The sequence below is a fragment of the Mobula birostris genome, chromosome 32, assembly GCF_030028105.1.
Source record: "Mobula birostris isolate sMobBir1 chromosome 32, sMobBir1.hap1, whole genome shotgun sequence".
NCBI lineage: Eukaryota > Metazoa > Chordata > Chondrichthyes > Myliobatiformes > Myliobatidae > Mobula > Mobula birostris.
This window is the reverse complement of record NC_092401.1, coordinates 24,586,623-24,724,099: the sequence shown is the minus strand read 5'-3', so window position 1 is coordinate 24,724,099 and position 137,477 is coordinate 24,586,623. Positions and strand designations below refer to the sequence as shown.

The window sequence follows — 137,477 nt, the reverse complement described above, 5'->3', positions numbered from 1 at the left end:
TGAAGAGAGAGTGGGGTCAAAACCAAGGTGGGTCATCCAGCATCCTGATAAATGGCTTCTCCCTTGACGACCCTGCTGTCACACACCAGCGACACCCACACAAATGATGCTTCAGGAAGGGATAAATAGAGGAGAGGGGTGACAGAATATGCAGAATTCAGGTCAATCACTTGTTCAACAGTCTTGAGTGGGGAGGTGTTAGGTAGTGTGCTTCATAATAGGTTCACACCATATTGCAATACAATCTCTTTATTAATGTTTATTTTGTAAATAATCTTACAGCAGTGTGCCTTCGAACTTTACCAACAAAGAGGGCCACAGAGGTGAGGAAGCGGACTGCAGATCTTACGAGGCATTTAGAAAGACATACGAATGGTCTGGGAACGGAGGGATACAGACCCCGTACAGTTTGGCACCATGGCCAGCAGAGTCCTGGTGGGCCAAAGGGCTGCCTCTGCGCTGTTCTATTCGAAGATGCAAGTAGGTGTGTTGTTTCACGCTGCGGCAGCCCTCGGCTCCTTCCCCACACACGCAGCGCCCGTCAGCCGCTTCCTCTCTCCTGTATGTCCTCCTCCTGAAGAACAACAGGCTGGAACTTTAACTCAAACAGTCTCTCGTTCTCAGCTGAGTGAAGATTCTGAGAGGTGACCTTTTGGAGCTCAGGGGGCAAGTGGGCAAACTCGTCATCGTTGATGTCCCAGTCTTTCATCTTTGAGCCAAGTAGCCACCACCTGCCAAGAAACCCAACATCTAAAACCCTGTTCGGGAAGTCTGACCAGCGTGGCACAAGGTACTTGCACTGTGCATCGTAGATGCTGGTGTCTGCATCATAAGGAGCTGCGTACATCAGGGAGAAGAGGACCAGGCTCTGGTGACGGAGACGGCCCTGGTTCTGCATCGTAATCAGCTTCTGGACGTGCTGATCTGCTCGACCACTCCGAACCCAGGGGGAGAGGAGCAGCAGTTGGTTCGACGACTCCATCAGCGCAGCTTGGAAGGATCTGTCTGTAGGGCTATTGTAGGCGCAGGTGCCCGCTCCGGCCAGGAGCAGGCAGTAGAAGGCTGCTTTGCCCGGGTTATCCCTGGCTCCCACAACGAGCTCCTTACATGCCTCTCGGTAATCAATCAGTAGACTCTGCATCCACAAGCCTGCAGGGGAACGAAGTAAGATTTGAAAACAATCAGCTTTGGGTGTTGTTCCAATTCATCACAGAATTGTTACAGCACAAGAGGAAGTCATTCAACCCAAGAATGCCTCAGCTGCTAGCACAGCAGTCCACTGAGTCACTCTCCACACATCCATCCAGAATAATTTTCTCTCAGGCACCCATCCAATTCCCTTTTGAAAGTCCTGACAAATTCTTTTTCCAGCACCCTAGACAGATTGTTTCAAACTCAAAACCCCCTTCTGGGGCTGGTTGTAGATCGACTGTCTCCATAGCACCAAGAACGTGGGTTCGATCCTGACCTCAGGCACTATCAGTGTAGAGTTTGCATGTTCTACCTGTGACTTCTACTTCAACAAGACTATTGGGCCAAGGTGAATTTCCCCTAGTGGGAAGTAAGGGGTAGATTTGATGGGAATGTGGGGATAGAACATTGTGGTTATGTCTGCTTTTTGCACTAAGATCCCATTTTTGCACATTATTTTTCCTCTCTTCTCTATCTTGCATTAGTTATACTCAGTGTGTTGTTTGAATGTCCGTGTTTGTGAAATTGCTACAATGTACCTGCATTGAACTTGTGCACGTCAATAAACTCGACTAAAATTGGGAATAAAATGGGATCTGTGTCCCAGAGAAATTCTAAGGGTAGAAAGACCCTAATGGGAGTTATCTACAGGCCCCCAAACAGTAGTCTGGATGTAGGGTGTAAGTTGAATCAAGAGTTAAAATTGGCATGTAGCAAAGGTAATGCTACAGTTGTTATGGGAGATTTCAACATGCAGGTAGACTGGAGGAATCAGGTTGGTGCTGGACCCCAAGAAAGGGAGTTTGTGGAGTCCCTCCGAGATGGATTCTTACAGCAGCTTGTACTGGAGCCTACCAGAGAGAATGCAATTCTAGATTCAGTGTTGTGCAATGAACCGGATTTGATCAGGGACCTCGAGATAAAGGAGCTATTAGGAGGTAGTGACCATAATATGATAAGTTTTAATCTACAAATTGAGAGGGAAAAGGGAAAATCGGAAGTGTCAGTATTACAGTTGGTGCTATGAGGGAGGAGCTGGCCAAAGTTCAATGGAATAATACCCTAGCAGGGATGACAGTGGAACAACAATGGCAAGTGTTTCTGGGAATAATGTGGAAGGTGCAGGATCAGTTCGTTCCAAAGAGGAAGAAAGATCCTAAGGGGAGTAAGGGGAGGCTGTGGCTGACAAGGGAAGTAATGGACAGTATAAAAATAAAATAGTATAACATAGCAAAGATGAGTGGGAAGCCGGAGGACTGGGAAACTTTCAAAGAGCAACAGAAGGTAACTAAAAAGGCAATACGCAGAGAAAAAATGAGGTACGAAGGTAAACTAGCCAAGAATACAAAGGAGGATAGTAAAAGCTTCTTTAGGTATGTGAAAAGGAAAAAAATAGTTAAGACTAAAATTGGGCCCTTGAAGACAGAAACGGGTGAATTTATTATGGGGAACAAGGAAATGGCAGACGAGTTGAACAGGTACTCTGGATCTGTCCTCACTAGGGAAGAGACAAACAATCTCCCAGATATAATAGTGGCCAAAGGACCTAGGGTAATGGATGAACTGAAGGAAATTCAGGAAATGGTGTCGGATAGACTGTTGGGTCTGAAGGCTGATAAGTCCCCAGAAACTGATGGTCTGCACCCCAGGGTACTTAAGGAGGTGGCTTTAGAAATCGTGGACGCATTGGTAATCATTTTCCAATGCTCTATAGATTCAGGATCAGTTCCTGTGGATTGGAGGGTGGCCAATGTTGTCCCTCTCTTCAAGAAGGGAGGAAGAGAGAAAACAGGGAATTATAGACCGGTTAGCCTGACGTCGGTGGTGGGAAAGATGCTGGAGTCAGTTATAAAAAGCGAAATTACGGCACATCTGGATAGCAGTAACAGGATCGGTCCCAGTCAGCATGGATTTATGAAGGGGAAATCATGCTTGACTAATATTCTGGAAATTTTTGAGGATGTAACTATGAAAATGGACAAGGGAGAGCCAGTGGATGTAGTGTACCTGGACTTTCAGAAAGCCTTTTATAAAGTCCCACATAGGAGATCAGTGGGCAAAATTAGGGCACATGATATTGGGGGCAGAGTACCGACATGGATTGAAAATTGGCTGGTTGACAGGAAACAAAGAGTAGCGATTAACGGGTCCCTTTCGGAATGGCAGGCGGTGACCAGTGGGGGTACTGCAGGGTTCAGTGCTGGGACCACAGCTGTTTACAATATATATTAATGATTTAGATGAGGGAATTAAAAGTAACATTAGCAAATTTGCCGATGACACAAAGCTGGGTGGCAGTGTGAAATGTGAGGAGGATGTTATGAGAATGCAGGGTGACTTGGACAGGCTGGGTGAGTGGGCAGATGCAGTTTAATGTGGATAAATGTGAGGTTATCCACTTTGGTGGTAAGAACAGGAAGGCAGATTATTATCTAAATGGAGTCAAGTTAGGAAAAGGGGAAGTACAACGAGATCTAGGTGTTCTTGTACATCAGTCACTGAAAGCAAGTATGCAAGTACAGCAGGCAGTGAAGAAAGCTAATGGCATGTTGGCCTTCATAACATGGGGAATTGAGTATAAGTGCAAAGAGGTCCTTCTGTAGCTGTACAGGGGCCCTGGTGAGACCACATCTGGAGTACTGTGTGCAATTTTGGTCTCCAAATTTGAGGAAGGACATTCTTGCTATTGAGAGAGTGCAGCGTAGGTTCACAAGGGTAATTCCCGGGATGGTGGGACTGTCGTATGTCGAAAGATTGGAGCAACTGGGCTTGTATACTCCGGAATTTAGAAGGCTGAGAGGGGATCTTATTGAAACATTAAGATTATTAAGGGATTGGACACGCTGCAGGCAGGAAGCATGTTCCCGCTGATGGGTGAGTCCAGAACCAGAGGCCACAGTTTAAGAATAAGGGGTAGGCCATTTAGAAAAGAGTTGAGGAAAAACTTTTTCACCCAGAGAGTAGTGGATATATGGAATGCTCTACCCCAGAAGGCTGTGGAGGCCAAGTCTCCGGATGCTTTCAAGAAAGAGATGGATAGAGCTCTTAAAGATAGTGGAATCAAAGGTGATGGGGATAAGGCAGGAACTGGATACTGATTGTGGATGATCAGCCATGATCACAGTGAATGGCAGTGCTGGCTCGAAGGGCTGAATGGCCTACTCCTGCACCTGTCTATTGTCTATTGTGTAGGATGGTGTCGATGGATTGTTGATAGTTACCATGGACTTGTGGAGCCAAATAGCCTGTTAAGCTTTTAAAAATCCTTTTTCTCAACCCTCCCTCCCACACCCCAGATACTCTGCTCTGCAATCAGTTCGTTTCCCCATGCCTTTTAACGTTTAAATTCATTGTCATGGGCATACATATGAAGAGGACAATTGCCATGAAAGCTTGCAGCAGCAGCACAGTCCATTACAGACATGACAAACAGGTCAACATAAACTTAAGTTATTAATTATACATAACTTACACAAGAAACTAATCAACCACACTTGTGCAAGTTGAGAGAGGTGGTGGTGGGTGGGCTATGTCGCTTTCAGCTCCCTCTGGAGACCACTCAATCCTCTCTACCCTCCTCCTAACCTCTCTCTCGGACTGACCTGCCTGGCCCTCATCTCTTTCCCATCGTCCCACTGGACCTCCTGCCCCCTAATGTCCCCATCTACCTGTTTTCCTTCCTTCCCCCATCAGATTCCATTTTCCGCAACCCTTCACTGCCTCCACCTATCACCTCCCAGCTTCTATTTCCAGTCTTCCCTCCCCTCTGCTGTTAACCCGTCCTCTTTTACTGCCTATCCCCTCCATCCTTCAGCCAGATGAAGGGATCAACCCGAAACCTCAAATGGCCATTTCTGTCCACAGGTGCTTAGGTGCGAGAAGACTTGGGAGTCCTAGTTCAGGACTGCCTCAAGGTTAGTTTACAGGTAAATAACATGTTACATTTCATTTCAAGAGTACTAAAATACAAAAGCAAAGATGTACTGCTGAGGCTTTACAGGCTTTGGTCAGACTTCACTTCTAATAGTGATGCGGCAGATTTTAACACCACAAATCTGAGTCTCCCCTCTTGCAGAGTGACACCTCCCTGTCCCTTTATTACGGAGAGAGAGAAAGGGGTGAGGGAGGGAGGGAGGATTGAGGAGGAGAATAGAAAAGGGGAGGGGGAGAGAGCCTGTGGTACGTCGAATTGTCGGGTGAACGAACAGTTTTGTTGTACTGCAGATCACAGTCTTTCTTGGGGGCTTTGCTAGTGCTTGCTTGGTGAGTGGAGGGTGCTGATGCTTTTTGCTGAAGTAAGTTGCGGGGGAGTAAGGTAAGCTTTGGGTTTCTAACTTTTTTTGAACTGTCACTTATTCTCTGCGACATTTCTCTTTTTGTGGATGGCTGCGAGAAACAAGAATTTCAGGTTGCATATTATATACATTCTCTGATATTAAATGAAACAATTGGACTATTGATATTGTGGGTAATTTTGGGCACCATATCCAAGGAAAGCCATCCTGGCCCTGGAAAGAGTCCAGAGGAGATTCACAAGAATGATCCTAGGAATGAAAGTCTTAATCTCTGAGAAGCACTTAATTACTTTGAGCCAGTATTTGGTGGAGTTCGAAGGATTTGGGGGGGGGGGGGTAATCTCATTAAAACCTGTTGCATACTGAAAAGCCTGGATACAGTTGGCATGGACAGGACATAACCATTAGTAGAAGAGCTTAAGATCCGAGGGCACAGGCTAAGAATAAAGGGACATCCATTTGGAATTGAGATGAGCAGGAATTTCTTCAGCCAGAGAAGTTGAATCTGTGGAATTTGTTGCCATAGAAGGCCATGGTATCCGTCGTTCAGTGTATTTAAGGCAGAGATTGATAAGTTCTTGACTGATAAGAGTTTTAAGGGTTATGGGGATAAAGTAGGAGAATGGGATGGAGAAAACAAAGATCAAGACATGATTGGATGACAGAGCAGACTGTGGGCTGGATGGTCTATTTCTGATAAACCTTACGGAATGAGACACAAGATTCTGCAGATGCTGGGAGCAAAGAACACAGGCATAACAGTTCAGCAATGCTGTTATGTTGCTGCAGTTTGTGGCAAGAGGTTCTCTCTTACTGGGCACTATACCACCAATTTAAACAAATCCCTTTTTCATCTGCATAATCCACATCCTTTACACAATTGAAGCCTTCACAGCTTCACACACAAGAAAATGGAAGAACACAGTGAGTCAGACAGCAGCTGTAGAGGCAGAGGGATGGTCAAAGGAGCTTGAACAGTGGCCAGAGGTGAAAAGTAAAGGTGTCTTTATTCCAGGTTGAGGAGAGAACTTTAAAAATCAGCACTTTGTAGACGTTTTATCAGAGCTATGACAGCAGCCAATCGGAGTTTGGGATTCGTTGGCAAGATCAAATAAAAATAGGGCAGGGGCAAGTGGAGTGACCATTGTGTGAGTGGGGCAGTGTTAGAGTGGGGATTCTTTTGGTTTTGACAATAATAGGCATGGGCATCAGGAAGTACCTGGTGAACTGTCTTGTGCTCATTCTTCATCAGTTAGGGCAATAAGAATGGCTCCAGGGGCTGTGTTGTATTCTTTATGTAAGATGTGGGGATTTTGGGAGACCTCTAACCGCCCGGATAACCACATCTGCATAAGGTGTACTGAGCTACATCTCCTCATAGAATGTGTTAAAGAACTGAAGATGCAACAAGTGACCTTTGGCTCATAAGGGAAACTGAGGAGATGATAGACAGGACCCCCTGGGTTGCAGGAGACAGGTGAATTGGTGACTGTCAGGAGAGGGAAGGGGAACAGGCAGTCAGGACAGAGTACTGTATCCCAGTGGTCATTCCGCCCCCCCCCCCCCCCCCGATAGCAAGAATACAGTTTTTGATACTGTTGGGTGGGGAAACTACTGGTTGGGTGGGTGGAAGCCACAACGACTGGGTCTCTGACACCGTGGCTCAGAAGGGCAGAGCCAGAGGAGGAATGCAGTGGTGATAAGTGATTCCATAGTTAGAGGAGTAGGTAGGAGAGTCTGTGGATGCGATAGAGAAACCCACAAGGTATGTTGCCTCCCAGGTGCCAGGGTCAGGAATGTCTCGGATTGTGTCCACAACTTTCTAAAGGGGGAGGATGAGCAGCCAGTGACATAGGAAGGAAAAGAGAGGAAATTCTAAAGAGAAAATTTTAGAAAGCTGGAAAACAGGACCTCCAGGATAACAATCCCTGGATTGCTACCTGTGCCACGCACCAGTGAGGGCAAGAATAGGATAACTTGGCAGATTAATGCGTGGCTGAGGAACTGGTTCAGATGTTAGGGTTTCAGATTTATGGATCATTGGGATCTCTCCCGGGGAAGGCATGACCTGAACAAAAGGGGCAGGCTACACACGAGCCTAAGGTGGACTAATATCCTTTCAGGCAGGTTTACTAGAGCTGCTGGGGAGGGTTTAAACTAATTTGGCAAGAGGATGGGAACGGGAGGTTTACGGCTGAGGACAAACAGGGTAGTGTATAGTAAGGCTTTCAGGAAGAACAGGCAGATGATAGGGCAAAATTGCAGTCAGTGGGATGGGTTGCAATGTAAAAGGGGGACAAAACTGAAAAAGGTGACAGACACAGGTCTGAAGATGGTATATTTGAATGCACACAGTATACAAAATAAGGTAGATGATCTGGTAGCAGAGTTGAGAGACTGGCAGGTCTGACATTGTGGGTATCACAGAGTCATTGCTGGGAGACAATTATAATTGGGAGCTTAATATCCAAGGATACACAAACTACCAAAAGGACAAGCAGGTAGGCAGAGGATTGGCTTGGCTGGTTAAAACAAAAATGAAGTCAAATCTTTCGAAAGAGGTGATGTAGGATTGGAAGATGTAGAATCTTTGTGGGTAGATAAAAACTGCAAAGGCAACAAGACTCTGATGAGAGTTATTTACAAGCCTCCGAACAGTATCCAGAATGTGGTCCACAAATTACAGTGGGAGATAGAAACAGCATGTCAAAAAGGCAATGTTACATTAGTCACGGGGGATTTCAATATTCAGATAAATTGGGAAAATCTAGTTGATGCTTGATCCCAAGAGGAAATTTGAGGAAAGACTCTGAGATGGCTTTTTGGAGCTGGCTGTGATTGAGCCCACTGGGGGGCCAGCAATTGTGGATTGGGTGTTGTGTAATGAACCAGATACAATTAAGGAGCTTAAGGTAAAGGAACCCTTAGGAGACAGTGATCATAATGTGAAAGAACTACCCTGCAATTTGAGAAGCTAAAAGTCAGATGTATCAGTATTATAGTGGAGTAAAGGGACACATGACAGAGGAGCTGGTCAAAGTTGATTGTAAGGGGACACCAGCAGGGATGACAACAGAGCAGCAATGGCTAGAGTTTCAGGGAGCAATTCGGAAGGCACAGGATAGAAAGGAAGGATGGCGCATCCATGCAAACAAGGGAAGTCAAAGCCAATGTAAAAGCAAAAGAGAGGGCATATAATAGAGCAAATATTATTGGGAAATTAAGTTGATTGGGAAAATTTTAAAAACCAACAGAAGGCAATTTAAGAAACTATAGGGTTTAAAAAAAAACATAAGATGAAATATGAAGGTAAGCTAGCAATATCAAAAATGATACCAAAAGTTTGTTTTCAGATATATAAAGAGTAAAAGAGATGAGAGCATATATTGGTTTGCTGAAAAATGAGCTAGTAATGGGGGCAAGGAAATGGCAGGTGAATTTCAATCTTCACTTTGGAAGACACCAGCAGTGTGCTGGAAGTTCAAAAGTGTTCAGGGGCAGAAGTGAGTGCAGTTGCTTGGGAAACTGAAAGATCTGAGGGTAGATAAGACACCTCAACCTGATGGACTGCATCACAGGGTTCTAAAATAGATTTTGGAGGCAATAGTAACGACCTTTCAAGAATCCATAGATTCTGGCATGGTTCTGGAGGACTGAAAAATTACAAATATCACTTCACTCTTCAAGAAGGGAGGCAGAGAAAGGAAATTATAGGGTAGTTAGCCTGACCCCAGTGGTTGGGAAGATGTTGGAGTCAATTGTTAAGGACGTGGGTTTGGGGTGCTTGGGGACACTTGACAAAATAAACCAAAGTCAGCAGGGTTTCCTCAAAGGAAAATCTTGCTTGACAAATCTGTTGAAATTATTTGAGAAAATAACAAGCAGGATGGACAAAGGAGAATTGATGAATGTTGTGTACTTAGATTTTCAGAAGGCCTTTAACAAGGTGGCACATATGAGGCTGCTTAACAATTTCAAAGATCCCATGGTACTACAGTAAAGATACTGGCATGGATAGAGCATTGGCTGATTAGCAGGAGCCAAAGAGTGGGAATAAGGGATCCTTTTTGGATTGGCTGTCGGTGACTAGTGGTATTCCACAGGGGTCAGTGTTGGGACCGCTTCTTCTTATGTTGTATGTCAACAATTTGGATAATGAAATTGATGGCTTTGTGGCCAAGTTTGCCGATGATATGAAAATAGGTGGAGGGGCACAGTGTTGAGGAAGCAGAGAGCTGCTGAAGAACTTAGATTAGGAGAATGGGCAAAGAGGTGGCAGATGGAATATAGCTTTGGGAAATGTATCATCATGAACTTTGGTACAAGGGATAAAAGCATTAACTATTTTCTAAATAAATGGGGAGAAGATTAAAAAATCCCAGGTACAAAGGGATTTGGGAGTCCTCATGCAGGCTTCCCTAAAGATAAATTTTCAGGTTGAGTCGGTGGTGAGGAAGGTAAATATAATATTGGATTCATTTCAAGGAGACTAAAACACAAAAACAAGGATGTAATGCAGAGGCTGCACAAGACACTGGAGAGACCTCACTTGGTGTATTCTGAGCAGTTTTGGGCTTTTATTTAAGAAAGTATGTGCTGACATTGGAGAGGGTTCAGAGGAGGTTCATGAGAATGATTTCAGAAATGAAATATGAAGGCTCTGGGCTGGTACTCACTGGAATTTAAAAGAATGGAGTGGGGGATGGAATCTCATTGAAACCTATCGAATGTTTAAGGGGTGTTTTATAGAGTGAATGTGAAGAGGATGTTTCCTTTATTGGGGGAGTCTAAGACTTGAGGGCACAGCCTCAACATAGAGAGATGTCAATTTAAAACAGAGATGAGAAGGAATTTCTTTACCCAGAAGGTGGTGAATCACTGAAATTTGTTGCCAAAGGCAGCTGTGGAGGCCTGGTCACTGGGTGCATTTAAGGTGAAAGTTGATAGGTTCTTGAATAGTGAGGTTGTGAAAGACTATGTGGAAAAGGCAGGAGAATGGGGTTGGAAGAGAAATGGATCAGTCATGATTTGAATGGTGGAGAAGGCATCAATGGGCTGAATGGCCTAATTCTGCTCTTGTGTCTTATGAACATTTCAAATTGAGATTCTACATCAGGACATTGAACAGGTTTGGACCAAAAGCACTGAGCATCCCTTTGCTTCCAGAGATGCTGTTCAACCCACTGAGTTCCTCCAGCAGATTACTTGTTGCTGCAGATTTCAGCACCTGCAGCCTCATGTCTCCTCCCAACCTCATTGGCTCCAGGGACAACAACAATAAACCCACAGCAATGCATGATCTAGTACAGCAATTCGAAAGTGCAGAAACATAAGAAACTGCAGAAAGTAGTGCACTCAGCGCAATACGTCACAGACATATTCTTCTCTACCATGGGCAGTATCTACAGGAGGCATGCCTCAAGAAGGGAACATTTGTGCATGCCATCTTATTGCACCTACCACTGGTAAGAAGGTACAGTCAGAAACCTGAAGTCTCACACCACCAGGTTCACAAACAGCTACTTCCTTTCAACCTTTCAGTTCTTGAACCATTAAATCCCTCATCACCAAAACAGTTTAGCAGCACTATGACTACTCCACCACCTTGCACTAAAGTGAACTTTTGATCTAGTTATTTTCTTGCAAAATTAGAATTTATTTAAATCTTACATCCATCCCACAACGTGAGGGAGTAAAAATCTTCGCGTTATGATTCCGTTGTGTAAAATTGTGTATAATTTATGTTTTTATTTTGAATGCTGTACTGTATATGTGCCTGTAACGTTGTTGCAAGTGTTTTTTACGGGGCTGTGCATATGACAATAAACTCATAACTACCCAACAATAATGAATGGGAGGGATATGGTCCAGGTGCAGGTAGATGGAACTGGTCCGAAAGACCTGTTTCTGTGCTGTAGTGCTTTGTGACAACCCCCGTTCCTCAACCACACGACAGGCAGACTGACCGGACGAACACAGCCGGAGAACGGGGTTCGGGGACGATTCCCGGTCACTTCACTGCAGACGACACCGCGGACCAAGCACCAGCTTCTCACCCGCTCTGGAGTCCCGGAGCCGCACCCAAAGCCCGATTCGGCCACCAGCCGCCGCCGAGGAGAAGACACGCCGCCACACGGCCGCCATCTCCGGTTTGGCACCGCCCCGCGCTCCGGCCGGACGCTGATTCTCAGAGGAATGTTCCGTCCCCTCACTGGACACGGCAGTCAAGCGGCGAGGGCATAAATACAAAAAAACTAAAGGCTGATTTCCCCTCATAGGCAGAGCTGCGCCTAAACCCTGCAGCCCCTTCCGCCGGCTTCAAAACGATTACCTGCACAAATTTCGTTGTCTTCCTCCTGGTCGGACTGACTTACCCGCTACACCAACGAGTGCGCATGCGCATTAGAAAGGGACGGTGGGGGTCTGTTTTTCAGAGAGATATATATGTATATGTTTCTGGTCAGATTCTGCTGATCACACACTTTCGGGACAAGGGGCAGATTCACCTGCACCTCCGCCGATCAGGTGCTGCTTTACAAGCAGGAGAAGATCTGCAGATGTAAGTCCAAAGCAACACATACAAAATATTGGAGGAACTAAGGCTGGGCAGCATCCACGTCTTGGGCTGAGACCCTTCATCAGGTGCTCCTTCCTTGGCCTCCTTTATACGAGCAAGACCAATCCCAAACTGGGCAACTACTTAACATCCTTTCGCCGTGTTGCAAACCATTTCCACTTCACCGTGTCGGTCCTTGGCCTCCCTCCATTGCTTAGATGAAGGCACGCTCGAACTGGGGAAACAGCACCTAAAATGCCACCTTCCCCGTTCCGAAGAACTCTACACCTTCAGAACTAAATTACTACCGCCCAATGGCACTGACGCCAATCACCATGAAGCGCTTTGAACGGTTGATAATATCAAGAACTCAGCCACCTCCATCATGGACACTAGCAGCCCCAGCATCCTTGACACCTTCAAAAGACGCTATCCATTATTAAGGACACCATCACCCAGGGCATGCCCTCTTCCCGTTACTATTGTAAAAGAAGAGGTTAATAACCTGAAGACACGAACACATTGTTTCAGGAACAGCTTCTTCACCTCTGCCATCAGATTTCTGAATGGACAATGAACCGCAATGTTTTTGCTCTTTATAGCAATGTACAGTTGCAAGAAAGTTTGTGAACCCTTTGCAATTACCTAGTTTTCTGCATTAATTGCACTCACGCTTGAGTGGTGGTAGCGGGTGTGCTTTATTTTTGCCGATGGCGGGAGGGGGAATGGTTGCTCGCTGCCGCTTACGCGCGGGAGGGAGGGAAGCTTGGGGGGGGGGTACTTTGGGGTTCTAACATTTAACTGTCGTTCATTCTTGGGGCACTCTACTGTTTTCTTGGATGGTTGCGAAGAAAAAGCATTTCAGGATGTATATTGTATACATTTCTCTGACATTAAATTGTACCTTTGAACCTTAATCACTCATAAAATAGGGGCTGATATTTATCAAAGTCAAAATAAAAGACCACTGCAATCTGCCTAAACTAATAACACACAAACAAGTGTACTTTTCATTTCTTTATTGAACACATTGTTTAAACATTCAGTCCAGGCTAGAAAATGTGAACCCTTGTATTTAATAACTATTAGTACCTTCTTATAGCAGAAAAAAAACCTCCACCAAACGTTTCCTGTAGACGCTGATCAGACTTGCACAAACGTGAGGACTTTAGACCATTCCTCCACACAAAACTGTTTCAGTTCAATATGTCTGGGATATCTTGCATGAACAACTCTCTTCAGATCATACTACAGCATCTCATTGGTTTATGGACTGGACTCTGACTTGGTCATTCCAAAAAAAAAAGCAGATTATTTTCTTCTTTTTAAGCCATACGTTGTTGATTTACTCGTGTTTCAGATCATTGTCTTGTTGCATCATCCAACATCTATTAAGTTTGAGGTGACGGATTGCCACCCTAACGTTTTCCTGTAAAATGCCTTAATACAATTTTGAATTCATTTTTCCCTCAACAATTGCCAGTTAGGATGAGGTTTTGGTGTCGGCGTGCAGTGACCTTTTCCCTCCAAGCAGTGTGCATTTCTGCCAAAAAAGTTCAATTTTTATCTCATCCCAGAAGTGTTGTGGGGTATCCAGGTGCAATTTTTTTTTTTTTTGGGAGAGCAGTCCTTCCAAGAATATCATTCTTGTTCAGTGTCGACACATGAACAGACTTTAACAAGTTCTAGAGATTTCTGCAGGTCTTTCACCTCTTTCAACAATACATGGCATGCTCTTGGTGTGATCTTCACGGGATGCTTACGCCTGGGGACAGTAGCAACAGTACCGAATTTCCTCCATTTGTAGACAATTTCTCTTACCGCAAACTGATTTTGTAGCCTTTCCCAGCTTCATGCATCTCTACAATCCTTCTAAGATCCCTGAAAATTGTTTTGATTGAGACACCGTAAACATAAACTGATCTTCCTTGAGAAGAGCAAGATCTGTCAGCAACCTGACTGTGTGTCTTTTTAAAAAAATAGGGTAGGGCACCTCTACAATCCACGCCTCCAATATTTTCTCAGTGATTGGAACACTAGCTGCTGTAGAAGACATTACCACAGAGGTTCAGATACTTTTTTAAAAAACCTAGACTGATTGTTTAAATGGTATACCCAGTATTGACAAGTACAATTGTCCATGTTATTAGTTTAGGCAGATTGTATTAGATAGATACTTTATTTATCCCAAAGGAAATTGCAATGTTACAAGTGCACAGATATACAATATTAGAAGATAAGAATAAATAAAAAATGAGTTACTTTAAACAGCTTAACAGGAGGGGGTCATCCCTTCCCCAGCTATAGGTTGACTCATTATAGAGCCAGCCTAATGGCCGAGGGCAAGAATGACCTCGTATAGCACTCCCTGGAGCAGCGCAGTTGTCTTAGTCTCCTCTGTTGAGACAAGGTGGCATGCAGAGGGTGAGAAATGTCCAGAATTGACAGGATTTTCCATAGGGTCCTTTGTTCTACCACAGCCTCCAGCGTGTCCAGTTTGACTCCTATAACTGAGTTAGCCTTTCTAATCAGTTTATTGAGTCTGTTGGCATCGCCTGTGTTAATGCCACTGCCCCAGCCCAGCACCGCATAGCATATCATACTGGCGACAACAGACTGGTGGAACTTGTGAAGGAGAGGCCTGCATACTCCTCAGGAAGTATCGGCGACTGTGGCCCTTCTTGTACACAACCTGTGTTGGTGCTCCAGTCGTCTGTTATCCAGATGCACCTCCAGGTACTCGTAGGTCCCCACCATCAATAGTAACAGGGAGCAGTGCAGGCTTAGTCTTTCTAAAGTGTGATCACATTTTTTGAGTAATTAATGTAGAAAACTAAGTTATTGCAAAGGGTTCACAAACTTTTTCTTGCAACTGTACATTTCCACAAAATAATGAATTTCACATTAGTGATATTAAACCCAATTCTGATCAACTCCATTCCTGTCACATTGGATACCAATTTGCTTATTGACAGAACTGGTGCATTTCAGGTGCCCTGCACCTGGCCCTGACACACCTAGAAAACAAGGACACTTGTCAAAATGCTGTTTCTCAATTTCAGTTTAGCATTCAACACTGCTGTCTCACAGAGCTTGGCCCTACTCCTCAGTCTAAATACATCAATGTTGGACTTCCTAACCAACAAAATCTCAGATAGTGAGGAGGCACAACTGCTCCTCCCTCCCCATCATCCTCAACATGGGTGCCCCCCAGGACACTATGCTAAGCCCATTGCTGTACACACGGTCAAACACCTGAACAATCACACCAAGTTCACCGATGACATGACAGTGGTGGGGCTCATCACCAACAATGACAGTGCCTACAGGGGGGTGGTGGAGAGCTCCAGCCCTGGTACCAGGTAAATAACCTCTTCCTCAATGTCAACAAGACACAGGAGATAGAAAACTATAGAAAAACTACAGCACAGAAACAGGCCTTTTGGCCCTTCTTGGCTGTGCCAAACTATTTCCTGCCTAGTCCCACCGACCTGCACACGGACCATATCCCTCCATACACGTCCCATCCATGTATCTGTCCAATTTACTCTTAAATGTTAAAAAAGAATCCGCATTTACCACCTCGTCTGGCAGCTCATTCCATACTCCCACCACTCTGTGTGAAGAAGCACCCCCTAATGTTCCCTTTAAACTCCCCCCCCCCACCCTTAACCCATGTCCTCTGTTTTTTTTCTCCCCTAGCCTCAGTGGAAAAAGCCTGCTTGCATTCACTCTATCTATACCCATCATAATTTTATATACCTCTATCAAATCTCCCCTCATTCTTCTACGCTCCAGGGAATAAAGTCCTAACCTATTCAACCTTCCTCTGTAACTGAGTTTCTCAAGTCCCGGCAACATCCTTGTAAACCTTCTCTGCACTCTTTCAACCTTATTAATATCCTTCCTGTAATTTGGTGACCAAAACTGAACACAATACTCCACATTCAGCCTCACCAATGCCTTATACAACCTCATCATAACATTCCAGCTCTTATACTCAATACTTTGATTAATAAAGGCCAATGTACCAAAAGCTCTCTTTACAACTGTATCTACCTGTGACGCCACTTTTAGGGAATTTTGTATCTGTATTCCCAGATCCCTCTGTTCCACTGCACTTCTCAGTGCCTTACCATTAACTCCTATAGTTATCAACTTCAGAACACACATCCCCTTTACTTCGGGAAGCAGTTTCAAACACTCAGGGGTGCTCATCACACAAATCCTCTCGCAGTCCCAGAACACATTCTACACATTCAAGTTTACCAACACCTCTACTTCCTGAGGAAGCTAGACTTTGCAAATCCATACTCACGTCATTCTAGTACAGAGTATCTGAACAATCTGCATCACTGCATGATATGGAAACTGCACTGCAGTGGGCAGGAAGATTCTACAACGGGTAGTCAAGACTGCCCAACTCATCACTAGCACCTGCCCCCCCCCCACCTCATCAAGGAAATGATAGAAAAGGACCAGTAACATCATGAAGAATCCCACCCACTCTGCTCATGGACTGTTGTCCAACTTTCATTGGCAGCTACAGAGCATCCACACCAGGATCACCAGACTCAATTATTTTCTCCAAGCAGCAAGGGCGATCATCACCACCACCCAGCAGAAACCTTATGAACAACCTAGCATCACTTTATTGACATGCAATGTACAAGCTATTTTATGTATTTATATTTATTATTGAGCTCCATCTTTTTTGTGCTGCATCAGATCCAGAGTAACAATTATTTTGTTCTTACACTCGTATACAGGAAATGACATTAAACAATCTTGACACTTAGTTGACTACAATCCATACTGAAGTCCTCTCGATCCTCTTTCCAGACACCTCCGCAGCCCTGTCACCACGTTTCTTTCTCCTCCACATCTGGTTCCTAGCTACCCATCTCCAACATAGGACTGGCAACCCTATCCCATCCTGCATCTCCCCATCAATGACTCCTCACCTTGATCCACATAACTCTAGCCTCAACCCTTTTCACCTCCCCCCTCCACTCTGTCCTGATTCAGCATCTCAACATGAAAAGCCAACTGACCCTTCATATGACCTGCTCAGTACCTTTTGTTGCTCCAGATTCCAGCATCTGCAGTCTCGCTCCACAAATTTTGCCCAAAATGACATATTTGTATAATCAGAAAATTATGAAGGTATTACAATGGACCAGGTAATAATATTTCTCCCACATGGGACATATCCCAAAGGTGGCAACACTCATTTGATTCTATAGAGCTACTGGATGTTTGAGAAGGGTTGGGGACAGGAGGCTTCACAACCACTCATGGTCCACGCCTCCCAGCTGCTTGTTTTACCATCCAAGTCAATGAATTAAAATCCCAAGTATAGGGAACTTGCCAAGTGCCCACTGGAGTCATCTGCCTCTGCTGAACTGTGACTGATAAACTGAACATGCAACGAAGTTCAGTATCATCCATTTCTCAAAGATCTAACCAAAAGAACCAGAGCACATTTTAAATGCCATTTCCATAGTTGTCTCGAAATCACCATGATGAAGGTTGTCATGTTTTGCACCGTAGAGGATAGCAGCATATAGTAAAGACGCGATTCTACAGATGCTGGAAATCCTGAGCAACACACACTGAAGGAACTCAGCAGGTCAGGCAGCATCTACGGAAATGAATAAACAGTCCACATTTTTAGCCAAGGGTCTTGACATTTTGTGTGGATAGCAGTGTAATGCTTTACAGCATCACCAATTAGCTTCAATTCCCAATGCTGTCTTTGAACATTCTCCCCATGACTGCATGAGTTTCCACTGGGTGCTCCAGTATTTAATGACGAATGGGTTATGGTGCAAGTTGTGGGCATGCTATGTTGGTGTTGGTAACACTTATGGGCTGCCCCCAGCACGTTCTCTGACCGTGTTGGCCGATGCATTTCACTGCATGTTTCAATGTGTTGATGTACCTGTGACAAATAAAGCTAATCTTTCATAAATAGCAAATCATGAACAAATTGGTAATTCGATAACAACTGAAGACACCTCATCCAAGAATACTCTCCTAACCGGAGTTGGCAGGAGAGGCAAACCAAATAAAGGTCACTAACAACGTATGTAATATTAGTGTTTTATTTGATAATTCATGTATTACAGGATTATGATTTTCTGACAGTCTATCAATCTCATGTCGCTGTAATAAAATCTACACACAACACAGATGAACAAAGATCTATCCATTCTACATAAACATTTCTAGATTACGCTAAGACACTAAACTACAAAATGGTAAAATCCTCTAGCAAGGGTTGGATCAGGATAGCTGTAAATGGGTTAACTAGAATATAGTTCAGGGTCAACATTGACCCTCATTTGTAAAGTAAGAGATTTTAAGAACAGATGGAGAAACATTCATCCTGATGTTTTGTACCAGTCATGCAGGGAAAACATTTACAAGGTCATTCTCACTTCTCTGTTCATCAGATGAGTGACGACCCACAAGATATTTGTTCACACTTCATGTACCTGCAACCCCAGTACAAAGACTACTAAAAATAAAAAAGACCACTTACACGAGAATAATCCCAAACTTTCAAATGGGATCCTCATTAGTAACTCTGAACTGTTCCATTCCAGTTTCACCAGTTACACTCTGCTGCCTGCCCATCTAATCGTGGATCAATTATCCTTGCTGTCAGCCACTCGTGATAATTTATCACATTAAACCTTACCCATTCTATTATTTTTAATCCTTTTTACTGTAGAAATATTCTACAAAAGCTGCCTAATTGAGGAGAATGAGGCTAAAGTTGAAGTCATTGCCTGCTCTATAATACTCAATTAGGGATCACACTGACATAGGAATACTGGTGCAAGAGTGCGCACACTTTGTAAAATGCCGGCTGCACACGTTGCACCAATATTCAGCAAATATCGGTCACTCCAATAAACCTGGTAACACCCGGCAAGTGTTCTTTCAGCTGCGCACAGTCAACTCATTTGTGCCCACAGAGCCCAGGGGTTTCACAACAAATGAAGGGCTCCAATCACAAGCATTGGACAGCTTTCTGAATCCATGTTATGTGCCAATATACCTTCCAGGTACGTCTGAACAGAAACTTACTTTCTCCCTCTTGGTGGCAGCATTAAAAGCTGAAAACACAGCCAAGTAAATACACTTAGCCCATCACAAGCAACACTGCAATACTGTTTGATGTTTAAGCCAAGCAAACATGATGGACAAATAAAGGTTTGTGGTGGAGTAGAAATATTCAGCATTGTGTATTCTAAAGCCATCTACCTGTACACAATCATCCTAGGCCACAAGGTCAAATGGGGGATTTAACCAAAAGCAAAATCCCAGGATAAAGCTGCAAATAATTTCATGGCGAAATGTGGTGGCAACTTAAACATCACACACCATAAAAACTAGAGCCACTGGTTCCCCGTCAGATTCATAGGCACATACAGTCCTATACTCGTGTTCAAAACTACAATTCTGGCCACTTTGGGCTGGAGATGTGCCAACGTGCACAAGCAGCAAGACAATGATACTCAATGATTTCACTGGATGGTACTTGAAGATTCATTCGCCAAATGCCATTTTTTCCCTCACATGATTCAGTAACTGTGTGGAGTGACATCAGGAATGCGAACATTCTGTATTAAAAACTAAAATCCTCATCAGTAGGTGATGTCTTAGGGCATGACAGAAAAGTCACATGGCTCAGATTCTGTCTGGACTGAAAAGCATGGGAGAAGTGGGTAAGAAGTCTTACATGCAAGTGTACACAATAAATGGTATTTTCAGATAATACCAAATTATAAACTACTTCTCCACCATTCCTCCCCTCGCCCCCACAACCAAAGGGAAAACTAGACTGGTGTAAGTAAGAGTTAGCGATGGCAGAGAAGGCAGGTTAGATGGGGCTGAAACTAAAGTGAGCAGTGTTGGGCAAACAGCTAATATTACAGCAGCAAATTAACACGTCTGATTGTAATTTAAATTGAGACAGTAGGTAGTGGTGCTGCTGGCTCAGCTCTGGGGAACCAGGTTTGATCTTTAACTCAGATTGCTCTTTCTGTGACCAAATGGGTTCCCCCTCAGGTGTTTTAGTTTCCTGTCAAAGACTCTCTGGTGGTAAACTGGTGATTGAAAGTTGTCCCTATCATAGGTACGTGCAGAAAAATCAGAGAGAGTTGACGTCCACGCAAGAGGGAATAGGAAAATGGACCAACACCATTTTTATGCTGCTTTGATTTAACATAACAGGGACTCAGCAAAAACTACTTTTATCTACTTATGTTTGGCGACCATTTCCAGAAGTAATTGTGCCAAGCTTGTTGTGATTAAAAGGACAGGAGGGAGATGGTTACAGAGAGGGGTTCATCACCAGTTCAAATGACCTTCCGTGACAACCTTCAAAATAAATTACTCCATGCCAGTCTCAGAATCAAATGGGAATTTGTGGGAATGCACAGCTAGATGAAAACAAGAGACCCAGGTCTCTCCAGATTCCAAATAGTTAACACTCTATTCCAAAAACTGAAGTAGTTGAAGAACGTACAATAATCTGGGGTTATTGTACAATACAGGGAACTTGGTTCTACTACTAAGTTCTCCCCAAATGCCCAAATTCCCCAAAGATTATTGTAACAGTGCAAGAAGCCCAGAATTTTCAAGCATTAGATGCACATTTGGTGGTTACCTGGGGCCCCATTAACAAGATTTCTGTGCATGTCCAATTACGTGTTGAATATAAACTGATCTACCAACACAGTTTACAAGTTACTTTACCCAAGTAACATTTAATCATTCACCCTTGTAAACAATCAGGTCACCTGAAGAGTGAAGCTGGAATCTCAAAAAGCTTCTTTCACGAGCTGCAGATGCCTGCTATAAACAGGCCTGAAATTGCCATGAGATACAAATGAATTCACTTTGTGATGCATTTGTGAAGGGCTCTTGGTTAAACATCTATCAGATTCATACCAGAAATGCAGGTGAAGGAGCACCTACCAGTTCACTTCAATTCTTGCATCATGCAAAATAGGTGACGAGATTTTATTGCAGAGGTTAAGTTTCTCTAACATACACACACACATCACTAAGGTGTAACTGACCCGTTCATACCAATTCTACCCTGATCCTCAACATTTCACGTCACTATATATCAAATAGAAAACCAATGTATACAGCAACGTTGCTGACTTGCACAGGGATACAAGTACTTCTTCCTATCCATCCCAATCGTTCCAAGGTTTGTGCTGCTGATGTACTTTGCATAACTGCATTAAATGGAGACATGAAAAACGAAGGCAGCCAAACTGAGCCAGGGCACAAGATTTTGGAAAGGAGCCAGGTCGGTTTAAATAGTCTCCTCTATGCATACAAAATGCCTTGTATGACAAGACATCTAGAGAATTTACACAGTCTACAGAATTTAAATAAATTCTTTCTATCAGAGATTGCTGCCAGCAATTGTACAACTATTTCAATAGAAATATGGATATTGCTGCAAGTAATCAGAAAATGCATTAAAGCAGCGTCATTTCATCTACGTCTGATAGAAAAGTGAAGTTTCATTCCCGTCAATCTAAAGATTTGGAAGTTACTTATCAGAGTTTGTGCAAGTAAAATTAATTTATCTGGAGTGTGGAGTACAAAATCCTGTACCCTAACTGTGGTATCCCACTGCTAGAGAATACTTAAAACCCAAATTAGCAGCATCTCTTCACAGGTGTAGGGAAACAAATTCTAATGTATATACCCACACAAATTTCTGCAAGAGCTGCCAGACCCGTTTCAAGGCCTATATGGCACCAATAGCACTAGCACTGGTACAGGTCACCCAACCTACCATTTATGTAGTTCCAACCTAAGAATAAATCAAGATACAAATAGCACTGAGAAATAGCTGGAAAGAGCCAGGCAAGGACACAGCACAGGACCTCATTCACTCTTCAATATAAAAGTCTGCATGCAAAGAATAGGAATCACACTCATGTTGGATTCAGTGAAGAGATGGCTTCTTCATAGTCTGTCCTGGCACTGTTGAGCACCAGATTTGCTGCTACGCAGGTATCTGCGGCTCCACATGGCACAGTGGTGTGACAAGACTTGCATTGCTGCTTTTCTTTTGAGGTGATCCTGCAGAATTGTCAAAATGAAAAGAAACAGGGCAGGCAGACAAAAGCAAACAAGACAGGTATCAAGGACTGGAGAATTTTTATATATTTAAAAAAATATTTTTATATATATATAAAAATTCCTCATCCTTTACTACAGCTAACACCAGATCTGCAAAACAGTCCTTCACAGAGCAAGCTTAAAGCTTCTCACTCGTAACACACTTCAAAAGGACCTAGGAAAACATTGCTACCAGTCTGTTGGTACTTAAACATAAAACAAACCAAAAAAATTAAATGAAACCATTTGTAAATACCAAATACATTTATAATATGCAATCTGTTTATACCCAAAGTCTTTATTTGTAATCGCTAAAATTTCCAACTGATAATCGATGTCAATTTGAAATTGCCAAGTGATTTATTTTGGGGGTGATGGAGGGAGAACAAGGTTGAGGCATATCAGGGAAGGGAAACCTCCCATCAGCAGCTGGCTCCATCACACTGTCATATCTGCAGCGGAAGGTATGCTAATATTTGTCTGCAAGGATTTCTAGAAGACAAACTAGTGAGGAAATCTACTGACTACAGACCAATCGCAAGATCAGACAGCAATCATTTCACCCTCCCTTTTTTGCGTGTATAAAACTTTACAAGTCTGGTATCAAAGAATCTGCATTTTATCTCCATGGTAAAAACCAAAAAAAACCCCAACCCACCCCTCTCACACACCCACTCCCTCAGCTCAGGCTTAGCTAAATCTATTGACAATGAATTTGGAAAATTCATAGACTTGTTTTGTGGAGGGAACTTAATCTGGATTTGGTTTTTATTCCTCTTGAAAGTATCAGTTCTAAAAGGTCAGATGTGGTGTCATGAACTCTTAGCTGCCATAGTGCATTGTGTTGGTGCTCATGGACATCGGAGACGCCATGGAGATGGCAGGACCGCCCATGGTGAATTGACTGTTGATTGAATAGTGGCTGCTGCTGGCAATAACTCCACCCTGTCCACCGCTTGAAGACCCTAAGAAAACAGAACAGAATAACAAATAGCCATAAACGACAAGTTTTTTCCCCAGATAAAAATCGCAAACTATTTTTTAAACAGGTAACTGAATTTATTAATACTAACAACCTTCCCTACTTTCAAAACCCATTTCTACAGTAGCTCCAGGTAGCTAACTGGTTCCTTCTGTTGTAAAGCTGCAGGATTCCTGAGCTAATGAACCCAGTGTGGATTGTCTGTCACTCATTCTGTGAGTGGGTCAAGCAAATTCCCAACTAAATAGAGCATCCCCGCTTGACTCCTGATTGAGCCGGGCTGGAAGACTGTCACAGACAGAAGACCAAGAGTTCTTGTAGTTCAGGGAAGAAAGGAGAAGGGATGGTAATGAGAGTGAAAAAGCAAACTTAAATCTTGTCCACATTCAGCTACCATTCATTCTAATATAACTTTGCTCCCATACAAGTGATGCTAAGCACGCCTCATCAGTAAAACTACATTTAATGTAGCCTGGAGGATGGGGGGTGGGGGGGGGGGAGAGAAGGAATGGGCAACAGTCTCGTTTCTCTATCTGTCCTGACAAGCTGTCACTGGCCAAGGATCAATTCCTTCAGCAGACTGAGGAGTGCCCACAGGTTGGTTAATTATGGGAAACTGTGAAGACAGCATTTATTAGCACTTACTTCATTCTTAATTATGCCATGTATGCAATCCCATAGTTCATAGTAGTTACAATTTCCACCCCCATCCTCCTCACAGCCACCATAATAGCCAAGCCTCTTTAATTTTAAACAAAAATCATAACTTATGACTGAAATATACTACGTGCAATAAAAAAAGTGTCTTAGCAAGTTAGTTACAGGAAGCAGCAGCATGTAGAAAACCTTATAAAGGTTATAACTGGTCAAATAAAAAAGTTGAAGCTACCCAATCAGACACAGTGGGAATGTCCATATAAGTTAATAAAATAACTTTCAAACTTTGAGGTGTTGATTTTGTCTGAGGAGAGCTCACTGTAATTTTAGTACAGGGTTTGGAAACTTACTAATCAGATAATAAACTTTAGATACGAAAGCAACACTTCCTAGGACTCAACTCAATTCTTGTGCATTCACTCTATGGGAAGAGTGCATAAGCCAAAGAAACGGAAAATCAGTCATATCTTGCTACTCCTTTCTCCCAAGAATCCCTCTAAGAAATAAAACGAAATGTATTCTGGGACACATGTTAATGAATACACAATTCATTTCACAATTTAATTTAGCTGGGAAATCAAGTCCTGTTGGCAGTGGTACTCAAAGGATTAACACAATATGTGATTTCAATGACCAAGCTGATAGAATGATCCTCTTCCAGCTGTGTTAAATTAATCCATTTTAACCCAAACAGATATGCCAAATACAGTTTGGGCCAAGCTTTGCCATTCCAAAATATTTTGAAGATAAAAGAATAAACCAAGAACATGGGGCTTAAAAGAGTGCCAATTTCATTATGTTTCAATGACCTATGACAAAGCTCATCTTTAAAGACCTGATCTAACCTTCACTTCCCTGGAAGAATCACCATAGGTTACGTTGAGGTGAGGGGAAAGTTGGCATATCTGTTAACAGCATATTAAAATCTAAACTTTAATCTATATTCTGATGATGGTGGAGGATTGCTACACCAGCCACTCAAGCACTAACAGGTGATGAGGCCCCACATTTTGCTTCTACATCTACTTTCCGTTAAGATGCATGAACACACGGTAATGTGCTTCAAATAAGTGAATAATTTTGCCAGACAATTCAGGGCAATGCAATTTTTGAGTTCAGAATCAATGCTGTTTCAGAAACTCTAGGTACATGTGTGTAGTGATTCACCCAAATGCAGGCCCTTGTAGCCAGTTAAAGTCACAGTCTTGTGCTTTACAATCATCCTACAGACTACAGAGCGGTTACAGGCTCTGTCAATCCACTCCTGGTGTATCTGGTGCAGTTTGGGGTGGGAAGAGAACACTAACTCATCCTTAATATTGGGAAGGGGAAGAGGAAGAGGAAAGCAGGATATCACATTACTTGAAAGTTTTAAGTCAATCTTATTGCTCAGCTAGTTCCTCTGATGGAAAACTTCTGATGTTCCAAGTTGTTTTGCATGTAATAGACTCTTCTCCTACTCCTCTGCCCAAATACAAAAATGGCAAGCAATGCTACACAATTGTCTTTTGTCTAAAACCCTTTCTCCTCCCCCTCCCAACCCCACATTAAGATGAATTCTCTAAACCAAAAACAAAGATTTGTGCATTAAAGACCCTTGTCATCTTGTTTATAAATATTAAAATTAGTAGCCATAATAGACTACTGCTTGGATGATTATAAATTTTGGACACACCCATTCTGTCGCTATTGGAAGCACAAGCTTTTACAATAGCGACACATACCCCAGTCATGATCTATGGGAAGACACAGGGCCTTTAATCAACACTTCATAATTACCAGCATGCTATGAACCTTACTGACAGAAATCCGGCTCCAGGCACTTGTAGCAGCCTGCTGCCAATGGAAATCCTAAAGGGAAGGGAGCCTGGAAAATGATGAGCCAAGTGGAGAACAAAACAATCCCATCAAAGTCATAAACAGCCAACCTTACAGCCAAGGTTCCAACTCAAGGTCACTCTTTTCCTCATTGGGAAATCCAATATTGTACCAATAGAGTTTTAAAAAATTATTAAAGCAACTGTACAGACTTTTCAGGCATTTCCAGGTCACTGACATACATTTAAAAGGAAAAGTTAACCGACATTTATCAGAACAATTAAGTGGGTTCATTATTAAAAAGGATCAACCAATTCAGATAATATGGCATATAGTACAACATTTACACATTTGAGGATTCCCCATGAGGACTGGAACCATAGCTGTACGCTGGAGAGCTGGTCTGCATATAGGGGGGGGTAGGTGGTGGGGAAGGGAGGGACGGACTTGGGGGATGGGGTGGGGAAGGGAGGGACGGACTTGGGGGATGGGGTGGGGAAGAGAGGGGTGGATGGGTTGAGGGGACAGACGGGGAAGGGAGGGAAGGAGGACAAATGTGGGGGGGGGGACGGAGAGGGAGGGAGGGACGAGGTGGCGGAGGGAGGGAGGGACGAGGTGGCGGAGGGAGGGAGGGACGAGGTGGCGGAGGGAGGGAGGGACGAGGTGGCGGAGGGAGGGAGGGACGAGGTGGCGGAGGGAGGGAGGGACGAGGTGGCGGAGGGAGGGAGGGACGAGGTGGCGGAGGGAGGGAGGGACGAGGTGGCGGAGGGAGGGAGGGACGAGGTGGCGAAGGGAGGGAGGGACGAGGTAGAGAAGGGAGGGAGGGACGAGGTAGAGAAGGAAGGGAGGGACGAGGTAGAGAAGGAAGGGAGGGACGAGGTAGAGAAGGAAGGGAGGGACGATTGAGGGGAGGGTGAGGAAATAAATAAGGAAAAAATGATACAAAAAAAAAACCGGATTGATTCGACTTGCACAGGGAGATCAACTCAAATTTCAGAGAGAAAGACAAAGTGAAATGCTGGAATTACACAATGGAACTATCAGCCGCTCCAAAGAGAAAGCTGAACTACCATCTGGCTTGAAGAATAAACACCAGAAAAAACAACTCATCTCACCCCTTTCCAGTGGCTGATAGGACTCCTGTGAATTTGTAATACTTGTGGATTATGATAAACTTACATGTTAAAGGTCACTAAAGTATTAAAAAGGAATAACATGACCATCAAGCAATCAGAATAAATACCCAGGTTTCAATCAGTATTATTGACAAAGACCTGGGGAATGTGGTCTGACCAGGAGAAATGTACAGGGCTCCATCAGAAGGCAGATAATTATTTTCTTTTAAAAAAAAAAGGAGGAATGTATAGGGATGAACAGGGCCCCAAAGTGGCAGATTCACAATTTTTAAACTTGTGCCTTATTGAGTAGCGGAACGGACTAAAAGACAGAGTGAGCTGCCACAACAAGCCTCAGGATCAAACTATGTAGCGAGGCAGAATGCATGACCACAGCCTTGGTGCACTTAGCCTCTGTTCAAAAGGTTACGTCAACATGAACACTAGCCTGGAGCCCTCCCTCCCAAGCAGTGTACAGCTGCACACGCATTTTTGACTGTAACCTTCATCTTTAAAATGATTAATTCAAAGGATGAACTATAAGAGGTCTAGCACCTCAATTTGTAGCAATGGGAAGGTGAGGGTGTCGGCATGCAAAAGTAATTCTTTTTTAAAAACAGTTGCTGTGTGGCAGGGATTAACGTGGACACTAAAAATTGAAGTACATTAAATGTGACAGGTTTGTACTGTGCATTTAACCTTTTAACAACTGAAAGTTCAGTTCTTTCCCCGTGCACAGTGGACCTTTCCAAGCAGACCAGCCAACACTTTATTGCATATCAGGCTCATAGGTACAGACTGCCAATTCCAGAAGGAACTGGATTGGCTACAGGTTGCTATGGGTGCCTGGAGCCAAGCAGTTGTGTTTCCATTGGCAAGTTTCATTCGACCGGTCAAGCCTCAGAGGGGTTCAGGGCCATGTCTTTACCCTGTATAAATCCTGTGCTCATAATGGATCCCAGTCTTGAGTGAGTGTGATTCACTATCCCAGTGTTGGCTGTGAAGAGAGGAGGAGAGAAACCTTCCAGTAAAATAAGACAAAGGGAGGGAAAAGCACTATATAAAAGCATAAAGCTCATTCCTCAATAATGCATCACTAAGTTCAATAATGTATGGTGCTAGTGCTGTGTTCACCCAAAATGCCCACAGCAGCCGGACGAAAACAGATTGCTGACATCATGCGTAGCTCATCAATAAAAGGAATGCTTCAACCAGGTTTTTTCAAAGAGGAATAAAATGCCCTGGAGTTGACAGACAGAATGAGAAGGCACATCAATTAATCTGCATCTGGATCGTTATTTCATTTTATTGCAACTTTCTAGAATTGCACTTGTGGATGCATTTTGAACTCTTGCACATCAGATGAAGTGCAAAGAATCACAACTTCACTGTCATGTCTAAATTAGTATGGGGAGGTTTCACCTCTCATCTCACTAATGCCAGTTCATTCTGGGGCAGAATTTAACACAGGCTAAGGACTTGTCAGAAACGTATCCAAGTGATGTTTCTTCATGCAGGCCGAGGGATTAAATATCAGCCGATTTGATAAAGGAGAAGATCATGAGCAAGTTTTATCCCAGTGCCACCAAACTGACACACTCTTCAGTGGATCACTGGGCAACACCTAGGAAAGAACAACTTTGATGTTGCCTTCCCAATCTCAAAGATGCTAAAGGACAACTGTATTGTCCCTACTGGAATCACAACTAACATAACACTTAGAATTTGTACTACTTACCCATATGCAATCAAATAGTTATGTCATTTTTTCTTACATAAACATTTTATCTGATATAGCTTGACCCAAATAGAGCTCGTCTACTGACTTATTTGAAGATGATTGGAAATAAACAGCCAGTTTTTGACAGAAATCACCCAAGACTAGAACTGTAACCCAGTTTCGTTGATGATCCAGAAAACAGGCAGGGTCAGGGGTTTTGGGGAATGAGGAGATTGCGTTAAAGGAAAGAGAAAAGTTTACATAAACTTATATGACAAAAAAAGTAATCTTTAGTTTAGCAGATTGTCATCCCAATGGAATCAAAAGAAAAATGTTGCACCTCTCTAAAGAGGCTTCAGCAATCCCCTTGCAAGAATGTTTGTTTACTAAAGGCTAGAGACACTAATATTACTGTGTGCACAGACATCACAGGTAATAATGCTGTCACTAGAAACCTGAGCTACTCTGGAGGGGGAAAACAAAAACAAAAACAAAAAAAAAATCCAATTGAATATCTAAAAAAAAAAATTACACCAATGCTAAATTCAAGCTGAGCTGATAGCATTGTCACTTTCTGAAGGAGAGGTATTGATCCAACTTCAAGGCTTAAAAGAAATAATTCATGGTAATTTCCATGCATGCACAAATTCAAACAATCAGATGTGGGAAGATAAATCATCACCTTCATTGAGGTTTTGAATTTTGAAAAGGACATACCATTTAACATGTGCAAGAGGATAAAAAGGTGAATTGAAGAATAATTGTGCTGTAGTGTTTCTTAAATTATTCATTGTTCACTGGTTATAGAAGTTGCCAGTAACAATGCCACTTATAATCTATCCTTAATTCTTCCTAAAGGAGATTAGAATTGTCCATAGTCGAGAATTGATTCTATGCTAATTATATTGGAAATAACATATTAAAAGTAAAAATAAAGTACGCTGCTCATTGCAGAAATCATGCAGTTCAATATTTCACCAAAGTCAGGAGATGTAGGAAGGGTCAAGATGCCAGATTCGGATTTCGTTGTTTTTTTTTTGAAAGATCAGGCATGTTAGGATAGCCCATAACCATCAAAAACACCCAAACCCAAGAAATAGATAAAATAAAAATCATAACGAGCATCGTAACTGGCCATTTACTTCATGTAGTAAATTATGATCTTCCCCACTAATATAAACAAACTGCACTTACATGGAATAGGTCTGTGAAAACAGACCTAGTTACGATTCATTAAACCAGTCCAACTCTCACATCCCTATAAACCCTGTGTATGAATCACAGCATCTAACTGTCTGTTCAGCTTTCAATGCCCTAAATTAAACATTCTATTCCAACAAGAAACCTTTCCACTTTCAATTGGAATATTGTGTAGAAGCTTTAAAGTCTTTTGCTTTAGATATTGAGATACATTATCTGCTTTGGAGTATTTAAATGGTTGCAGGCAGTTCTTCCTGGAACAAGATAGGATTCAATAAATCTACTGCAACTAAGAAAATCACGATATTATACTATATGATTTGTACCACATGAAACTAATGGTCTGATTTAAAAAATTCTATTATTTATTTGTCTCAGAGATGTGGACAACATTGGCAATGTCAATATTCATCTGTGTGCATCTCAACTGTACCCAAACTGAGGTGGCAGTTAAGAGTCAAGCATACTGGAATTAAAAGTGGCAGCTCTCCTTCTCTGAGGAACCTGATATGAGCTTAGAACCATCTTGTTTGTACTAATCATTATTGACACTAAGCTTTTGAAAAATGTCGACTTTATTTCCTTCCATAGATGCTGCCTGACCTACTGAGATTCCCCTCCACATTTTGTGTGTGTTGTTCTGGATTTCCAGCAACTCTTTATGTTTTATTTACTTTATTTACTTTAATTCCCAGCTGCCAGAGTTGGATTTGAATTATTGTTCCTGTCCAGGATTCAGGCTGCTAGTCCAGTCACTGAACCACTATGCAAGCTACCCCTCTTTACTACTTTTACATTGAGGCAACAATGTTAATTCAAATTCCAAACTCTCTCACACACACTTACCACCCATCAGACTCATTCACCCATGGAAGATTAGTACCTAGAAAGCTAAACATTACACAATCTTTTTTGATTATACAAAGCTTAGGGAGAATTGTGATTAGTTGGACACTAAAAGGGAGTTAGTTGTTTAGAGAATTTATTTACAGTCTTCCTTGCCTCTTTCTGTTTCTGTGAAACCATGTTTGAGCAAATTTATCTTGATGTCTGGAAACATTATAAAAAATTTAGAAAACCGATAAAGTTGGCACACTTCCACAAAGATGCTAATCATCTTTCAAACTCTGGCGGCTGTAGTGGGCATCTGTTCAAAATGGAGTCACTAGATTGAGTTCTGGCACATGGACATCTCAGTAGTGTTGGGCTATAGTGGCCATCTTCCAAATTAGGAGCAGATTCCACTGAAAAGCACTTAGAAAGTGCAGTAGAGATCATGGCACAGAATCCAAACCCCAAGACTACAGTAAATAGGGAGGAACCATAGCAGATTACACCATAAATCACAATAAAACAACTTAAGTGCAAATAAGCCATTGCTGAATTTTGGATTAAAAAGTGCCCAAGTAAATGGTGACCAGCTAAACAACACAGTAGGATATAGATAGTTGAGAATCACAAGATCCAAAATCAGTTATGGATTTGCAAGATAACACCAGAAATGACAGAGCCCAAATGTATCTAGAAAGAGCAGAAGTTCTTTTTCCAAGTGACCTGGAGGCGTTCAATATTAAGAAGAGTTCAAAAGGATAAAGTGAAGCAAAATATAATTCCCCTAGTTGATAGGGACAAGGGATTATGTACCAAGTGTAGTAATTCAGTAGAAACCTTTACAATCACCAAGTGAGATGTGGAACATACAATGCCTTGAAAAAGTATTCAGCCCTCACAACCATTTTCATGTTTTACTGTCCTATTTTCTAAATGTAAAATATATTGAAGTAGGATTTCTTGAGCTAATTTACAAATTATTGTGCACAAATCAAAAGAAAGATTCCAAAACCTGTCAACAATTTATTAAAAATTAAAAACCAAAATTGTGAGGTTGAAAAAGTATTGTAATTACTACACTAACTTTCCTCAGGTGCAATATATTACCTTACCAACTCACCCAATTTGTTGATAAAGAAAATTGGACGATCACCTGTTTTCAATGAATTCATAAGAATAAATACCCCCTCTTTCTGTAAGGTCCAACAGCGTGGTGGATTTTCATAAACCAATCCAAAATAAACCCAAAAGAGTGTTCAAGGCAAGTCAGGGAAATGATAATAGAGAAGCACAAATCTGGGGAAGACCATCGCAGAGGTACTGAACATACCTTGGAACTTAGTGCAGTCCATCATGAAAATTATGAAACTACAGTAACACTGTCTAGGTGAGACTGCCCCTCTAAACCTAGTCGCTGGAGAGAACAGTGCTGGAAAGAGAGGCTACTGTGACTCCAACAGTGACTTTGAGTGAGCTGCAGAAGTCAGTGGCTGCAACTGGAGATGAAGTTCATGGCTCCAAAATCTCTAAGCCCTTGCACAAAAAAAATTTATGGAAGACTGGCTAAAAAAAAAAGTATATCTTTACCTGTAAAGACTTTGCAAAGCATCACTTAGAAGATACTGTAAGGACATGGAAGAAGGTCTAGTCGTTGGATGAGAATAAAGTGGAACTTTCTGACCTCAACGCTAAGTGGTACATTGATGCAAATCTAATACTGCACATCAGGCAGTTAACACCATCCCCACTGTAAAGTATGGTGGAGGAGGCATTCTGATATGGGGATGCTATTCAGCAGTGGGGAATGAAATTCAGGCTAGGATTGATGGAAAGATGAATTCTGCTAAATACAGACAGATCCTGGATAAAAACCTGCTAGGCTCTTCCAGAAAGCTTAAACTGGGGAGAAAGTCAGTCTTTCAGCACGACAACGACTCAAAGCACACAGCCAAAGCCAACCATGGAGTGACTTCAAATGAAGAAAATTGTTGCCCTGGAGTGGCCCAGTCAGAAACCTGACCTTAACCCAATTAAACATCTCGGGCAAGACTTCAGGACAGCTATCTACCCCTGCTCCCCAACTAACCTGACACATCTTGACAATTTTGCTCTATTTCATTGTGTAAAGCTAATAGAAAGACTGCTGGCTGTGATAGCTGCAAGAGATGGTTCAATTAAGTATTGAGCAAAGGGAGAGGAATACTTTTGAACTGCTGACATTTCAGGTTTTGATTTCTAGTTTATCATGCTTTACAAATTTTCCCTGTTTTTTTTTAGGCTCAACTGTGACAAAAGGAGCATGTGATTCAGAAATAAAAAATCTCAGTTAACTTGATCAAAATCACTGGTTGTAATACTCCAATGAGAACAAAGGGTTGGGGGCTGAATACTTTATCAAGGCACTGCACATGGTGTGGTTGAGGTAAAAATTATAACCAGATTCAAAAGAAAACACAAGGAGAAAGGAACAGAAGAGTATGTTGGTCAGGAGAAGTAAATTCACTGGCTGATTTGGAGCTTAAAATGGTTGGGTCAAAAGGAGGATGATATTCTAGATTTATACTGTGCTCATTCCATACTAGTAATTATGATACAAATGCTAAAATTGGACGTATGTTAAAGCCTACCTTTACTTCAGAAACGTTCGGCTTTCTAAACTTTTCTAATCATAGAGCTAACTGGATAAAGCCCTGTTGCTTCCTTGAGCAATGAGAGGCACAGTTATGTCCACCTAAATCTAGACCCATCCAATAGTCAGGTGACAAGACACAAACTATGCTTCCAATCAGCAGGACCAAGTTAGATACCTACATCTCAAAAAGAGCTCGCCTCTCCCACTTTCCTTAAATATTTCAGTGAAGTGCAAGACAATAATGTTAAATAGAAGCTGCAAAATGTTGAGGCTCACGTTACACCAAATTCAAACTTTAGAATTTTGTCTTGCATTCGTGAACATCCAAAAGGTTGGTCAGGTTAGCAATTGTAAAGCTTTAGACCACATTTACCATTTAAGAATGTAGTAACCTTCAACAACTGGGAGACTTTCGTCAGGCATTAAAGTGGTGGGCACACAAATCCTTTCCACTGTAACACAAACTAATGGGATCGTTCACCACTTTAATATATTTGGTTTTAAAGGCTGGGCTGATGCAAAAATGTTCAAATAAGGCAAATGCCAAAAGAATATGGTTAGTTCCTTTAACAGCTATTCTTTAATTATGACTATAAACTCCCCAATGCATAACATATCCTCAAAAATATACTTATGACCCTTTTTCCTCTTTCACTGTGTTAGAAAAATAGCCCAATTATGAGAAAATGCAAAAAAAAATTAGGTCCACAAGTTGATAGAGGGGTACAATAGGCTCATCATATGGCAATGATGTAGGGATCTTGATCAGCACTACTTGAGTGTCGAACAACAAGAATTAATGCGAAGAGTCTACTTAATGGGAAGCTATGATTTATTTCCAACACCCAGGTTTCAGCATCAGTTCCTTTTGGCTAAACCTGCCAACTTACAGCCCATCTCCACTGAGAGGATGCCAAAAGAAGTGCCTGGCACAATGCTGCAGTTTTACTGTGGTGAGGTGGGGACAGCTAGAGAGAGAATCAAGATGGACCACATTCACTTAGAAGGGATCAGAAATCTGCTGATTTATCTTCCATACAAAGTGGCAGGTCATTGCTATGAAATGGCGTTTCTGCTCTGAGAAATCTGGCTATGGAAGTGTGGTGGAATTACTTACAACACTGCACACTTTGGACAAAGTTATCTTGTCATAAGTTCCAATTCAAAGCACATCCCATGAACAATAACTCAACTGAAACTGAAGCAAAAATGGATCACCCTGCGAGGGGCTGTTCTCCCCCCAACCCACATCACCACACATTTGATTCTAGTTTCCTAGAATAAAAAAACCTGTTGATATGCACTAGCTCAACTAGGATAGAGACAGAAACTCCAAACCAAATTACATCATTCTGTATCTGGAAGGTAGGTAACAGAATTCCAGTCTGTAACGTGTTGGGATGCCATTTCAAAGGCATGTCATACCACAAGATGCCAGTTGCTGAACAGGGGGAATAAAAGTGCCAAGCTGAAGCTCAGTACCAAGCAAGTCTCAAAGACTATGGCTGCATTAATATGCAGGAAAACAAGATGCCTGCAGCAGCAGGGGATTGCACACTCTTTAAATCACAAGAGCCATGTAACACTGAAAAGCTAAAATGGCAGAGGAAGCTTGTGAAAATTAATGTGGTTTGGAGTTTGACAAAATGCTGGCATCAATGTTTCTTTGCAACCTTGAACATTCCTACAAAGGTGCTGAACATGATTATTTTAACCTACCTAATGGAATCAGGTTGTTGTGGCTGACTGCAGATCCACTGGCGATAACATTGCTCAAATCATACGCCGTAGGGACTCCTTAAAAGAGGAAGAGCGATATGTCACGTTTCCCCATCAATAACAATTTATTAGATTAAAAAACACCAGTATCAAATATTTCCACAAACTCATTCAGCATGCTCCCTATGGAACTATTAACATTTACTGTAAATTCCAGCGAGAAGGATGTATTATACATTGAAATTCATGGTTGAAAATGCTGAACATAAGGTGTTAACATTTTATGCATGTAAAGTAAAACAGCAATTATCAAGCTGTTGGCAGCAATTTTTCCCTCCACTGGAAGCACACAGTCGGTAAAAATAGCCTGACTTCGGATACCAATTAGGTATAGAAAATAGGACAGAAATTGGATTTGAGTGGGAAAGGGAGGAGCAATTGTTCACATAAAGACTGAAAGCAGTTATTTTGTTGTTAGAAAAGATAAATGCCTGGATTGATAAGTAAACTCTGGCGAACTTAGTTTGCCTGATACGTAGTCTGATTCAGAATACATGTGGATACGTAGATGGTGGCAGCAACTCAGTGGGCAAGAAGCTGTTGCAGAGTCTGCCAAAAATATATATAAATGACAATTCACTGGCATAAAATAGTTTCTAGAGAATCACCACTGGGACAATTATTATTGGATGACAGTTTGTGGGCTCAAAACCAGGATCAGCTAAGGACACTGCCCTATTCATCTGGACACCTACCCTACTATTGCATACTCAAGAGTGGAAAAGCAATGTCAGAGCTAACTGAATAAGCTGGGTTCATACACACAAGGCAACGAGTCATCACTGAATATTTGCATTCAAATAGCACAGCAGATGTATCCGAGACAAAATGCCCACAGTGAATGTAGGTCCACTTGATAAAGTAGACAACATACGACTCTAAACTCAGAATGCCTGAAAGAGATTTATTGATATTTTGCAGGCCAGAGACACAGGAGCACCATACCAGATACTGCTAATCCTGAGCTAAGGTTGTAAGAAGCAGATGTATTCCACATAGTCTCTGATGGCGATACATAATGTGAACCTGGTGGCGGTGAGGGAGTGGTACCCGTGTACCTGTCCAAAAGGGAAAATAACATCATTACAGAACCAAGGAGCAACATACATAATCATATATTTTTACAGGGAAAAATAGAGGGCGGTCACAGAGTCAAATTGCCTGAAACATCTCTTTTGGCCCAACACCCCAATTGTCGACTATCAACTTACACTAATCCCACTTACCTGCTCCTGGTCTGTAGCATCTTGGCAATTTAAGTGCTCATCTAGTTACTATGAGAGTACCTGTCTTCACTAACCTCTTCGGAAGTGTGTTCAAGATGTAACCATGCATTGGGTGGAAAAATGTCTCCTCAGATTCCCTCCAAACCTTTTGGCCATTACTTTAAATTTATGCTCTCTAGTCTAGACACCTGTTCTTGGATAAAAGTTCTTACTAACTACATCCTACAAGTTTCTGTATGGCTATCATGACCCTTCTTACTCCAACAAAAGCAAAACCAGTCTCTCCTCATAACTGAAGCACTCACTCCCCATCCTAGTGAAGCTCCTCTGCACCATTCCACTGTATCCCTCCCAGAGTGTGGTAACGCACAGTACTCCAGGTGTGGCATACTTGTGCTTCAAAAAGCTGTATTGTAACCTCCTGCTCTTATATGCCTCTGCTAATGAACGCATGTATCCTGTACTCTTTTCGCCAGCATGCTTACTTGTACTGCTGTCCTCGAGTACCCTAGGACCCGGACACCAGGGCCCTCTGATCCTCAATACTCTCTATTCCTCGACTAGAATTGCACAACAAAGAAACTAAAACCCATTCATTGCCTTTACTTTCCACTTCACATCCTTTTTGCCTTGCATCACTACTGTTTTCCAGCCCACAGAAAATTGATTTACATTTCTAATAGAGGTACAGTTCCAGAATAAGAAATCAATAAGTTCAGTCTACAGACTCAATGGGTGACACATTTCCAACATTTTTAGCTCCTCCGTATATTCCTAACACCCCAGTACTTCACCCAATGCTCCTTTTCATTTAATTCTTACAGATACTTTAGGTTATCAATGTCTTTACTAATCCACCAATTCATTTCTACGGCAGCCAGTTCTTAATATTTTCATACACGTCCTAATGTCCAACACAAAGACAACATACTTTGAGTGGAGATAATTAGTCACGTTTTAAATAAACATGGAAAAACGTAAAATAGTCACTTGGAATTATAAACTTTTCAGGCTTCCTGATTTTTCAGCTTACAAGGCAGGAGAATGTGCTTAGGAAACATGATAATACAATCACAACCTCACAGAATTCAATGCGACTTCAGTGTTAAGTTACACTTAAACATAGGATTCACCTCTTCCCAATCCCTTGCCAAAGTTACAAAACTATCACTTTGTTTCTGCAGAGCATATTTATGGGCTTTGGGGGATTTCAGCTTGCTGCCCTCTTTAAAAATTGTCCAGAATAAGATATTTTATATATCATTTTAAATTTGTCATCAAAACACCCTTTAAATGTGAGAATTCAACAGGCAAGAATAGCTAGCTACAGGCATTCATCAATATTCACAGGATTGTGAGATGCCAAGGATATTCATTTTATAATTCAATGGCTCCTGTGGAGACATCTGAGCATAGCATTTGATGATTTCACAAGCAGATTACTTCTGAAATACAGAGTAGTCCGATTTCTCTGCTATTTTCTTTGGTTGACCCTTGACTTCTGCATTAGTTTATCCCCGTCACAGACATCTTCACTGATATAGTCAACATTACTTGGCTAAGTGATCTGAAGACAGATTCGGGCAGTCTTGGAATGACAACTTAGGAGGAATGCATGCTCTTTTTAGAAAGCCAGGGTGAAGAGAAAGGAGAAGAATTCAAAGTATAATGTGAATAAATATTTCAATATAGCAAGGCAAAAAATAGCATTGGATTGCAACGCTTACCTGAAAAAGGGATTCTTCAGGTCGAGTAGGTTACTAGATTTGGAACCAGTCTGATCTACCTGGGCTAGAATACTTATGTCATAACTTTGCCTACAGAAAAGTAAAGCAAAATTCAATTACACTTAGAGGCCATAAATTAGATAAAAAGTCACTGATGAGATTCATGCTCAGTATAATTTATCTTATCTGTTTCAGAAACTAATCTAAAGAGCAAAAAACAGTTAAACACAAGGCCACAATGCAATGCAAAATGTATTGTTTAATACAATCCTCAATGTCAGTGGTCCAATATACATTTGTACTTTACATGTCTCCAATGTCTTCTCATCCCCAAAATTCCTCCTATCCACACAACTCTGAGACATCTGAAAACAACTTCACTCCGATTTCCCTCAATTTTCAATTGTCCTGCTACTGGGAAAGGCATTTTCATCAACCTAGGTGTCAAGCTCTAAAATGTTCTGTTTTTTTTTATATATATATACACAAAATATACAATATAAATATATAATTTTTTAAAGGTTCATAACTGTCTGACAATCTTTTGCGCACATGAGAAATTTGGTTTATGTCTGTAATACAACTTTGATATTTATGGCATAAAACAATTCATGATACAATTTTTTTTCATTTTAAACCCAGTAGATTTAACACTGATATTTATATGACACAGCTTGCCTTTTATTGGCATTCAGCACGACAGTCCCTGAGAGAGTATCACCAGCCTTAGTGAAAAGTGGTGACTGAAGCAAACAGCGAACTTGGTACCAATGAGTCAAAGGTTCTGTCGGAGCAGTGGAGAGCCACACTGTCATCCTGAAAGTGACAAAATGAAGTCAGCAGACATCAGGAGAATAACAGCACTGTTAAAACAGGCTACAACACCTTATCTTGTTATAAAATTATTTATTGTTTTAACTATAGATCCAGTAATGGTTTCCATTATGACTAGGCCGTTTGGCCCAAATATCTTCTGTCTATTATTGCTAATCTATTCTTGTAATCTATCATGTGATTCTTCATTTGCCCACAGACGTATTTAACACACCAATGAATATACTTAATGTTTACACATCTCCACAGCAGAGAATTTGAAAAATTCTCACTTTAGTGAATTTTTCTTACGCTCCTAACTCTAGATTACCACATCGGAAAAAGGAGAAATTTTCTCAGCCTTCTGCAGAATTCAAGATTCAAAAATTGCTTGTCATTTCATGTACACAAGTGTAAAGGAGAACAAAATAGTTGTCAGACCAGATCCAATGCAGCACAAAAAAAATAAAGAACACAGTAATAAAAACCCAATAAATATAAATACATAACACAGCTTGTATACATTGACTATATGTACATTAAGTGACACTAGGTACAGGAGTGTCTGTACTTAAGTAACTAATAGGAAATGATGAAGTAGTGGTAGTGGGGGGGGGGGGATAAAACTATTGTATTAATAAAGGCATTAAACCAATTCCTTCCACGGCAATGTAAAATAACTTTAACCTAATAAAGTCCCACGCTTCCTTCCACCCCACATCTTGCCTTAAAACACTGAGTTTCAATTTCACTGAAGGGTTGAATGTATTTTTGTCTGGCTAGTCAATTTACAATTGATAAAGATTAGCTCTGTTTGTCACAGGTACATTGAAACTTACACTGAAATGTGTTGTTTGCATAAAATCAAATCAGCGAGGATTGTGCTGGGTCACCTGCAAGTGGCGAGTGTCATCATGCTTCCAGCAGCAACATAGCATGCCCACAACTTACTAACTCTAACCTGTACATCTTTGGAATGTGGGAGGAAACCAGTTTGAACTCTTTACTGACGAGCTGAGGGAAATTGAACCCCAGGTTTACAAGCTGGCACTGTAAAGCAATTGCACTAACCACTGTATCAATTGGGCTAATGTGCTTTCCAACTGACGGTTTATAACACCAAGGTGGAGATGATGAACAAAGACTTCACTAAAACAGGTTTAAGGAGCTGAATGTCTTCTTGATAATTAAATACGGCAATTCACTTTTTAAAAATGTTTACAACTGCAGCATCACACAACTCAAACCTCAAACACATTTCACTTTAAGCAATAACTAATCTAACAAATTATACAACTTCAAATAGAAAACAAACTCACTGAGATCCAATGAAGGCCACGTCAAACCAGAATGCCAAACCATGGACTAACCCTGAATGCAACATATGGAACTTGAATGGAATTTCTATTCTGAAAAAAGAAATGAGAAATGAAAAGAATTGAAACAGCCAGGCCAAAAATCAATGTCTTATTACAGCTCAACGTTCAAGCAGAATATTTTGTTTCCTACACACGCATGCACACATCACACACCCCAGCACACCCCCAAAAAGAAAAAGGGGAAAGTTAGAAATTTAATTATAGTTTTGCAAATGCAAGTTGTTTTTTTTTTTTTTTAAAAAGTGGGATAAAATATATCAGATGATGTGCCTCAACATTCCAATACTGACTAGGCCAGATTTCCTACTCTATGCTTTAACCTACGTATAGCTACTCTTGTTAATGGAACTGCTAAAGGAGACCGTCAGAAATATTCAATTTATCCAAATCCACAATAATTATTAAAAAACACACTGTCATAATACAACAGTAAAATTCTTACTATGGAATCAGAATGGTTATCAGAAACTTATATTCAAAAGATTTCAGTTGTGTGCATAACACACAGAGTGAGGGAACATTAAACGATTAGAACAAGACATGTCAGGAACAACAGTAAGATCTGACATTCTTGTGCAACAGACCACAGCCAACTGCACTTGATGGGCAGTAATCATAGTTCTTCATATTACAGCACTTATGATATGACTGTTAGTGGAATCACCATTACAGTGAACAACAGTGCCCACAAAGTGACAGAAGTATTTCTTCAGAGCCATCTCTTGAACAGCTTATCAAATTTTAAAACATCACTCTAGATCAATTACATGGCTTATCTTGGGATGTTGTTTTTTACTCAAGGTTTACCATGTAATTAGAGCCTACTGATCAGGGCATTGAGGTGGTTCCTAGTTATCCATCAGGCTATCTGACACAGAAGAGTTATCAATGTCATGCTTCTGGTCAAGCAGGCCATGCTGAAAACGGTGGGGACCAAAAGAAAAAAATCAAGAGGATTGGGACTGCAGAACACCTGGATGATACTGGAGGCAAGTGGGACCAGCATCAGCTTACGGTATTTTAGCCAGGTATTAGACATGTTATGTAGCTAGACAGAAGTAGATCAGAGCAGACCTACTGTAATTTCACGAAAATCTGACCCCTCCACATTTTTGTAAAGGCGGACAATGAGGTCACAGCATATTGTGTGCACCTCTTTTGGCTCAATGTCACTTAAGATATGCTATTGTGCTTATAAAGACTTACTGGTTTAAAAGAAAACAGCGAATAACAACTTGTACATCGTCACAATTGCCTGTTTACACACACAGATACAAGATTCAGCCATTCCCATTCTCACATCAACTTACCAGTGACTGCAGGGTAATCGAACTGGTCAGGCCTTCTGTAAACAAAAGTCGCCCACATAACCCTCACTATCATTTTGTTTTAAGATATACCTTCTGGGTTATTTTCGTGAAATTACAGTACTTCCGCCCTTGTAATAACATTAACGGATTGGCTGTTGAAATAACCAGGGAATTTAGCAGTCCTGCAAGCAAATCCTGAATTCAGCCAATTGATTCCAGCCCCAATAAATACAGGAGTTGTGTGGCGATGCTGTGTGACTGGTGCTCCGTCAGCCCTGTTCATTGAGACTCTCCAGCCCCAGACATAGGAGTTGTATGACGATTCTCTGGGACTTGTATTCCATCAGCACTGTGCACTCTGAGTTCGACATCTTACCGGTGCAAATCATTCTCTTCGGCTTCTAGAAAGTTCACTGTGTACTTCACCGACTTGGCCATTAGAATCCGGATATCAAATGTGTCCTTAAAAACAGAAAATTGTCAGCGTTACACGTGAAGTGGCTAATCTACAACCATTAGACTGGAAATGTAACAAACCAACTGAGGATCAGTTTGTATTTAAAAACACAGACATGAGGAAATCTGTAGGTGCTGGAAATACAAGCAACAAACACACAAAGTGCTGGTGGAACGCAGCAGGCCAGGCAGCATCTATAGAGACGTTTCGGGCCAGGTTGCTGCCTGGCCTGCTGCGTTCCACCAGCATTTTTTGTGTGTGTGTGTGTGTGTGTGTGTGTGTGTGTGTGTGTGTGTGTGTGTGTGTGTGTGTGTGTGTGTGTTGCATCAGTTTGTATTTAATGCCCTGATTAATAGCCTTATTATGTTAATTTATACACTATATCATAATATTGAAAGGCCTAGATACGGTGGATGTGGAGAATGTAGGGTCAGACGGCAGAGCTGCAGAACAGAAGGACATCCCTTTAGAACAGATGAGAAGGAATTTCTTCAGTCAGAGGATGGCGAATCTGTGGACGTCAAGTCACTGTGGTATACTTAAAGCGGGGATTGATAGGTACTTGATTAGTAAGGGTGTCAAGGGTTACGTGGAAAAGGCAGGAGAATGGGGTTGAAGGGGATAATCAATCAGCTATGATGGAATGGCAGACCAGATTCGATGGGCTGAATAGCATACTTCTACACCTATGTCTTGAAAATTACAACAGAAATATTTAATTGTAAAAGTATAAATGTTCTTTCTGGCAAATTCTCTCTCAATGTATTGGATGGGCCAAGTGGTTCCAGGAATATGCAACAGCTATATTTCATGGGTGTGTGGCGCATGGCCAAGTGGTTAGGGCGTTGGGCTCACCATCTGAAGGTCATGGGTTTGAGTCTCGGCCAAGGCAGCGTGTTGTGTCTTGGGCCTTGGGCCAAGGCAGCGTGTTGTGTCTTGGAGCAAGGCCCTTAACCACACACTGCTCCAGTCCACCCAGGGTACCGGCAAATGCTGGGGGTTAACCTTGCGATAGACTGCCGTCCTATCCGGGGGTCCGGGGGGGGGGGGGGGGGAAGAAGAGTCTTGTACTCTCAGTTGCTCCACCCCACAGAAACTGGCATAAGCACCGGCCTGATGGGCCACAAAGGCTTGGGACAGACTTAGACTTTGATATTTCATGGGTGAGATGACAGAGCACAGTGCTGGCATGAAACCTGAATCATGGAACAGCAAAGGCCAATCTAATCCTATTCAAAAACAACAACTTATTTATTTTAAAACTCCACAGGTCTAAGGAGACCAAAATACAGTATTCTGGCTTTTTTTTTTTAAACTGTGCTGCAGGGGAACAGAAAAAAAATTTAACAACCCTGGTATCCTTTCTGACAGCTGTTATCTAAATCTATGACGGATTAAAGATAGCAATAACTAACAAAATAAACACATCAGCCCACTCACCACGATTGGCTGTTTGAAGTATTCATCTACAGCAGCGCCCCGCAGGGCTGATAAATCCACACCGTGGAATGACGGCTGATACCTGGCATCAAACACAGATACAGTGATGAACAGAAATACACCAAGTACTGGATTGACACCGCAAATACCCCTTCTGATGAAACAAAATCTCCTAAGCCAAATTCATAAGCAGATTGGGACCAGTAATAATCTACAATAGTACAAAAACACAAGTGCATGGATAGAATCCTATCCACATTTAAACTTCTCTATGCAGAAGATTTGGTTTTAGTATAACCAGAAAATCTTGCTGTTTGCTCCTACAATGCTACAGTTTTTTGGTGACCAAATGTATCACTACAGGGTGAAGGGTCAAGAACACTAGCATGCTTAATGTAACACAAATCGTTCATCACAATCACTGCAGAATACAGTATTTATGGCATTTCCAAAAAACATGACTTTCCATGTGTTTACTGGTTACAGGAAACTGATAGCTCTGATAGACATGAGACCTATTTATATCCCCTAGAGTAAACCTGTCAAGAGCAGCATAGGGCTGTACAGGTGCCAGAGGTTGTGGTTGGAAATGAGGAAGCAGACAAACTGCTGCAAATGACAGGGACAACATTGCACAAAAGAACATTTCCCTTTCTATTCACAGCAACAAATCTAGGGTGTAAAACAATTTTATAGTATAATGAAAGTGTATTCTCAGCGCGGAGAGGGTAGGGGAATTATCCCATCGCAGAGGCAGTTTCAAATGGTGGCACACAGAGATAAAGTGGCTTCCCTGGCTCCTAATAATGGTGTTGGTTTCAAAGTTTCTAGTCAGGGATTTCATTATCTTATTGTTTCTTTCCCTGCCACAGCAGATCTGGAGCAATTATTTCACTCCCCTTTACACTTGTGTACTGGAAATGACATTAAACAATCTTGAATGTTGAACTTGCTGGCAAACCACAGATTAACTTTATGTATAAAAATTGTGTGCAACGACCTCCCCAACTTACTGAATTCTTCTGGGGAAAATATGCTGGTTTCACTGGAGGCGGGGGGTGGGGGGGTCCTTTGAGTTCAGTTTCCTCTGCTCTTTAAATAGTCCATTTTCTGAGTAAATCAAACTAATTTGCTTTATTTGTACCAGACTCAGCATTGTACAGATTTTCATAAAGAATTACATCTCAGTGTTTCTCCTCTCCCACCAGAAAGGAGCTATTCTTATTTTCAAAACGAAGAATGCATGCTCGCTAAAACTTCTCAGCAGACTTCATAACTCAGACTCCTAGCCGCAGAGGAACTGCCAATCACAGATGGAACACATGCAAATTTTCAACACAAGTTGAGCAGCAGCTTTGCCATAACAGGTGTTCGTGAAGGAACTACCCTGTTCCACAAAATACTGCATGGACTTGCACTTGCTGAGCTTTGAATCCACTCCAACATTTTGAGCATTTCTCTTTAGCTTGGAATTGGAGTTTGTTTTTACTAAATGTATTTTCTGTATATTCGTAGGCAGATAGGAACCATTGCAAAATAGTAAGGGGAAAAAAAATCAAACTAATGCTGTGGAAAATATAAAAACACATGACAGGAGGAGAGGTAAAGTGCATACCATTACCAGAAAACGAACTTCTAATGGAAACAATATTGTTGCCTACAGATGTAAAATACCAACTCAGTACAGTGACAAAGTTATTTCAAGAGTGGAGATAATTGACACGGGAATCACCTTAATCCAACCTTGTGAACTTCAACGGGATCCCACCACCAAACACATCGTTCCCTCCCCCTCACTTTCCGATTTCCACAGGGAACTCCCTGGTCCATTTGTCCCTCCCCACTGATCTCTCTCCTGACACCCTTGCAAGTAGAACAAATGCTACATCTGCCCCTACATCTCCTCCCCCACTACCATTCAGGGCCCCAAACAGTCCTTCCAGGTGAGACAACACTTCACCTGAGAGTTTGTTGGGTCATGCACTGTGTCTGGTGCTCCCGGTGTGACTTCCTGTACATTTGTGAGATTCAATGTATACTGGGAGATCGCTTCCCCGAGCAGCTTATGTTTTGTCCGCCAGAAAAAGTGGGATCTCCCAGTGGCCACCCTTTTAATTCCACTTCCCATTCCAATACATCTATCCATGGCTTCCTCTGGTGCTCCTCCTCCCTTTTCTTTCTTCTGCGGCCCTCTATCCTCTCCTATTATATTCCCTCTTCTCCAGTTTTATATCTCTTTCACCAATTTCCCAGCTCTTTATTTCACCCTCCCCCTTCAGGTTTCACCTCTCACCCTGTGTTTTTCTCTTCCCTCCCCTATCTTTTAAATCTACTCAGCTTTTTTTTCCTCCAGTCCTGCCAAAGAGTATTGGCCTGAAAAGTCAACCGTAATCTTTTCCATAGATCTGCTGAGTTCCTCCAGCATTCAGCGTGTGTTCATGTGAACTCACTGCTGGGAAAGAGCAGATGCATAATGTTATGGGTAACAATTCCCCATGGGTAATGTTTTCATTGGGAGTTTGCAACTTCTTTTGCATGTTCAGATTTACCTTTGTGAATGGATCACTGAGCACATTGAATATTTTGCAACAACATCAGTCATACTCACATTGGCAACGATGCCGTAACACCTTCCTTCCCAAATGTGTGTCCTCTGCATAACATTTCAATAGAAGGCACCAAAAACAATTATATTGTAGGTTTTCATACTGAACTATATCTTAATGTTGCTCATTACCCACACTATAGCAAAACAGCAATCATACCAGAAGTTTGCTTTTGTAAACTGCTCCATGTAAAGCTGTTCATCTGTGAAGGGTGCAAGGTGAACATCACCCAGAGTTGGAAATAAGTTACCTGGAAATTATACAAATAAACATTAGTCATCATCACCAAATTCATCTGGATTTTTCCTCTAATTCTATGGGAGCATGCTGATAGCACAAGTAGTTCGAATTGTCTCAACACTAATAGAATGGATCTGAAGCATTTGATCCTACCACAACAGACCTCCTACTTTCTAAGAAGTTTGTATAGATTTGGCATGTCACCAAAAAGTTTTGACAAACTTCTGTACGTGCACAGTAGAGAGTATCCTAACTGATCGCCTCAATGGCCTAGTATGGAAATATGAATGCCCAGGAACAGAAAAGTCTACCAAAAGTGGTGGATGTAGCTCAGTCCATCACAGGCAAAACACTCTCTACCTTTCAGAACATTTACTTGGGAGTGCTACCACAAGAAAGCAGCATCCAATATCAAAGACCTCCGCCGTTCAGGCCATGCAGTCCTCACGGCTCTCATCAGGCAGGAGGTACTGGAGCCTTAGGTTCCACACCACCAGGTTCAGGAACATTTATTACCCTTCAACCATCAGGCTCCTGAACCAACATGGATAACAGCACTCATTAGAACTCTGAACTGATTCCATAGTCATCCGTTACTTATTTATATACACATATTCTTTTTCTCTCTCTTTCCTTTTTCTCCCTCTGTCCCTCTCACTATACCCCTTGCTCATCCTCTGGGCTTTCCCACTCCCCCTTTCTTTCTCCCTAGGCCTCCTGTCCCATGATCCTCTCATATCCCTTTTCCAATCAACTGTCCAGCTCTTGGCTCCATCCCTCCCCCTACATAATCTGATGTTGCCTGGCCTGCTGCGTTCACCAGCAACTTCTCTGTGTGTTGCTGTCCATAATCTGTGGACTCACTTTCAAGTACTCTACAATTCATGCTCTCAATAATATTTTCATCTGCACAATTTGCCTTCTTTTGCACATTGGTTGTCTGTCAGTCTTTGTTCATGCATAGTTTGCATAAATTCTAATGTATTTTTTTTAAATTTTTCTGCGAATGCCTGCAAGAAAACTAAGCTCAGGGTAGTAGTATACGGTAACATATTGTAACTTTGATAACAAGTTTAACTTTGAACGCCATGATAAATAGGCTGTAAAGCAAGCTGCCTACTCCAAAGACAAATTCAGTAATCAATGAGCACTGGGAACTGCCACCTGCTCAGCTACAAACCCAGATCTTAAATAGTAGGAGAACTCAGACCAAAACTAATTATCAACCCTAGATCATTACAAGTGGATCTAGGCTGCATATTAGTCATAGTCATACTTTATTGATCCCGGGGGAAATTGGTTTTCATTACAGTTGCACAATAATAAATAGTAATAAAACCATAAATAGTTAAATAGTAATATGTAAATTATGCCAGGAAATAAGTCCAGGACCAGCCTATTGGCTCAGGGTGTCTGACCCTCCAAGGGAGGAGTTGTAAAGTTTGACGGCCACAGGCAGGAATGACTTCCTATGATGCTCTGTGTTGCACCTCGGTGGAATGAGATTACAAAACATGATGCAGAAAAGCTCAAACTTTGAATGTTAATAGCTTGCCAATTAAATTTGCGTAATCAGATTTGAACAGCCTAGTAGGTTAGGTTGAACGCACCATGTCCAGCCTCAGTAAATTACACCTCCACTAACCAGCTAATTGGCAGAAACATCAGAGCATTCATCGATCAACAAAATCTTATGGCTACAGATCAGAAAGGATTTCCTTACCTGGGATCAATGAAAAACATTAAAAAAAAACAAGGAACAAAGAACTAAATAATATACCAAACAGCTGGTAATCTAGCGCCTGTGGTTGCACTCAACTAGATCTTCCAGGCTATAGGATGGCACTTCGATTGGTATCAAAACACTATCTGCTTCTGATGCCATAAGTTGGAATTAAAGAAGAGGCTAATGCTTATGTGTCCCCAGAGCAAATCTTCCTCTACCTCCAGTTACCACACTAAGCAAAAATGTAACAGACACAAAAAAAAACTCTACCCATCTCTTTTAAACTTCCTTCACTCCAATTATATCAGATAAAACAAAAGCTTGGCAAAACTTTCAGGATGCCTTCATCAGGATCTCTAACTCAATTTGCCACCTAACAATTTAAGACACATGATCTCTTTCCACAGATGCTGTCTAACCTACTGAATATTTCCATCATTTACTTTCTTTGCTACAGATTTCTAGGATTTGTAATTTTTAAAAAATCTAAGACCACACGTCACCTAGCTTTTTCTGAGCCCAAAGTCCGCAGAAGACCCCACATGTTCCTTTAAATTGCACAGGGCTGCTTAATTTAAAAAAAGGCAAGAGCAAGGCTGGATTGTGAGCGCCTCCCATTAAGATACAGGCATCATCTGAATGGAGTGTGCCAATTTCCACTTTTTGAAGCATTCACTTCTCCTGGTTGAGAGAGAGAGCGCGTGAGAATTGTTACAATTTATACGGCCACCGATACAAAAGGACAATCAGTTCGATAGACTTTCCAGCTACTCAAATAGAGCAAAACTTAATAACTTAGATGAGAGACTCTACCAAATTTAAGCTTTAATTAAGAAAGGAATGTCCTGTCTTATCTCCATCAGCAACCGACTTTTGTCAAAACCAGAAGGTGTGAAAAATCAGGAGACGTCTTTTGTGGATCTGTGTGAGCTTTAACCCCTATCTCGTGCCAAAGGTGCAGCTGTGAGACATCACCTTAAACATGCTGTAGCCATCCACAAACCAGAATACACAGACGGTACTCAACCTTAACCCATTATATACAGGAATTCCCTTAAAAGTTCATCGAGGGAGCAAGTGAGCATGGCAACTGACCAAGGAAAAGGTGGAACAGATCTACGACAGGTTTCAGCGGCGGTGGGGGGGGGGGGGGAACAATCTAAAGAATATATTTATGAGATGGTTTTGTTATGTTTGAAATATGGTAGGTTATTAGAATGCATGGCCAGTAAAGGCAGCTATGATAGCGACATTTAAGAGGGTTTGTGACAGACACGTAGGGATTAATTAAAGAGATATGGTTAGTTTAAATTGGCAACATGGTCAGCACAGACATGGTGAACTCCTGTGCTGTATTGTTCTGACCTATACCCAGGTAGGAAATAGTATGTTAAATAACTCAATCAAAAGTGAGCTTCCTACAATTCAACTAATAGGACATTACACCACAGGCCCTTTGGCCTACGATATTACAGCACAGATAAATCATTATGGATTTATTGATTTACAGATAAAGCATAAAATCGCCAATAAATTATTAAGATAAATCACTGCAAATAGAAAAGGAGCATCCTTTCAATTAATCACTGGGAGATACAGCAGAGTCTGGTAGGATCAAATTGGCAACACGTCTTTGATATATTAGTATCCTTCATCTTGAAGCCTGCAATTTAATCACACTGTCTAGCCAGATTAAAGACAAGATGGTGCATTTAAAGAGAAGAAATGAGTTAGTTACTGGTGGATACATCTGGAGATAGAGATCAAATGCAAAATATAAACTGTTAGCTGCAATTGTATAGCCGATCAAACAATGAAGAAGTAAGTAACAGCACACCACAGCACTGACCTGGGTTACAGCTGACAGACAAGGAGTTCACATTATCATAAAGTTGAAATGAGAGAAAATCATTTTCCTTCCTATTAAACCTTTGGCCCACTAGAATGCTCCGAACAGAGGTATCCAGTCCTTGCAAATGAGCATTTAAATCTTAAGTGTGAGCTAATCAAGAGACTCTTCTACAAAATGGACCAAAAAGACATACTTTAGCCTCTTTTAATAATGGAAGCCTTTGCCTGTAGATACACTTACGACATTTCTATGCACAACAGCGCACTTAAAATGAACAGGCCATCCATTAAGTATATTGAGCTCAAAAATCACTCTAGCAAACACCCCAAAAGGTCAACTGAAAGCAGACCTTACTTTGAGTCATCATTGGAGATTAGTCTTTGACTCATGACTCCACTTGGGACAGAATCTCAAATAGCTTCAGAACACAACTTTAGTAAACTATTCATTAGATCAAAAAAAAAGGCAATCCAGCATCTACGGAAATTACAATTACACATACACAAACACAAACTGCTTACTAATTCGAAGTTCTAGATTTCAATAATGCCATCAAAACAGTGGTTTACAGCTTGAATTTCTAACATTAAAGAGTTATTGTGTTATATTATGGGGAAACAAGCCATTCAGCCCACTCAGCCTGAGTTGACCATCATTCATTGACCGCCACATTTCCAGTAACTCCCTCTTTCAACTGTTCTTCCATCTCATTCAATTTTAACAAGCCTTTCCTTTTTGACCCATTTCCTTAGTGTTTCTCTTAACTTTCGCTAATTTAGTCAACAGTTCACCAATGCATTTTTGATAAGTTCCTCTCATTTGTTGACTGATCAGATTTACACTAAATACTTCAGAGAAACAATTTTCAAAAAGTCCAACACTGCTTGTGGATCAGAGACAAGGTACAAATGTTTCAGCCAATGGCCATGTCACATCTAAATAATTGAAACTTCTTTTCCAACCAATTAAATACTCCCTGTTTAAATTTCCTATCACCATTCACAATAATTCAACATGCTACTGATATGCTACCAGGAAGTTGAACAGAGATACCGATTTTCCAAAGCCTTGCAATAACTACTACTACTTTTATTGGCAGGTTCCACTTCATGAAGCAAACATTAGATGATGTTCTATGTTAGAAAGGAAACAACAATAACAACAAAACAGTAGACGTCATAAGGATAGACAAGTTGAATGGCCAGTCTTTTTCCAAGTGTAGCAGAGTCCAAAACTAAAAAGTACAGGTTTAAGGTGAGAGAGGAAACAGTTAAATAGGACATGAGAGCCAGCTTCCCCACCCCACACAGAGGTTGGTGGATATGTGAAAAAAAAGAGGAACGGTTAGAGATGGATGTATCATTTAAAAGACGTTTGGACAGGTATGTGGATAGGGAAGGTTTAGAGGGATATGGGTCAAACACAGACACACAAGACTACCTGTGGTATGCCAAGTGGTCAGCATTGACAAGTTGGGCTAAAGGACCATTTTCCGTGCTGTGTAACTATGATGCTAAATTAGAATCTGAATCAACAGAAATATGTCATGTTAACAAACTATTTACAAGTTATTAGTTAAATAATAATCTGATCAAGAGAATGATTTACTCCAGATTCGTTGGGACAAACATCACCCAGAGATCTGACTTAAAGTAGCTTTGCCTACGTCTTAGCAAAAGAAACCTCATGAGGTACAGTGAGGGAGGCAATAGCACAAGCAGTTGTATGAAAATCTAAAATTAAATTAATAACCACCTGTAATCAACCACACAAGACATTTATGAACCCAGGTGCAAAATAATCCACAACAACTACAGGACAGACTTCAGTTTTAACAAACACCATTTATGTTTGGAGGTGTAAAAACACCAGCAAATTAAACATGCACAAACCTTGTGGGCAAATATTTTAGCAAACATAAAAAGCAATGGTCTACTGAAATCAAGTTTACGAGGTATGAAGTAAAAAGCAATGGTCTGGTGAAGTCAGGTTTATGAGGTATGAATCCCTTTGGTGTTTAAACCTTTCCAGCAACTTTTCAAAACCACAGGAACAACACTAACAATGCACAATATTATTAAAACCTCCATGACCTCAAGATCAGGGAACCAATAGATTGCATACTTGGACAGGTTTTAAAAGTAGTATTTAATTATCCTTGGTGGGTTTGTGAGATGTTGGGGAAAAGGGTGGTGAAGAAAGCTGGACACTTCACAATTTCTTTAACCTCCCTCCAACAACAGCAATGCTGCAAGTTGTCTTTCTGCAAACTTGATATGTTACTGAAGAGCATGTAGTGCAGGATAATGCAAGAAATAAAAGCAGCAGTAGGTCATCCAGTCCTATGAGTCTGCTCCACTATTCATTAAGACTTATGACTGATCTACCTCAACATCATTTCCTAGCACTACCCCGGACTCTGGTGCTTGAGAATCAATACTACCTAATCTCACATCATAACAAAAATTATGCTTTTCCATCATGCTCAAAGTCTTCAACATCATATCCCATCTGCCACATCCTCAGCCACTCAGCTTATTCACATCATGCACACGCCTTTCCCTTTACATCTGCCCCAATTCATCATCCAATCTGGAACTATGAGATCAAGACCCCTCTGCCAAACTATTGATTAAAGATTAGCTTTCTATGTCATACATACATTGAGACATGCAGTGAAAAGTGTCTTTGCATCAGGATAGATATACAGTGCCTATAAAAAGTACTCACCTCCCCCCCCACCCCGGGAAGTTTTTACACTTTATTGTTTTACAACATTGAATCAGTGGATTTAATTTGGGTTTTTTTTGACACTGATATGAAAAAGTCTTTTTCTGTTGAACAAAGTGAAAACATCTCCAAAAGTGATCTAAATTAATTACAAGTATAAAACAAAATAAATAATTGCACAAGTCAGTATTTAGTAGATGCACCTTTGGCAGTATTTACAGCCTCCAGTCTGTGTGGATAGGTCTCTATCAGCTTTGCAGGTCTGGATGTTATAATATCCCCCCCATTCTTCTCTATAGAGCTGCTCAAGCTCTGTTAGATGGCATGAGGATTGTGAGTAAATGACCCTTTTCAAATCCAGCCACAAATTCTTAATTGGACTGTGATCTGGACTCTGACGCGGCCACTCCAGGACATTAATTTTGTTGTTTTTAAGCCATTCCTGTGTAGCTTTGGCTTTATGCTTGGGGTCATTGCCTTGCTGGAAAACAAATCTCCCAAGTCGCAGTTCTCTTACAGACTGCATCAGCTTTTCCTCCACCATTTCCCTGTATTTTGCTGCATTCATTTTACCCTCTATCTTCAGAAGCACTCCAGGCCCTACTGCAGTGAAGCATCCCACAGCATGATGCAGCCACCACCATGCTTCACAGTAGGGATGGTGTGTTTTTGATGATGTGCGGTGTTTGGCATATGCCATAGCATTTAGTCTGATGACCAAAAGCTCAGTTATGTTTTCATCAGACCATAGAACCTTCTTGCAGCTCACTTCAGAGTCTCCCACGTGCTTTCTAGCAAACACTAGCTGAGATTTCATGCGAGTTTTTTTTCCCCTCACAGTGGCTTTCTCTTCGTCACTCTCCCATCTCAGCCACTGAAGCTTGTAACTTGGTCTCTCGGTAGCCTCCCTCACTAGCCCACTTTTTGCACAGTCATTCAATTTTTGAGGACAGCCCGTGCCATATTTGTTCCATTTCTTGACAATTGACTTAACTGTACACCAAGGGATATTCAGTGACTTAGAGATCTTCGTGTATCCATCTCCAGACTTGCGCTTTTCAATAAACTTGTCATGGAGTTGCCTGGAGTGTTCTTTTGTCTTCATGGAGTAGTTTTTGCCAGGATACTGATTCACTAGCAGTTGGACCTTCCAGATACATGTGTATTTTGAAACACCTTGACTGCACACAGGTCTCCAAAAACAGATATCCATTTAACTAATTATTTGACTTCTAAAACCAATTAGCTGCACCAGTGATGATTTGATGTGTCATATTAAAGGGGGGGGGGGGAATATCCATTAAGGTTGTTATAGCCAGGAGTGGTAATGGGAACAAGCTCCCACTACCTATTAATGCTCCCAATGGTGTGTGCCTTAAATAGCCTCTGACAACCAAGTCCGGCTCCTGGTATTCATGCGTGGCTTTAGCTACTAAGCCTGGCAGAACTGTTTCTACTAACAGAAGGGGCAAAAGCTGGTTATTGGCACCTTAAAACCAGTTGCTTCGGGCAGATAGGGCTTGTCAGCTGTAGTTGGCAGCTCATTTAGGAGAATGAAAACCTCTGCTGCCTTGCGGCTATACCCACTCATGGGGAAACCCCCAAGGGAAAAATCTGGAGCTAGAGTCCCCAAGACAGTCCTACGTTGGGTTCAATGTTGGCTGGCAACTCCTGTGATGCTGCTGGTACCAAACTGTATCAGTCTATGCCGTTCCTTTGGGTTCATCAGACGCGTGGAGAGGGGGAGCTTGCTACTTGGGCAACAGCTTGCTCTCCAAATCGTACTGCCAGGCTTGCACATCCAGAAAGCTGGGACGCAATATCCATAGTCAATGCTGATCAATGGAGGCCTCAGCAGAATACTTATGCAATGAATTACTTTGTGTTTTATATTTGTAATTCATTCAGATCACTTTGTAGCCATCTGTTTTCATTCTGACATGAAAGAGTCTTTTTATGTTGATCAAGTGTCAAAAGGTCAAATTCAATCTACTGTGATGAAAACTTCCAAGGGGGGTGAATACTTTTTATAGGCACTGTACATCCAGATTATGGCTAGCTGTTTCCAAGCATATATCTGTTTGGAACCTCAATAGCTTCAAGCTTGCTAACTGGAGAACGAAACCAACTTTTTATCTGTGCCAATATCATCAGCTTTCAAGCTGACCAAATTCTCCAATATCCAGGGAATTTCTTCGCCCACCAGGGCATCAACCAACCGTGAAATCTGTTAAAATTCATTATCAGAACTATTTCTCCAGCATGAATCAAAACAATATAGCCAGTGAAGTTGCCCACAGAGGTACAGAGAAGCTACGTGCAAGTGTCACCAGCCAGGTGATTCCACCTCACTGGCTATATTGTTTTTGAGACATCTGAATGGAGCTCGATAACCAAACCTTTGATGCTCTGTGCTCTGTGTAAGATCCAGGAAATGCAAAGTTATTACAAGTTATGGGAGAAAGCTAATCAAAGCACAGGCATAGATAAATCAATACTTGCCTTGTAAAAGTAGTCAGCCCCCAACCCTTTATTCACACGTCCAAGCCTTTGTTCACATAACTGAGCATTATAACCAGGGATTTTGATCAATTTAAACGAAAATTTTTAATTGCAAATCACATTTTGCTTTTTTCACAATAGAACCCAAAACAGAAAAAACTGTGAAGCATGACAAACTGAAAATTCAAATTCTAAAATATCAGCATTTGAAAGTATTCATTCCCCTTTGCTTAGTACTTAACTGAAACACCTCTCGCAGTTATTACAGTCAACAATCTTTTTTGAAGACGACTTTTAGCTTTGCACAACATGATGGAGCGAGCTTTGCCCATTCTACCTTGCAAAATTGCTCTGTGTCAGGTTAGCTGGGGGGAGGCAGTGCACAGTAATCTTGAGCAGGGGTCCCCAACATTTTTTGCACTGCGGACCAGTTTCATATTGACAATATTCTTGCAGACCGGCCAACTGGGGGGGGGGGGGGGGGGAGTAGCAGTCAAACACGTTGGGTTTACCCTGAGAAAGACTACAATGACCGTGAAGCCTTGCGCAGGCAACAGTGCACGTGTCATTTGTGCACGCGTGTACATGACGATTTTTTCACAAATCATCTTTGGCGATTCTGTTCGGGGGGGGTGGTAATCACGACTGGAATATCAGTGATAAGTGGCTAATACACTTAATTTCGTTTCTAAAAGGGTTTATCTAACGAATTTAATATTAAACACACAGCGCATATTTTCCTCGCATGAATATAGCGACAAGTCAATTATCAGGGGAGCTTGAAGTAAATGTTGAACCAACTTCCAGTAGAAGTGGTAGAGGCAGGTTCGGTATTATCATTTAAAGAAAAATTGGATAGGTATATGGACAGGAAAGGAATGGAGGGTTATGGGCTGAGTGCAGGTGGGTGGGACGAGGTGAGAGTAGCGTTCGGCACAGACTTAGAAGGGCAGAGGTCGCCTGCTTCCGTGCTGTAATTGTTATATGGTTATGCAAGTCAATAGCATCGTAACATTTTAAGTAACGTCTGGATATTAAACACACAGCACAATATTTTCCCCGTATGAACATATAAAATCATTGCAACACACCAATATCGCTGAATCAGGGGGAGCCCTGTGCTTGTTTCCCTGCAACAAGACGGTCTTATTGAGGGGTGGTGGGAGACAGCGATACTCGAAGGGGGTTCCTCATGTCCAGTCTATTCCGCAATTTAGTTTTCGTTGCATTCATTAGAGAAATGTTGGAAATGGAAGCAACGTTTTCAGTGCTTTCGTGGCTATCTCAGGATATTCAGTCTTGACTTTGATCCAGAATGCCGGCTGCGATATTATGTCAAACATGCTTTTCAGCCCGCCGTCATTTGCAAGCTCGAGGAGTTGATCTCCTTCCCGCGCTGACATGGATAACGCATGCGTAATGACCTCGCGTGCATTCAAGCTCAAAAGTGGGCGTGACAGGGAATGAGGAAAGGTGCAGCTGACTCCTATCGCCAAATCATATCGTTTCCTCGCAGCCTGGTAGCGCATGCTCTGCGGCCCGGTGGTTGGGGACTGCTGATCTTGAGGGTCCTGCCAGAAATATTTGATCAGGCTGAGATCAGGACACTAACTGGGCCACTTCAGGGCATCAATTTTCTTTATTTGAAGCCACTCCATAGTAACCCCGGCAGTGTGCTTTGGGTTGTTGTCCTGCTGAAAGATGGGCTGAAAGATGGACTTCTCCCCAGTTTAAGCTTTCTGACAGAGGCTAGCAGGTTCTATCCAGGATCTCTATATTTAGCAGCATTCATTATCCCATCAGTCTTGACCAGATTTCCATTTCCTGCTGCTGAAAAGCACCTCCATAAAATAATGCTATCTGTGCCACACTTTACAGTAAGGATGGTGTTGTCTAGCTGACACAGTATTAGATTTATGGCACACCTATCACTTAGTGTTGAGGCCAAAAAGTTCCTCTTTAGTCTCCTCCTACCACAAGACCTTCTTCCACATCTTTACAGTATCTACTAAGTTTTTTTTTTAAAACCAGAACTTCTTCCTTGCCACTCTTCCGTTAATGCTCTTTTTATACGAAGCCTTAGGTATTGTGGAGCTATGACTTCATCTCCAGTTCCAGCCGCTGACTTCTGCAGCTCACTCAGAGTGAACAATGGTGTCACAGTAATCTCTCCTACAACTGCCATTCTTCTCTGGCGACTAAGTTCAGAGGGCAGCCTTACCTAGGTAGTGTGGCTGTGATTTCTTATCTTTTCTACTTTTTCACGATGGACTGCACTGAGCACTGAGGTATGTTCAGTGTCTTTGAGATAGTTTTGTACCGTCCCCCAGATTTGTGCTTCTCTATTATAGTTTCCCTGACTTGCCCTGTATCAACAACTTGGGTGAGTTGGTAAGGTAATATATTGCACTTGAGGAAAGTTAGTGTAGTAATTACAAAGGGGACGAATACTTTTGCAGCCTCACAATGTTAGTTTTTGTTTTTGAGTAAATTGTTGGCAGGTTTTGGAATTTTTTTTTGAGCAGACATGTTGCACAAGGTTTTGCAAGTCAGCTCAAAAATGTTACTTCAATACATTTTAAATTTAGAAAATTAGTGAAAATAGTTGTAGGAGCTGAGCACTTTTTCAAGGCACTGTATATACTACTTCAGATAGCCTACTGAACTCTTGTTTAAATTTCACGTTTTTTTTAAAAAAGAGACGCAAAATACAAAGTCATTGCAGTGGAAGGGCTCAATATGAAGATACGATGAACGGATTGTAGTGCAGTTCTATCATTCAGATCATCAATCTGGTTCACCTATTCACACTTAGAATTAAACTTACCATTTGGTTTCAACCACTTTTTGGCATGCAGGTAGCTCTCCAGCATGCGTTCATTGAACAGCATGTAACCCATAGGCTCAGAGATAATGATATCGACCTGCTCTGGGATGCTAACTTCTTCCACCTTCCCTGGGATGATGAGGATGCGATCTGCTAGGTTGTTGCTTTTCACCAGCATCTACAGTCGAAAATAAGCATATCAGTCGAGATTTCCAGGATAAATAACTTACTTCACAGATTGTGGAATCACAGGTTTAGATGAAAGCGCAGATTTCCCATCATATCCCAAGAAATCCTCCAATAATAAACAGGAAAAACCATGAACACCTTATTACTACATTCTAGTGTTTAACTTTTAAGAAATTGATTCACATTTTAATTATCAATATGGCTTGGGTATGAAAAATCCCAGCAGACAGCAAAACTTGTACTTAATTGTTACACACACACACACAAAAAGTACAGGAGGAACTCAGCAGGCCAGGCAGCATCTATGGAAAAACAGTAGAGTCCATGTGTTGGGCCACAACCCTTCATCTTTTTTTCTCTCTCTAGCCCTGATGAGGAGTCAAAGTCAAAGTGAGAAGGTGGGGGGGAGGAGAGGAAGAAACACAAGGTGACAGGTGAAACTAGCAGGGGGAGGGATGAAGTAAAGAGCTGGGAAGTTGATAGGTGAAAGAGGCACAGGGCTGGAGAGGACAAAAGCAATGGAAGAAAGAAAAAGGGGGAGGAGCACTAGAGGTGGTTGTGATGGGCAGGTAAGGAGATAAGGTGAGAAAGGGAAAAGGGATTGGAAAATGGTGGAGGGAATTACTGGAAGTTCGAGAAATTGACATTCATGCCATCAGGTTGGATGCGCAACACCTTATATTCTGACTGGATAGCCTCCAACCTGATAGCATGAATGTCAATTTCTCGAACTTCCAGTAATGTCCCATCCTTACCATTACCCAATCCCATTTCCCTCTCTCACCTCATCTCTTACCTGCCCATCACCTCCTCTAGTGCTTTCTGCACACCATGCAATACAAGGAACTGACTTGCAATGGAAGTGTAATACTATAATCTAATTAGTATTTATGGTGCAACACATGTACCAACATAGAAGCCTACCTGAAATAACCCAGTAAAGGAATGCATTGCAGCAAGCCCAAGATGTTAGGCCCCTTTTCAATAATCATGAAGACCCCTCTTAATTAATTGTCGACAATCCAAAAGAATAACGTTTCATTTCAGTACAGGGTGAATTTTTGTTTAAAAACAAAAAAAAAGGATATTCTGAAGTTGTAAAATTTGAATTACTAGCAACACTGTTTCCCTTCATAAAGTTAACGAAAGTATCTGCAAATACAAAACAACGTGCAGCTTGGGAGCTTCAATGAATCCTAATTTTATCCTAATATTTTTTTCAATATAAACACTCACAGCAAATTATCTTTCTGGACTAAAAAGGTACCATTAAAAGGTCATTACACAGCAGGGCATCTCAAATCGTGAACTGGGGCCAGCAGTAGATCGTGAGAGATTTTTGTCTGGGATGCTCTTTTCTGCAAAACCTCAGCACAAAATTCACAGCTGGATGCACAGAGTTAGTTGGAAATGTGGGACAGTCTGCATCAAATCTCATCATGCACACAGGAGAAGGAAGGAAAGAGGGGGAATTTTGTTAGTAGCTATCAAATAGAGGTCAGCTTCTCCTAGAACAATGGAAGCAAAGGCAGTTATATTCTTCAAGACTTTCATGGTTTTACTTTTGTGGAACACAGAAGATGAGGTTGGCAGTATTTAACTATTCCCTGAAAGCACAATTTCATTATTCACTGGTTTAAAAAAAACACCTCCGGGTTTCTCAGAAGGGTAAACAAAAAGTTCATTTTCATTTTTAAAATCTTTTTATTGATATATAATCTTCCACAGCTATAAAATACAAAAGTTCAACAAATTAGTATAAGCATAGATATAGATAGATATATATAATAAAGCTGACAAAAAACTTATATATGCTAACGAAAAAAATTATAAAAGAAAAAGGAAGTAAAAAAAAAGAGAACCCCAATTAACTAAAAAAAAACCCAACTACAAAAGGAAAAAAAACCCATTAGGAACCAACTCCTGGAGCAGTACAATTTTATAGATAAAAAGAAGAAAAAACAACTGCCAAATCACATTTATACAGGTGTCCCCCGCTTTTCGAACGTTCGCTTTACGAAACCTCACTGTTACGAAAGACCTACATTAGTACCCTGTTTTCGCTTTCAGAAGGTGTTTTCACTGTTACGAAAAAAATTCAGCGCGCGAAAAAAAGCAGTGCGCGCCCCGAGCAGCCGCTCCTGGATTCGGAACGGCATTCTCGCCAGCATTGCTACCACTGCATTCTCTGCGAATCGGTATCTGTCCGTGGCCCGGGGGCTGGGGTGGTGGGACACTGAGGTGTTATCTCATCGTCAATCAGGGCAGGCAGGTCATCTGCTTCTATCGCTGCTTGCCTCGATGTCAAAGGTCAAGGTTCATCATCTGCTGTGGGAGGCTTGCTTGACTGCTTAGCCTTGCGCATTTTTCTATCATACAGTTCTTTGTAAGGACTCAAACCATCCTGCAAATATGCCCAAACTGACGTACCCTTTCAAAATTAAAGTCGTACTTTATCATTACTCATTCGGTTTCGATTGTTATCCTTTCCTCTTCCAATTGCATCAGCTCTTCACCTATCAGCTCCTGGTCACGGGAGGCCAAACCTCTTCAACATCATCTTCTTCAACTTCCACAAGCCAAACTCACTTTGTCCTTACTTCGTTCACCACGATCAAAACGCTTAATTATGTCTAGTTTTACGCTAAGTGTAACACGCTTACGAGCTCTTTCAGGCTTTTCTGATACCTTAGAACTCATCTTGCAAACGGCTGCTCACAGGCACGTGTTAAAGCAATGCCGGCTAGAATGCAGTTCCGAATCCCGGGGAGAGCAGTTGCTCGGGGCGCGCGCTGAATTTCTTCGTAACAGTGAAAACACCTTCTGTTAGTGAAAACAGGGAACTAATGTAGGTCTTTTGTAACAACAAGGGTTCATAAACCAAACGTTCGAAAAGCGGGGGACACCTGTATTAGGATATATTTTGGATAGCTCTCCTTTGTTAAATAATAATGGTGAACAATTTTAAATTGAATTAAACAATGATTGGCACATATCAAAGAAGAATTAATCATTTTCAGAACTCGCAACCAATCTTCATTGACAAAAGTCATATTAAGTTCTCTCTCCCAATCTTGTCCAATTTAAGTGAGAAAACAAAAAGTTATCAAGCAACAGAATTTATAATTGCACCGAGGCTAGAATTACTCCATACTCACTCAATCCCAATTCAGGACATTAAACTGATACGGCTGAGCAAAATTTGAAACAACATTTGCCCCAGTATCTGACAGGGAAGGCACTTCAATAGAAAAAGCCCAACTTGCTTGAGCTGCTATACATGTATTCAAAATATCAGTAGCTATGCAGAGGTCTTATTAAGTGTCCAAACCCATACCTGCATTTCCTCTAACACACTGGACCCCTTAAATTTAAATCTTTAGTACTTACTTCGGGTCATAGTTCCCTCTAAGCTGTGTGCGTGTGCACACACCTTTTTCAACCAGCGCACAAAGGAAATTAATGAGCGCACAAGTGGTTGGTTACCTAAAATAATGTAGTTAATAATTATACTTATTAAAAATAATCTTTTAGCTAACTGTTTCTGTTAACTAGTTAGTCTGTTTTTCAAATACCAGAGTGCATGTCACTAACTTACATCACCTCACCTTTCCTGTTCCGGTTTGTACAGCTGCATCACGGCGGCAGCCATGTTTGGCGGACAGTGTTCATATCGTAAAGTTTACCAAGATCTGTTTCAAATCCTGTAGATAGCTTACTAAGTTTTTATTGGAAAAAATATTGATTCACTATGTCGAATTCACAAGAAGTGAAGGGTGTGAAGCGTAAAAGAACTGCAAATTTGTTTAAAGTTAAATGGTTTAACAAAATAGTGGAAACTGTTGAACCGAAAGCTCATGAGGTCATGAACGTTCAGCTAGGAGAAATATTTATGTATGTTTCGGAAACTGGAGTTACCTGTTTGTACTGTTGTGATGCGAAAGTTGCTGGAGAATTTGCTAGTGGAAAGAAGTGGGATGATATTTGGAAACTTGACTTTCTGAAGCGTCATTTGGCAAGTAAATCGCATTTGCACGGTGTACAAAAGCTCAAGCAACAGAACTCGTCATTACCCGCTACACGTTATGGTTGAGTGCAGATGAGCGAGAGTGAAAACGATCAAACCCAGAGGAGATCAAAGTTGAGGTACAAGAATGGTCAGCTTTTGACTTCTCCGCAATTTCAGACTGTGACTTCACATTTAGCGATGAACAAGTTAATGCCTTATGTCTAAAATATCATGATTTTCTAGCTGAAAACATAGTAATAGTTAGACAGTTTAATGATTTCAAATTTTCCATGCAAGAAAAAATTAAATCCAAACCGATTTCAAACTCTTCTCAAATGGTGGCATTTGTACTTCAAAATGAACAGTTTTGCGACCTTGCGCAGTTGATGGACATTGGGGGAACCTCTTTTGCGTCTAGTGTGGACTGTGAGTGAGGTTTTAGCCTAATGAATCAACTCAAAAACAAGCTGAGAAACCATTTAGGTGAATGTCATTTGGATATGTTAACGAGAATCAAAAGTTATCAATGGAATGGAAGTTCTATTAGTCGAGATAAAGTTTACAAAGAATGGGTAAATGCCAAAGACAGGAGAGAGAAAAAAATAACTGAGTGACTTAAATATGATAAAAGTTAAATATCTCCAACCTGATGGCATGAACATTAACTTCTCCAACTTCCGTTAATGCTCCTCCTCCCCTTCATACCCCATCCCTTATTATTATGATTTTTTTCTTTCCTTTTTTTTCCCCCTCTTTTTTCTCCCTCTGCCCCTCTCACTATAACTCCTTGCCCATCCTCTGGGCTTCTCTCCCTCTCCCTTTCTTTCTCCCTAGGCTTCCCGTCCCATGATTGTCTCCCTTCTCCAGCCTCGTATCCCTTTTGCCAATCAACTTTCCAGCTCTTGGCTCCATCCTTCCCCCTCCTGTCTTCTCCTATCATTTTGGATCTCCCCCTCCCCCTTTCAAATCTCTTACTATCTCTTCTTCCAGTTAGTCCTGACGAAGGGTCTTGGCCCGAAACATCGACTGTACCTCTTCCTATGGATGCTGCCTGGCCTCTGTGTTCACCAGCATTTTTTGTGTGTGTGACTTAAATATGTATGTTATTTTGTTGTCACTCAGTGAGCTTCGCGCATTTTTAGATCATACAGTTCTTTGTAAGCACTCAAACCATCTTGCAAATATGCCCTAAACCGACGTACCCTTTCAAAATTAAAGTCGTACTTTATCATTGCAGCGAAAATCTCATGCAGTTGCTTCACGTTCAGTTCTTGGACAACTTCACTTTCAGTCCGTTCGCTACTACATTCGGTTTCGATTGTTATTCTTTCCTCTTCCAACTGCATCAGCTCTTCATTTATCAGTTCTTGGTCATGGGATGCCAAACCCTCTTCAACATCATCTTCCTCAACTTCCACAAGCCAAACTCACTTTGTCCTTACTTCGTTCACCACGATCGAAACACTTAATTATGTCTAGTTTTATGCTAAGTGTAACACCCTTACGAGCTCTTTTTGGTTCTTCCAATACCTTAGAACTCATCTTGAAAACGGCTGCTCACAGGCACGTGTTTAAGCAATGCCGGCGAGAATGCCATTCCGAATCCGGGGGACAGCGGCTGCTCAGGGCGTGCGCTGCCTTTTCCGTAACAGTGAAAACACCTGTTAGCGAAAACAGGGAACTAATGTAGGTCTTTCGTAACAGTGAGGTTTCGTAAAGCGAACGTTCGAAAAGCGGGGGACACCTGTAATCTGAACAGTTAAAAAAGATAATTGATCAATCAGTTCAACTGAATTGGCATTGGATAAGGGATACAATTAGGATGGCCCTATGCTGTGCTGTACTGTTCTATGTGTTATTCTTCTCCTACCAAAAGGGATCTCATCTCAAAGCCTCACCTGAATGTTGGCACCTTCGGCCCTGATTAAGAGTCTTGGCCCAAAATGTTAACTGTTTATTTCCCTTGACAGATGCTCGACCTGAGTTTCTCCGACATTTTGTGTGTGTTGCACCTTCAGCAATGTAGAGGCACTGACTTGTGTGCATGGTGCAGCAAGCAAATGCTCAGTGATTTACCACATCAAAACAGAAAACACTACTATCAATGTCCAAAGCTGAAATATCCTTCCCGACTTCAAACGACACAGAAACCAGGAAAGTTATGCCTTCACTACTTTTCCAGTCGTCACTATGGTCACTTTGTTGCAAAGGGATACAAACAAGCACTCACCTCAGCATGCTGGGCCATGGTGCTTGCCTCTACCGCGTACACTTTCCGTGCTCCTGCCTGCACTGCAAAGAATGACAGGATTCCAGAGCCACAACCAACATCTAGTACAACCTGGAAGAGAGACATTAATCAACCACTCAGCAACGTTACTAAGTGATCATAATTGTTCCATGAATTAAGTTTGATGGATATGCTAGAGCTATATTTCAGAATCAGGTTTAGCATCATTGACATACGTTGTGGAAGTTGTTTTACAGCAGTAATACAGTCAATATGTATTGGGGAGGCATGGTAGCATGACGCTTTAAAGTACCAATGTCCCACGTTCAATTCCCACCTCTGTAAGGAGTTTGTACATTCTCCCTGTGACCACATGGCACAGGTGCTCTGGTTTCCTCCCACAGTCCAAAGGCTGGTAGGTTAACTGGTCAATATAAATTGTCCTGTGATTAGGCTGGGGTTAAATCGGTAGGTTGCCGGGCAGCATGGGTCGAAGGGCCAAGAGGGCATATTCGGCCCTGTAACTCAATAAAAAAAAAAAAAATAAATATACATTTAAAACTAAATAAGTAGCGCAAAAAGATAGCATAAATAGTGAGATAGTGTTTCTGGATTGGTTCATCGTCTGTCCAGAAATCTGACAGCAGAGAGGTAGAAGCTATTTCTAAAACGTGTGTCCTCAGGCTCCTGTACCTCCTTCCTAATGGTAGCAATAAGAGGGCAGTTCCTGAGTGAATGAAGTCCTTATTGATTGATGCCACCTTTTTAGGCATCGTCCTTTGAAGGTATCCTCGAAGCTAGGGAGACTAGCCAGCGGAGTTTTCAGCCCTCTGCAGCCTGTGCAGTGACCCCTCCATACCAGACGGTGATGCAACAAGTTAAAATGCTCTCCATGGTACATTTGCAGAAACTGGCTGATCTTTGGTGAAATACCAAATCTCCTAATGAAATATATCCATTGGTGTGCCTTCTTAAATAGTGACATTCTTCTATGTTACAGGTAAAACAATGTATTCTGCAGTTTCCTGAAGTGTTAAAATATGCCTTTAATAAAAATGCTTCATCCCCCTCCAGATCTCCCAAAAATACCTAAGTATTTGGTTCATAGCCAAACAGCTCTACAGGGGACTGGAACTATGTGGAGCTCTACCACTGCCCTTTTCACACACACTTTCTTGTACGATAACTGAATGGCAGTCTGGAACTCCAACACAGCTTCATCTCGTTAGATGTAACACAGCACATCTTTCCAGCGGACACCAGCTCTTAATTAGTATATCAGTACGTATTAACGTAATATACACCAAGGGGCAATAAAATTCCTTGTTTGCATAAAGCTCACAGAGTAAACCATGTGTGTGGCAATAATAAGTACAAAATTAACAATAAATACAGTGACAAGAGCAAAACAACAGAATGGTGCAGGTGAAGTGGGACAGAGCCCAAAAAAAACTACATCTTCTTTGCCTTTCAGATTACATCCTCCAAGCCCAGCTGACACTGTAGTCGTGTCACTCGCCTACCTTGAGGATTTACCACCCATTCTATACAGGATTCAGCCTTAACTTCATTTTACTGCACAATAAATTTTCAGTCAATAATTTCAACCATAGAGCCACAGCAGTTACCTCACTTTACCAAGTAGCCCATCAAAATTCAACTCAAGTCACTTCTGCGTACATTTAAATCCTAATTTCAAAGTAGAACCACACAGCACAGAAACAGACCTTCTCAGGACCCTAATGACTGTGATAGCTATTCACTCTAATATCATTTGCCCCAGTTAGGTGCATATCCCTCTACACCTCTCCTATCTAAGCACTGTTCTTTTAATGTTATTCTATCCAGCTCTAATACCTCCTCCAGCAGCTTATAACTTCTCAACTTAAATTTGTACCCTGTGGTTCTAGCTTCCTTTCCCTGGAACAAAAGCTTCCAATTTATCCCTGTACATCCAATGTAATTTTATAAAACTCTGTACAATCAGCCTTCTAGTAAAAATTAATCCAAGTTCTCCTTATAATGCAGTCCTCCATTCCAAGCAACATCATGGCAACTCTTCTCTGCACTCTTCCTATTGCTACACATCCCTTCCTATAATGCAGTGACCAGAACTGCATTAATACCCATGTGCAGACTACCTTTATATGGCTGCAACATGATGTCCCAATTCTTATACGCAATGTCTTGGCCTGCAAAGGAAAGCATACCAAGTACCTTCATAATCCAATCCACCTGTGTAATCATCTTCAGGAAGCTGTGTGTGGACTTGTCTTCAAGGTCTCCCTGTTTATCAATACGCCCAACGATCTTGCCATTATGATAATGTGACTTCATGGAAAGGTAGAACACAAAAAGTAGCTACTCATTTAAACTCTGCAAATTAATGCTGCTCAATGCTTACCTTGTCTTTAAAATCTACATGGTTTTGAAGTATTGCCCTTTGGTAGGTTCCTGTGCGTATATAATCTTGCATCATATTCTGTTGCTGTGACAAATATCCATAGAACTGCAAAAAGATGTTAAAAAGTAAATCAGCTCATAAGAATCTTTGTGCAAAGCAATAGTTTAATTATTTATTGTATCATTCTTCATGCATTTCCTACCTTTCAACAAATTTCAATGTCCAAAACATTATCCCCAATGGCACCAACCCTAATTTCATGCAACAATCAAAATTCACCACATCTAATCATCCCCTCCATCTAGAGTGCTGCTGGTGATAATTTCTAAATGGATTTGGCAAAATTAACATCTTTCATAAATCCATATCAATTCTGCTCAAATTAAGATGTTGTAATATCTGTTACCATAACTACTATGGATCCCAACATTTTCCTAATAAATCTCAGAATGGCTAACCCCCAGAATACTGTTGAAAACTTCCAGTGCTAAGCACTAATGAGATAATGAGTATAAGGAGTAAGAACCGAAGGATATAATCTAGAAAGTCAGAACATTTAGGAACGAGAACTGAACTGGTACAGTCTGGAGATATTCCCCAAAAATAAAAAAAATATAAAATACAAACCAGACAAGGAGATGGTACCTGGAAATACTGCACAGCAGAAGATTCCTCTGTCCGGTCACTGAAAACAGATCGTTCAATGTTGTGTCCTCTGCAGTTTTTCAGAATATTAAAAAAGGAGTAAAACTCTGGGAAGGCAACATAAAAACGGAACTGCTTCAAAACGTGCTGGTAATCTCAGGTCTTGCAAGTACCCAAGTAGAAATCCTTGCCACTAGCATTTTAATTTCTCTATTCCCAATTCAGCAAACAGGTCATCTACAGCAATTCTGACTGTGGGGCTGTAGCAATGCAAGGGTAAACAAATCTACAATCTGTTGTTAAACTGGTCAGTAGAATCACCAAACAGCCAATGCTCTTAATCTATGGAGTAAATAAATATCAGGCCTTCAAATTGATTGAAGCATCTGGAGTCAAGGAAGGCAAGATGGAAAGTCTAAAATGTCATAGGTTTTTTCCCGCCCAACACAAATAAGCTTCCTCCTTGGCATATAACAGCTCAGAATGAACTACTCAGAAAGAACCTTCCAATCTCCTAAGCACAGGTGATATTAACAAGCTTTTAAAAAATTATTAATCACTAGACAATAACAGCTGCAGCCTTGTACCATTTAGCCTGACAGTATTTAGCTCTCGTTCACTCCCTCCTCTCACTTGGGCTGGGGTCTCATTTAAAAAAAATACACACACAAACTTTTTTAGTCAAAGGGCAATGAATCTATGGAATTCATTGCAACATATGGCTGTAAGGGCCAAGTCATTGGGCATATTTAAAGAGATTGAAAGGTTCCAATTAGTAAGGGTGTCAACGGTTACATGGAAAGGAAGGAGAATGGGGTTGAGAGGTACAAATAATCAGGTGTGATGGATTGGCTGAAATGACTTGATGGGCTGAATAGTCTAATTCTACTCCTACATCTTATAGTCTGTGGCCTCATTCACAAACAGATTTTCCTTCTGAATTCAATCGCCAATATTTGTCTTCCAATAATGGTGAGTCCCAACACCAATCTAAACTGAAATTTATAAAACAAAATCTACTTGTGTGCAATACTTACAGCTTCCTAGCTACAAGGCTAACTTTACACATTCAATTCAGGTAAATAATTCAAGATATACTCACTGCTCCCCACCACAATAGTTCTAGTATACAACAAAGTTCTGATATCTGTATTCATTTCAATTTTTATTTAAAAATGTCTCACAGTAGTATAATAAATATTCCCGGTGAGTTTAAATAGAACTGGATCCTGGCAAGCTAAAAATGAACAAGGCAAAAATAACCTAGTCAGCCAGATGCCAAACCAGAGTATAAAACATGAACATTATTAAATATTTATGTAGAATTTTCCAGGAAAGGGCTCTGCCTGTCATTGCCATGAATTTCACATCAGAAAGGGTGATAATCAACAGACCGGCTCACAGTGTTTCCACTATTCTACCCCAATCCCATCTGCAATCTTTTATATCCTTTGAACTAAAGTCACATGTTTCACCTGTTAAGATAAGAAGACTAAACAAGAAAGAAACATTCCTTACCATTCTGAGACGGGAATTGTAGGAGGACACTGGTACATCCCAATGTAATGATGAAGGACTGTTTGCCAACCCGGCTGCATTCCGTTTCCCTATTCACTGCACATTTAAATACACAGACAGCCTCATCTGTAGGATTAGAGAGCCAATATCAAAATTAAAAAGTCCTCACAAGGTGCAGCATCAGTCAACCATATTCATTTGCCCTCTGGTTAAATCCAAAAAAACCCCAGACTGATATAGAACAATTATATTCCAAATCTCTGCTGTCACTGCAACTGGCAGTGGCCCTAACCTTACTCTGGGAATAGTATATAATCTAGTTATCTTTACATTGTGTATACTTCAAGTTTAAAGATGAATGTGTGATTTTGGGATGTGTGATTTTGCAATATATGTTACAGGATGTTTGGTAGGAAGTTAAATTACATTTTGTTGATAGCTCAGGCACCCAGAAACAAACAATTTATACACAATTGGGAAAGAGAAACACTGTATCTTGACTTGTCACTCTCCCTGATCAAAGCAGTCAATCAAGATGTCAGCTGCTGCATTTTTTGTGATACTCGTGAGGCTGTTCTTAATATCTATCATTAGATGAAGGCTACTTTCATGGAAAATCTTTTATATTTTAAAATACTGATTCCGAGTGAGCAAGGGCAGAAGGATTCTAGATTTACTAAGTTTTAGTCAGAAACACAGCATGGGAAACAGGCCCTTGGACCTTCTGAGAACAGATCACCCATCAAACTCATATTTACATTAATTCCACGTTATCATCAACTCCCTTCCAACCTTCATTCTACAATTCACCTACACACCAGGGGAAACTTACAGTGGTAATTAGTTTGCTAATCCGAATATTGTTGGGAATGTGGAAAGAAAACAGCACGTGGAGGAAAGCCACATCATCATATGTGGAATGTTGAAACACCATACAGCTCGGGATTGACCTCTGGAGTCTGGAGCTGTGAAGTAGTAAAACAAGGGCTACCACAATACTGCTGTTATGGGGTGGTGGGGGGAAGAAAGTCTTGTGCAGGAGATAAAGGAGTCACAGTAGAATCTAATGGTTTCAATGGCAAACAATCCTTCATCCAAAATTGTTACTGGGTCATAACAGTAGGCAGTTGTGGGACTCTTGTACATTATGCAACCCACAGCAAACAAACAGATTCAAATTACATCAAGGCACTAGAAATCCAGACGTAATAATGTACTTTCTTAACCTTTCACCCGGGTTACATAACCACCCACAATGAGTTGGTTTCATTTGTTACTGTATAATGCTTTATGAATAGCAAATTCAACCCAATTTACACAAGGTACAGTGTCATGCAAAAGTTTGGGCACCCCTGGTCAAAATTTATGTTACTGTGAATAGCTAAGCGAGTAAAAGATGAACTAATTTCCAAAAGGCGTAAAGTTAAAGCTGACACATTTCTTTAATATTTTAAACAAGAAAACTTTTTTATTACCATCTTTTACAGTTTCAAAATAACAAAAAAGGAAAAGGGCCCGAAGCAAAAGTTTGGGCACCCTGCATGGCAGTACTTAGTAACACCCCCTTTGGCAAGTATCACAGCTTGTAAACGCTTTTTGTAGCCAGCTAAGAGTCCTTCAATTCTTGTTTGGGGGATTTTCACCCATTCTTCCTTGCAAAAGGCTTCTAGTTCTGTGAAATTCTTGGGCTGTCTTGCATGCACTGCTCTTTTGAGGTCTATCCACAGATTCTTGATGATGTTTAGGTCGGGGACTGTGAGGGCCATGGCAAAACCTTCAGCTTGCGCCTCGAGGTAGTCCGTTGTGGATTTTGAGGTGTTTCGGTTCATTATCCTGTTGTAGAAGACATCCTCTTTTCTTCTTCGGCTTTTTTTACAGACGGTGTGATGTTTGCTTCCAGAATTTGCTGGTATAGGTGGCCCACGTATTCCGAACGTTCGCTTTATGACACCTCGCTGTTACGAAAGACCTACATTAGTTACCTGTTTTCGCCAACAGGTGTTTTCACTGTTACGAAAAAAGGCGGCGTGCACCCGAACAGCCAAGCTTCTTCCCTGAAACTGCATTCTAGCCGCCATTGCTTAAACACGTGCTTTATCTTGATTTATTTTGTGTATCTGTTAGCAAGACAAGTTCTAAGGTATCGGAAAAGCCTAAAAGAACTTGTAAGGGTGTCACACTTAGCGTAAAACTAGACATAATTAAGCGTTTCGATCGTGGTGAACAAAGTAAGGACATTGTCCGTGCGTTGAACTTGCCTGCATCCACCATTCGCACTATTTATACGCAGAGAGAAAGAATTCTGAAAGCTGCTGATGTTACTGTTGGTTCTGCTCGTAGCAAGGTGGTCTCTCTTAGTCGGCATCCAATAATGGATAAAATGGAAAGTCTATTGCTTGAGTGGATTGATGGGTGTACAAAACGTGATGTTCCTTTAAGTTTTCTTATACTTAAGGAGAAATGAGCCAGTCTTTTTAATAAACTGAAGCAGAAAGCACTGGAAGATGGTGATGAAAGTGTTGTGAAAGTGGAATCTAAAGTTAGTCATGGGGGTGGCTTGATCGGTTTCTGAGGTGAGGGCAGCTTTATAGCTTAATGTTTATCGGAGAGAGTGCTTTGGCTGATACTGAAGCTGCCAAAAAGTTTCCAGCAAAATTAAAGAAAATAATTACAGAAGGTGGTTATTCGTATAAGCAAGCGTTTAACTGTGATGAAACTGCAATTTATTGGAAAAAAATTGCTGAGCAAGACATTTATTTCGATAGAAGAAAAGCAGGTTAAGGGACACAAGGCATTGAAGGACAGGTTTACCCTAATGCCTATTATTAATGCCACTGGCGATGCTGTCCTTAAGCCTCTACTAGTGTACCGTTCAGAAAAACCCGAGGGCACTTAAAGGCATTAATAAGAAAACACTTCCCATTGTGTTCCATTCACATCCTAGTGGTTAGAATACCCAAGTGCTTTTTTCTGAGTACATGAGTGGATATGTTAGTCATTTTGTTGAAAAATACTGTAGAGAAAATAACTTCAGTAATAGGTGTCTTGTGATTGTCGATAATTGTGCTGCTGATCCGCCTGACAGTATGGCAGTAACATTCGTGTTGTGTTCTTACCGCCGAGTACGACATCTTTGCTGCAGCCGTGCGACCAAGGTCTAATGGCCACAATTAAGGCTCACTATATGCAAAATGTGATGCGTTTTATTGGAAGTACCATTGACAGAGAGGGCAACTCCGAAGCGTCTTTGCGAGAGATCTGGAAAGAATACAATATAAAATTGGCAATCGCCAACATTGGAGATGCTCTCGATAGCCTAACAGTCTCGATGAGAAATGGCGTTTGGAGGAAACTGTGTCTTCCCGATTCCGGTAAGTGAAACTACAGTGTACATACATTATTTCTACTTTATATAGGCTATGTATTTTTATGTGTTATTTGGTATGATTTGGCAGCTTCATAGCTTAAAGGTTACTGGAGAGAGTGTTTCTGCCGAGAGCACTTGTGCCGTGTTTCTGCCGAAAGTGCGTCCGCCGAGAGTGCTGCCGTGAGATTTTTGCTATGCTAGACAGTGCTGCAATTTACAAAGTATTTCTACTTTATATAGGCTGTGTATTTATCATATCATTCCTGCTTTTACTATATGTCACTGTTATTTCAGGTTTTACGTGTTATTTGGCATGATTTTGTAAGTTATTTTTTGGGTCTGGGAATGCTCAAAAAATTTTCCCATATTAATATATGGTAATTGCTTATTCACTTTACGACATTCCAGCTTATGAACCGTTTCATAGGAACGCTCTACCTTCTGATAGCATGGCAAACCTGTATTTGCTGAACACCAACGCTCTGTCCGCCAGAGAAAGCAGGATCTCCCAGTGGCCACACATTTTAATTCCACATCCCATTCCCATTCTGACATGTCTATCCACGGCCTCCTCTACTGTAAAGATGAAGCCACACTCAGGTTGGAGGAACAACACCTTATATTCCGTCTGGGTAGCCTCCAACCTGATGGCATGAACATCGACTTCTCTAACTTCCGCTAATGCCCCACCTCCCCCTCGTACCCAATCTGTTACTTATTTTTATACACACATTCTTTCTCTCACTCTCCTTTTTCTCCCTCTGTCCCTCTGAATATACCCCTTGCCCATCCTCTGGGTCCGCCCCCCCCCCCTGTCTTTCTTCCCGGACCTCCTGTCCCATGATCCTCTCGTATCCCCTTTGCCAATCACCTGTCCAGTTCTTGGCTCTATTCCTCCCCCTCCTGTCTTCTCCTATCATTTTGGATCTCCCCCTCCCACTTTCAAATCCCTTACTCACTCTTCCTTCAGTAAGTCCTGACAAAGGGTCTCGGCCTGAAACGTCGACTGTACCTCTTCCTAGAGATGCTGCCTGGCCTGCTGCGTTCACCAGCAACTTTGATGTGTGTTGCTTGAATTTCTAGCATCTGCAGAATTCCTGTTGTCTGTATTTAATTGAATTCATTCTTCCCTCTACCAGTGAAATGTTCCCCATGCCACTGGCTGCAACACAAGCCCAAAACATGATTGATCCACCCCCGTGCTTAACAGTTGGAGAGGGGTTCTTTTCATGAAATTCTGCACCCTTTCTTCTCCAAACATACTTTTGCTCATTGCGGCCAAGTAGTTCTATTTTAACTTCATCAGTCCACAGGACTTGTTTCCAAAATGCATCAGGCTTGTTTAGATGTTCCTTCGAACCTTTTGAATAGAACTTTTTGGCCGCAATGAGCAAAGGTGTGTTTGGAGAAAAAAGGGTGCAGAATTTCATGAAAAGAACACCTCTCCAACTATTAAGCACGGGGGGGGGGGGTGGATCGATCATGCTTTGGGCTTGTGTTGCAGCCAGTGGCACGGGGAACATTTACTGGTAGAGGGAAGAATGAATTCAATTAAATACCAGCAAAATTCTGGAAGCAAACACCACACTGTCTGAAAAAGCCAAAGGTGAAAAGAAGATGGCTTCTACAACAGGATAATGAACTTAAACACACCTCACAATCCACAATGGACTACCTCAAGAGGCGCAAGCTGAAGGTTTTGCCATGGCCCTCACAATCCCCCGACCTAAACGTCATCGAAAATCTGTGGATTGACCTCAAAAGAGCAGTGCATGCAAGATGGCCCAAGAATCTCACAGAACTAGAAGCCTTTTGCAAGGAAGAATGGGCGAAAATCCCCCAAACACGAATTGAAAGACTCTTAGCTGGCTACAAAAAGCGTTTACAAGCTGTGATACTTGCTAAAGGGGATGTTACTAAGTACTGCCATGCAGGGTGCCCAAACTTTTGCTTTGGGTCCTTTTCTTTTTTTTTGTTATTTTGAAACTGTAAAAGATGGAAATAAAAAAGTTTTCTTGTTTAAAATATTAAAGAAATGTGTCATCTTTAACTTTATGCCTTTTGGAAATCAGTTCATCTTTTACTCGCTTAGCTATTCACAGTAATAGAAATTTTGACTAGGGGTGCCTAAACTTTTGCATACCACAGTACATATAAACACATTCAGTGGTCACTTTTTTTTTGGTACAATTATACAGCAGCCGATTAATGCAAATATCTAATCAATCGGCATCTCAGTGAGAAGAGCATGCGACATGGTCAAGAGGTTCAGTTATTAATCAAACTAAAAAAAAGAATGGGAAAGAAATGTGATCTAAGTGACTTTCCTCATGGAATGATTGTTGGTACCTACATTATGGTTTCAGTATCTCAGAAACTGCTGATCCCCTGGGACTTTCGCACACAATAGTCTCTAGACATCCCATGAGTGGCAGTTGTTAATGAGAGAGGTCAGAGGAGAATAGCCAGACTAGTTCAAGTTAACATGAAGGTGACGGTAACTCAAACGACCACATGTTACAAAGGATGGTGAGCAGAAGAGCATCTCTGACTGAACAACACATTGAACTTTGAAGTGGCTATAGCAGCAGAAAGCCACACCACATCCCACTCCTGTACCTAATAAAGTGACCATTGAATTTATACTGGGCTCTGATTACAGTTAAGGCAACTAATGCTTTAGGATCTGGTTACCCTCAGTTTTTTCATCTTTTATACTAATGCTCCAACAAATCCATAGATCAGATTTGCCTATCTCTGATTATCAATCTCAAGAGTTTTGGTAGGAATGACATGCAATCAGTGGGCAGGTTCCTGGTGCTGTGATTTCACTCTTTCCCTGTGCCATAGGATTGGCGGTCAGATCCCGAGTGATGGCCAGGTAAGGTGAGCCGAACTGTGTAGGGTGCATCTATACACTCCCCACCTTCATTTGGCTGGGAAACATTGATCTACCTGAAGAGCACCAGAAGACATCAATCTGGTGGTTCTGCAGAGCACTTGCTGACAATTGTTCTGAGATCTTCAGAGAGCTCAAGGGTTCTGGGCTAGGCAGAGACTTTAGTTCACATCGGGTACTGGGGTAGGAATTTGGGGAGAAGGGAGGGGTGGAGGGACAAGGGTGGAAAGAGGATGATTTCATACCTGGCAGAAGGCACGAAGTAGAAACTGGTAGTGGTCTCACTCATGGAGAGTGTGAGCTGCCAGTAACTGAAGAGTGAGGATAAATTTAGGGGCTATCAATGCAGAAAGAAGTAGGAAAAAAGGAAAATGAAAGAATGAATTGAGTTAGAGGGAGAAGACTGTAAGGAAGACAAAAGGAAAGAAAGGGGAAGGGGCAGGCAAAATCATATTTGTTAGCATGCATGAAGTGTGTGAAAGTCCTGAGGCTGTACAGTAGAGCTAATTGCTGCTAGACCAAGACTTTAATTGGCCTGCAATGATTACGTAATGTTAAAGGAGTACACATACAAACAACTTCCACTCCTTAGATATGGAGCGGTAGCACGTCACCCTTCATCCCAATAGAATGCTCCAGGAGACCTTAATCAAAAAGCAGTTGTTACTAAAACTATGACCGGGGGCATAAACATTCTACTTTAAGATACTTCTAGATTTATCAGTAAATAATTTAGGTTCTTCACAGAAAATTTAAAAAGAAACAAAAGAATTTAACAGAGCCAACAACAAAATGGCCGTTTACATCTTATGTCTACAGGATCCTGGTTGTTCTGGGAACCAGCAGGAGAGGTTTTCCTTCCATCTGAGAATGTTGGTGGGACACAATAACCTTTCTTAACTGCAAATGGAACAAACAAAAAACATTATATTTGACTTAAACTGAAATCATCACCTACACAGGCTATAGCAAGCAAGAGGGTTTGGATCACCTCAGTGGAACTGCAAAGCCCCAAGTAGGGCTGAAGTAGAAAGAGTTTACATAAAATTGTCTTCTCATGCACAGAATATTCCCAGACAGGATTAATCCAGGCTCTCAGGTACACATTATCCATGTAAAAATTACCAATTGTACAGAAAAATAAATCTGACCATTTCCCCCAGAGCTAATTACACAGCAAAGACAGAGCCAGCTAGTTTCAGCTAAATGCAATACTAAGAAGTTGGAAATAAATATTGCTTGAGGGTGTTCCAGAATGACAAGATACTACTGAATTAAACTGCTCAACTCTTTAAATATATAAAGCATGACAGGATTTAGAAATGTGTACAAACACAAATCGACTAAGTAGAAATTAAATTCATTTTTATACATTTTATGGAATCAGTATGTTCCACTGCTCTATACAGTTAACAGAACACAGAGCAGTACATCACAGTAGCATGTCATTCAGCCCATAATGGCTGTGCCATTATTATTAAACTATCTCACCATTCACCACATGTGTCTAAAATGCCACTACCGTATCGGATGAAACAATATTGAAACATGGATCAATGGGGGAATTACACTACTAATGTGGATAGCAATGTCCCACACACATTGATGGAATAATCTGATTTTTAGTGATACTGTTCGTGGGATATATATTGACCAGGGCTTTGGGAATAACTCCACTCGACATCACAAGTTTTCACACACAATCATTTGCATATAACCTGAGTGAACACAAAATAGCGCTTCCAACAAAGCTATAATTCCCTCCTTAACCATTATGTGCTCAAGCCCCTAGTTAGAATTTCTTCTCTAGAGAAATAAAGGAATTTAGAGAAACCAAAAACCAGAGATGGCTTAAAATGAGAGATAAAGATTTAAAAAGGACCTAAAGGACAAGTTTTTCCAACATAGAGGGTGATATGATAATGAAATGAACTATCAACGAAAGTGGTTGAGGCAGGTACAATCACATTTAAAAGGAGAGGGGGATTTGGGCCAAACATTGGGAAATGGGACTAGCTTAGGTGGGTAGCACGGATGACATGGATAGCTTGGGCCGAAGAGTCTGTTTCCATGCTGTATTACTCTATGACTAAGACTCTACAACTTTCTAAGTAATGTCGAGTGCATGATTGACACGGGCCATGACACCTGTCTTTGAAAGTAAACATATCATGCAATCTATAACGTCTAGATGCAGCCTTCACGTAATACCAACAAAGCAGCACTGGGTTGGGAATGAGGACCCGTGACACAGTCAAGCTTGTGAGCACTGAATCAGGTTTGGCAATTTAAAAATCACCATGGATTGTAGTGGCATGATATTGCCTGTTTTGGAAAGGATTTCTAGCTTCAAGTAATGTGCGAAAGCAGCCAGCCAACCGCCCTCACCCCACCCACCATCAGCTGACTGCACGTCAGGTATGCAAGTGGCGCGGTAACAGATAGAGGACAGCTGTTACCTCCACAGCTCTGGCAATGTGGGCTCAATGACAAGCTCCGCTGGTCTCTCTCCTGTAACTTCATGGATTCCCGTCAGTGTGGCCGAAGTTCCACCCACATCACCGAGATGTGCGGGTTGGTAAACTGCTCCTAGTGTGTGGGGGAACTGGTGGGAATATGGGGACAAAAGGTTACAGGGAAAATTAGTTGGGGGCTGTGTTTGCTCTGTGAACAACAGGCTGGGGTAGCCCTTGAATGTTGTAACAAGATATGGAAAGCCACTTCAAAACTGTGTGGCATGCCCTAATTTGCTAAATAAATTGCTAATAAATTGTTGCAAGATGTGAAAAGCTCTGAAAAATGTTAGGAAGTATAAATAAATTATGCTCTGGTGGGTATACAAATGGAAGGTCTCTGGATATTGTACATCCGAATAGCCATGCTATCTGCCCTGCTCTGCACCCCAATGATCCAGGTCAAAGATATACTAGAAAAATAGTTCTGATTGAACATCATCAATCTGAAGAGTTAACTTGATTTCTCATTCGACAAGTGCTACCTAATCTGATGAGCATTTCCAGACTATTACAAGATTTCCTTATTCTGAGCCCATTTTTGAATGGAGATTCAAAATGACCTCCCCGGCTTAGACCATGAACAGTCTCATTTCACCTCCTACTGAGAATGAAATTTCAGCTTCTAGTTTGAATGGGGCAAGGTGGACAAAACCACTAAACTGACCACTGAAAATCTAAATTCTTAGAAATAAATTACATCTAGCACAATTTTAAATGTGAAAACTCTGCTACTTTATTTGTTCAGGGACTGAACCCTGAAACAAAAAGATATTTTGTATGTATTAAGTTACTTCTTAATCACTTTAAAATATCAAATCCTCAGCTGCTCATGATAATCTGCATGATCAAAATACTGGATTCACATCCCCTGGAGAACAATGTTTGATCTACAAGGCACCTGTAGATTTTCCCCAGCTAATCACCAAACAACAGATCTGAATGAAGACAAAACCTTCCCTTTCATTACCTGATTGTGAAACATTCCAAAAATTTAGGCTCTGATTAAATCCCATGCCTAGAGGAACCTAGGCATACTTAGAACTGCAACTTAGAATGCTTGTACTTTCCAAAGGTGCTAGAGATTGTCCAGCCTTTTCTCCAATTTCATCATTAGTCATAAGATTTATGTGTCAACATTACACAAATACAATACTAGCTAATACACCTGGCAAATTCCCAGAGCACATAATCTGCAGAGAAATCAATTGAAAAGCACTCCACACAGGGGAAAAAAATTGCATCAACGAGCCACCGCACTGTTCAGGAAAAGGTTTTCTTGATGGACTCAGGCATAGAAAATGCATGGCACAAAACATCATTACATTGCATCACTGCTCTCCTACACAGAGGGAGATTTTACCTTTACACTCTTTCACTGCTACGCTGCTCAGACTTGAAGAAGGAGTCTACACCACAACACTGCATTCACTATTGATACGCTACTGCCAGGAATTACATTTAGAAAAAAATATTTTGCTCCAATTACACGAGTGTGGTTAGAAGTTCTCTGCTCCCAGTTACAGCCTTCCTTACACAATGGCTCAGCATTGTTCTGCAAGCATTAAATGTGAGTGTTCTGTTTGGGATTATCAGGTTAACTGAAGCCTGGAGCTCCCTCTGAATAAAAACTGACAGATGTGGAAGGAAACCACATTCTCTAAGTGAATTAAAAAGAATAAATTGAGGGAACACAGCTGTCACATAGCTGAGATTTGAGTTCACTTCAGAGCTTCCTGTGGGGTGTAGGGGGCAGGGTGTGGAAGGTGGCTGTTGGAAAATTCTCTTACCATTCAAAGGAACATTCATTGCAACACACAACCATACAACTGTCTTCAAATGACAAGCACTTAGAGGCGAGGAATCCTCAGTTTCAAAATGATCAACACTCCACCCAGACCAAGTTACTTTCCGAACTTTTAAGAAAGAAAGAAAGAAAAAGAAGGCCCACGTGCCCATGGGTATTCAAGGCAATAAGTGGTGTTCTTTTTAAAAATGAGGAGATGCTGAAATCTCAACACCCTTCAGCAGTTTGAGAAATGCTGGCCTTTCTGAACAGATGCGTGATAATCACTATGACACTGTGAATGACCTTTGAAAAGTGCAATCAGGAAACAAGGCTCACATGAACATATGGGCACCCAAAATGCAGATTTATAGAAACAACAAGATGACAATCAGAAGGCCACTAATTCCTGATCTCAACTTGAAGCAAATCTAAATTCACTCAATCCGAGAAGCCTCTTCAGGATTTATTTTAAAAAGGCAGACATTTCAACAACAGAACTTGGGTAACAAAACAGGCAGCTGCGGTTGACAAGAAATCTTTTTGGCATGTAGCCCACCAAATGGCACATCATACAGCAGCCAAATAGGAACCTTTAATAAATCATCCAGGAGATGGGACCATTACTACCTCCTTTATTTTAATCCGGCACCAAAGTTTGATAGAATAGAGGGTGGCGTGCAATATTGACTCAAGTTTGACCCCTTAATCAACTAGCTCTGGACTGCAGCTCCCAGAGGGGAAACCGAGTACTCAGTGACACTTAAAAAGCCCAGTGAGCCTTTCAGAATAGTCTCTTAAGCAAAGTGTACACCTCAGTGATCGATTTATGGTTGTGGAACAAGTAGATTGCGTGGCACAGAAGGTGCATGGCATGCTTAAACACAAGATAATCTACAAATGCTGGAAATTCAGAGCAACACACAAAATGCTAGATTCCTCCCCATAGATGCTAGCTGACCTGCTGAGCTCCTCTAGCATTGTGTGTGTGCGTGTTGAACAGCATGCTTGCCTTTAGACAGGTTTTAAAAAATTCAAACCTTTGAAGTTGGGAACTCATGTTGCAGCTGTATAAAACTCTGGTTAGGTCACAAGTGGAGCTTTGAATTGGTTTATTACTATCACATACTGAGATATAGTGAAAAGCCTTTTTGCATATTGCTCATACAGATCAGACCATTCCACAGAAGAGGGTAAAAGAATAACAGGTACAGAATTTATTATGTTGGTTGTTGTGTTAAAAGGAGGGATGTGAGGCTTTGGAGAAAGTGCAAAAAGAATGCAGGGTGTTGCCTGGATTAGAAAGGATTAGTTATAAGGAGAGCTTGGACAACCTGATAAATGTATACAGAATGAGAGACATGGATACAGCCGTTTCCACAGGGCAGAAATGTAAAATACTAAAGGACACATATTTAAGATGAGAGGGGAAAATTTAGAGCAGATTTGCAAGTTTTTTTCATATGGAGAGGGTGACAGGTTGAAATAAACTGTCAGGGGAAGTAGTGGAAGCAGATAAAATAGCAACATTTAAGAGGCATTCAGGCAGACATGAACTTGCAGGGAATTGAGGGATTGAAGGTGCAGGCAGAGGTGCAATTTAAATTGGCAAAAGGGCACTCCAATGCTGTTTTGTTATATATAAAAGGAAATATTGTCCAAGCTCTTGCACCATCACCTGCAATTGCTTACATTGTAGTAGTCTGTGCCCGAGTTTATAAAGCTAAACAGAAAATGCTGGAAATACCCAGCAGTGTAGGCATCATCTCTGTTGGAAGAAACAGGTTTTCCTAGTTCTCATAAAAGAGCACCCATCTGAATCATTATTACCTATTCCTTTCTACAGACGCTGCCTAATCTGAGCATTCCTTACATATTGTACAATTTCCAATTGCAGCATCCGCATTCTGTTTCTGATATTCGATTATTGTGGCAAGCTCTCACTCCAGGACCAGAAATATCCAGTGCACAGCTGGAATATTGTTACAGACCATCAGGTGAGCAACCCAAGTGCTTTTAAATCAGGCTCAGATTGCTTGTTCTCAACTCTGAAATTCGGAGAGCTCCCAAATTTGAAACAACTTCTTGCTTCATCCGACTGCAAAACAAAGTAGTCACTCCACTACCAAGAGATCTACTTTTTACTCTAGAACATCATAGAAACATAGAAGACCTGCAGCACAATACAGGCCCTTCGGCCCACAAAGTTGTGTGAATATTTCCTTACCTTAGAACTACCTAGACTTTACCCATCGCCCTCTATTTTTCTAAGCTCCATGTACCCGTCCAGAAGTCTCTAAAAAGACCCTATCGTTTCCGCCTCCACCACCACCGCCAGCAGCCCATTCCACGCACTCACCACTCTCTGTGTAAAAAAACTTACCCCGACATCTCCTCTGTACTTACTTCCAATCACCTTAAAAATATGCCCTCTCGCGCTAGCCATTTCAGCTCTGGGAAAAAGCTTCTGACTATCCACACGATCAATGCTTCTCATCATCTTGTACACCTCTATCAGGTCACCTCTCAACCTCCATCACTCCAAGCAAAAAAGGCCGAGTTCACTCAACCTATTCTCATAAGGCATACTCCCCAATCCAGGCAACATCCTTGTAAATCTCCTCTGCACCCTTTCTATGGTTTCCACATCCTTCCTGTAGTGAGGCGACCAGACTGAGCACAGTACTCCAAGTGGGTTCTGACCAGGGTCCTATAGAGCTGCAACATTACCTCTCAGCTCCTAAACTCAATCCCACGATTGATGTAGGCCAATGCACCATATGCCTTCTTAACCGCAGAGTTAACCTGCATTGAGTGTCCTATGGACTCGGACCCCAAACTCCCTCTGATCCTCCACACTGCCAACAGTCTTGCCATTAATGCTATATTCTGCCATCATATTTGACCTACCAAAATGAACCACCTCACACTTATCTGGGTTGAACTCCATCTGCCACTTCTCAGCTCAGTTTTGCATCCTATCAATGTCCCATTGTAACCTCTGACAGCCCTCAACACTATCCACAACACCCCCAACCTTTGTATCATCAGCAAACTTACTAACTCATCCCTCCACTTCCTCATCCAGATCATTTATAAAAATCACAAGGAGTAGGGGTCCCAGAACAGATCCCTGAGGCACACCACTGGTCACCGGCCTCCATGCAGAATATCACTTGTCTACAACCACTCTTTGCCTTCTGTGGGCAAGCCAGTTCTGGATCCATAAAGCAATGTTCCCTTAGATCCCATGCCTCCTTATTTTCTCAATAAGCCTTGCATGGGGTACCTTATCAAATGCCTTGCTAAAATCCATATACACTACATCTACTGCTCTACCTTCTATCAATGTGTTTAGGCACATCCTCAAAAAATTCAATCAGGCTCGTAAAGCACGAACTGCCTTTGACAAAGCCATGCTGACTATTCCTAATCACATTATGCCTCTCCAAATGTTCATAAATCCTGCCTCTCAGGATCTTCTCCATCAACTTACTAACCACTGAAGTAAGACTCATTGGACTATAATTTCCTGGGCTATCCCTACTCCCTTTCTTGAATAAGAGAAAAATGTCCACAACCCTCCAATCCTTCGAAACCTCTCCCGTCCTCATTGATGATGCAAAGATTATCACCAGAGGCTCAGCAATCTCCTCCCTCACTTCCCACAGTAGCCTGGGGTACATCCCATCTGGTCCCAGTGACTTATTCAAACTAATACTTTCCAAAAGCTCCAGCACATCCTCTTCCGTAATATCTACATGCTCAAGCTTTTCAGTCAGTGCAAGTCATCCCTACAATTGCCAAGATCCTTTTCCGTAGTGAACACTGAAGCAAAGTATTCATTAAGTACCTCTGCTATCTCCTCTGGTTCTATACACACTTTTCCATTGTCACACTTGATTGGTCCTATTCTCTCACATCTTATCCTCTTGCTCTTCACATACTTGTAGAATGCCTTGGGGTTTTCCTTAATCCTGTCCACCAAGGCCTTCTCATGGCCCCTGCTGGCTCTCCTAATTTCATTCTTAAACTCCTTCCTGCTAGCCTTATAATCTTCGGGATCTCTATCATTACCTAGTTTTTTGAACCTTTCGTAAGCTCTTCTTTTCTTCTTGAATAGATTTACAACAGCCTTTGCACACCATGGTTCCTGTACCCGACCATCCTTTCCCTGTCTCATTGGAACGTATCTACGCAGAACCCCATGCAAATATCCCCTGAACATTTGACACATTTCTTGAGAACAAATGTTTCCAATTTATGCTTCCAATTTCCTGCCTGATAGCCTCATATTTCCTCTTACTCCAATTAAATGCTTCCCTAACTTGTCTGTTCCTATCCCTCTCCAATGCTACGGTCATCATCACAGCTTCTCACACCAGACAGCCAGCCGCTCTAGTCTTGTTTGGTTGACGTTGAGCAGGTCAGTGTCAGCTAAATCAGGTGAGAGTGGGCAGTTGCGCTGAACGTGTTCAATGTATTTAAACCCCACTTCCATCTGTCAAACAGTGCCCTGTCTGGTAACATTTCTGTGGGGTCTTGCACTGTATTGTTTGGTGGGGTTCTGGCTTCTGTTTGTTGCCAGAGGTCAGTCCTGTGTGTTTGGGGGGATGTTCCGTGCGGTAGTTCCTCCACTGTAGCAAAGCTTTTCCTCGATTTTATGCTGTTGGAAACTGGCACATGATGGCGTAGTGGGTGCCGTGGATCCGAGTTCTGTCTACCTTTTCCAGTTTTTGTTGTAGTGTGTCTTCGGATCTCTGGGGGAGATGATAAAGTCTGTAAATGATGTTAATGGGTGTGGGTGCAGTGTGCCCGTGATTATTCGGCAGGCTTCGTTAAGCAATGGGTCTATTTTCTTCACATGGGCTGATCTGCCCCACACAGGTGCATAGCACAGTGCTGGGGCAGTTGATCTAAGTGTGTGAGCATTAGCTCCCCATTTCGTGCCTGCTAACTTTTTCAAGAGAGAATTGCGAGAGCCAACTTTCCCTCAGAGTTTTTGGATGTGGGTGGCAAATGACAGCATCCTATCCAGTGTTGCGCCCAGGTAAATTGGAGTCGGATGGTGTTTGAGCTCCTTCCCACACCAGAAGATCTTGAGTTTCTGAGCTGCTTCTCGATTCCTCAGGTGGAATGCACACATTGAGTTTTTGAGGGATTTGGGTTCAGAGACCATTTTTCATAATACTGCTTCATTGCTTCGAGGACTGCTGTAAGTCGTACTTCAACTTCTTGGCAGGAGTTAGCTTGTGTTGCTATGCATAGGTCATCTGCTTAGATAAACCTGCGTGTGTTAGGAAAGGTTGGTTGGTCATTTGTGTAAACATTAAATAGTAGAGGTGTCAGGACTGATCCCTGTGGTAGTCCATTCTTTTGCAGACACCACCTACTCTTAATTCCATTCATTTCTACATAAAATCTATGAATTTCTAGGAGGCTTCTTATTACTTTGACTGTGGTTTTGTTCTTTAACATTTTAGATAATTTCAGTAGAAGGCCTCTGATTCACAGTGTCGTATGCTGCTGTTAAGTTAACGAATACTGCCCCTGTAAATTTGTCGCATTTCAAAGCCATTCTCAATATACTGGGTTAAGTTCAGGACTTGACCGCAGCAAGGGCGGCCTGGCCTGAACCCAGCTTGGTCTGGTGTATGAAGATCTTCGACTAAGGGGGATATTCTTTTCAGTATTAGTCTCTCGTAGAGTTTATAGAGGGTGCAGAGCAAGGAAATCGGTCTGTAGTTTTTAGGAATGTTGGGGTCTTTATTGGGTTTTAGGAGAGCAACAACTTTGGCTCTCCTCCACTTTTTAGGTGTCTTTAATGATCTTAGGCAACAGTTAAAAAGGGATGGAAGCCAGTGGAGTGCTTTAGGTCCAAGATGTTTAAGGAATTCATTAAGAATCCCATCTATGCCAGCAGCTTTGTTGGATTTTAGCTGTGATACTTCATCCTTTAATTCTTCTAGGGTGAGAGGTGGGAAGTTGTTATTCCCGTTTGAGAGAGCTGACTCCATCTCCTGATGTTGCTTTTTCTTTTGCCTCCGTTCCTTGTTGTTTGGTCGACCATTTAGTATCAGTTGGTGGGCAACCTGATTGGGTGTTACGGCAGCAATTCTCTGTGGTGGTCTATTGTCTGAGTTGAGTTTCCAAACAGTTGTCCATGCCTTCTTACTGTTCTTGGTCATGTCTGTGTTTTCTATCAGTTCCTGCCAATGTTGTTGTCTCTCTTGGCTCAGTAAGGACAGAACTGACTCTCTCATTTCAATTGTGTCTTGACCAAACGGGTCTTGATCATATAAGTTGACATACTCATCATAACTTTGCTTGATATCACTAGTCAATCCCTGAATATATTTGGTTCTGCAGCCTCTAGGTATGTTCTGCTGTGCTACTTTCCAGATTAGTCGGAAAAATTCATCGTAATGATCATAATGCTATGGTAAAGGAGATAGAATTGTGATCACCATCTCCAAAATGCTCTCCCACTGAGACCTGACACCTGACCAGGTTCATTTCCCAATACCAGATCAAGTACACCATCTCCTCTTGTAGGCTTATCTACATATTGTGTCAAGAAACCTTCCTGAACACACCTAACGAACTCCACCCCATCTAAACCCCTCACTGCAGGGAGATGCCAATCAATATTTGAGAAATTACAATCTCCCACCACAACAACCCTGTTATTATTACTCCTTTCCAGAATCTGTCTCCCTATCTGCTCTTCCATGTCCATGTTACTATTGGGTGGTCCATAAAAAACATCCAGTAGAGTTATTGATGCCTTCCTATTCCTAACTTCCACCGACATCATCCATTTCCATTCCTACCTCAGCAGCTGAGATTGTAACTCAGGCTGATTCAGAAGTACAGTATTGTGCAAAAGTAATAGCCATATATTAGGGTAGTAATTCCATGTAGGTAATTTCACGACATAGGTGATGATGATAAACCCGATTCTGATATGGGCCTCTATTATGGACTGAGAGTGGGAAGGGGGCAGGGAGAAGGGAGGACGTGGGAAGCTCTGTAATGATCAATAAACCAATAGTTTGGAATCAAATAATCTTGCCTGGTGCCTTAGGGTTGTGTGTGTCTGCACCTATGCCACATGGCCTAATTCTTCCCTGATATCTTAGGGTCTTTCAGCCCTTTGAGCAACACCACCCCAGCAACCCCGATTTAATCCTAACCTAATCATGGAACAATTTACACTGACCAATTAAGCTACTTGCTACATCTTTGGTCTATGGGTGGAAACCAGAGCACCTGGGGAAAACCCACACATTCCACAGTACAGACTCCTTAGAGAGGATGTGAACTCCGAATTCCAACACCCTGAGATGTAACAGTGTCGTGCTAACTGCCTTGCTACTCTGGGGCCCTTGCAACCCTCCCTCTCCTCCTCAAAATGCCACTCAACAATGCAATCCTTGCAGTCACAAGATTCAAACTAACCACTTCAAGGATAGAGGTTCACACCATCTCCCTACTGGATTTATTAGCAATGCTACACTTGCAACCCATAGTTCAGACCTCTTCAGCAAGACCCCTGCTCCATCAAGACCACCATAATAATTCAAAAAACACAAGTTGAATAGTTGCCTTCTGCAGATTCCCATGACTCTGACAAGAAATATTACTTCATTCTTAGCACTTCTTTGAAGGGAAAAAACCCTAAGTAGTACTAAGACCTGTGTGTTCGCCCCTTTTGCTCATCAGCTGCTCTTTCCAATTTTCCAGCAGGAAAGTAGGATCTAGAATTAAAAATTTGATATCAACCCTTGCCCATGCACCCAGAAATAGAATGCTTTACAGTTGCTATATCCTCACTTCCAACCAGATTATATTTTTTAATTCATAACTGACATTCAACTTTCTGATGTGATTAGGCTCTCCTACATTGTTTCTGTGGACTTCAGATAGCTAATCTGACAATAAATTTACTTTGACTTGTTTTTTAGCGCACGTATTCTGTTGGATTACTATGCCAACACTGCTGGTCTGAAGCTCAAGGCATTATGTTAGGCTTAATTGTGAACTGTTACTCTCTATAGATGCTGCCTGACCTGCTAACTATTCTCTTCAGACCATTTCTTTTTCAGATTTTCAGCACCTGCAGTTTGATTTAAAGCTGCAAGTCCAGTAGTTAGTGTTAGTTCTCTCTCTCTCTTTCTCTCTCCCTCCAACTTTCCCAAATGGGCCACATGAATTGTACTGAATCCACGGCTAGGGTTAGACTAAATACAGTAATGCTAATACAGTTGCCACAGAAAATAGACCTTTACTTAACACCACAGATAGTTCACAGAAGCGTTAACAGATAAACTTTGACACCAACCCTTCAAAAAGGTCAGATGAAGATGATTAAAAGAATCAGGTTATTCTTATTTGGAGGAGATTTAGGGGGTTAAAGAATGGCTATCAATGATGGAAACTAGAGTACATGGTGCAGGAGGAGGAAGAGGCACTGAAGAAGAAATGTGGTGCAAGGATTTTGAAAATAAAGAGAATTTAAGAACAATTCTGCGAACAAGGGCTAATGCAGCCTGACAGGTAAACAAATGGCTCAAACTTCAAACCAATGGTGTTGGCATAGTAACCCAACAAAATGATTACGTACATTGACCAAACACCAGCCAGCTGAACTTCACAGGAACAATGCAGGCTAATAGATCAGAATGACGAACACCAGTTATGAACAAACAGTTGGAGGAAATCCACCATCACAGATACAAGCTTCCCCACCACTGAGGACACCGTCAAAAGGCAAGGCCTCAAGATGACATCCATCATTAAGGACTCTCTCCACTCAGAACATGTCTTCTCATTACTACCACCAGGGAGGAGGTACAGGAGCCTGAAGACTCACACTCAAGATTTTAGGTTCTTCCCCTCTGCTATCAGATTTCTGAACAGTCCATGAACACTACCTATTCCTCTTTTGCACTATGATTTTTTCATTGGAACTTACAATAATTCCTTGTATTGCACCGTGCTGCTGCAACACAAATTTCACAATATTTGTCAGTGATATTAAACCTGACTCTAATCCTGACCATCTTAAGCTCCCAAAACAAATGAGAGCTGTAAAGAATAATACCTACAAATATACCAAAGGGGTAGTTTTCTCCAAAACCACCCAGCCATGCAGGAATCTTCAGTTTGGGTTCATGATCCACTCAGGCCTTGAAGACAGACTTAATGCAAGGAACAAGTCAGTTCCAAGCAAAGGAATTCCTCGTTACCAATGCCAACATTCATCCCTCAAGCGAAAACAGACACAGATCACAAAACCAACAGCACCCTGAAGTAATGCATTACAGGTTAAATGCAATGAATGTTTCTGAAAAGGATAGATCGGAACCATCGATACTGCCTTTCGAAGTTCAAAGTAAACAGAGATCACCACATACTACCCGGAGATGCATTTTCTTGCAGGCATTCACAGTAGAACAAAGAAATACTATAGAATTAATGAAAACACTCATACAAATAACCAACATGCAAAAGATAAATTGCGCAAATAAAAAACAAATAATATTTAAAAATAGATAAAACTGAGAACGAGTTGTCAAGTTCTTTGAAGTGCATCCATAGGTTGAAGAATCAGTTGACTTAAAGTGCCCACTCCCCACAAAGCACTCTCCTTCATGGAAAAAGTAAGTGACATCTACCCACCCCCACCTACCCACAAATTCTTGTCAATTAGAAACAGCAATGTATTCTACCTCCCACAAAGCCAACTATTAACATAAACCTTTCTCCACCCCCCCCCCAAAAGAAACTACACAGAAAGGCAGCAATAAGACACCAGGAAATGACATGATAATCAACTTAGTATGAAATGCAATTCCTACCACTTCACATCCACATCACCTGCACACCTTACCATCAGGTAATTTAATAACCAGACTAAATCTATTAAACAGCACTGTCCCTAGAGTGCACGTCAACCAGCACACCTCAAGAATGTAATTAACATGGTATCATACAATAAGTGTTGACGCGTGGCCAAGTGGTTAAGGCGTTCGTCTAGTGATCTGAAGGTCGCTAGTTCGAGCCTTGGCTGAGGCAGCGTGTTGTGCACTTAACCACACATTGCTCTGCGACGACACCGGTGCCAAGCTGTATGGGTCCCAATGCCTTTCACTTGGACAACATCGGTGGCATGGAGGGGGAGACTTGGCGGTCTTCCATACAACCTTGCCCAGGCCTGCGCCCTGGAAACCTTCTAAGGTGCAAATCCATGGTCTCACGAGACTAACGGATGCCTATGACGATACAACAATCCAACACACAATCCTAGCCTTCAAGGTTTCTCACATTTTCCAAGCTACAGGAAAGAAACACAGATCTACCACCTAATAACAGCAAAGATCCTAGTGTTCATGTGCTCATGTATTTTGAAATGTGTTTTATAAATACAAAACTCTTAGTTACATAAAGAACACATTAAATTAGCTATCAAGTCAAATTACCATAATCCAAATCACAAGTTCCCAGCAAGGACATCTCATGATGTCAACGCTACATCAGATCAAGGAACAACCTATCTCCCCTATGCCTGTATATCAAGGCAGCGAAGCGATGCACCTTCAGTGTGTCAAATGGAGAGTACAGCCACATGACAACTAGCTTCACAACCATTCCTATCATCACAAAGCTATATCTGCTTCCCTCAACTGTCCAGCATTGTATAATTCAGGATGCACAGAATTGTCAGCACCCCATCAGGCTCATATATACAAATGAAATTCACACAAGTGCTGAATGAATAATAATCTGCCCCAATGGAACCATGGGGTAAGTAGGATATTTAACATTCATGAAAATGTTTCTTGGTGTACATGGGAGAGGATCCTTCCACTTCTGGCTGTGGTCCATGAAGCTAACTGGGAATTTGGAATGAATATTACCAGAAGTGGTGTAGAGAGAGTGCAAGAGAGATTTACAGGCAAGTTAGGTAAACACACGAGGGGAAAAAAAAATGACACAGACAGAAAAAAGTCAGACAACGATCAGGTGGGAGAATTCAAGTGCAGCACAAAGCAGGCAGAACTGGGTCTGTGTGGGATATTTGATATTCTACTATGTGTCTGCACTGACGCATAGCTTGAATCAGATGGCAAATTCATTCTGACTGAGCTTGAAACCCTTCCCAAGATCTCTACTGCGTTGATTAGTCACTGCTTTAGTGCTCATGCTTCTTGGTTCTGGTCCCAGCCATGTGTTGTCAACTCTGTCCATCTCCTTCCAAGTCACGATCAGCCCAAAGGTCAGGCTTCACTCTTCCCCAACACTTTGTGCTTATTATACTGTCACTGGAGAGGGTCCAGAAGAAGTTTACAGGAACGAAAGGAATATGAGGAGCATTTAATGGTTCTGAGCCAGTATCCACTGAAGTTTAATAGAATGATTGGGGGGCGGGGTGGTGTGTGAGAGAATCTCAGGCTCATCTTGAAACCTTCCAAATAGGGCTGATTGGCCTAATTTTGGTCCTATGTCTGAAAAGAGCCAAAAATAATCCAAAAGCAGACAGCTCAGCTCAGTACAGGAGTTCCGGGACTGAATGAAACAGCACTGAGAAAAGGACACAGGTGAAATGTTAAAGGCATTCTCCCCTCAGCGGTGAGGCTTCGCAAGGGCTCTCCAGGTGGGGTCACCTGAGGAATCATGTGGAAGTGACCAAAGGTCAAACTGGCCTCAAAGATTAAGCAACCAAAGTATACTGCTAGCTTTACCCCAGCTAACCATGGCTTAACACTCTCACCTACCGAATCTGGTTTCATGGAAATGCGTTATACAGCACAAAAACAAACTCTTGGCCTTCTGACACTTACATTACATATACAGCTTACGTACAACTGCTGTGAAGCTCTCAGAGTGACCAGTCCTCAGTAGGAGCACAGTCTGACGTGATGGAGTTGGGTCTTCCACAGACGGTCGGAGATGAATAGCCACCCCTGAACCAGTCTATTACTGGGTTCCAATGCTGCGATTGGCTTCATATCCGTCACCAATTTCAAACAGCCACCGCAACTCCGATGGTGGTGGTGGGTGGTAGGAGTAGTAGTTTTGTATAATATCCTTAATCATTTACTGCATGATCAATAATGTGTGCATTGAACCATCAGAAAGATAAGCTATCACTGCCTTGGCCGTCCAGGTGGACGGTCAATGGCTGCCTGGTATTACCATCATTCCCAACTCTGGATTTATGTGCTACCAGTAAGCAGTCTCACAGTTGCTCATCACACAGGTACTGATGCAGCCACTCAGCATATTAGATTTTCATCTGCAACCATCTCGGCAAACTCATCAATGAATTTCTCACTGCTTCATGATCAGCAGACGCGTTATCACCACAAATCATTAAAAATCTAATGCTGTGCCTTTTCTTAAATTTCTGCGACTAGCCTGAATATTCACAATGACATTCAACTTTCAGATCATCGCTTGTTTCAGCAAACCATTACGTGGCATTATGTTCGCTCCAACACTGATGAACCCACTCTTTCAATACACAATCAAGATCTTCATTTTTCACTTTATCCAGTGTTTTTCTATTTTCATTAACTTCTGTTCGTAACATACATGAAGACACTTCTCAGAACTGTGTTGTGTGCAGAAACCTACATATCGCCTGGGTACATTTCCAGCACGTTGTGAAATTTTCCATTTGTGACGTCATGTCAGTGCTCAAACAAAAAAATTTCAGATTTTAGAGGTTTTCAAATTTTGTAATATCAGATAAAGGGTGCTCAACATGTATTGCTGTTCCTTTTTCATTCACCCCTAATTCCTCCCCCTAGTTACCCCACCATTCATCTGAACACCGTAGTCAATTTATGGTAGTCAATTAAAGCAAGCATCTCTTTTTTCTGAATCCGGGAGGAAACACACGTAAAGCATGAATGAACAAACTCCATGCAGACAGAACCAGATGTCAGGATTGCATCCCGGTTGTTGGGGCTGTGAGACAGCAGTTATACCAGTTGCCCCACTCTGCAACCCTACACTATGAGCTCAAGTCAACCACAGCATTGTACGCAGGATCATTCCTGCTACACACATCAAAGTTGCTGGTGAACGCAGCAGGCCAGGCAGCATCTCTAGGAAGAGGTACAGTCGACGTTTCAGGCCGAGACCCTTCGTCAGGACTCAGTCTGAAACGTCGACTGTACCTCTTCCTAGAGATGCTGCCTGGCCTGCTGCATTCACCAGCAACCTTGATGTGCGTTGCTTGAATTTCCAGCATCTGCAGAATTCCTGTTGTTTGCGTTTTTATCATTCCTGCTATCACTTTTTCTTTTTAAATTTTTATTAATCATTATTGAAAATCAACAAGAGAAAAATACATCAAAATAATCAAGACATCCATATATCGAATAAGAGTTAAACTATCAACCAAGCTGAACAGTATATCAATAATAATAAAAAAACAAAATGTTAAAGCTTTTTTTTTTAAAATGGGAAAGAAAGAAAAAAAGAACCCCTACTAACGAAAACAGAAAAAAAAACCCTAATAACAAAAAAAGGGGGAAAAAAACCCATTTGGAGCACAAACCCAGAGCTATGCGCCATACAAGTTTCCATAAAAAAAGACATCAATCTGCCAACCAAATCCATATACCCAAGCATCAGAAAAGGACCATCTTTATTAACTCAAATCAAATGATAATAACGGGCAAAAGAACCCCACCTTTTCTCGAAGTCAAATCTAGGATCAAAAGTTTGGCTTCTAATTTTTTCTAAACCAAGACGTAACATCACCTGAGAGAACCATTGTATCAAAGTGGGAGCAGAGGCAATTCTTGCTATCACAGGTGCTGTCTCTGACATGCAAAAGATTAAAGGACACTCTTTTGAAGAGAAAGGGAACTTCAAGCAATGAGACCAAATTTTAATCTCAAACCACCAACAAAAAAAAATGGAAAGCAAAAAACTGAAGCTGGAACTTGAAATAAAAATAGAAAATGTTAGAGAAACTCAGTAGAATATGCAGTGCCTGTGGAGAAAGAAGTAAAAAAAATACACAAGAAGGTAGAAGAGGAGCATAAAGGATGCTCTAAATACCCAACAAGTCAGGCAGCATCTGTAGAGGGGTAAGACAGTTAATTTCACGGGTCAATCACCTGTCATCAGCGGATTGGAAGAAGGTGAACATCATGTCACTGTTCAAAAGAGGATGTGGGCAAAAGGCAGGTAACTATAGGTCAGCTAGTTTAATGTCTGTAGTTCGGAAAATACTTGAAGCTATCACTAAAGAAACAGCCAGGCATCTGGAAAGAAATGGATTCATCAAGCAGACGAGCACAGATTCACCAAAGGCAAGCCCTGTTTGACAAACTTACTGGAGTTCTTTGAAGATATAAGTGCAGTGGATTGAGGGGAACAGACAGGCATTACCTACTTGGATTTCCAGAAGGCGTTTGATAAGGTGCCGCATAAAAGACTTGTCCATAAGATAAGGATGCATAGAGTTGGGGTGATGTATTAGCATGGATAGACGATTGATAAACTAATATAAAGCAGAGAGTTGGGATACATGAGCATTACTCTGGTTGGCAGTGGTGAGCGGTGTACCACAGGGGACATTAGCAATCTGGAAGAGGGGATTGAGTGTAATCTATCCAAGTTTGCTAATGTCACTAAATTGAGTGGAAAAGCAAATTGTGCAGAGGATACAGAGAGTCTGCAGAGAGATATAAATAGGTTAAGTGAGTGGGCATAGGTCTGGCAGATGGGGTACATGTTGGGAAATGCGAGGTCATCCACTTTGGAAGGAAAAATTAAAGATAATATTATTTAAACGGTAAAAGATTGCAGCACACTGCTGTGCAGAAGGACTATAAAATTATGAAACCGACAGATAAGATAGGGGCAGGAAAGTTGTTTCCACTGGCAGGTGAGACTAGAACTAGGGGACATAGCCTCAAGATTCTGGGAAGTAAATTTAGGACAGAAAGGAGGAGGAACTGCTTTTCCCAGAGGGTGGTGAATCTGCAGAATTCTCTGCCCAATAAAGCAGTGGAGGCTACCTCAGTAAATATATTTAAAAGAAAAGTGGATAGATTTTTGCATAGTAGGGGAATTAAGGGTTATGGGAAAAAGGCAGGTAGGTGGAGGTGGGTCCATGGTCAGATCAGCCATGATCTTATTGAACGGTGAACAGACTCGACGGCCTACTCCTGCTCCATTTCTTTTATTTATCAGAACCATTGCGTGGCTTTTTGAAAAATGAAATGCTGTTCTTTGCACTTTGTTGGAAACATTAGAGGCCAAAGACAAGTATGAAGAGAAGTGGGACAGTATAAACAGCTCGCAGGTCAAATTTACATACTGCAGACAGTGGCTCTGAAGTCACCAATTTGGTTTCTGCAGAACGAAGTGGACCACAGCATGTGTTCTGAAACTGGTACATGGAACTAGGATATTGATTGACAGAGTGAGAGGTGAAATGTGGGAATTGGAGCTGATGCAAATGACAGCTCATTTGACGACGGTGGAAGGGAAACCACTTTTATTGAAAAGGACAAGAAAGATGCTGTCAGTAGACAGACACGAAGGTGCTCGAGGTGAGTGAATGGAATGGAGACATTACAAAGAATGTTAGAGAAACTCAGCAGAATAAGGAGGTCAAAATAAGTCTGGGAGGCTGCCATCCTGCATTGGATACTTAAGCCAATAACAAAATGGCCATTGAAATTTTTCTCACATACGCACACGCAGTGGCCTCTCTATTAGGTACATCTGCTCATTAATGCAAATATCTAATCAACTCAATCTATAAAAGCAAGCAGACATAGTCAAGAGGTTGAGTTGTTGTTCAGACCAAACACTAGAATGGAGAAGAAATGTGACCTAAGTGACTTTGACTGTGGACTGACTGTTGGTGCTGGACAGGGAGGTTTCAGTAACTCAGAAACTGCTGATTTATTAACCAGAAGCCATGGATGACCGCGGAGGTGCGTGCGCTGCTGAGGACCCGTGACTCTGCCTTCAGAGCAGGCGACAAGGCAGTCCTAACAACAGCGAGGGCCAAACTGTCCCGGGCCATCAGAGAGGCAAAGCGTGCACACGCCCAGCGAATCCACAGCCACTTCCAGGACAGCGGCAACATGCAGCGCATGTGGGAGGGCATTCAGGACATCACAAATTACAAGACAACACCACCTGCCTGTGCTGCTGATGCCTCCCTTCCAGATGTGTTGAATAACTTCTACGCTCGTTTTGAGGCAGAAAATGATGTGGTGGCGAGGAAGACCACCCCTCCTCCAAATGACCAGGTACTGTGTCTTACCATGGCCAATGTGAGGAGATCCCTGTGCAGCGTAAACCCACGGAAGACTGCTGGACCAGACAATATTCCTGGCAGAGTGCTTAGAGGATGTGCAGACCAGCTAGCAGAGATTCTCACTGACATCTTCAACATCTCCCTGAGCAGCGCTGTCGTTCCTATGTACTTCAAGGACACCACCATCGTCCCCGTGCCGAAGAAGTCTTCAGTGTCCTGCCGCTACGATTACCGTCCCATTGCACTCACATCCATCATCATGAAGTGTTTCAAGAGGCTCGTCATGAGGCAGATCAAGACCCTGCTGCCCCCCTCACTGGACCCCTGCAGTTCGCGTACCGTCCCAACTGTTCAACAGATGATGCCATTGCCATCACCCTCCACCTGGCCCTAACCCACCTGGACAAAAAAAAGACACATATGTTCGAATGCTGTTCATAGACTTCAGTTCAGCATTCAACACAACCATTCCTCAGAAACTGATTGGAAAGCTGAGCCTACTGGTCCTGAACACCTCCCTCTGCAACTGGATCCTAGATTTCCTGACTGGGAGACCTCAGTCAGTCTGGATCGGGAGCAGCATCTCCAACACCATCACACTGAGCACGGGGGGCCCCCCCAAGGCTGTGTGCTCAGTCCACTGCTGTTCATTCTGCTGACCCACGACTGTGCTGCAACACACAGCTCGAACCACATCATCAAGTTCACCGATGACACGACCGTGCTGGGTCTCATCAACAAGAACGACAAGTCAGCATACAGAGAGGAGGTACAGCGGCTAACGAACTGGTGCAGAGCCAACAACCTGTCTCTGAATGTGAACAAAACAAAAGAGATGGTTGTTGACTTCAGGAGGACACGGAGCGACCACTCTCCGCTGAACATTGACGACTCCTCCGTAGAGACCATTAAAAGCACCAAATTTCTTGGTGTTCACCTGGCGGAGAATCGCACCTGGTCCCTCAACACCAGCTCCACAGCAAAAAAAGCCCAGCAGCATCTCCACTTTCTGCGAAGGCTGAGGAAAGTCCATCGCCCACCCCCCATCCTCACCACATTCTACCGAGGTTGTACTGAGAGCATCCTGAGCAGCTGCATCACTGCCTGGTTCAGAAATTGTACCATCTCGGATTGCAAGACCCTGCAGCGGACAGTGAGGTCAGCTGAGAAGATCATCGGGGTCTCTCTTCCCGCCATTAGAGGCATTTACACCACACACTGCATGCGTAAAGCAAACAGCATTATGAAGGACCCCACGCACCCCTCATACAAAAATCTTCTCCCTCCTGCCATCTGCCAAAAGGCACCGAAGTATTCGGGCTCTCACGACCAGACTATGTAACAGTTTTTTCCCCAAAGTCATCAGACTCCTCAATACCCAGAGCCTGGACTGACACTTCTACTTATTTATAATTATGTAACGCCGGCACCGTTTTGTGCACCTTACGCAGTCCTGGGTAGGTCTGTAGTCTAGTGCAGCGGTCCCCAACCACCGGGCCGCAGAGCATGCGCTACCGGGCCACGAGGAAACGATATGATTTGGCGATAGGAGTCAGCTGTACCTTTCCTCATTTGCTGTCACGCCCACTGTTGAGCCATTACGCATGCGTTATCCATGTCGGCGCGGGAAGGAGATCAACTCCTCGAGCTTGCAAATGACGACGGGCTGAAAAGTATGTTTGACATAACATCTCTGCCGGCATTCTGGATCAAAGTCAAGGCTGAATATCCTGAGATAGCCACGAAAGCACTGAAAACGTTGCTTCCATTTCCAACATATCTCTAATGAATGCAACGAAAACTAAATTGCGGAATAGACTGGACAAAAGGAACCCCCTTCGAGTATCGTTGTCTCCCATCACCCCTCGATAGGACCGTCTTGAGCCCAGGGCTTCCACTGATTCAGCGATATTGGTGCATTGCAATGATTTTATATGTTCATACGGGGAAAATATGCGCGGTGTGTTTAAAATCCAAACGTTACTTAAAATGTTATGATGCTATTGACTTATATAACCCTATCACAATTACAGCACAGAAACAGGCCATCTCTGCCCTTCTAGTCGTGCCGAATGCTACTCTCACCTAGTCCCACCGACCTGTACTCAGCCCATAACCCTCCATTCCCTTCCTGTCCATATACCTATCCAATTTAACTTTAAATGATAACATCGAACCTGCTTCTGCCACTTCTACTGGAAGTTCGTTCAACACTTACTTCAAGCTCCCCAGTCCTCCCCTGATAATTGACTTATCACTATATTCATGCGAGGAAAATACGCGCTGTGTGTTTAATATTAAATTCGTTAGATAAACCCTTTTAGAAACAAAATTGAGTGTATTCGCCATTTGTCACTGATATGCCGGTCCTGATTAACACCCCCCCCCTCCGCCGAACAGAATCGCCAAAAACGATTTGTAGAGAAATAATCGGCACGTGCACGCATGCGCAAGTCATGCATGCGCACTGGTGCCCGCGCAAGGCTTCATGGTCATTGCAGTCTTTCTCGGGGTAAACCCAACGTATTTGACTGCTATTCTTGCCCGTTGGCAACCCTACCCACGCGCACCCCGCCCCCGGATGGGCCGGTCCTATGAATATTGTCAATATGAAACCGGTCCGCAGTGCAAAAAAGGTTGGGGACCCCTGGTCTAGTGTAGTTTTGTGTTGTTTTTTACGTCGTTCAGTGTAGTTTTTGTATTGTTCATGTAGCACCATGGTCCTGAAAAACGTTGACTTGTTTCTACTGTGTACTGTACCAGCAGTTATGGTCGAAATGACAATAAGTGACTTGACTTGACTTTCATGCATAACAGGCTGTGGAGTTTACAGAGAATGAGCGAAAAACAAAAAAAAATCCAGCGAGCAGCAGTTCTGTGGGAGAAAGTGCCTTGTTAATGAAAGGGACGAGAGGAAAATGGACAGACTGAGTCAAGCTGACAGGAAGGCAACAATAACTCAAATAACCTCGTGTTACAGGTGGTGTGCAGAAGAGCATTGCTGAATGCACACCACGTCCAATCTCAAAGTGGACGGGCTGGATGGGTAAAAGACCACGCATGCACTCGTTGGCCAATTTAATAGGTACAGGAAGTACCTAATACAGTGGCCACTGAGTGTGTATGTGGGTATATGTAAATGATGGGGAGGGGGGAACAATCATGAAATAGTGAAAACATGGCAAGCAGTAAAGCTTAGAGAATTGGAGTAAACTGAGGGATGCAAAAGACCCAGAAAACTAAAGGTTTATTGGTTTGCTATCTTTATGCCTAAAGAAGGGCAAAGAAAGTGTTCTGGTTGAGGAGTGGGTTGGTGCTAGGACCCAAGTCTGCCGAAAACAATATCACATGGCTAGTAACAATGAATCCAATACACATGTATTATCCTGACATTATTCAGAGACAGTTATTTTTAAGTGAAAGGCCCATGACAGCTGCAAGCTCCTAACTTCCCTTTGCCAATTTCTCAAGTATGCAACATACTCCTCCCAAAAAATTTCCTAAGTGATGGCCTATCAGGCTACTTGACCAGGAAAGGAGGCAATCTTAAAGAGATTAAAAGAGCTCTGAATAGTATGCACAAGCCTTTGAAGAGCAATAATGCCAGGATTCCATTTGTTTTATGAATTATGAACAGTGTTAACGCTTGATTAAAAATATTACAAATATTATAAATATCAACTCAGCCTCTAAATTAGTAGCTGCTGTCTAAATTAGAGGCTTCTTTCTTGGCTTGGTTTCCCAATTGCAATGGTAGCTTTGCAGCCCAATTCTATGTTTACTGCATGTTAAATATGAAAATTTAATGAACGAACCCAAATTACTCACAATTACAGTTTGCAGCAACTCCAACAAGTGTCTTGGAAATAATCCAAAAGATATTCACAAAAGGTAGAAATAAGGTGTGCAAGCAAAATGATAAGTGCTGAAGGCAACTCCACTTAAAACACAAAGCAGAAGGAAAATAACATCTTACACCAGGCAAAGATACTGCAGACAGGCACATTTGTGAAGACAAAACAGGCGACATAAGAAACCGGCGAGACCATTGAGCCCATCAGTAAGATCATGGCCGACTTGCCTCAAAAGCCAGTTTTCCTTCCCATCCCGCATGATTCCCAAACATCCAGAAACCCTTTGAAAGAGAATTAACGGCCCATCGGGGATAGAGAACTCCGAAATATCCACTAAAGATATGAATATTGAGACCTGTGAGTCTGGTTCTGAAGCTCCGCATCTGCCCTGTGAGCTCTGTGCGTATGATGACTGAAACAGACACAGAAGCGAAGGAGTTCTGTGAAGAACTCTCAGGGGTGGCGGTGTGGGGCTATCTGAAGCGGGGAAGGACGGGGACTACCTGATGGGAAGAGAAGGTTGAATGAGAAAGAGCGGCGGAGAACAGGTTGTGATGGAGAGCTTCCCATTCTGAAATGGAGCAGCAAGGAGATGGAGATGGGGACGGGGACGGGGACGGGGACGAACGTCCCGGGAGCCGGGTGGCGATTCTGGGTCGGTACAATGCGGCAACCCCGGCTCCAGGAACACAGGAAGCCACACCCGGCCCTCCGGGACCCCCGGGCCGCCAGCGGGGAACTCTCAAGACCCCGGTAACTCGAGGCCGAGGAGCCAGGAGTTCTCGGCCTGTCCGGAGGTGACCGGGGCCGCGGCGCTCGCCCTTTCCGTGCCTCGGGAGTGGGAATCAACCCCGGCCGGTATTCGCAACACCGCGAGGCCGGGGCGCCGGGTGGCCTGTCATGCCGCAGTCCCGGGCCCAGGCCTTGGGCAGGCCCAAGCCTCCGCCGGGGCCCGCGGCCGCTACTCACTGCTGTACAGGCTGATGAAGGCGTTGTCCTGCGTCGTCTTGATCTCCAGCTTGAGCGGCTGCTGGTCCGAGTGCCGCTGGATTTCCCCATTCTGATCGCCGATGGACACCAGCCGCACGCCCGGGAACACCGTGGTGGCCATTTTAAACACCAAGTGTGCGCGCTGAGCGCACGCCTTTAGTGTAGGCGCGATCCCGCCGCAGGCGCACGACGCCCGCAACTCGTCCATCAGCCACCAGGCGGAGCCCGCGAGCCAAGAGCTGAAATACCTGCATTAACCACACGTGGAGCCCGAGAGCAGCGTGCTGAAATACCAACATTAACCACACGTGGAGCCCGAGAGCAGCGTGCTGAAATACCGGCATTAACCACACGTGGAGCCCGAGAGCAGCGTGCTGAAATACCGGCATTAACCACACGTGGAGCCCGAGAGCAGTGTGCTGAAATACCAACATTAACCACACGTGGTGCCCGAGAGCAGCGTGCTGAAATACCGACATTAACCACGTGTGGAGCCCGAGAGCAGCGTGCTGAAATACCGACATTAACCACACGTGGAGCCCGAGAGCAGGGTACTGAAATACCGACATTAACCACACGTGGAGCCCGAGAGCAGGGTACTGAAATACCGACATTAACCACACGTGGAGCCCGAGAGCAGCGTGCTGAAATACCGACATTAACCACGTGTGGAGCCCGAGAGCAGCGTGCTGAAATACCGACATTAACCACACGTGGAGCCCGAGAGCAGGGTGCTGAAATACCAACATTAACCACACGTGGGGCCCAAGAGCAGCGTGCTGAAATACCAACATTAACCACACGTGGAGCCCGAGAGCAGCGTGCTGAAATACCAACATTAATCACACGTGGAGCCCGAGAGCAGGGTGCTGAAATACCGGCATTAACCACACGTGGAGCCCGAGAGCAGCGTGCTGAAATACCAACATTAATCACACGTGGAGCCCGAGAGCAGGGTGCTGAAATACCGGCATTAACCACACGTGGAGCCCGAGAGCAGCGTGCTGAAATACCGACATTAACCACACGTGGAGCCCGAGAGCAGCGTGCTGAAATACCAACATTAATCACACGTGGAGCCCGAGAGCAGGGTGCTGAAATACCAACATTAACCACACGTGGAGCCCGAGAGCAGCGTGCTGAAATACCAACATTAACCACACGTGGAGCCCGAGAGCAGCGTGCTGAAATACCAACATTAACCACACGTGGAGCCCGAGAGCAGCGTGCTGAAGAACCAGCAATGACCTCGTGTATTTCACAGGTTCATCTTTTATCAAAAAGCTCTGAAATTCTTCTTCTTCAGATAACAATGAAACCAGGAAGGAAAAGAATGGCTGCATGATCATCAACCCCCAAACCCCTCCTCCCCACAAAAAAAAACAAAAATGGAACAAGCACATCAAACCCCAAGTCCACAGATTAAAAAAATTTAAGGCTGAAAGCAAGTCCACATCCAAAATGCAGAAAACCTGGGCAATATTCTCCATCTCCATAGCAGAGCGATCTCACCAGTGATAAAAGGACAGTCCCCCTCTATGTAAGGTTGAAACTTCCAACTCCAACCTTGACCTCCAGGCAGGGTCTTCATGCGCTGATGCTGGAACCTACATCTCCCCTTCTTCCACCGCCACACCATAATCCCATCTTTCTCAGGTTCCACCGCCAGCTCTCGGAGACTCCATCTTCCTCTCACCCCACCATGCCTGAACACCCCAAACCTCTTTTCCCCTCAGACACTACCAACCCCCTTCCCTCCTCCAATCCCAGCTCTCATCCATTCTGGTTTTCACCATTCCCTCCGACCTTCCCCTCTCTGAGGCAGGACCTTCTGTCCTCAGTAAGACCCTCACCTTTGTCCCCATGTGCCCACACCTCAGTGAGTTTCACGTTCGCAACGACGCTGAGCTCTTCTTCCGCCGCCTCCATCTCGGAGCCTGTTCCTTTGGCAAGGACTCCCCACCGATGACCCCCTTCTTCCTTCTTCAACCCCCTCTCCTTTTCCTGGACACCCCATCCTGGTCTTCTGCCTGCTCTGGACTTTTTCATTGTCAACTGCCATCGGGACCTTAACCATCTAGACTTTAACACTCCTCTCTGCATCTCCAACCTCACTCCTTCGGAATGCTCTGCTCTCCACTCTCTCTGCAATAATCCTAACCTCACCATCAAACTCACAGATAAGGGAGGTGCTGTAGTAGTCTGGTATACTGACCCGAGGCCTGGTGCTAACTCTCAGACAACTCCTCTTACCTGTTCTCTTGAACAGGACCCCACTAAGGAACACCAGACCATCATCTCCCACACCATCACCAATCTTATTAACTCTGGGGATCTCCCATCCACCACCTCCAACCTCATAGTTCCCGCACCCCGCACCTCCTGTTCTACCTCCTACCCAAGAACCACAAACCTGCTTGTCCAGGTAGACCCATTGTTTCAGCTTGTTCCTGCCCCACTGAAGTCATATCGGCTTACCTCGACTCCGTTTTACCCTCCCTAGTTCAGGCCCTTCCTACCTACAACCGTGACACCTCACACGCTCTTGATCTTTCCAAGGACTTCAAGCTTCCTAGCCCCCATCATCTCATTTTTACTATGGATGTCCAGTCCCTATACACCTCCATCCCCCACCAGGAAGGCCGCAAAGCTTTCTGTTTTTTCCTGGACACCGAACCCAACCAGTTCCCCTCCACCACCACTCTCCTCCACCTGGCAGAACTAGTCCTCACTCTTAGTAATTTCTCCTTTGGCTCCTCCCACTTCCTTCAAACAAAAGGGGTAGGAATGAGCACTCGCATGGGTCTCAGCTATGCCTGCCTGTTGGTTGGCTACGTGGAACAGTCTATGTTCCAACCCTACACTGGTGACCATCCCGCGTTTTTGTTACGCTACATCGATGACTGAATTGGTGCTGCTTCCTGCAGCCATGCTGAACTCATCGACTTCATCCACGTTGCCTCCAGCTTCCACCCTGCCCTCAAACTCACCTAGTCCATTTTCGACACCTCCCTCCCCTTCCTCGTTCTCACTGTCTCTATCTCTGGAGACAGCTTATCCACCGATATCCATTACAAACCCATGGACTCTCACAGCTACCTAGACTACACCGTGTCCCACCTTACTACTTGTAAAAATGCCATCCCCTTCTCGCAATTCCTCCATCTCCGCCGCATCTGCTCTCAGGATGAGGCTTTTCATTCTAGAACGAAGATGTCCTCCTTTTTCAAAGAAAGGGGCTTCTCTTCTTCTGCCATCAATGCTGCCCTCAACCATTTCATGCAAGTCTGCACTTCCCACCCTTCTGCCACCCTACCAGGGATAGGGTTCCTCTTGTCCTCACCTACCACCCCAAAAGCCTCAGCATCCAGCATGTAATTCTCCATAACTTCTGCCATCTCTAACGGGATCCCACAACCAAGAACATCATTCCCTCTGCCCCCCCCCACACTTTCTGCTTTCCACAGGGGTCGCTCCCTATGCAACTCCCTTGTCCATTCGTCCCTCCTCACTGATCTCCCTCCTGGCACTTATCCTTGCAAGCAGAACAAGTGCTACAATTGCCCCTATACCTCCTCCCTCACTACCATCCAGGGCCCTAAACAGTCCTTCCAGGTGAGTCGACGCTTCATCTGTGTGTCTGTTGGGGTCATTTACTGTACCTGGTGCTCACAGTGTGGCCTCCTGTATATCGGTGAGATCCGATGCAGATCGGGAGACCGCTTTGCCGAGCATCTACACTCCGTCTGCCAGAACAAGTGGGATCTCCCAGTGGCCACCGATCTTAATTCCACTTCCCATTCCCATTCCGATATTCCATCCATGGCCTCATCCACTCTTGTGATGAGGCCACATTTAGGTTGGAGGAACAACACCTTATATCCTGTCTGGGCAGCCTCCAACCTGATGGTATGAACATCGATTTCTCAAACTTCTGGTAATACCCCCCCAACCCCCCCAACCCTCCTTCTTCATTACCCATCCCCATTTCCCTCTCTCACCAATCAACTTCATAGCTCTTTGCTTCATTACCCCCCCCCCCCAAGTTTCACCCATCACCTGCTGGTTCTCTCTCCCCTTCCCCCACCTTTTAAACCTACTCCTCAGCATTTTTTCTCTAGCCCTACCGAAGGGTTTTGGCTGGAAACGTCGACTGTACTTTTTTCCATAGATGCTGCCTGGCCTGCTGAGTTCCTCCAGCATTTTGTGTGTGTTCCCCCTCTCTGTAGCAGAGCGACGTCTGTTGTGCTTTTGGGTTGTTCTAATTGTAGCCTGATTGGGAGGCTGCATTTTTGAAATGCCTGAACCAAGCTTTCCCAAGCAGACAAATTACTCTAAAGCAACACACACAAAATGCCGGAGGAACTCAGCAGTTCAGGCAGCATCTATGGAAATGAATGAACAGTCAACATTTCAGGCCAAGACCTTCTTCAGAACTGGAAAGGAAGTGAGAAGACGACGTCGGGCCTGCTGAGTTCCTTCAACATTTTGTGTGTGTTGCTTTGGATTTCCAGCATCTGCAGAATTTCTTCTGTTAATAAATTACTCTGAGCTTTGTTGCAGCAAGGGTTTAACACGTGAACAGAAAGATGCTCAAAACCTTTGTGAAACAGTGAGCGGTCACTGCCAACTCTTGGGAAGACCTGACCCAGGTCTGTTCAACGTGGAAAAGGTACGCTGGAAAATCATGCAAACAGTCAAGCACCTCCTGCCACCTGTAGGCCAAACATTGGCCCTAGCAGCTACCTCAGGACCCTCAGAACTGGAGTAGAAGCAAGTTATTCTCAAGTAGAGAGATGGGTGTTTGGACAGGCAAAGGGTCAAAATTAAAGCAGGAAATACTTGGTAGATTACGTAACATCAAGGAGGGAGAATCAGTGGCCAGCATTTCAGTTTGATCACCTTTCGCTTGTAGTTGTAAAAGAGGTGCAGGACATTTGAAAGGCCAATAGACTGGGAAATGCAAAAAAAGCTGTGGACAGTAATACTAGCTGGAACCATAAGAGGGTGCATGAGTGTAGTGTCTGGTGAACCAGAAAAAGTCGCAGAGGGAGCTGGAGAGCTTAGAGTGACACCGAGAGAGAAAAAAAAACAGGAAAATAAAAATAAGGCTAAGAATAGGAACAAAGGTTGAATTGAATTGAATTGACTTTATTTCCTACACCCTTCACACTTGAGGAGAAAAAATCTTTATGTTACGTCTCTGTCTAAATGTGCAATGTGCAATCATTGTAATTTCTAATAGATAGAACAGTCAACGTAACATAGAGATACTCAAATCAGTGTGAGCTAAGCAGTCTGACGGCCTGGTGGAAGAAGCTGTCCCGGAGCCTGTTAGTCCTGGCTTTTATGCTGCTGTACCGTTTCCCGGATGGTAGCAGCTGGGATAGATTGTGATTGGGGTGACTCGGGTCCCCAGTGATCCTCTGGGCCCTTTTTACACACCATGCCTTTGTAATTATCCTGAATCATGGGAAGTCCACAACTACAGATGCGCTGGGCTGACCGCACCACTCTCTGCAGAATCCTGCGATTAAGGGAGGTACAGTTCCCATACCAGGCAGTGATGCAGCCAGTCAGGATGCTCTCAATTGTGCCCCTGTAGAAAGTTCTTAGGATTTGGGGGCCCATACCCAACTTCCTCAACTATCTGAGGTGAAAGAGGTGCTGTTGTGCTTTTTTCACCGTATAGTTAGTGTGTACAGACCACGTGGTGAGGATGCTGAGGGACTTGTAGCTGTTCACCCTCTCAACCCCAGATCCATTGATGTCAATAGGGGTTAGCCCATTCCCATTCCTCCTATAATCCACAAACAACTCCTTTGTTTTTGTGACATTGAGGGAGAGGTTGTTTTCTTGACATTACTGTGTCAGAGAGATGACTTCTTCCCTGTAGGCCAGCTCGTTATTGTTTGAGATTAGTCAGTCAATGTGGTGTCGTTGGCAAATTTAATTAGCAGATTAATGGCACTTCAGTCCTCATTTATTAATATTGTGACTAATAAACTCTTCTTGGGCTTCCAGCCAAGTACAGGCATCGATTTTCACCATTATTTCAATAACAAACTGCCATCTTCATCAGGGATGATGCCTGGCATGTTCTAGTCTTGTGGTGTATGTACTGTATACACATACCCCCGTCATCTGTCCCTCCTGATTGGTTAGTCCTCAACCAATCAGGTTTCCACCGTCCAACCCTGTTTACAATCGAATTCTAGTTCTTACTTAAAGCAAGACATTAATCTTTGCTAGAACTATTTTTCTTTAGTTTTATCTCAATGGCTTCCTTCATCATGGTCCCACAAGCTATTGGTACGACACAGTAGTTTTGTGCCATCAAAGTCAATCCTATGGCTGTTGCAGATGCAATGTTCTGTTACCATCGATTTCTCCAGGTAACCTGAACGGATACACCTCCTAAGCACCTCGATGCAGATTTCCACCATGCACCCCGTCTGGCCAATTTTGAAATAGAACTAGAGAAAAAAGAAATGCCTTTAACAAAGATGAAGGTCCTGCTCTAAGCAAGAACTGGAATTTGATTGTAAACAAGGTGGAACTGTGGAAACCTGATTGGTTGAGGACTAATCAATCAGGAAGGAAGAACCGCAGGGGTACGTGTACCACAGGACTAGACATGCCTAGGCATTATTCCTGATGAAGATGGCAGAGTTAGTCATCGAAACATCGTTTAAAATCGATATCTGTACCTGGCTGGAGGCCTGAGAAGAGTTTGTTCATCATATACTATGGGAAAGCACTAGATCCTTTTTCAATTTTACGGCTGCTTCGCTGCTATCAGACTTGTAAAACCCTTCCCAGTGTCGCCACGTTCCTCAACGCTTCATTCGTCCTCTCACGTTAGTGTCATTCTGGCACTGATTTTTTCCCCTCCTACAGTTTGCACTGCTATACTTTGCACTATTCCATGGTATACTGGTAATTTTACCATGTATATTGTTTACTATGTGAGCTTCACGTGAGCCAGGAGTTACCTTGCACACTGGTGTACACCCAAAAGCCACTTCATTAGTTATCTCCAGTACCTAATAAAGTGGCCCCTGAGTGCATGTTTGTAGCTTTCTGCTGCTGTAGTCCATCTGTTTCAAGGTTCAACGTGTTATGTGCTCCCAGATCTTCTGCCACACGTTTGAGTTACTGTCACCTTGAGCCAGTCTGGCCATTCTCCTCTGACTTCTCTCATTAACAAGGCGTGACACTCACAGAACTGCTGGTCAATGGATTTTTTTTGTTTGTTTTCAGCACCATTCTTTGTAAACTCTAGAGCAGAGATTCGAAATGGGGGTGGTTACGTGTTCTAAGAAGTCATTGGGTTGGGGGGTGGGGGTGGTAAGGGACACCCTAACTTGAAGCACGAGACCTGAATAACCATTAGTAGAGCAGGCATTTCCAAAAAAAAAAGGATGAGGCACTGGAACACAGGAAGAACTGTAGCTCTGCAGGTAGTGAACACTTGTCATCACAATGCGTCTGAAACTCGGCAAACTCATCCAAACGAACGGACGTTATTGAGGATGCATAAATTAGCACCTAGGGTGCCCAGCAGTTCCCCTTGACTCACAGCATGGAAAGAGTTCATGCAATTTAACAGTTGGTAAGTCAAGTACACCCTCTAATCTTTCTCTACAGTTCTACAGAAAACAGATTGCGCAATGCTACAGCACTGGCCAGAACCAAACGGTGAAATAGAGCCGATCGGTGAACATGCCAACCCCAAGGATTCCTCTTGAAGTGTTCAAAGTGGTCTCAACTTCATATGTGCAGCCAAACACCATCTTTGGGGATTATGAGGCCTTACATGGTCAATTGCGCTAACTGGAGTAGTATAAAGATAGCTTGCCAAACATCAGCTCTATCCTGACTAACCTTCAGATTCCAATCTAAATCCTTGTCAAACAAGAGAAAATCTGGTGATGTTGAAAATCCGAGCAACACACGCAATATGCTGGAGGAACTCAGCAGGCCAGGCAGCAGCTATGGGAAAAAGCACGGTTGACGTTCCAGGCCGAAACCTTTCAGCAATCCTGGTCAACCTAATTTTCGCCTCGCCATTCCTTAGCATGTCGCTACCATCATTCCACCCTTGTCAACCTGCTGCCGCCATCAATATCCGATAGGCATTTCCAGTTTCTGTTGGTTTTTTATTTTAACTTACCCCTGGTGGAATTCTTCATTAAGATGGAGAGTGACATAGTTAATTCAGAAACAAAGGTTCTGAACTTAAAGAGGGGTAACTTTGAAGGTATGAGACGTGAATTAGCTAAGATAGACTGGCAAATGACACTTAAAGGATTGACGGTGGATATGCAATGGCAAGCATTTAAAGGTCGCACGGATGAACTACAACAATTGTTCATCCCAGTTTGGCAAAAGAATAAATCAAGGAAGGTAGTGCACCCGTGGCTGACAAGAGAAATTAGGGATAGTATCAATTCCAAAGAAGAAGCATACAAATTAGCCAGAGAAAGTGGCTCACCTGAGGACTGGGAGAAATTCAGAGTTCAGCAGAGGAGGACAAAGGGCTTAATGAGGAAGGGGAAAAAAGATTATGAGAGAAAACTGGCAGGGAACATAAAAATGGACTGTAAAAGCTTTTATAGATATGTAAAAAGGAAAAGACTGGTAAAGACAAATGTAGGCCCCCTGCAGACAGAAACAGGTGAATTGATTATGGGGAGCAAGGACATGGCAGACCAATTGAATAATTACTTTGGTTCTGTCTTCACTAAGGAGGACATAAATAATCTTCCAGAAATAGTAGGGGACAGAGGGTCCAGTGAGATGGAGGAACTGAGCGAAATACATGTTAGTAGGGAAATGGTGTTAGGTAAATTGAAGGGATTGAAGGCAGATAAATCCCCAGGGCCAGATGGTCTGCATCCCAGAGTGCTTAAGGAAGTAGCCCAAGAAATAGTGGATGCATTAGTGATAATTTTTCAAAACTCGTTAGATTCTGGACTAGTTCCTGAGGATTGGAGGGTGGCTAATGTAACTCCACTTTTTAAAAAAGAAGGGAGAGAGAAACCGGGGAATTATAGACCGGTTAGCCTAACGTCGGTGGTGGGGAAACTGCTGGAGTCAGTTATCAAGGATGTGATAACAGCACATTTGGAAAGCGGTGAAATGATCAGACAAAGTCAGCATGGATTTGTGAAAGGAAAATCATGTCTGACGAATCTCATAGAATTTTTTGAGGATGTAACTAGTAGAGTGGATAGGGGAGAACCAGTGGATGTGGTATATTTGGATTTTCAAAAGGCTTTTGACAAGGTCCCACACAGGAGATTAGTGTGCAAACTTAAAGCACACGGTATTGGGGGTAAGGTATTGGTGTGGGTGGAGAGTTGGTTAGCAGACAGGAAGCAAAGATTGGGAATAAACGGGACCTTTTCAGAATGGCAGGCGGTGACTAGTGGAGTACCGCAAGGCTCAGTGCTGGGACCCCAGTTGTTCACAATATATATTAATGACTTGGATGAGGGAATTAAATGCAGCATCTCCAAGTTTGCAGATGACACGAAGCTGGGTGGCAGTGTTAGCTGTGAGGAGGATGCTAAGAGGATGCAGGGTGACTTGGATAGGTTGGATGAGTGGGCAAATTCATGGCAGATGCAATTTAATGTGGATAAATGTGAAGTTATCCACTTTGGTGGCAAAAATAGGAAAACAGATTATTATCTGAATGGTGGCCGATTAGGAAAAGGGGAGGTGCAACGAGACCTGGGTGTCATTATACACCAGTCATTGAAAGTGGGCATGCAGGTACAGCAGGCGGTGAAAAAGGCGAATGGTATGCTCGCATTCATAGCGAGAGGATTCGAGTACAGGATCAGGGAGGTACTACTGCAGTTGTAAAAGGCCTTGGTGAGACCACACCTGGAGTATTGTGTGCAGTTTTGGTCCCCTAATCTGAGGAAAGACATCCTTGCCATAGAGGGAGTACAAAGAAGGTTCACCAGATTGATTCCTGGGATGGCAGGACTTTCATATGAAGAAAGACTGGATAAACTGGGCTTGTACTCATTGGAATTTAGAAGATTGAGGGGGGATCTGATTGAAACGTATAAGATCCAAAAGGGATTGGACAGGCTAGATGCAGGAAGATTGTTCCCGATGTTGGGGAAGTCCAGAACGAGGGGCCACAGTTTGAGGATAGAGGGGAAACCTTTTAGGACCGAGATTAGGAAAAACTTCGTCACACAGAGAGTGGTGAATCTGTGGAATTCTCTGCCACAGGAAACAGTTGAGGCCAGTTCATTGGCTATATTTAAGAGAGAGTTAGATATGGCCCTTGTGGCTACGGGGGTCAGGGGGTATGGAGAGAAGGCTGGGGTGGGGTTCTGAGTTGGATGATCAACCATGATCATAGTAAATGGCGGTGCAGGCTCGAAGGGCCGAATGGCCTACTCCTGCACCTATTTTCTATGTTTCTATGTTAATGATGGATAAATATGTATGGCACCACCTCTGTGAATCTGAAAGTGGCAAAGCCTTGAATTCTAATCCTGAGACAGAAACTACAGGAAGTGCATCAGTAAAATGTTACATACCTGGAGTATGGTTTTATTTCCTGTTTCTCAGATCAGCAACACCCCATGTGTCTTATATTTGTAATACTGTACAGTCTAATGGAAGCCACAAAACCATCAAGATTGAAGGAACATTTCCACAGAAGATGTCGTGGTTTCTCGTTTCTCACAAATAACAAGGAGACGCAGAAAACTCGTCAAGACGTTTTAAACTTTAATTTGCAAGTGAAAGCTGAGACAATCAGAAAGCTAGTAGCTGACTACCTGTCAAGGCTCGTATACAGCATTTTTTATAGCAATTTTGCTATCTTAGCTACATTATCATATCCAGTCAGCCTGTGATTACATATCGTCAATATATCCACTCTTGACTTTCCACTATTGTTTTACTCCCCAACTTAATTATGTCTTAGTTTACATTTTAGACCATATGTCCTCTCATCCCTAACCACAGTTATTTCTTAATTAGTCTTGCGTTGACATACTGCCACATATTTCTTCACCTTACTCACCACCGTTATCTTTCTACTTGGTTTCATTCTAGTTCTCTTCATGAATTAATAGTGAACAGGTCAAAAGTCATGGCTACATAGTGAATACCTTCTTTTCAGCTAGCAGTGGTTACATAGTAAATACAGAAAATACAATGTGTGCATTTGAGTAAATACTGTAATACATAGAAAAAATATAGAAAATACAATGTGTGCATTTGCATTTTCCAATAAAGACACCCTGAAGAAGCTATTTACGGTATTACTCAGTTCCAGAAGATGAAAGAAGCATTTGAAAAGAGTTGCCCGCTTGAGTCATTTGTCAAGAAAGCTAAAAATGACCTTTATAGTGGTCTCATTACTTCTTTTAACATATCCAAAATGAGATTGTCCACAGGAAAATCCCATACAATTAGTGAAAGATTAATAATGCCGGCTGTATCAGGACTCACCACTATTCTCAAAACGGACACCAGTATTTTAAAATCAATTCCTCTGAGTAGTTCATCGTATTGATAAAATGAGTAAAGACATTGAGCATCAACTATTCACAAAGCTACAAAATAAGGATTTGGGATATGTGTGAGTCCACTGTGCAAGACCACGAGGCATTGCTAATGTCATATGTACAGATGATCGAAAATGGAAAAACTTATGAAGAGATTGTCTTTTGCAAAAAATTAAAAACATATATCTATGACAAGCTCAAAATCTATATTGAGAATAGAAGTATTCTGATTAGGAACATGATATCTTGTGCAACAGATGGAGCATCATATATGACACATTATATGCTGGTTTAGTGGCATTTATGAAAAATGAAACTCCAAGTCTGTTTGTAATCCATTGTGTGATTCATTGTCAACATCTCACAGCCAAAGATCTCAGCCAGTGACCTTTTTCAAGCATGACTCTTGTGATATCCACTATCAACAAAATTAAAGCTCATCCATTACACAACAGAATATTTCACCAGTTATGCCAAGATAACTATGAAGAGCTTGAACGCTTGCTTCTTCGCATGGAAGTGCATTGGCTGTCAAAAGGCTACTGCTTTGATCTTCTTGACACTGTGGCTGAATTTTTGCTCAAAGTTAACAAGATTGAACTTCTATGTGGAGATGTGACATACCTAGCCGATCTGTATGACAAAATGAACATTCTAAATATGAAACTGTGGGGTGAGAGTTTCAATTTAATCCGGGCAAAAAGTGCAGTGTCCACTTTTGTTGGAAAATTGGAAGTATATAAGCAAAACCTTGGGATTTGAATGTTCTCACAGTTTCCTTGCACGGGAAGTATGCCACTCTCTTTCACAGACAGTGATTTGCAAGAGTACCTGCAGTCACTGAAGAAGGATTTTCAGAATCTATTCAAGGATTTGAATGATCTGGAGATTCCAGACTGGGTAACTAACCCTTTTCTTTGCAAGGTGGAATAGGAAGAGAACTTGCAAGAAGAAGTTATCGAAATTCAGAATGATGAAGCAGCAAAAATGCTTTTTTAATATGTTGGCTTTAGTGGTATGTAGCTACACTGTCATACAAAGTTTCCTGGTCTTTGGAGAAGAGCCAAACTGCTCTTCGTTGCATTTCTATCCTCTTACCTTGTTGAAAGAGGCTTCACTGGCGTGAACCACGTAAACACAAAAAAACAGAAACCACTTGGACATTATTCTGTGTGGGGCTTAAGGCTTTTGCTGTCACAACTTGAACCAGATATTTCAAAACCATCAAACTCAAGGATCACATTGATATTACAGCTGTTGTACTGTGCATAGGTACTGTGTATGCTAGGTTTAAAGACAAATAAAAATTTAAAGCAGAAGCATTTTTCTCATGTTAGCATATGGTAGACATGTTTTTACACTATGGGGGTGCCAGAAAGTATATTGTGCCTAAGAGGGGTGTCGGGGGTGGGGCATTGGCATAAAGGTGCTTTAGGGGCCCTAGGCCAAAAAAAAAAGGTTGGGAAACACTGTTGTGTGTGAGATCAGCAGCTTCTGAGATACTGAATCCGCCCGGTCTGGCATCAACAATCATTCCATGGTCAAAATCACTTCTTTCCCTTCTCATGTTTGGTCTGAATAATAAGTGAACTTTTGTTGACCTGCATGCTTTCATGCATTGACTTGCTGCCATATCATTGGCTGATTAGAGGCTAATCACAGAACTCTGCAACCTGAATAGACAACTTCAGAATCAATGAAAGTCATGAAAAATAGGAAATTATTGAAGTTCTGGATCTCTTTATACTCGTATGATACATTAGTATAGCTGAATAGCTAGAGAAGAAAGTAGTAACGTTGAGCAAGGCTAGGGAAATTGAATCAATCTGGGAATTAATTGCAACCTCAAGATTTTATAAAGAAGATTGCAAAACTGAACAAAATTCATACTTACTAATTTAAGAATCTAGTAGCCAAATTGAAGGTTTTAATATTTCTATAAATGAAAAGTCTGTTGCATAAAGGAGTCAATTGATAATAAAAATATGGAACTTTGATTTAATTTGACATTTAAACTAATTTTGGTTCATAATATTGGAAGAAATTTCTTGTGATTGATCTTTGGAGTTAAGAAGAATGCAGAGTGATCTTACTGAAATACACCTACACAAGAGATTCTGCAGATGCTGAAAATCTTCAACAACCTACACACGAAATGATGGAAATCAGCTGGTCAAGCAGCATTTTAAAAAATTTTATTATCAAAATAAACTTTATTTATAATAAACATTAGTTACAAGAATAAACCATACAAAGCCTTTTCATTCTTACATTCACAGTCAATGCTTTAAGAGTCGAGTTCTATTACATTCCTTAAAACCGATAGGACTGTTGCCACCCACGTGGCCCCCTGGGGTGGTACACTACTACAGTAATTGAGGGGTTTCCTCAATCCAGCAGCAAAGAACCCTATACTGTGGTCCTGCCCTAGTGGTCAGGCAGCATCTATAAAGGGGAATGGTTCTGATATTATTTGAGAGCCTAAAGGGACCATTTTCTCTGCAAACCATTAGCTTCTCACGGCGTTTTCCCATGTTCCTGCCTGAGATATAACAGCCATCCCTTTCACACCATCTAGTGATGTAAATAGCCCTTCAAATTCAAATACTGATTCCTTGTACTGATTCCCTGGGTTATGAATGCCGAATTTATGGACACTCCTTCATGTGAACAAACTCCATTTGTATTAAGTTCAAAAGTCTGATGTACCGTATGTGCACGTGTTCACTCCTACAAAGAGCAGAATTAATTTCTCCTCTCTTGCTCTCCACTTTTAGTAATTGTTCTTCCTTATTGCAACACCCTGGTTAGCATAGAGATCTTTGTGTATTTTCTGACTTACGGACATCTATAGAAGTGGAACTCAGTCATTACCTGGGATGGCCTGTATTGTTTCAATCTAGACTACCTCATTCAGTGCTCACAATGTGGTCTCCACTCTGCTGGAGGAACCAAAACAGATTGTGATCGCTTTGCATTCAAACAGCTGTACTAACCCCAAACCTCCTGCTTTAATTCTCTATACCCCTCTGACCAGTTTGTGGTCACCTGCACGCTATAGAATGAGGACATAATCCAGGTGATACGGTGTAGGAGTTGATATTGCGCTCTGTAAATTTCAGTACTGCAATCCACTTTCTAAGAGTTTATTTTATTATGAATGAACATATTATGATGTATAAACTTTCTCAGAGATGGCAAGTTCTACTGTAGATCGTTTTCTGTAATAATGCCCCAGTCAGTCCCTCTCTTTATCAGCACTGCTGGATCTACTTAAACTTTATATTTTATGGCTTTTATATTCCTCTGTGTTCTTTCTCTCATTGCAATCCATTTCACAGATTATGCCCCCTTTTCCCTGCGACTTCCTTAACCACCTTTTCATTTGAATTAACTCATCTACTGCACACTCCCACACCAAAACTGCCTCCCCAGCACAGATGTTTCCTTTCCACAAGAGAGTCTGCAGATGCTGGAAACCCAGAGCAAGGCACACAAAATGCTGGAGGAACTCGGCAGGTCTGGTAGCATCTATGGAGGGAAATGAACTATCAATGTTTTGGACGTTTTGGGATATTTCCTTTGTCTTCCCCACTCTTCCTTCAAATTCAAACCAAACTATTTTCTCTCTTTCCCAGTCTAACGAAGTGTTTCTAACCCAAAGCAGAACTGCCTGAGTGTGTATCATTTTATTTTATTTGTCTTTGTTTTACATTTATGCAAGCTATAGCTTCTTTAAAATTTTCATTTGCTTTTCCATTGTGGCTTTGAAGTATCCTCACAATCTTTCTTTTAAATTCTCCCATCTGCTGCATACAAATTTCCTTCACTTTTTCCATTGCGAAGCATCATAAAGCCATTTTCCTGTGTTAAACCATGCTATTTGACCCAAGCTGTTTGTCTTTTTGAAGGCCTCATTGTGCAATGTTAATGCAAGACTACAAAGATTCCAACTCCTAATGCCTGCAAGTAGAAGACAGTTTAGACAGAGTTGTTATATTCGCTCTTTTATTTAAAAGAAACACTACAAAAAGTAGAAAACAGCTTTTGCACCAAAACCAAACACTCATACAAATGCTTACATGTCACCCCAAGCTGAATTACAACATTAAACAATGCAGTCTCAAACACTGCTTCCTTCTCTCAGGGTCCATAGCTCAGCAAAGCTGATCAATGTACCCAGTTTACAACAAAACTAAGCATTTCTTGTTTATACAAAATACAATATTTACTTTCTCGATACAGAACGGTGTACAACTATATGTCACAGATGTATCTCAAGACTAAAGTTCCAACATATAAGGCCGTAATGGTTCAGAAACAAATATATCAAATAATCATTTTTTTCTCACAATTCACCCAATATTAATGCAATGTGTAATAAAGATTATAATTACGTACAAAAGCACAGATTGTTTTGTTTTTCAAAACTATATGTAATTTGGAGTTACAAACTGGTACAACAAATATATTACAAATGCCTCAATTAACTGCAAAATACATTAATCACATCACACAGTCTTTATTTGGAAGAAAAAGTAAAACAAAAATCCTACAAATGATTTTAAGTTAATATTAAGTGTTAACGAAAGGCAACAAACTACTCTGCTGTCAGACTCATCATGTTGGCCAGAAAGGTGCGAAGGAAACTAAATTTGACGTATTGGTGCCATATTATTGGTGAAGAGAGAATAGTCACAAGTCTTGTGCATCATCTTTGTACAAACATATCTACGAGTGGTTTGACAGAGGCACTTATCTTAGTTTGAGGTTGTATTCTTTAGACATTCTCCAATGTACTTGAACTATGATGCATCAGCTAAGTTCTGCAGTGCAGAAAAAAGTTGAGAGAATACACACCTCACAACAGAGGTAAGATTCCTCTCAGGATCAAAATGTAGTTTTACAAAATTGGTAAGAAATGGAAAAAAAACAAAAAGATGTAGCAATGTTCTTTTCTCAAATAATTATTCATAATTTAGGTTCATATGACAATCCCCTAAATATAAATATGTTACTGCAAGATACTAAAACTTGCCCAAGAACAGACAATGCTTGAATTTAATGGTGTATAATTGGAGTCCAATATTTAGGAGACATGTTTTATGGATCAACACCCGGATTTGGATATTTTTCCTTCCAGAGTTTACCTCATTCTACAACTGTAACTTTGTTGAAAGTAAATCAGAAATCCTGTTTGTATGCAAGTATATAATTACATTCTACACCCAGCCAAATGACATTGCCAGAGTGGAAGTAGTTCCACAGAAATTCCACACATTGATCATTTACAAACCTTGTGCTTACAAGTTCAATCTTCAGACAATTAATTCTGCCAGTTTCATTGGGAGGGGAATGCCAATTGTTGGGTCAAGATAATATGTAAAGAACCGTGGACTAGAAGTATATAGATTGTAATTATGATCCTATCCTATCTGCTTGGCTGAAAAAGGATTTGGAAAGGCATTACTATTTTCATAATTATGAACATGGAATATTAAAATAACCTGGCATTAGATCTGAATAAATCAATGGATCATGAACCAGATGACAATTCTGTACAATACATTCTATCGTTCACTATTTTTCAGGTTAAGGAATTTGAGTCTTTTGATCATTTGAATAAAGTAATGAAATAACCATACCAATATATATATTTAAGAGTTATGGTCCTCTGGTTGAAAAGTAGGATTTTACCCCATTACGACAGTGCAGGTACAATGGAGCGTTTGCTTCTCCTATTCGCTTGTTTTGCTTATTATGTTGTTTTTAACCATTTTGAAGGGAAGAGGGATGTTTCAGCTACTGTTCATATGCAGCTCACAGAAAGTACACCTGTCCAAGGCTGACTTTACAAGTCACAAACAGCTCACTCACAAATGGTATTTCCTTTTGACCAGCTGAGCCAATCAAAGTAAGTGATCTGCAAAGCTGCTTTCTTTAATGTGCAAGCTTAACTGTATTGTATTTGTATTTCTAATTTGTACTGCAATTGTAGTTGTATAATTCCCTTTTGAGAAATGTCAAATTAATCTGTGAGTTTTAAGATATAAACTGTTTCAGTACTTTCTAGAAAAAATGCTATTTTATTACTTCTAAAATGTTGCTGATACAAAATTCAATTTACACTAATTTAGCACACAGGGCCTTCTCTGGCTATGAAAGTCTTGACTGATATGACCAACAGCTGGCACACACCAGCTGCAAGTATGAGATCCCAGAGTAACCAGTGATTACATGGTCCAACTCGTTTAGTTTGGGCTGTCGAATTGGAATTTAGAAAGCAGAGGAAAGATTATCCTTTGCCCAACAATATGGAATAATTAAACATTTAGGCCTCCTCTCCTGCCCGGCCAAACTTCCTCCATTATTAATGCTAGTTCTTGCTGACTAGGAGACAACTTAATGTCTGGTAAAAGCAGTGTAGGAAAACAAGCCCAAACTGACTCGGGAGTGACAGTGCATGAATTGGTTATCCTGTATGCTTGGTTGTTAGATAGTGGTCACCATTGGACTAAGCAATAACTATGGCCATCTATTATTTTGATGTATACACATCAGCTATTCCTCCTGTGTTCACAAATGTACCTAGCATGTTTTCCTTTCCCCACAAGGGATATCTGAAGGATAGACCTATAAAAACATTAAAGGTGATCTAATTAGCATTAAGTTAATTACCAAACAAGACAACTACTACTATTCCAATTTGGGGTTGTTGTCTTTTAAAGCTCAATGAGGAATTTCAGTTCAGGCCAGTCACATTGATAATGAGACTGCCAAGTTAAGCTGTTAAGAAAGTGTGCAGTTATTGTAACATTAATGGTTGGTTTGGAGTGAGCATAACAGAAAAATACTCCAGAGTAAAAGACAGTTTTACTGCTAACTGATTACTGACAGTGTACTAGTTGAAAAGTGCTGACAACTTTAAAAATCATATTAACTCTAATTCGTTTCTGGGAAACTGGCAATGGCAGAGGGCCGCGCCTCATGCCTTTCATTAGACCTTTTGAAACCAGGTTATTTCTGGGTTCTTTGACAGCTATTTCATGTTCTGCCCTTTCTTGGGTATTGTTGCATACTGCACAAGCTTATCTACACCACCAACATGCTACTCCAATCATTTGGAAGGCTCTGCCATGGTATCCAAAGGTATAATTCGGTTGTCCCAAATCAGGTGGATAACTAACTCCTCTCTCTCCACTACACTTACCTTGCCCCACAAACCCAACTTGGTGACTAAGAAACAAACCCACCACCTTGAATAGGTGTTCTTGTAATCTGGTTAACATTATGAATACATAAATGAAGAGTTACATAAACATAGATATATGAACTATACATCCATAACCAGTTCTGCTCTCCTGACCTGTCAAAGGAAACATACTCAGACTTTTCTACTTTATTTTTCTGTAATTTTAGGAATTTTATCATAGCAGAGCATCATGGCAAGGAATGAATTTTCTTCAGTGAGGAGAGATCAGAAGGAATTTTCTACAGTGGGAACAATCAGAGGGAATTGTCCTAAATGATAAAAGGCCTAGGAATTCTAGTGCATGGTTTAATGTTTGTCTTTGCTGTGCAATGGTTTTCTTGTTCAGGAAATCAAACTTAGCAGAGTGTCCTCACTGTCAATGTGCAAGTTATTAAATATGTAAAATAATCTTTGGTAATCTTTTTTAGTATAAATTTTAATAAATGTTGGATTTCACTAGTAAATGACTTGGTGTTTATATCTGTTTGTAATTCCTTTTCATTAGTTCAAAAAAGTATCCTCTAATCACAACACAGTTGCTTCTCCTGCTAACAGTGACCAATTTTATTCTCTTCCCTCATCAAATCCATATATTTATGCTTTTAGCTGAGGGGAATGACAGCATTGCAGAATGGAAATCTCTGGATTCTAATTAAAAATTCAGGAAATAGTGAAATTAAACAAATTAAAATCTATTCATTACATTTGCAGTTTGTTTTATTTTCTTTGTAATGAAAACCCATATTAAGAAGCTGTCATTTTCCTCGAACCAAAAACAAGGCTGTCCACAAATGAGATGCAAGGTAGTAGTTATGTGTAAACTCATTACTTGTTGGCAACATAGTGATATTAACAGAAATTAAACTACCAGTTATGACAAGCCAAAATAAAATCAACTTTTAGTTCCTTTTGGTAAAGGAAACTACTTCACTGCAATATTAAATATTAGCACTATTTAGTATTAAGCTCAGGTAAGCAAGATTAGGAAGAGTATAAAGAGAGCATCAGCATGTCCAAATGTAGTATCACCTAATTTTCGGGTCATGCAAAGCATACTTTCAGGATATAGGTCTTATGGCACAAATAGTAGGACTTCTACTTTGGAACATCACAGATCTACTCCTGTTCAATCAGTAAAACAGCTTGAAGTTGAAACAACCTTTAGTGGGTAGAGCTATTTTAAAACAGAAATGGCAAATGTGTCTTTTTTTTTGGTTGCACCTGTTATTTCCCTTTTCTTGAATGGAGTTTTCTACTTCCATTAGAACTTCTAAGCATTCCACAAGTTGTTCACTCCACTAAATCATTCTGAGTGGGACACATGAATGCTTAGTGAAAAGCTGTCAAGCAGACCTAAAACTATCCTTGCTGCGTTTAATAGAATTGGTCTAGTCCTAGAACTTCTATGATTCCTGCATGGATCTTGTTAAATGTCATCACCAGATGGTTACCCGTCAGAGGAGGAGGGACACCAAACTTTAAATAAAAGGCAATGTTTCTGTGACCTCCAAAATGTTGATGAAAAAGACAATTAACATAAGGGTAAGGAAAAATAAGATAGCCTAAACCCTCAAAGCTCATCCTCCTCAACTAATATCCAGAGGATCACAAATAAAAATACCATCAGCAAAAATATTAAAATAATGTGCAAAACAACAAATAACTCTCTTGATTCATCATAATGCAAGAACTAATTTAGGACAGTGCTACTAAAACGAAGTTTTAATCTTGATTCTGACACCAAGCACAATTTAAATTCCAATCCCACCCTATAACTGAATAAAAATAAATGAATAAGTGAATTTTAAAAGATGACATTTTGTATGGATTTTAAAAAGAACCATCGCTACAAACTATAGTAAAATCTCTTTTTAAGAAGTTAATCAAGATTCAAGTACACGTTACAGTTCTTCTGCTGCTCCTGAAATTTTCCATTCCTTTAAGAACTATCAAGTTTTACTATAATTTAGTCCTTAAAGCACTGATCTAGGCACAGTGCATGTGAATGTTCTATGTGACTGTAAAACATGGGACTGGGATCATTTCCTTTCCATTGTTTATGGTTTAATAGTTGATGAAGAAACAAAAAAATGTTAAAAATAACATTAACTACAAGACCTGGCAGTGCAGGGTGAGATATGGAAAAGCTTGCAAAGTAAACAAGTAAGAGGACATCTATTGGATCAGGCATATATTGGGCAGATGTACAAAAACAAAAAAATGCTTTACAGATGCTGCTGTGTGTTCACAGCGTTTTCTGGTTCTATTTCCAAGAAGAAAGTGTGTTTTGGTTTCCTTCCAAATAAGCTGTAATGCTAAAAAACAGTAAATGCTTTGAACTATAAGGACAGTTCAGTTGATAGTGAATACATGGCATCTATTTTAGCCAATCTTCATAGATCATACGATGATCCGAATGAACCATGAATCTAGGTAAACAACATGCTCAAGGCTCATCACAATACATTTCTTTTTGCTTCCTAATTCACTGGGATGTATCCAAGTACACAGGACAACTTGCTGCATCATCACACCATGCTTTTCCAAAAAAGCTGAACCAAATTTCGGGCACAGACAAACATATGAAGAAGGATCTATGCAAGCTCAGATTTGTAGCCTTGAACTCCAATTATACCTCTTAACATTATTCTGCTTTGTTGTAATAGTCTTCAATATATATTGTGGGTAATTTGAAGACATTAATGTTTCCAGTTGATATAAATTCAGCTAATACTATCGTAATCTTTATTAAATTAAATCTGTTTCATTGAAGTTGAAGACAAAGTTGAAGTCTGTCATAATGATTGCCTACAAGCTCACAACTGATATACAGGACATAGCTTAAGTCCAGCAGAGCAGAAGTTATCATACTATGACAAAGAAGGCAACTGAATGCAGAGCTAACAATCTAATTCTCTACTGTATTCCTTTTTTTACAGCAATGTTCTATGGGATAGCCATACAGAACAGAACAAATCATTATAACTATGGAAATTCCATTAATGACATCATAAAATTTAAAAGAAATAAAATAACATCTAAAAAAAACAGTACATGCAGCAGCTCCTGATCATATTTTAGTAGATCAGTAAATTGGTACTGGTGTAAATTTTGCTATTTACCTTCTAACTTATGTCATCGGCAAAGTTACAATCAAACAAAATGGCACCCTGATTATTTTTCCTCTCTCCTGTCCTTTTACATTACTCTCTGGCTGTACAGTGGATAAAATGTGCCATAAATGCTTTAATTTGCAATCTAAAGTATGTAACATGCCTAACAATATCAGAAAACTTGCCCCATAGGTTCTCTCTCTAGATACATATTCTCATGTAATGTATAAAATGAAAGCTTTCAGATTACTTTGTACTTTTAATTCTCTCATATCCCTATTTTGTATTATTGCAACCAACCCAGGTAACGGGATATTACTGAACTTAAAATCAATTGTTTAAATTAAAAAGGGGTAATCTCTGGCTAGCTGAGTGGAAAACAAAACAAGCATTTTCTCATATAAAGGTAAGAAAACAGAAGGCAAATCAATTCTAAACAATTATTCACAAAATGCTGGAGGAAGTCAGCAGGCCAGGCAGCAGCTATGGAAAAGAATAAGAGTCGATGTTTCATGAGTCCTGATAAAAGGTCTTGGCCCAAAACATCAACTGTTTGCTCTTTTCCATAGATGCTGCCTGGCTTGCTGACTTCCTCCAGCATTTTCTGTGTATTACTTTGATTTCCAGCATCTGCAGATTTTTCTCTTTTTTGTATTTAAACAATTATTTCCCATTTTGAGATACTGCCTTATTGTGCTCTATGCAAGGGGTAATATCTTAAAGCTTACCAGCAGTAAGCAAGCTACATTAGAAGGGTCTCAAATTCAAAGGACAAAGCAGCAATGTGAAAACATGTCATCTTTTTGAAAGATTTCACTTGACACAGCATTATTCTATGAACAGTGAAGATAAATAAGTAAAAAAAAAATTAATGAAATCACCTGTGTGAAAGTCAAACAAAAGCAACCTTGAAGTCTGTTCTTCTGTTACGCAAGCCACCTGGTCACCATAAGAAAGCTGCACAGTCTTTTAACAAGTCTGATGCACAGCACTTTAAAATTGAACAAAATGCATTCAAAATAATAAAAAGACCTGCTCCTAGATTGACTTATAAAAGGACTGTTCAGCATTCTGAAAGTACCAGCAAGTACATCAATCATGGAGGAGTTGTGTCTTAGTAACTGAATTCCCGTGTTCTCTGTTCAACCTTCTTTTATCTGACAACAGGTTCACTGTTGATTATTTTAGTTGGATTAAGTTACTTGTGCAATCAAGCAGCTTGCAATTAGAAGCAACCTATGGAAACGGACCCAACAATCCATAAGATTTCAAAGTTTATTCTAAGGTGTATTAGAAACACCAAACCCTCTGGTTCCTATAGTTGAGCAGTATTTGGGAATGCACTTCTTAGTGCATCTCATTCGTTTTGAGTGAATCTCAACGTTTGCTTTTGGAATTTGTGTGGGATTTTGAATTTTCCCTTTTGTTTTATTCAACTTTATTGATGTTCCCAACCAGCAAATACTGAGCTCAGTAAAGTTTTAGCTTTCGTATAATCTATAATCTGAGTGTTTTTGAAATTAGTAATTTATGTAACAGCAGCCATTTAACTGATGTACTCTACTCCTAGTGGAACATTTTTAAAAATCTCTTAAATACAACTCATAAATAAATGTTGAACTAAAATAATTTTGGTAGAGATTTGAGATTTGTGATAACTTATAGACAATGACTTTCTATGCAGAGACTATCAGATGCCATGGATGGAGTTAATGTTGTTAAACTCAAGCAAAAGTTTTTCTTTTACATCCTACATTTTATTTTCAGTTGGTTGGTGGTGCTTGGACGAACACTCCTCTTGAGTCTGTCCGTGACAATTTGGCTGGTGGCTCCATGGAGTCTGTAACTAATGTGGGCTCATTATCCATTGGAATTTCTTGCTGGCTGTCATCATCACTTTCTTCTTCCTCTTCATCTTCATCTGATTAAACAGAACACGCAGTTAACAAAAAACACAAATGCAGGCTTATCATAGCCAGTTGTATTTCTTCATTAAAATTGACTCCCTAATTAGTTCACTTCATTTTCATTTTCCCTGACAGATTTTTGCATAAAGGAAGTAAGGGTTATGCATAAAAGGCAGGTAGCTGGAGCTGAGTCCACAGTCAGATCAGCCATGACTTTGTTGAAAGGCTGAACAGGTTTATTGGGCCAGACGGCCTATTCCTGTTCCTCTTTCTTATGTTCTTATCAGAGATTGCAAACCTTGAATTTGAAGCAAACTACATTCATTATAGGCCTATTTGTTAATGAAAACTGAAGAGAACTGATAAATTCAATATTACTTTCTCAATGGGCCACAAAAACTAGTAATAAGGTTCATAGTATGCCTAATTAAAGTGATCTTAAGAGCCTGAGAAGGGTAAGCAAGTTAAATACAAAGGTAAAGAGCCAAGCTTAAAAGGGAGGAAAAGAGGCGCTAAAGATATGATTCATGGGAGCCAGGGCAGGCACTGAGAACTGAGTAGAATATATAGATAAGGAGAAGATAAACTGGTCCTGATGAAAGGTCTTGGCCTATGACGTCAACTATTTAATCCTCTTCATAGATGTTCCTGGTCCTACTGAGTTCTTCCAGTACTCTGTGTACGTTCTTCAAGATAAACAGCTGTTCAGGGTTTGCCATCATTTATGGAACTGGAGGAGGAGCTTAGGAGAGACAATGGTGCCTAACAGTGACTCCTTTGCTTGAATCTTCGGAAACAGCTCTATTTCTATCTTTACTATCTCTATTTTTCCCTTTCAGGGCTCTTTTGAAGACCCTGACATGGAGTTACACACTGACTTCGGTTCTTTGTGGGAAGGGGACCCGCTCTTGGGGTTTAACGGCTGGCCATTATTCGATATGCCAAAGAGGCAGCCTAGGAGACTAGCTTGCCTTCGGAGTTCTGGAATTTCGTGGCTCTGGAGGTGGGTGGACCTAAGGTTGCTTCCCCTGCAGGAATATGGTGTGTTGTAGGAGACGGAAGATTGAAAGCAGTAAGCTGGCTGCTGGCTGTGTGCCCAGAGACCCGAGTTCTTCGGGCACAGAGCTCGGTAAAAGTGATACAATGGACTTTTAACATTGTAAATCAGCGAGTTGTTTGTTATGTCTTCCTTCTTGCTGTGAAACGGAGACATCTCTTTTCCCCTTATTAGGGGGAGGTGGGGGAGAGAGGGAGACAGAGAGAGAGGGAGAGAGGGGGAGAGAGGGGGGAGAGAGAGGGGGGGAGAGACAGAGACAGAGAGAGAGACAGACAGACACTGTGGTATGTCAAATATCGGGTGAAGGAGTAGTCTTTGGGGTACTGCAAGTCTGTGTCTTTATTGATGGTTTGCTGCACGCTTCAGTGCTCAGTGGGGGGTGCCAATGCTTTTTTTTCTGGTGGGGGAAGGAGGATCGTCACCTTGCTGCTGCTTACATGTGGAAGAGGGGAGCTGGGAGGGGGCTTTAGGGTTCTAACATTTAAATGTCATTCATCCTTTGGGGCACTCTTCTGTTTTCGTGGATGGTTGTGAAGAAAAAGTATTTCAGGATGTAAGTTGTATACATTTCTCTGACATTAAATGTACCTTTGAAACTTTTGAACAGAAACTGGTTATCAGGAGTTCTTAGTGGTGCTGAACTTGGCCCATAGCCCACAACTGTCTTGTAGCAATCATCTGAGACCTTTACTAGTCTAATTAAAGCTCGAAACGGTATTCATTTGTAAAAACCTCCGTAGAGGTAGGAAAAATGTAGCTAGTGTGGCGCTTACTCTGATTGCAACATCAAGCTGTGCATGGACCTTAACTAACCACCAGTTGTTTTTGCATGCAAAAGCTTTATTGTTGCTCTGAAGGATGAGCCGAACCACATTGCCATGGAACATATCTTTGAATTGTTAATGCTGCACCACCTGTTATTCACAGAAAACTTCGAACCACAAACTAATCAGGTTGTGGCCTTCACAAAATGCCATCAGTGCCCTGCAAGTAGAGGTAGATCTCCCAGCAGACTGTCAGTCATTCAGCAGAATGTCTCATTGATATAAGTCTCAAAAAAGCACCTAGACTTTTTTTTACTGACAGTGAAAGAGCCCTCTCTGTTAAACCCTTCATGAACAGTGTCAGTCACATTCCATGGGACAATTGTGTAGGAAATGAGATTTTCATCCATCTCCTTCTGGGTTTGTAAGGTTTGACGAGAGCTCATACAGGAATATTTGCGAGATTTATGTGGATCAGGTGCAAAACACAAAACGCTATGCTCTATTGGGAGACTCATTGAAATGAACCAATTTTTTGCTGGAGAACCATCAAACCAGTGAAAGAAACCCAAGTCCATACCACCAGCTACTTCTCTTCAACCATCCAGTTCTTGAACCAATTGTCACAACCCTAATCACTACCTCAGTATGGTAACACTGTGGCCACTTCGACTGAAAATGGACTTTGTTCTTTTTGTCCTAATTATGTTCTTTCATGCAAAAAAATCATGTATAATGCTTGTTTAATTTATGTTTTTCTTGTGAATACTGCTTATCTCAGTGGTCCCCAACCTCCGGGCCGCGGACCGATACATTGCCGCGAAGAATGTAGTGGTGCAGTGGTAGCCGGAACGCACCCAGCACATCTTTAAGAAAAAAGCTGAAATAAACAAGCTAACTAATTAGGTGCCACCTGGCAAGTAAATGTCGGCCCAGCTAATTAGTTAGCTTGTTTATTTCGGCTTTTTTCTTAAAGATGTGCTGGGTGCGTTCCGGCTACTGCTGCACCACTGCATGCTTCACGGCAATGTATCGGTCCGTGGCCCGGAGGTTGGGGACCACTGGCTTATCTGATACTACGTGCCTGTGTTGCTGCTATAAGGAAGATTTTCATTGCACCTGTGCATTCACGTACTCAGGCACATGACAATAAAAAATGTAAACCAAACTGGAATGCTCCAAGAATCAAGAATATATGCTGAGGCATGCACTGATGCAAGGCATAGTCACTGAAAGTGCTCAACTGGGAGGACCACAGTTTAAGACCCTCTTGCTATTGCACACTAAGTAGCCAAAATCCGTTTCAAATACATGTGAAATGGTTCATGAGGGCCTGCATGTAAATGATAAATAATATACAGTAATAGGAATAATATGCTAACTTGGAAATATATCAATATTGCTTCATTGTTGTTGGATATAGTTCCTGAAAACTTCTGTTCAACAGCAATGTGGGAGCAACTTCATTAGAAGGACTACACTTAGTTTAAGGTAGTTCAATACTATATTCTGAAGGAGCTAGAGATAGAAGGTGGCATTTTAGCATCGTGGTTAGCGTAACACAACAACACCAGCAATTTGAGTTCAATTCCCACCGCTGTCTGTAAGAAGTTTGCATGCTCTTCCCATGACCATGTGGGTTTCTTTAGGGTGTTCCAGTTTCCTCTCACATTCCAAAGATGTATGGGTTAGGGTTAGTAAGCTGTGGACATGCTACACTGCATGGAAGCATGGCAACACTTGCAGGCTGCCCCACTAGCACAATCCTCAAACGCAAAAATGATGCATTTCACCTCTTTAATGTAAATGTAACAAATAAAGCTAATTTTTATCTTTAATTTTAAAAGATGTACTGTATCAGATGATAAAGAGCAGAATTAAATAAGGACAAACCTACTTTTCTTGGTATGAATGGAAACTGACAATGTCAACCACATCAATAGCTACTAAGAACAAGCAGGACAATGACAGATAATGGCCACAATTATAGACGATGCCATTTGTGAGTTATTTTGGTGCTATGGTAAGAGAAAATAATGTGACTGAATATATTCAGATACGAATTCTGGGGAAAGGCCATTGTTCATCCAAAAGGTGATGACATATTCCAAGGACTGAGGTTGATGAAGTGTGTAGTTAAATTTTTAAAAAACTGCAATGCTATTTTCAGAAACTACAACATAGAAAAAGTCTATTCAACTTGACCGAGGTAAAGTGGATTCTGGTTAATTGGACCATAGCCTAATCGGGTCAACCATTTATTTGGGACAACTCTTAAAGGACAAGAACTAATCAAGAAAATTGTCAAGATTTCCTTCATTTATTTGTGACACTATGTCGCTTAATTAGGACAGGAGACGTTCTAACCAGTGATAGTTGTATGCATTTGTGTGGCCATTAGACACTACACTGTGCTTTGTGCATACAGTTTTTAAATAGCATCAGTTGTGTATGTTTCATGTTCAAAAAGCAGCAGTGATTTTTGTCACTGATAGTTGGTGAGAAATAACCAGTTAGACAATTTGGAACTATTTTGCTCACCATGGTTTCAAGCATTCAGGCTTGAAGATGCCAGAAGCAGCTGGAATGAAAACGAAACGATTTCACTACTTCAACAAGTTTTGAACTACATTGAATTTGAAGGTTTGACAACCATCTTGAATGTTACAATGAAAATGAAGATTTGGAGAATCCTCATTGTATGAAGGTAGCCCATTATCTCACTTGGGTGCCATTCTGATTTTGCTTATTGTGTACACTAGATGAATTCCTCCATTGATAACTATTAGGAACTAATACAGTTTTATAGTGCTGTAGTATTATTGATCAGCCGGCTGGTGGCGTAGTGGCATCAGCACTGGACTTCGGGGCGAGAGGTCCCGAGTTCGATTCCAGCGGCACCCCTGCATGCTCTCCATCCGTGCTGGGTTAAGAGCTGGTGACCTCTTAAAAAAAAACTCACCCGGCAGAAGGCAATGGCAAACCACTGCTGTAACTTGCCTTGCACATGATTTCCCAATACGTCAGAGCGGCGTAGAAGGAAATCGCCCACTAACTGGAAAATTCCGGATGTGACATACCTTTCAAAAAGTATTATTGGTAGTGTTCTAATTAATTTTGTATTTCATTTAAAGTCATAATTTTTTTAAACTCAGTTTGTCTTTTTTTTATACCTTTTTAAACTATTTCCATGAAACTTCAGCTAATTGGGGCAACCGTTTAAATGGGCCAAAATGTACTGGTCCCAATGTGTCCCAATTAACCAGAATCCACAATAATAATCCAACCCCATTGAGATGAACATTACATGAAAAGTTCCTGTTTCAACTAAATAGATTAAACGGCTTGACACTCATGTTCTCATTCTTACATTCTCCCTTTGTTTTTAGGAATTCAGAATGGTCTTCCACATGCAAACAGAATTGAAGTTGTCCCAAAAACTTCAATGTATTTAGATATTTTAATGAGCTGAAATTTGTTCTGGATATTAGGGCAAATAGCTGTCACTAGCCTTGACAATCATTCATCAGACAATATTAAAAAGTAGTACAATGGACAATCATACTCAATTAGTTGGTTGCACAACCTTCCTCATAGAGACAAGGTTAGAAACTGGTCTTTAAATGGAACATAAAAAACTCATGGCCACACAAAATAATTCATGAGTTTCTGTTATATCACAATAAACCAGATTTTCTTAAATAATCAATACAACCTCAAAGTATTTCCAGGTGTTTTTCCAATGCTATAAACTCAACTGCAAAATAAAAGCAATAGATATTTTGTGCTCAATTACTGTACTAACCTTTGTCAGGGTCTAGAGGGTTTAAAGCACGTCCAAGATCAGCAAACTAGAATGCCAAAGAAAAACAAAAATTAATTTGCTTTCATCTTAAGTGTTGGGAGAGATATGAACTAGCAGCCCAAAAATTAGTAGGGTTGGCTGACAACAAACAGCCTAAGGATGCAAGCTCCACAGCTATCACTTTCTAATACACAAAATAAAATAGACATTATTTGATTTTAATCAGGGCATCACAACAAAAATGGAAAAAAACCAAAAATACTGGAAACAATCAGCAGCTCAGGCACCATCTATGGGAAGAGAAACAGAATTAAGACAAGAACCCATGAACACTACCTCACATTCTTTGCTTTCTTTTTACACTACGTATTTCTTACTATAATTTATAGTATTTTATGTATTAACACTGTACTGCTGCCACAAAACAACAAATTTCATGACATGTCAGCAATAACAAACCTGATTATGATTCTAACACTTCAGGTTGAAAATGATGGGGCGGGGGGGGCGGGGAAGATGAGCTCTTAAAATTTTTTATTGTTTCTGACTAGTTAAGTTTTACATTGCCCATTCGTTATCAATGCCATTGTCCTCTTTTACTGCCTCACTGCTGTCTTTGGCAACATTATATCAGCTTCTGGCTTTGAAACATCTCTAACTTGATAGGTACGATTGGAGCACAGAAGGGGGAGGCAGAGTTTTGAAAGAGTGTGTTCAAGAGCGAAGAGGCAAAAGTGGAAGATTAACATCTATCACTGCTACTCAGTCTCCAAAAATGGAGACCATTCCCTGTTTCCCCACAAACAATTAATATTTAATTAACAAAGCTTGGCAGTGTTGGAAAGTTTAGAGATTAGAACACCCATCAATTTGGAAGATAAGTATCTATTCAGCTGATTTGTTGAATTACCTGTTTTTCGTTTGCATCTTTATTTATTCTGTTGCCCATTTCTCATTTTAATTCTGAAAATCAGATACATCTCCTTGTCATTCATTTCCAATTAATTTTGCTGGGACAAACTGCTTCCCTGTGACCTGATGACAGCAGGGACTTCTGGGACTCAATGGGACAAATAGTCTACCTCCTTAGCCAAGAAGACTTAAGGGTAGAGAAATTAGCATGGAGGAGGAAAAATGATTTATTAGTCAAACTAGAAAGGGAAATCAGAAAGAAACTGCAAAAAACCAACAGAATAATATAATATCTAATCTTTAAAAACCTTTAGGAACAACTTTTGCATGTAGAGTAATACATTGCCATTTTATTTTCTCCTTTTCTGAATGTTCATGGTTCTAGGATTGTAGAAATATTAATGTTGACATTAATGTAGTTTAACGTAAGGCTGCTAAAGTATCAGCCTGCTGTGTTTGTCCCTATTTAGGTCACAAATGCAGTGGCTTCTTTAAATTTCTGAAGTCGTGGGACAAACTTAGAAACAGCTCAAATTGAGCCTAGCAATCTACACCAATTTGTAACTGGTTTACCTGTAAATCTGTCATCTATCTAGTGGCAATATTTTGAATATGAAGGCAGCTGCTTCATTATTTGTAAAGGCATTTTTGCTCGTAATAAATTTAAATCAAAAATATTATTATTGTTAATCCTCAAATCTAACATAATCTTGATTACTTAACTATTTTCATGTTGTTGCATTTTAAAATTTATTCTTTATAAAGTTTACAATAACAGCAATACTCCAAACATTCAAGGCACATTCCCTTAATAAATACTTCAAAATATCTTAAAATACATAAAATGCATGTAAATGTAAGTGTATCTGGAAATTGAAAGTTACGTTACGCTGAGCAAAAAAATATATAAAAAATACATAAAATGCAAATATTATTAAAATAAGTCTTATTAAATGCCTTTCAAAAGCACCTACAAGGTGGGAAGTATTGGATTTATGCAAAGTTCTGCTTTACATCCAGTAATTAGCAAGAATGTTATAACTGAATTTTTATCATTAATCAGTGTTCAACTCCCGCCACTGGTTCTCCCTAGGTGCACCCGTTTCTTCCCACATTCCAGACACGTGGTTAAGGTTAGTGATTGTGGACATGTGACGTTGGCACCACATGTATGGTAACACTTGCCCGGCTGCCCCCAGCGCATCACAAACGATGATGCAAATTATGCATTTAACTGTATATTTCAATCTATGTGTGAAAAATAAAGACAATCTAATTTCTAATCTTTATCACATACTGCAGAAATCCTGATTCTGTTAAATTAATTCTCTAAAGTTCATTGGTGCTTTGTGTCCTACTGATTTATTGGTGCATTACTCAGTTTAATTTAGGTTTTTTTTCACTGCTTTCTCAACTCAAAATAGTTACTCATTATTTATTGCAATTGCAAACATGCACAATATGTCAACAACTGATGATAAGTCATGTAAATTTCAGTGAATATTTACCATGACTTGTATTCAGCATGCAGTAAAAATTAACACAAACCTATGTGCAATGGCAATATACGTATATAACTTACCTCACCCATGACAGCAATGGGTGTTTCTCCCTTTGCCTGAGCCACTCGGTGTTCTATCAAATAGTACATGTATTCGTCATATAGAAGGCGAATGAGATGAAAAGACCCAAAACTTGCTGCACTCCTTAAAGTCAAATCCCGAATCACCATTGAACTAGAATAAAAAAAGAAGCTATTTCTGCAGTCCTTTTATACATTTTTAAGCTTGGGGCACAATCTAAAATTATTTTTGAAACCTTCACGAACCCCACTACATCCCTTTCCTTGGTAAAAAGGCAAGGGGTCAAAAAGCTGAAAATAAATGGCAATAACCTTAATAGTTGCTTTCACTTGTCAGGGACTTCGTAATTATCTAACCATGACAGGAAACACATTATGTGAAGAAAAAACTTTAAATTGCTATGTGACCTTGTTGTATGTTGGTTATCTTGATTAATATAATTATATTTATAACATTTAACTACAGAAGTTTAATTATAACAAGATAATGATCAATAAATTTTCTCATAGAATTAATCAAAGTTCAAATTAAATTTATTATATTTGCAGACATTCATAATAGACACAAAGAAACACAATAGAATCAATGAAAATCTACACACAAGCAAAGATTAACAAATTGCGTGAATACAAAAAGAACAAAATAATTAATATTTATAAATTAATAATTATCACCTAGGGAAGAAGGAGAAAGAGGAATAAAGGACATTAAAAATTATTCAACAGTCAAATTAAACTTAAAAGGATATATTTTCATTAATGAAAACAGGATTCAGCACTCTACATAAGCATACACAATTCTAAGAAGTACGCACCACTAAACTTAAATCAAAGCACATCCCAGAAAAATGAATAAATTATCTCTACAGAAAAAAGGTTAGCCAATGGAAGAGCATGACCCTCCATCGAAGACATCCTCACAATCCGAGCAGACTAGATGTTAACAAGGAAGTGTCGAACACCTGGCTCAGAGTTGAAAACCTCTTGCCAGATGCAGAGGGGTTCCTTGTGGCAATACAGGACCAGCAGGTTAAAACAAAGATTATCAAAAATATATAATAAAAGACCAACAAATTCAAGACAATAAATCCAGAAAATGCCAAGAGAAACCAGAATCAACCTGACACATTGCAGGATCCTGCAGCAGTTTAACTCAAACTGATTACTTATACAGGCACAATCAAGTGGCAAACATCATCCATCAATATTTACTTTAACATACAAACTCATAAGGGCTTCATAGTAGCGTAGTGATTAGCACAACGCTTTACAGGAACAGTGACCTGTGTTTAGTTCCCTCTGCTGCCTGTAAGGAGTTTATAAGTTCTCCTGGGACTGCATGGGTTTCCACCCACCGTCCAGTTGGTAGATTAACTGATCATTGTAAATTGTCCTGTGTTTAGGACAGTGATAACTGGAGGTTGCTAGGTAGTTGCTGGAAGGGCCTACTCTATGCTGTAACTCAATAAATAAAAAAAAGACACCATACCCTACTACAAATGCAAGCCTGATCCAGTTTTGAGTCAGAATCCTACAAATTATATTATGACCGATCCATTATTACAGATAGGGTAATCCATAATAAATGTGTGGATATATTACACGATAAGCAAGCAAGTATAATTTACTTAATAGACATAGCCATTCCAAAAACACATAACATACAGAAATCAATAAGTTTAAAACACCAGAAATATGCTGAAATAAAAGAGGAAATTGAAAGACTATGGAACATGAACAGGGTATACATTGGCCCAGTAGCAATATCTAGAACTGGTATCATCCCAAAGTCACTACACAAAAACATTAAACAATTAGGCCTGCACAGCAATGCTTACGTAAATCCCCAGAAAGCCACAATACTAAGTACCACTAGAATAGGCAGAAAATTCCTAGCATTTGAGAAATGAGTGTGCGTGGCTATGCCTGTACCTCAGGTTTTACCAGCTTGAGCTGAGAAAAAAGAAAAATCTGATAATAATATATAAATATTGAGAGCACGAGTTGAAGAAATTTTGAAAGTGAGAGCTTAAGGTGGTGGAATCGGTTCAGTGCCCAGGTGAATGAAGTTATCCACTCTGGCTCAGGAGCCTGAAGATTGTTGGGTAATAACTGTTCCTGAACCTAGAATTGATAGAATAAATCCTGCTTATTTTATATTTGGCTTAAACCTGGGACACACAGCTTAATGTCAGTAAGCAATTAGCCGTCATTGCAAAATTTGAAAGAAAAATTAGGCTTTGGTAACAGATTCACAGATTCAATTAGTTTCTAGAGCAGGGGTCCCCAACCTTTTTTGCACCGCGAACTGGTTTAATATTGACAATGTTCTTGCAGACCGGCTGACCGGGGTGGGTGTACAGGTAGGGTTAAACTCACCTCAACATGTCTTTTACAGTTAGGGTTGCAAACTTTCTCACTCCCAAATAAGGGACAAAAGTAGCAGTCAAATCCCAGGACACTTTACCCCGGGAAAAGACTACCATGACCATGAAGTCTTGCGCGGGCACTTGTGTGCGCATGTGTGGACGTGCCGATTTTTCCCCCACAAATCAGTTTTGCCTTCATCTTCCTGACTACAGTACATTCATTATTTCTACTTTATATAGGCTGTGTATTTATCATATCATTCCTGCTTTTACTAAATGTTAGTGTTATTTATTTTTGGTTTTATGTGTTATTTGGTATGATTTGTTAGGTTATTTTTTTGGGTCTGAGAATGCTCAAAAATTTTTCCCATATAAATTAATGGTAATTGCTTTTTTGCTTCATGTCATTTTGGCACGGAAGGTTTCGTAGGAACGCTCTACCTTAGCGGGGAAAATACGGGACAAGGGCGGTCCCGTATGAGACAAACCAATTTAGCCCAATATACAGGATGTCCCGGGAAATAAGGGACAGTTGGCAACCCTATGTTCAAGTTCAACAGTGCGTGACAGGGAATGAGGAAAGGTGCAGCTGACTCATCATTTCCTCACGGCCTGGTAGCACATGCTTTGCGGCCCGGTGGTTGGGGACCGCTGTCCTAGAGGATATGATGAATGTCTTAATGTCTTTTGGCACTACTATTCTTGCTGCTGAATAACAAGAGAATATAATACTTGTATTTTTTTTTTAAACATTTAAAAAATGGGAGCTTGCCAAAAAAGAGATTGGACACCATAAAATACAGAAGCACTGCCTTGGACTTGCTTTGCCTGATTTTATAAACAAGAAAGTGCTAAATGAAGTAATAGTTACCAGAAAAATGATCAGAATGTACACAAGGGAGTGTAGGAATGGGCATAGTTTAATGGTGAGCAATATAACCATTTTAATTCAATTTGTAGTTCTCACCTAGGTGAATAAATACATATCTGACTCTACAAAACAGATTATCAGTGTTAACAATCTCACATACATGCACACACTCAAGTGAAATCTCTGAATTAAAGATGCAAGACAACGTGCTCCATCTATAGATAGATAGATTAATTATAGATAGTTAGGGGGCTATAACATTTTTAAGCGAAGAGGAGTCCAAGCTTCAGACTGCTGGTTATCTCAATCAATAAAATCAAAAATTAGTGTGGATAAGAAAATTGGGCACCCACACAAATAACAATTCAACCAAAATGCAGGATGTCTGTCTCTATCCATCCACAGATTTTCTCTGACCTGCTGAGAATTTTCTGTTTTTATTCCAAACAAAATAGAGCAGCATGGAATATAGAATACTTCCTTTTCATGAAAAAAGGACTTGTTTATTTTTCCTTGTTCTAACTGTATATGAATTGGAGAATTATTTGCTGATGCCTATTAATATCATGATGTTAAATATATTAACACACACAAAATGCTGCAGGAACTCAGCAGGCTAGACAGCATCTATGGAAAAGAGTAAACAGTTGACGTTTTGGGCCGAGAGCCTTCATCAGGGCTGGGTAAAAGATATGAGAGATCAGGCTAAGAAGATGGGGGAAAAGGTTAATTCTCGGGATGGTGGGACTGTCATATGTTGAACGATCGGAGCGACTGGGCTTGTATACACTGGAATGTAGAAGGATGAGAGGGGATCTGATTGAAACATATGATTATTAAGGGATTGGACACGCTGCAGGCAAGGAAGCATGTTCCCGCTGATGGGTGAGTCCAGAACCAGAGGCCACAGTTTAAGAATAAGGGGTAGGCCATTTAGAATGGAGTTGAGGAAAAACTTTTTCACCCAGAGAGCGGTGGATATGTGGAATGCTCTGCCCCAGAAGGCAGTGGAGGCCAAGTCTCTGGATGCTTTCAAGAAAGAGATGGATAGAGCCCTTAAAGATAGCGGAATCAAAGGTAATGGGGATAAGGCAGGAACTGGATACTGATTGTGGATGATCAGCCATGATCACAGTGAATGGTGGTGCTGGCTCAAAGGGCCGAATGGCCTACTCCTGCACCTATTGTCTATTGAGCAAAGTGATTTATACATGTCATTTTCTGTAGAAAGATAGTGCTGATTGCCATTCTGTAGACATATTAGGTTATAGTAAATAACTTACCTCACTTTGAATATTGATAACCTTGAACTACAAATATATGAATCACAGGTGTGACTGGTATTTTGCCCACAAGTTTATCACTTCAAAAATGGTGGGGGGAGGGAGGCAGATATGCATTTGATTACTTTCTGGAACACTATTTGCAAAGCTGAAATAGTCTGGTTCATCACCAAGGGTGAGAAACAAATCATGCAAGGAAAGACATCTTAATATACTTTAAAAACAAGAGAAAATTTGCAGATGCTGGAAATAAAAGTAGTACACACAAAATGCTGGAGGAAGTCAGCAGGCCAGGCAGCAAAAGAGTGAACAGTCGGAGTCTTGGGCCAAGACCCTTCATCACGACTGGGAAAAAGAGATACAAAGTTAGACTACTAAGAAGATGAGAAGTCAGACTAAGGTGGGGGGGGGAGGGGAAGAAGAAGTACAAGGTAGTAGGTGAGAGATGAAACCGGGAAAGGGAGAGGGGTGAAGTAAAGAACTGTGAAGTCAATTAGTGAAGAGATAAAGGGCTGGAGAAAGGGAAATCTG

The 137,477-nt window shown here is 41.5% G+C and overlaps 3 protein-coding genes across 12 annotated transcripts in view; all 3 read right to left on the bottom strand.

Moving 5' to 3' along the window:
* Positions 1–244: 244 nt before the first annotated feature.
* On the bottom strand, positions 245–11,765 carry timm29 (translocase of inner mitochondrial membrane 29). The gene is made up of 2 exons (XM_072248125.1): positions 11,543–11,765; positions 245–1,149 (listed from the first exon to the last, which is right to left on the bottom strand). The coding sequence occupies exons 1-2, from the start codon at positions 11,760–11,762 to the stop codon at positions 542–544; spliced, it is 828 nt and encodes a 275-aa protein (XP_072104226.1). The 5' UTR covers positions 11,763–11,765; the 3' UTR covers positions 245–541.
* A 6,383-nt stretch (positions 11,766–18,148) lies between these two features.
* Positions 18,149–100,610, bottom strand: carm1 (coactivator-associated arginine methyltransferase 1). 6 transcript variants are annotated; one of them, XM_072248383.1, is made up of 17 exons: positions 100,462–100,610; positions 75,841–75,936; positions 68,771–68,896; positions 67,253–67,359; positions 66,608–66,712; positions 64,204–64,314; positions 57,776–57,953; positions 46,058–46,148; positions 43,293–43,374; positions 41,772–41,857; positions 40,026–40,115; positions 38,572–38,709; positions 37,894–37,983; positions 35,886–35,998; positions 34,881–34,958; positions 27,707–27,775; positions 18,149–23,171 (listed from the first exon to the last, which is right to left on the bottom strand). In XM_072248383.1, the coding sequence occupies exons 1-17, from the start codon at positions 100,601–100,603 to the stop codon at positions 23,029–23,031; spliced, it is 1,845 nt and encodes a 614-aa protein (XP_072104484.1). In that variant the 5' UTR covers positions 100,604–100,610; the 3' UTR covers positions 18,149–23,028. The 6 variants fall into 6 exon arrangements, with proteins under 6 accessions (XP_072104484.1, XP_072104488.1, XP_072104485.1 ...); XM_072248387.1 differs by lacking the exon at positions 75,841–75,936 and adding an exon at positions 77,496–77,641 and having other exon boundaries at positions 100,462–100,542; XM_072248384.1 differs by lacking the exon at positions 27,707–27,775.
* Positions 100,611–116,022: 15,412 nt separating this feature from the next.
* Positions 116,023–137,477, bottom strand: part of rfx1a (regulatory factor X, 1a (influences HLA class II expression)) — a 220,522-nt gene continuing 199,067 nt past the window's right edge. For all 5 annotated transcript variants that reach the window (XM_072248521.1, XM_072248522.1, XM_072248524.1 and 2 more), the window contains 3 exons: positions 132,424–132,577; positions 129,930–129,975; positions 116,023–124,317 (listed from right to left, as the gene is read on the bottom strand). In XM_072248521.1, the coding sequence (XP_072104622.1) occupies positions 124,160–124,317; positions 129,930–129,975; positions 132,424–132,577 (358 nt within the window). In that variant the 3' untranslated portion in view covers positions 116,023–124,159. The remainder of the gene's footprint in view (positions 124,318–129,929; positions 129,976–132,423; positions 132,578–137,477) is intronic.

What these genes read in the sequence shown, in the direction of transcription:
- carm1 (XM_072248383.1), bottom strand. Translation starts at nt 100,603, where the DNA reads ATGGCCACCACGGTGTTCCCGGGCGTGCGGCTGGTGTCCATCGGCGAT. An exon ending in CTGAAGAATCCCTTTTTCAG is followed by an intron (nt 35,999 to 37,893) that starts GTAAGCGTTGCA and finishes CCTTTTGGACAG; the next exon opens with GTACACGGGTACCACTCCCT. An exon ending in CAACAACCTGATTCCATTAG is followed by an intron (nt 27,776 to 34,880) that starts GTAGGTTAAAAT and finishes CTCTCTTCACAG; the next exon opens with CCAACACTGGGATAGTGAAT.
- timm29 (XM_072248125.1), bottom strand. Translation starts at nt 11,762, where the DNA reads ATGAGGGGAAATCAGCCTTTAGTTTTTTTGTATTTATGCCCTCGCCGC. An exon ending in GCTCCGGGACTCCAGAGCGG is followed by an intron (nt 1,150 to 11,542) that starts GTGAGAAGCTGG and finishes GTTCCCCTGCAG; the next exon opens with GCTTGTGGATGCAGAGTCTA.